The sequence below is a fragment of the Vipera ursinii genome (genome assembly GCF_947247035.1).
Source record: "Vipera ursinii genome assembly, chromosome: 9".
Classification (NCBI taxonomy): Eukaryota; Metazoa; Chordata; class Lepidosauria; order Squamata; family Viperidae; genus Vipera; species Vipera ursinii.
The window spans coordinates 22,901,159-23,044,626 of NC_139523.1; the positions used below are offsets into that span (position 1 = coordinate 22,901,159).

The following is a 143,468-nucleotide window of genomic DNA, read 5'->3' on the forward strand; positions in this document are numbered from 1 at the left end:
TCCTCTCAGCTCCAGCAATCTATATTGTAGAAAATCTTTTTTTTTAAAGGGGTGGGTGGGTGCATGGTGATTTCTACATGCGTATCCAAATGGTACAGGTGACAGCCACTAAATGCTTCCCTTAAAAAGGCTGATCCTTTAAGTGAGCTGAGTTTATGTAAACAATTCTATCACACATACAGCTGTGACAAATGTACTGAATTGGTTTCTATCTTTCACTTCGTTTCTTTTCATACAGTAGGAAGCCATGTCTGTACCTCTAAATTCCTTCCATAATATACCTACTGTAATATACAGTAACGGAAAGAGGTAGAATTGCAGTGAGGCCACAGGAACTTTTGATACTTAAAAAACAGAAGAATACAATTTCGGGTTTGTTTTTGCATTAACTCTCTCGCCTGGAGTTACTTTTTCTGACACTTTCTAGCTTTAAGACTCAAGCCGAGCATTATACTGTTATAGCTTCACTGGACCACTGGGTCGATAAAAGACGAAGGAAAACTGGCCAAATGAAAGCTAAATTGCTACGGAGCCTCTGTGAAAACACTTGATGTGGGGTGCTACTGCTGTAATAGAACCAGAAAGAGATACAAATTAAGAAAAGATAAGTCAGTTTTCATCACCGTTTTGGGCAGAGAGAGCAAAGAAGCCTTCAAACTATATAGAATTCTGTGCTGGACGAGAGCCATGACTTCACAGCCTAGATAATAGCAAAGCTACTATGACATGGTTACAAATAAGGAAGAAACTGCCAGCTTTTTGAATCTACTGCTTTTTGTAACATCAGTACCAAAATTGGTCATAACGAGCCATTAAAGAGTGGAAGCGTTTAAAAAGTACGCCTGCTTTTTAAAAAGGAACAGCCTAAGAGCAACGGTCTTTCGTATTGCCTTCTTCGCTAATAGACTTGCAGATTATTCTAGTCCATCTGTATATGCCAACAAAGGATCTCCTCAGTTGGGTTCCCTCCCCCCCCCCGGCAGAATCCAATTAAAGAGGAGCAGAACAAGCACCCAACTCTTCAAAGAAAGCTAAAGAATATCATCTAAAACTGCAGGTTGTATTGCCGATCAGTATACTTACAGGATGAAAATCCCCTACAGAGAAAGTAGCAATAGGCAACATCAGTAAGACGTCTAGGGACGAAGAAATGAGGGGATTGCGAAGGGTTTGAGCACTATCTTATTAGGCCCAGGAAACTAGGAAAGACGAAAGACTTGGGTGAACACCTGTATCCGTGAAGCTTACAACTAACAAGAGGCCAGAAGCCCAGACGATAAAGATCGGGGGTGGGGAACTTGGCCCTTTTATGACTTGTGGACTTCAACTCCCAGAATTCCTCAGCCAGTCCGTCATAAAAGGGATATGGTTCCTCACCCCTGCTATGGAAAATGCCAATAGAAGGAATTCCAAGGTGCAAAAGGAATTAAGTTTTTTATTTTTTTTATCAGCATAGCAGTGAATTTTGTGAAAGGCTGCCTCTTTAATTATTTCTAAAACTGGGACTACGGGGCAGACAGATCTGCCTGCTCCCCGTTAGTCCCTCATACTGATTTTTTATTTTATTTTACCAGGCCAGTGACAATGAAGGCTGTATCCTATTTCAACATTCACACAAATGATTCCTATGACAGCAATAATGTGGGAAGGACATTTCCTTTTATGCTTATCTAGAAATCAAAGACTAAGATTGTCCGGGAACTTGGAAACTGCTTGGCACATCTTGTTTCGATTCACAGAAAGCTTTAAATGAACGGGAAACCTCTAATTTGGGAGAGGGAGGGAGGTATTTCTGACTTCTTCTTGGACAAGTCTAAGAGTCAAATTCCTATATTAAGTCCAGCTTGTGTGTGTGTGTGGGGGGAAGTGGTGGACAAACTGTGAACCGTTGACGTGGAAACTGGAAGTGAAGTGCATGTCAATGAACTATGAGCATGTGTCTAGTGCAGGGGTAGGCCACCTTGGCTCTTTTATGACTGGTGGACTTCAACTCCCAGAATTCCTGAGCCAGCCACGCTGAGGGGAAAGGGAGAGGTTTCCAAGCTGAGCCGTGCTGGCTCAGGAATTCTGGGAGTTGAAGTCCACCAGTCATAAAAGAGCCAAGGTGGCCTAGCCCTGGTCTAGCAAGAGAACTAAGTCAATCTAAACGGATGGGTGTCTTTATTCCCATCAGTGAATCAGAAGAGCAGAGCCAAAGGGGAAAATGAATTCCAAAGGAAATGTGGGATCAAACCCAGAGTAACGCAGATTCACCCAGGTTCCGTGGGAAATTTTAGACAAGGTCAACTGGATATCAAGGGGAACTAAAAATTGCTTCGTTTGGATGTGAACTTTGGATAGGAGTGCTAAAGTTAACACCATCCCTGCTTTCTTCTCTAGATGACTACTGGGGGCCTTCCGACACAGCCATGGCCCAATCATGTTTTAAACACAGGAACCACCACGGAGAGGGCTGAACCATGAGGGGCAAACATAGGCAACTGTGGCACAGAGCAAAATATAACCAGTTTATAGAAAAGGGAACCAGCTTGTCTTTCTGCAACTGCCCAGCTTCCAAGCCGACATTTACCTGAGCCCCGGCATGCAAATGATTAGCTTGGACCATAAGGTGACCAAAATCCCAACCTGACTCCTTCTTTCTCTTAGGATAGGAGGGGAAAAGAGGAGAGAGAAATGCACGTCCTCTCGACAGACCCTTCCTTGTTCCACCCACCACGGTTATGGTAACAACACCCATCCATGTCCAGAATTGGACTGGTTTCCTCTTTCAAAGTGATTTATTTGTAAATTCATCCATGCTTATTTGTTTGTAAGCATTAGTGTTTATATATATATTTTTTTTGCATCTTGTTCAGAATCTATTTTATATATATATATATATAAAAAGCAGACAGTTTATACTTAAAATAACTTAAGAAACCTGACAAAATCAATTACATAATTGCCCCACGTGACAACTCCTTCTGGAACAGTCACTTTACCCCCTGCCCCATTCCTTTGGCCTCCCTGCTGGCTTCTGATTTAAGATTTGTTAAAATGTCCTAAATATAGTAGTGGAGTTTGGGAAGAGGAGGAAAAACAAACCCAATTATCATCAGAGATTCAAATTAGCAATTTGTTACAGAATCTAAATATTACACAGCCAACACTACCTATGGGCCCCGATCCAACCCCCTCCCACCTGCCTGCTTGGCATTTGCTGAACCTTTTTTTTCCTTTTCTTTCTTTTTTCTAATGGTGCATGTGATGAGGTGAGTATATTGTAAATCCAGCCGAAGCTTGTACTTTACAACAACCAAAACCCATCAAATAAAACACTTGGATGGATGAGCCTGTCAAGGGCATTCTCGTTGCCCTCCCCCACCCCAGGACCCCCACTCTTCCCTTCTGGTATCAGCCCTACTCTAGCAGGTCTCTGGGAAGTGGCACCTTGGCTTCCAACCGTTCCCCAGCCAGCAGAAGCTGCTGCAGCTTCAGGCCTTGGCTCTCTTTCTACAGTCTTGGCTTGCTGTTTCAGTCTCTGTTATCTGTTTAACGTCCTCGTTCCAAGGCCACCGTTGTGATTGGGGGCAAGGTATGGGTCCGTGCGGTGGACGGGGGAGGAGAAAGGGGAGGAGGACGAGTTGTAGGAAGAGGAGGACGTTCGCGTATTCTGGCTCCCGGCCTGAGGTTGCTGCAAATTCAGGATGCTGTCAATGGCGCTCTGTAGATGCTCGTTTAGGGAGTCGTCGGGGGGGCTGTCACTGGAGAAGCTGGCATTGTCCACATCGAAAGATTCGGACTTCCTTCGCTTGGCTGGGGGCAAGGGCACCTCCCAGGCGAGTTCAGAGGCTGAGCCGTGGTCAAGCGGCTCAGTCTTTATCATGCGTTGGTAAAACTCATCCTCGACTTCTGCCAACTCCTTCATAAGGCCACTGGTTGAATCGTCGGTCTTAGGAGGGGTGGGGCTTCCTTGCATCACCAAAGAACGGGCGTCGCTCCGGTTGAAAAAAGTGGGTTTCGTGTTTTCTTCCGACCTGCTTTTCTGTGCCACGGCTGTGGAAGGGCTCTCCTGAGATTTGTGGGAGGTGATGACGCTTCTGGACCCCCCGTCCTGCTTGATGATAAGAGAACTTGGCACCATGTCGGATTTGGACAGGCTCCCTTTCAGAGAGGCGTCGGGAGCTTTCTCTGCTACAAAAGCATCCACGTTCTCCCGGTAGGTTTTACGGAGAGGGAGCCTACAATAGGTCACCAGGGGTTTCTTCTCCGTTGGAGCTGCGCTGAGGTGGTCAACTGTCCCGTTCATCTGTCCCGCCGCTGAGGTGGTGGCACTAGCAGCTGCAGTTGTCGTGGCGGTAACGGATGAAGTCGATGAGTGCTGGTCTGCCGTTTTGATAACTGTGCACACGGGTGGCGGGGTCTGGTGGACGGGATCCAGAGCGGTGTTATGAACCACTTTGCTAAGTCCTGCTTCTTGTTTGATCTTTAGCTTCAGCCCAATCCGACTCCGAGCTTCGTAGGTTTTAATGGGCGGCTTGCTCCTGGAGGGCAGGGCGTCCTCGTCGCCATCCAGCGAGGGAGACGCTTTGGCCCACGTGACGGATGGAGATCCTCCACTGTGCTTGATGACCAGCTTGGTGGGGTTGATATGAGTTGGCATCTGTACTGGAGGTGATTTCAAGTTCTCAGAGGTCAAAGGGACGTTGCTGGGCAGGGTCCCTTGAGCCGCTGAAGAAGCAAAACTCTGTGACCGTGAAGATGAGGAGACATACTCATCTGCAAAAAGAAGAACGCACACGGCTAGTTCAGTCAAAAGCAGGTTGAGAATGAGTTTTCTGAATGAGAAAAAAAACGTAGAATGCCCTTAGAAGGGGAATATCTGACCAGAGCTTTTGGCTCTCTAGAAACAGTTCTGCCATCTTGCCTACAGATAGTGATATAAAATGTGGAAGGAGCTTAATTGCTTCTTTTCCTTATTATTATAAAATTATTATAAAATGTCACACAATAATTAAAATTTGGATATGTAAATGGACATAAGAGGAAATTAGTATGTGATCTATTCTGGGTTCTGGGTTGCTTTCTTTTTAAAGTTGTGGATGACCATATATCAAATGGTCATTACTAATCATTACTGAACCAGAATATAAAAATGTCCTTTGCATATTACCTCTGCCCTTTATGGCATACTGTGGAGCATGGCCACTTTCAGATAACCATAATCTTAAGGTTACTATCTTCACAATTAACTAGGAACTTAAATTAAATTCAAGCTGCGTATTAGGATCTGTATTTTGTTCTAAAATAAGTAACCCTAATTTCTGACTTGGACAAAACAGGAAAGCCTGGTCAAGTGGCGACTTCCACATCCCACTGAGTTGTACTGTGAAGGGAAGAATAAAAACTTGCATGCACAAACATAAAATTCCTCTGATGAAATCAATTCCAAATTCAGTCTCCATTCCTTAAGTGAACATGTTTTAATCAGCACTGAAAGTGTAAAATAAAATCTTCATAAGCTAAGAACCCACTTAACTTCTTCCCCATCTGATTCCTTCAAATTATCTGTATTTTGATTCTCTATGCAGAAGTGCTCCTGTTCTGTTAGGAGAGCCAATGGAAATGTAATGGCTTAAAAGCGAACTCTTGGACCTGGAAGTCCTTCGTGTTTTATGGGACAAATAACGTTTTGAAAAAGAGAATGATGGAAGGCAGTACACACTTTCAAAGAAGTAAGATACCCAAAATGCTGAAACAAATGCTTCCTTACCTGGCTTCTCCTTTGCTAGCTGTTTATCGAGAGCTAAGGTAGTTTTTTCTTCCTGTATGAACATCCTGTCAATCATCACCATCTCTGCCGAAGGACTGACTCTCTGCAATAGAAAACAGGATTGGCAAATGCTATAAGAATCACCAATCTGAGCTTCTTAATAACTCATGCCCCCAAATATGTACATCCCTGGTCATCTTCTACCTGTTCAATGAGGAAAATGAGGAAAAAAAATATCTTACCCGGGATTCCTCCAAGAGAAGTAACCGATATTTGTTCAGCATGGCTTGTGTACGTTTCAACAGCTGTGTGGACACCATTTCAAATTCTTCATCTACTAGAGAAAAACATACAGTGAGAAAAGGAAACGAAGGAGGGAAACTGGTCTTCTCTTGAATGGGAAGTGCAATAAAGAAAGCTCTTTGAATTATTTGGAAAATGTGTTTAATTCACTAAGCATGTTGAAAAAGATAACAATTCTATATAGGTGGTCCTTGATTTACAACCATTCATTTAGTGACTGCTTGACGTTACAATGGCACAGAAAAAACAACTGGTCCTCGCATTTATGACCGTCGCAGCATTTCCATGGTCACATGATCAAAGTTTGGGTGCTTAGCAACTGGCGTGTATTTATGACAGCTGCAGCATCCCAGCATTATGTGAATTTCCCAGCCAACAAGCAAAGTCAACAAGAGAAGCAGATTCACTTATCAATCGTGTGATTCACTTTACAACTACAATGATTCAATTAACAACCATGGCAAATAATGGTCGTAAAATTGGGCACAAGCAACTTACTTGGCAATGGAAATTCTGATCCCAATTGTGGCTGCAACCTGAGGACTACCTTTATGGCAAATGGAGCCCTTTATAACCTCCCTTTCGTCCACCATTCAGTCAAGACGTGAATAGCTATTATATTATGACATTATATGAATAGCTATGTACAGTATAGCAAAAATTGCAGTAACAAGCATTCAAGAGATCAAAAAGCAGAAAACCTCAATGGACTGAAAAGGAGGAGGGCTTCTTCTTTATTCCCTTCAGTCACTGGATTTGGAAAGCAATCATATCTTTATAATCACTGGCCATTCTACACAGCTAAATGACTGTATTATACAGTACATGATAATTATCTTCTGAAGTGAGGAAACCATACCAGAATGAATGTAAAATATTGAAGCACTTTGGACAGTTAGGGGGGAAAAAAGCGCTATTAGGATCAGTAAAAGATTGGGCAACTAAGGCTAAAAAAATATAACAGGTAACTTGATCTTAGTATATCTGAATCTAATGACGAAAAGTTCCAAAAAATTCACCTTTCCTATAGTCATGGGGAGAAGGCAGCGTTCCCTGATAGACATGGTAAGGTAGGAGCCTCTGAAAAGCATCTTCAAATGACCGAAATGAAGTTTTGTAATCAGGACGCAAAACTGCTCCTTGGTGTTTATGTAGCTGTTCCAAGAAGCTAAAGGGAACAAGAGAAAACAATGAACACAGAGAATCTATCCCTATATTATAACAAAGACAGGTAACAATTATTTCATCCTGCTGAAATCTGTAGTAAGCTATAGGAAGCTGGCTGCAAAATAAAACAAGTTTCATTTTTTTTTATATTGCAATGTGTGCTGGATTCTTTTGCTAATCTACAAGAGGTAAGAAATTATTCTACTTTCTATGTAATATATCCTGATACGAACATGGAGTTTTGAAAAACAACAACCATATACTACTGCTTGCCAACACGTTTTTGCTATCTCCTATATCTGGTTCCTGGTACCACAAGCTGCTTCTAGGATGAACCTAAGTTAAGATAAAGACCTTTACCATTGTCAATTGTTCAACTGGTTCGCTCAAATAACATCCTTAAGGTTCTAGATGCAATTGTTATGTTATACCAGTAGTCCTCAACTTATCATTTAGCAACCATTCTAAGTTACGACTGCACTGAAAAAAAGTGACTTATGACTAATCCTCAATCTTAAACTGTCACAGAGTTCCCCTGGTGTGATCAAAATTTGATTGAAAACATGCTTCATGTAATGACTGCGGCAAAAAAGGTCATGAAATCAGGCATGACTTACTGGCTGCCTAGCTTAACAATGGAAGTTCTGGTCACAATTGTGGTTCCAAATTTAGGACTACCTGTATAGCAATTAATAACTTAGTAAATAATAATTTAATAAGGCAGAAAAAGTAAGAGACATGCATACAGCTGCACATAGGTGAGTGAGAAAAAGATATACAGTCTGCTGTTTCGGCAAACAGCTTTACCTTGCCTGTATATATTTTTCTCAAAAAAAATATGAATTAAGTTAGAGCAAGAGATCATCATTCAGAAAACTTTGGATGACCATTTTAATTATGTACTGCTGACATACCCACCGACTTTTGATCCACTATCTTATAATAGCTAAATATACTTCATTTTTCCATGCAACCAGCTAAAGAAATTGGCATGCCTGATCTGTGGGAAATCCCCAGTGCTTGGTTATCTTTTTTTACTGTTGTGCTTGTTTCTGTGCTACCTGTTTGTTGGATTGTTCCAGTTTAGACTTACCAGGCTTCCTTGCTCGGTTGTAGCATCGGGGGTGCTTTTTTCAGGCTTCCAAGCTTGCTCTCATACTGGCAAGGAAAGAAAATGTAAGAACAAAGAGGCCGTTAGGTGGAGTTCCGAATAAAGCACAATCCAGCATATCGAGGAAACTGGTTCAAGACGAATTCCAGTTAATAAAATGACAAATATACAGGCGGTCCTCCTTTAACAATATTCACTGGTTGTAAAGCTTGGTGTCACATGATCGAATTGCAAACTAGAGCTGCCTGATGGGAACATGTCAGGTGAATCCAGATTACTTTGTTGAGACATGTGCTTCTGATTGGTTTCTACAACCAGTGTAAAATACTGGTTCTGATTGGAAAACCCACTAATAGTTTTCTTCTTTGTATATACCAGGGGTAGGCAACCTTGGCTCTTTTAGGACTCGTGGACTTCAACTCCCAGAATTCCTGACCTGGCTCAGGAATTCTGGGAGTTGAAGTCCACGAGTCATAAAAGAGCCAAGGTTGCCTACCCCTGGTATATACCAACAATCCCTGAAACCTCCCTTCCCTCCTTTTTACAGAGGACTGTGGTTATATTTTTTTTAAAATTGTGTTAGAAATTGTTCTACTTTACTCAATGCTTTTAATAAATATGGTTTGTATATCCCATGAAAGCTTATGCTGTATTAAATCTGTTAGTTAAAGCTGCCATTATTCTTTTGAAATTTGTCACAATGGACTAACATAGCTGTTTTTGAAATTAACATTTGCTTTTTGTATTTCTTTATTGCTTTAAGTGATTGGTTTCCATTTTGAAAGCTTTCTGGGGAATGCTGGGATTAAAATATTCCCAATAATAAGAATACATATAAAACATTTATGTGCTGTGTACACTATACCTCTTAATTCAATATAGGAACAAATATAGTGCTGTTTTCAGACATTGTACCAAATTTTTAAAAAACCCTTTGTAAGATCCGATCTGTACACATTCTGGTAGAAAGAAGTTCCCCGAGGATGGGTTCCAGCATGAATCCAAAAGCTTGGAAGAACAAACCTCTGGTTCCGGTGAGTGACATAGATTGGATCCTGCAATATTATCCTGGACCCGTATATTGCCTTCGTTTGAGGGGGGGGGAACACTTTATCAAGTAATTCTACAATAAGCAAAACAGATTCTCACCTGCTGCTGAATTTGAGTTGGTGCTGAAGACATGACTTGTGACAAGCCTTTTCCAACTACTTGGAGTTGCAGCTGCCCTTTCCCAAGATTCAGGCCTGATGCAGAGCTAATGACTCCAGGCTTGGCCTGACAAAAAAACCCACAAGAAAGCAGCTTTATAGCAAATGGATTAAAAGGAAGGAGTTAAAAACAAACACGTGTAGACCTTATTTAATGGCTCCCTTGTTTAGCAACTGTTCTACAACGGTGTTGACAAAGTAATTTTATGACCGGTCCTAGCAGTTATGACTGTCTCAAGTGTCCCTGCAGTCACATGATCAACATTCTGGCACTTAAAACTATTTAAAACCTTCAGGGCCTAGATGCATACGTAGCTTTAATGTTTAGATAACTATAGTCACTGACAACATTCTTTACTATCTTAAAGTCATTAGTGCCTAGCATTGTCTAGTGCAGAGGTAGGCAACCTCTGATCCAGATGTGCTGGCTCAGGAATTCTGGGAGTTGAAGTCCACGAGTCACAAAAGAGCCAAGGTTGCCTACCCCTGGTCTAGTGCTAAAACCTAATGTTCAACAATAATAGCAAAGATGAATGTTTTTGCAAAAATGGGTGGCCAGTTATAACAAACCCACCTGAACTGACTGTTGTACAGCTTGAGGAACACTGGGCTTTCCTTGCCCGGAAGTTGCTTTCCCTCCAGAAATAGTTGTGGAGCTGCTGGAAAATGTTTTGCTCTCGGCAGGAACCGCTGCAGCAATTGCTGGAGAAATATGGTAGAGGAACAGACACACACATACACAAGATTTTAGAATGAGGAAACACTGTCCTCTTGGTTTTTTTTAAGGGCTAATAGCCTAGATCCTACATAATTCTGGAAACAGATAATTTAAATGGGACCAGAAGCAGATTTATTCGCATCTGCTCATGATAAAATATATGGGACCTGCTTGGCACTTTCTTCTACTGGAAATTTAAATTATATGGGAAGGGATACAACTATGTAAAATTCACTCTCCAGCCAATCTTCACCTCAAAGTTCAGAGAGCATTATACGATCTCAAGATGTAAGGTTTTAGACTGATATGAATCCTATGCCAAAAAGAAGACTAAAATCCTGTTGGCCCTTTCTAATCATTGATCTATCGCTCTTATGAAAAACAAAACCTGTGCAGCTTCAGTCTAGTGTTCTCATGGTATGGTTGAGGAATAGAAACTTGGGGTGGGTTTGTACATTTGTACTAGATCAGGGGTCTTCAAACTTGGCCCTTTTATGACTTGTGGACTTCAACTCCCAGAATTCCTCAGCCAGCGTGCCTGGCTGAGGAATTTTGGGAGTTGAAGTCCACAAGTCATAAAAGGGCCAAGTTTGAAGACCCCTGTACTAGATAGACCGACCTTGACTTAAAGCAGTTTAACAAGATTCAAAGTTACAACGATACTGAGAAAAGTGACCTATGACTGTTTTTCACACTCATGACTATCGCTGCTTCCCCATGGTTATGCAATCAAAATTCAGGCGCTTGGCAACTGACTCATATTTGACAGTTGCAGTGTCCCAAGGTCATGTGACCCCCTTTGGCAACTTTTTGACAGGCAAAGTCAATGGGGAAGCAAGATTCATCTAACAACCATGTGACTAACTTAAAACTGCAGTGATTCACTTAACAACTGTGGCAAGAAAGATCGTAAAATGGGGCAAAACTCACTCAACAACTGTGTCGCTTAGTAACATAAATTTTGGGCTCAATTGTGGTTGTAAGTTGAGGTCTACGTGTACAACCACACTGTTATAGAAAAGGACGAGGCAGAAAAAAGGGAATCGTTGTCCCTCACCCCATTCCTTTCAAAAGGTACATGGGGGTACAACTATTAGAGTGGCTGCAGATGGGAAGGAATCTCCTTCAAGTCTCACAACAAACATAAATAGGAATAGACAAGTCAAAAGCAACAGTCAAAGGGAAATGATTCCCTTCCCTAAATTAAAGGACAAGAAGACGTAGAATGCTGTTATCAACTTACATACTGATGCTGACTTGACCAACACGGGAGTTTGTTGCTGAAGAACCGCTGTACACTGTGCAGATTGTCCTCCTCCTCCTCCTCCTCCTCCACTTGTCGTTCCTCTTGGTGCTTGCACCTTTTCAAGCCCAGGAGCTGCTTTGCTTGAACCTGTACTGGAAGACTGAATGGTTGTGGGGACAGGTGTATGGCCATGAACTGCTGGTGCCTGAGCTGGAGTTGTCGTCATTGTGACCGGCTGTCCTTGGCTGCTAACCAACACTGAAGAGGACTGGCTGCTAAACTGGCTCAGGGCGGGTGGTGCCTGGCTAGTGGACGTTGACTGCTTTGTTTGCAGGATAATTCCCTGGGGTACCTGTGCGAGATACAAAGGTAGACAATGAAAAATGAAACCCAAAAGTTATATGCGAAGGATTGGAAAACACACATTCCTTTTGGATTTATCAGAACAAACCCCAAGCACCTGGGAATGTGGAAAGTAATGTTTTCTGAGCATGTAGATTTTCATGGATCACTCAAAAACTATAATACTCACCAACACCAATGGGAAAATGGGTTAAAGTTTCTGGTTAAATCATAGGAAATAGATATTATTCTAGACACTAACTCAAAGATCAGTTTGGTGGTTATAGATAAAAGATTCTGTGTATCACATACAGGACAGCCAGTTTGGTGTAGTTTAGTGAAGGCCTTGGCTAGGTAGCAGGAGACCGTGGGTTCTAGTCCTGCCTCAGGCAGCCAGCCAGGTGACTGTGGGCCAGTCATTCTCTCTCAACTCTGGGAAAAAGGTAATGGCAAACTATTTCTGAAAATACTGCCAAGAAAACTATAGGGACAAGTCCAGGCAGTCTCCAGAAATCAATATTGATTTGAAGGCATCAAAGACAACAAACAGAAAAGCCACCTTTGTCCCCACCATTTACGATGCTCGACACAAGTCTCTCTCAAACAGAAATTTTGCTTTCTCCTGTTTAACTGGTGGAGCAATCCAAGATGAGAACTGACTTTGGATTTTGTTTAAGTCCTTCCTTGCGGTGAGAGTCAGTATGCACAAGCAGCAGCAATACTGACTATTTAGATTCCACCGGTTCTGTCCTATTAAACAGTTTGAAAATCCAACATGCTTAAAATAGAGCAAGCTACATTTCAACATGAGGTGTCACATGACTACCATACCTGCTGAAATCGATCCATTAACTGTTTCTGCTGAGGAACCGGAGCCGGAATGGTGGAGAAAGCCTGGAATTGATTGGAAACCATCTGAAAGCTCCTCTGCTGTTCGGGGGTCAGGTGAAGGGTCTGGGTTGGGGTGGGTGGCTTGATAGGGCCTTGGGCGGGGAACTGTAGCTGGAAATGGGGGGAATGACTATGCGGCACTTCAGAAGAAGCCTGGATCTGGGCTTGCAACCGTCCCTGCCCCTGAGCCTCAGGCTGGGGCTGGAGTTGAGGGGCAAGCTGAACCTGCAATGGCAGGTGCGGAGGGGTCGCCAGCTGAGGCTGTCCCTCCGGCTGGGCTTGTGGGGCTTGAAATGGTACCTGAGGCTGTGAGGGAGGCCGTAGGGGGTGCTGGCTGGAACCGTGAGGGGAGGAAGCAATCTGATTCTGGATCACATATAAGTTCTGCATCTGAGTTTGAGGGGTGCAAGATCGCGACAGGGGTTCAGAAGGTGGCCTGGATAAAGTCTGGGGCTGGGAAGGGGGTCTTGAGTGAGGCCGGGAAGGGGGCCGGGAAAGGGGCTGAGGCTGGGATGGAGGACGGGACTGGTGTGGAGACTGGATCTGGGAAAGGTGAGCGGGCTGGAGCTGGGGGCTTTCCCCCAGCGAGGGATGAGGTAGTGAGTGGGATGGGGAGGCTCCAGGAAGCTTCTGCTGCCCTGAAGGCAACTGAAAGAGAGGAAGGAAAAGGAAGAAATACAAGTAAACGGGCGATAAGTCTTGGGTCATGATACAGCACTCTGGAGTAGCTGGGTACCAGAATGCAATAGCAGCAGTCAAGATTTTGCAAATCTCAAACTCACAATTGTCGACTTATGAAAAAAAAAACTTTATGGGAAAAAAACTTTTTATTAAATAAAAGCCATTCCCCCACCCACCCCTTATTTCATCCCTAGTTCATTCTGGAAGAGATCCTGTGCCACGAAGGGAAGATTTCAAAGGTAGAATACAAAACATTCGTGCTGTACCACAAAGAATACTTTTAGACACCAGCAAATTTTCTTTCAATATGTTGCTTTAAAAGACGTGCCTTTTAAAATTAGGTTGGTGAAAATACGTCAGTATTGAAATAAAATTAAAGTCACCAGGTCTTTGAAGGAACACAAGTTAAAACTTTTTAAAAACTCTCTGCTTTTCCCTCCTTACAGGATTTAAGCAGAAATTTAAGTCCAAAATATTACACTAGAAGTGGACAGCAGCAGAGCTGCTGAACTGGATTATTACATGCCAGCAAGTTTTGAAGGTTTCTGTTTGTTTGCTATTTGATACAGGAGGAGGTCTTGTAGTCCTATGCAAAATACTTTGCTACCCTATCCATCTTTCCTGTTCTTCCCAGATACTATTGAATCAGTCTAATATTAGATAGATAGTCCTCAACTTAGGAGCACAATTAAGCTGAAAATTTCTGCTGCTAAGGGAGACAGTTGTTAAATGAGTTTTGCCTCATTTTATGACCTTTCTTACCACAGTTATCAAGTGAATCACTGCAGTTGTTAAGTTAATAGCATGGTTAAGTGAATCTGGCTCCCCCATTGACTTTGCTTGTCAGAAGGTTGCAAAAGGTGATCACATGATCCCAGGACATTGAAACTGTCATAAAGACGAGTCAGTTGCCAAGCATCTGAATTTTGATCACATGACCACGGGGATGCTGCAACAGCTGTGTGAAAAACGGTCAGAAGTCACTTTTTTCTAGTGGCACTGTAACTTCAAAAGGTCCCTAAATGAACTGGTGGAAGTTGAGGACTACCTGTATAACTTCACTTCCTATTGTTATAACCTTGTTTTCATACCATTTCTGTAATCTATTTTCACGTCAAGAAGCAGTCTCAAACCATTCTTTGGACATCAGCTACGCCACCCTTTTACACCAGGAAGGCACAAGATTTTAAGGATGTGGCAAACATTGCAATACTTTAAAACGTACGGGCTACTATACACGCTGACATTAAGAAAGTCACGTTCGCAAGTCACACCTCTTTAAAATATACAAAACAAATAGAGATACAGGTTTTGGTCAAGGAGAAAAGAACCACGAGCGCAAGGCAGGGAAGACAGGAGAAAAGCAACAAAAGGCGGTAGCAGCAGCAGCAGGTGCACCGCTACCACCAACTCCCAGGGTTAGTTGGAACCAAAAAAGAAGCAAGCAAGAGCAGCAACAAGGAAAAAGACAAAACAGTGAAGGCCACGGAGATCCAGGAAGGGCAAAGGCAGTTTTTAGCACACTTGGCCCACCAATCAGAGGCTGGGATATTTGCCTATTTCGGGACAATGGGAACATTCTCCGAACTCTGGGCAGACACACTCATGGCTCACCTTATCATTTACAGCTGCCAGGCTTTCTATTAAGAGAGATTAAGCTACTTTCTTATCTTGGAACATTTTGGAACTTATATTCTTTTACAGATATCCGGAATGTTTACAATATAAAATGTCATGTATCTTGGCTATCCAGGACTGCATATCGTTACAGTTAGTCCTCGACTGCAATGAGCCCAAAATGTATGTTGCTAAGCGAGGCAATTGTTCAGGGAATTTTGCCTCCTTTTATGACCTTTCTAGCCACAGCTGTTAAGTGAATCGTTGCAGTTGTTAGGTTAGCAACCTGGTTGTTAAGTGAATCTGGCTTCCCCATTAATTTTGCTTGTCAGAAGGTCGCAAAAGCTATTCACGTGACCCCAGGGTTGCAATGGGTCATAAACATGAACCAGTTGTCAAGCATCCAAATTTTGATTGCATGACCACAGGGATGCTGCAATGGCTGTAAAGTGTGAAAAACGGTTCTAAGTCCCTTTTTTCAGTACCGTTGTAACTTTGAACGGTCATTAAACAAACTGTTGTAAGTCAAGGACTACCTGTATCTACTAGGGCTGTACAAAGCATCAGATCTGATTTCAAAAGAGCGCTTTTGAGTGGAGAGAAATGTGAATGCACGCTCCGTTGGCAACTCTTTAAAGCAGCCACACCTGTTTCCACGGCTGCAGCAAAACCTTCCCTACAGCAGCTGCACGATCCAAGAAACAGACCCTTTTAACGAATTGCTAATGAGTGCCACACTGACATTTGCGCATTCCAAAGCCCCTTTTCAGAATCCAAAGAACTGTGCAGTGCTACTCTTTGCTGTGAACTTAATCCAGACATGTCAAACTCGTGACATCACATGACATCGCGCAACGTATCGGGACGGTTTTGCTATTGCCGGCAATGGGGTGGGCGCACCTTCTAGATGACACATCTGGCCCGTGGGCCGGCAGTTTGACACCCCTGACTTAATCCCCTGACTTAATCTGATCTTGTTTTATTATTCAAAGTTTGTAGGATTTGCAGTGTATACTTATGAAGCCCTGCAGTCCCACTCATATCTACTTAGAAGAAATCCTGTTCAACTAAGCAGGTACAACCTAAAAAGACATGCTGATAGATACAAAATGATACCCTCAAACTTCAGATTTCTGGGTAAGTGTCAATTTCTTTTACTTTTAGAAAGAGAATTGGAACTAATCTGTTTTTTTCTTCTATTTTTATAGTCACTTCAAAACAAACATGGTTGCTATTTCCATATTATTTTATCTATTTTGACTCTCTCTGAAAATAAAGATTTGCTTCATGGAACTACAGCAACACCAAGGAAATAAAATAGTGCAGGAAGAAGTGAATGTTTACTTGTCTTGTTTCCTCTAGTTCTTTGAAATAATGTTCGGGTATGAAAGAATTTACCATTTTCAGTCAATTATTTTCAGTGTAGGAAAAATGCTTCTATTTTTGATTGTACATCTATTGCTAGGGGCATTATAAACTTAGATCAGGAGGAGATAATCTTACATTTAAACAGAAATATTTATCCTGGTTGCTAGCCAGAAGGCCACTAACTGCTCTAATGATAATTTCCCCCTTTGTATTATTCATACTACTTCCACAAGGGGGAGACTTCTATTGCAATGCAAGAAATCACGTAACCACCAACACCCAAGCCTTTGTTTTGAAGTGTGGGAGAATACAAACCTAGATGAGAAGCTAGTATTTCCCTCCGTCTCATTCATTCTCTATGTTCTGCACTGAGAATGTGCAGGGCAAAGCAAGTAGTGAAGGGAAAATTAAGAAGGGCAGACATGTTAGACAAGAGGAAGTAAGGCAGGAGAACAGGCCAAAGCAGGGCAACGTTACGGATTTGCAAACAGGTAAGGTCTACCTGGCAAGCCAGTGCCTGCTGGGAAGGGCCAGTCGAGAACTGTGGTACTTTGGAATCCACCGGGAGCAGGTTGTGGTTCTGGTTCAGCTCTCGACTGGCAGGCGGCTGCAGGGCTGTGCCTACACTGCTGCTGACTATCACCGAGGCTGGGACACTGCTTGTGGGGTTGAGTGCAGTGGTGGCTATGCTGTAGATGGGCAGAGGCATTGGCAGATGGGGAGGTACGGTAGACTCATTCATACTGCTCTCCTGCTGCATTTTCAGAGCTGGCGAATAAAATTGCTGCTGCTGCTGCTGCTTCTGTTGCTGGCTCTGATCCTTCTGTAATCCAAGAGATTTAGCATGGACCATCTTCACATTATTTGCCCACCTTTTGCAACGCTGGTTATTGTTTAGATTCACATGTAAAATTTTACCGAACTGAAAAAACTTTAGTAAATTAGTACTCTCCTCTACTGCTTTCCCCGTGAGTACAAAAATCAAGCTTATGTAGGAAGTCGTAGCCTGAAACTGTACTCTGCATAATTTTGTCACCAAAAATCCTTTGGTGATGTACAAAGCTCATCGTTAATGGAAGCTACACAATCTACAGTATATTCACATTCAAATCAGGCTCTGGCCCTTTAAGGAATGCAGTTTCTAATCATAAAGGTATCGGAAAAGCAAACACATCCAGCCCATTCTGTTTACTTGCTGCGTGTAGATAGCCTCCTGAATTTTGACCCAGATAAACAAGTATCAGTATTACCTGAGAAAAGTCATACCCTCACCCTACTAACTTATTTCCCTATTTAATTATGTCTCATCAAATCAGTGTTGACTCTTATTCTTTGTATGTATGACCATTAAGATATTTGCATTTGTTGATTTAAATCTCATCACCTACTCAGCCTTACTCCGATTCTCAAAAGGCTGAAGATTTGCGGGGGAAGATATACGGTTACAAATGACAAGCTGTCAGAAAGAAGTGCTAAGTCTCTGGGGCAAAGTCAAAGAAATAATGAAGTTTGCATTTCGAGATTTGGGAATAGGAAAAAAGAAGCAACACAGAATATAAAAGCTGCCATATTTTTGTTAATGGAAAGCTGGCCACTGCTCTTCACTTTTATCAATTCACCTTCAAATATTTATCTTGGAAGACGAGAAAGTTTCAAAATTAAAGTAATTCAAAGGCTCTGAGTTGTCACGGCCAAAATCTTTCTTGACTCTTTCTCCGCTCAGGTTGGGCTAGTCAATCGGAGCACCCTTCAAGAGACAGAACAGACTAATCAAAGGATCAGGAATAGCTGTTGTGCCAAGAATTATTCAACTTACCTGCTGTAGAAACATCTGCATGGAATCCTGGGAGATTACAGTTCCAGCAGCTGTCTGGCCCAAAATAATCTTTTCAGGACTCGATGCCACCAGGTTAGGGCTGGACTGGGAAGTCACAGGTATTTGTGCCTGTTGCTGAGGTGGTGATGTTTGCTGCTGAACGTTCAGTTGAAGCTGAGAAGGAGCAGAGGGCAGAGAGGTGGACTGGACAGTGAGCATATTGGCTTGGTCACCTGGTAGGAGGTTGGCGCTGGGGGTTGACTGTGGCTGAATAAGACCAGGGCTCTGGCTGGTGGCGTTAGGGGGTGCTTGTATGGTCATGGTTTGGTTGAGGCTCTCAGTAGCATTTAACATAGCCACTGGGTTAGGCAGAGTGACTCCTTGGATAACAGTCTGACCGCTCTGACTGATGGCACCACTGGTCAGTGAGGCCGCAACACTGGTCTGGCTTTGAGTTGTCAGGCTACCAGCAAGAGATACAGGCATCTGGAAGAGAGTCGGTTGGCCCACCTGCCCTGGTTGCAACTGAATAGGTGCAGAAAGAATGTGAGCCGTTCCATGGGCATTCTGGGAGGTGAGTACTTGTCCCAAATTGAGCTGGCTTGCCAGATTCTGGTTGGTGAGAATTTGGGCAGGCAGTGCTTGATTGGTTATTAGCTGCCCACCTGGGCCTTGGCTGGTGATGATGTGAGTTTGCCCGCTAGGATGTGAGGTTGTCAGAATCTGACCACCCATGTTAGCCTGTAATGCCGAGAGCTGCTGAGGGATCTGAACTGTCGATGTTCCAGTGAGTTGGCCTGGGAGAAGGAACTGATTCTGACCCTGTAACATGGCTTGAGGGACGTGCTGTGCTGGGATAACAATGCTGCTGCCTTGATTAAGCAGATGAACACTCATTGGCTTGTTCAGAGTTTGTTGCTGTGGTGGCGGCTGCTTGAACATGTTGGCAGGCAGCCCCGGCGGGAAGCCAGAAAGCACCACGTTCTGTCCTGCTTTGCCTGCCATGAAAGTTAAGTTCTGCTGCGTTTTCTGTTGCTGGAGAGCAGCCTCGTTTTGGAGGGTCAGCGTGGTGTTGTTGGGGCCAAATGGTTTGGGGGTAATCTGGTACAACTTCTGCTGAAGGACCCCTGCCGGTTTGGGTTGAATTGGCGTGGGGGTCCGGTGAATGATGACATTTTGGGCTTGAACAAGTGGGCTGCTCAAGTTCGATGTGACCGTGAGTGGTTGGGAACCCTGAGCGGCTGATACGCTTCCAAACATCGAGCTTCCATTCAGACTGGTAGTGGCCACTGCCGGGAGGTTTTTCTGGATCACAAGACCGGCATTCTGTGGGGATACGCCAGCGGAGGCCAGGGTGACCTGTTGTTGTTCTGGTGCTGTCTGAGTAATATAACTCCCTACGGGCATAGTGGCCACTTGGGAAGGCTGAACTTGCTTAGCAATGATCTGTTGAGCAGGCTGGTTAATTGCCATTACTTGCTGGCCAACTACTTGAATCTGCCCGATGCCCAGTGCCCCGCTCGGGCTCCCATTGGGCAACCCTTGAAGGTTGGAAATCGGCTGGATGGTGACATTTCCTAAGCCGACTTGTTGAAGAAAAGGCTGCACGCTGATGGCTTTGTTGACAACATCAGCCCCGACAGACTGCTGCACCAGCGCTTGATGAGTTAGGACAGCAGGTTGCTGTAGTCCAATGAGGTCAGCCCCACCGGAAAAAATCTGTGGGGTACCATCCGAGGCAGTGTGGACCACTGGTTGGAGCGTAGGGAGCTGAAAAGAACCCAGATCCAGTTCTGCCTCTGCTTCCAGAGTCTGCTCGGTGATGTTTGCCTCCTGCAAACTCTGTTGGAGGATATCACATGGTTGATCTGAATTCTGCAGGTTGGCTCCACCTCCTGAAGGTGAGCCCAGAATGTCATCTTCCAAAAAGTCTAAATCAACACTTGTTGTGGGTTGGCTTTGCTCAGCGTTCAAATGATTGCCAGAGGTTTCTTGCACATGCAGCTAGTGACAAGTGAAAATGAAAGCACAGTGAGAGCAAAATAAACACTAATAGAACAGAATTTGTGGATCTTTCTATGTTCTGTAGCTTTATGTTTTTTTAGTGTATAAGTAACAATTCTATTACTCCAGAATTAGCTATAGAAACGGAGAAAGCTTTTTCCAGAAACGTGTTTTTCAATGAAGATCAGAAGTGAGGCATCGTATTATTTACTGTCTTTCTGCAATGTACATTGTACCAGATTTAGAAAAGTCTAACTGTGATACCAGCATATCTTGTGCTGAAATTCAACGTATTTTTTGCTATTGTGCCTATTAATATTTTGAACTGTGCATCATTTACAAGGAAAGGGGTTGGGATTTCTAAAGAAATATGATCTATACTTTTAAAATGAGGTGAAAAATACATACCCCAGCACCCTCAAAGAAGGCACTGGCTGCATCTCCCGTGTTGTCCAAGAGATCATCGCTGTCAATCTGTTATTAAAATAAAAATAACTGTTATTGTATGTAAAGTTAAAGCTGACAGTATTTGAGGAATTGGACTATCATGGAAAAGAGAGGAAATGTATAACTTTATCTGGATAAGATAATGTTTTAATTCCCTCAGTGGCTAGGTTTCTTTCCTGAAGCTATGCCCATATTTCCCTTATGAGGTGAAATTATCTGCCTCTTCGCTTTTTAGTCAGGAAATAAATAGTTTATCCTCCTGCATAGTAATTTTCCACCATTCAAAGTTTCTGGAGAAAATGACTTGGAGAAAAGTCTGTTCAGGCCATTAGTCCTAAGACTGGCACCATCTCAATTTTCTGCATCACTTTTCTTTTTGAAGGCGTATGAGCCAAGGGTAATTACTGCATAGAGGTATTTGTTAATTTAACATTTAATTTCATTTAAAATGAAGAATAAAACCTTACCTTTTCAGATCCATGTAAAAAATCATTCAAGGCCTGAGGATCACTGGAAAAATAGTTGAGATAAATTTGTTTAACGATGACTAGAAGAATTTAATTTTATCTATTGCCTTCATAGCTTACATTAGTGTGCAACACTGATTTATTGGTATTCTGGCACAATATTATACTTACTATATAGAAACACAAAGTTATATGTATAGGTAAGATAAAAGGATACACATAAACACATATAAAAAATTAATCTCAATTTTTGTTAGTTAGAGTGATTTCTTGGTTTCTCTATTACTTTGGACCACAAAAACAATTGATTCCATTTATTTAGGATTTTACTTCTTAAACCATTGTTTATTTACATGAAACAGATATAAAATATTGTTCTAAAATATAATAACTAAGTTATTCCTCTTTGACCTGTTATATAAAACATTCCTCAATGTTTGTACATCTGAATAATTCTCAGCATTCCAAAGCTAGCTTGATAGAAATTCTGGCATATATAAAGAATACCAAGTTGGGGAAAGCTAGTCTACTATTTTTCTGTATGACTATCCAGCTGTCATTACAGACACAATTCAAAAGCTTCTGGTTCTATTCTCACCTCCAAAAAGCTTAAGAAAAAGCCAAGTGGCATTCAGCCAAATTTCACTTGGAATAGAAACTAGTGGTCACATAGAAGACATTCCAAGTTTATATACCAAGCATGAATGAAAAAGTATTTGGTCGACATTTGTGAAAATTAACAGAAATCTCCAACAAAATGCTTTTGTAGAACAAGAGTGTAAAAGAAAATATTGTATAAATCATGTCAAGAGCAAATACTTACCAAATTACATCTAGCAAGCATCGTCCATCTTCATCATCCATGTCAACTGAAATGAGATATTGGAGTCCACATTTAAAACGGTAAGATACCATATACAGCAGGTAGTCTTCAAACAGTTCATTTAGTAACTGTTCAAAGTTACAGCGGCACTGAAAAAAGCTACTTATGACCATTTTTCACACGTTTTTTTGCAGCATCCCCATGGTCACATGATCCCCTTTTGTGATCTGACCAGCAAGTAAATGGGGAAGCCAGATTCGCTTAACAACCGGATTACTAACTTATCAACTGCAGTGATTCACGTAACAACGATGGCAAGAAAAGTGGGAAAAGGGGAAAAAAATCACTTAATAACTGTCTCCCTTAGCAACATAGATTTTGGGCTCAATTGTGGCCATAAGTTGAGGACTACCTGTAGCATGTAAGATGCTAGTTCAAACTATTATAGCAAGCTTCTATCCACAAAAGCTTCTACATGCATTTCTATAATTTAAACTATGCTAGTTCCAGGGTTTGGGGCAAGTCACCCTCATTAATACTTTTATTAACCTGAAAGAATTTAGGACTTTGAATTAATTTCAGTTTTGCTTCTATCAGTTTTAAGTACTCAGTGCATATTAAAAATGACAGTTGTTGAGAATTGTGGAACTTGGCCAATTTTGCAATCAGACATATGCTACAACTAATCATTTTTTGAAACTGGTAATGCATCCATCCAAAAATAAGAATCGTGTCTTTTTTTCTTTGGTGATAATCTAACTATATTTTATTATAAATACAGTATTATCACCAAAAATTTCTAGGGAAAGACATTTTTCATAAATTTATTTCTTGTTTGGCAAAGATACTATAGTGTTTTATAAATGCTTAAGACAAAAGCAGTATAAAAATATTCCCCATGCCCAATCCAAAGCAGCTCATATTAAGAACTTTCAATTTAAAAATCATTTCAAAATCAGAAAAAACAGCAACCAAACAGATCAATCATTAGAACTTGTTTAACATCCTAGCTCAAATGTCTCGTGACAATATTAGGTATGTTGCCTTGAGTTGACCAAATATGTAAATATATAAAAGGGAAAGGTGGGATAAAATAATATCTGGACAATACCAATTGAATTCATGCCAAGAAAACAACAGAAAAAAATCAGCAACTGTGAAAGAAAGTTCTTATTCTGGGGAAGTAAAGCATTCATTTAAAAACACTTGTTTTAAACATGTTTAATTATCTTCTATAATCTACAGAAAGAATTGCTCAAAGTTCACAATGCTTCTGAAATATTGAAACAAAATGGATACTTAGTAAGATATAACAACTTGCTAGGTGTAGCTATTCAAGGTTCCATAATCAAAGTTTTGAAAGCACACGTTATTCTCTTGGATATATACTCAAGTTTTAAAACTAAAATGTGAATTGGATTCAAGAAGTTTGGTCAATCATAAGTGCATATCAAAATGCAGATAAACACACTATCAATGTTAATCTTAACTAGTACAGCCTGTTTTAATATTCTAATCAAGGAATAGAAAGAGATACACAACATATACATCCAGTGCGAGTGATATAGCATTTGTTGGACTTCATTCAAAACTATGCACAGAAGAATGCTTCAACTTGCAGGCCACACAAAGTGAGTGATGCCAAGTGCAATTTTCTGACACACACCTCCACTTTATCACTACAGAAAACACATTTCCTTGACATTTGAGTTTTGTCTGAAAGACAAGTATCCTCATTACTACTTGGTATAAATCAGGCTGGCACAATACATGGCCCATCAAGAGGCCTTGTGTAGCCTGCCAGCATTTTTTTTATAAGTCAATAAATTCACTGCTGCCGCTGCCACCTTAAAGACATTCTGCTGATTCTCTCCAAGTCTTTAGCCTCACTACCAGGTTGCCAAACAGCTGATCAGAGCCCCAAGTATTACTTTGTGGGTTCATGATTAATGTATCAGTGTCGCCCTTTCCCCAGTCCAAGTTGTGAAAGCTTAGTGTACGTTGTTTCTATTCCTTCTAGAATTCTTGAACCAGTTGTCTTGAAATAGTGTATCTTCCAAGATGGCTGGAATTTTTTTGGCACATTTTCAAAAAAATTAATTTTCAAGCTACTGAATGTTTTGATATCATTAAGTAGCATGATTTTATAGACTGTTTACTGCAATCAATTAAAAAAATCAGAATGATCAAAATATTCTATTACACTTCCTATCAACAATGGTATTTACCTGAAAAAAAGACTGCTTGACATCCCTGGATGGGATTTGTTTCTGAAAAGACAAATTTGCAAAGATCCATAAAAATAACAACCTGGCAATTGTGTTTATTCATTAGCTGATCAAAAGCATGGGGGAACATCTGCTTAGTAAACCAAGTGGAAGTAGTATAAACAAACTTTAAATGCATTTTGCTTTGAAATCCACTGATTTGCTGGACACAGGAAACAACGTTTTTTTGCTGTGAAGAATGTGACCTGTTTATTGTCTTCTAGAGGAAAAAAACCAGTGTTTTTCCACTTGTGTTACACCACAGAACCACTAAGAATGCCTCTAGAATTTAGCACAACAGAGTAATACTCTTCCCCTCCCCATCCTAGAACCTAGAAAGGTTCGCAACCACGGGTCTAGACTAATGTGTGAACACTCTAGTTGGCTGGAAGTTGAAGTCCACACATCTCGAAGCTGCCAAGGCTAAGAAACCCTGGTCTATAGTCCTTGTGCTGGGCTTCAGAATGCGAACAGCTCAAAGCTCAGTTCAACTTAAAGAGTTCCTGCACCTCTCCAATGGAAGAAAGATCCAGTTGTAGTTGCAATAACGTAAGCTAGATAGCAAGGCGGCCCTAATGCATGAATCCCATGTTGTGAGAATGGCAAAGTATTTTTCAAACCCAAATACTTAGGAGAATTCATTTCCAAATATACCATATACTTTTTTCTGTGCTCAAAATCTGGCAGTGTTAACACATGAGGAGGTGTGGACATGCTCAGATACAACAGTCAACGAGAAAAAGCTTGAACAAAAGATTTTGATCTAAAGGAAGACATGCATAGGTATGACAGTAAATTAGGGTATGTATTGAGTAGGTGTCATTCGTTCACACAATCTGCAATATAGAACGTATACAAGCCACAATAAATAGTTCAGAGTAAGACTCTATGAAGCAAGAATGATGTGCTCTATTCTGGAATCAGTGACCCGGATGTTTTTCATGTCATCCACTGAAGTAAAGTCATACCCCCCACTAGTTCCACTACATTATAATTACTTACCTATTCTTACTACCACCATCATTGTCTCTCCTATTCACAACATCAGCCTGATGTATTTCAAATCTTTCCAACATGGGATGTTTGAAGTTGCTTTTAAACTAGAATCATCACCTCTGAATTTCAAATAGAAGCTAAGGAAATTAGCAGATTTTTACATTTAACAGCAAAACAGCTTTTTGGCTGATAGCCTTGCTTAATACAACAACCAATCAGGTCTAATGAATATGAGCTCCCTTTTACTATCAAGTAAGGAATCTCCCTCATCAGAGTCAACATTAACAGAGCAATACCATTAAATTTACTGGAAAAATCCGGACTAAATTAGAAATTACATAATCTGAACGAAAGAGTAACATTGCTGTTTATATCGAACGGCAAGATGAATGTGCATGGTGCCCAATGCACACTTATGCAAATGTTGCCACATCAACACCCACTAACCTGAGGCATAATGAGCGATGCTGGGCGATGTAGCTCAACAATATTAGGATGGCCCCATATTCTGCATCCATAAAATACACACTGTGGAAACATTTGTAGAGCAAAGCTTAGCTCTTGATTTAAACCATTCAGCTTAATCCTTTTACACTTGCCATGTCCTGATGTACAGTAATCATCCCAGTATCTCTCAACCCAGTGTAGGAAAACTGGTCTAAGGGCAAACCAATGTGGAAAAACAAAGATATTAAAGACAGTTCAGAAAAATTCAGAAATTTTAGTCACCACAATTATTTCCTAATATTTTGGATGGATATTCATTAGTAGAATAAAAATATCAATACAAATGTATTTACATTCACACAAAGACAGAATATTTAGATATAAAGGGACTTAACTTGCCAGAACATTTGCCAACTGACATAAAACACCAATCTACAATCTGACACGGATACATATTTCATTTCTTAAGATCCACTTTTTCTTGTATTTTCCTAACTTTTAAATCCAAAGAAATTTCAACAAGCACAGAGCACACCCATTAACACATCCCAGAGGAATTCTTTTCCACTTCATGTGAAAAAACACTTTAAAAACGTGAATAGCAGGCTTGATAATTACCCAGATATTGTATTGAAATGAGAGTTCAGCAAAATAAAAAAGAAAATGTTTGAGACCATGTAACACATCATGGAAAAGTAAAATCTCCCCTCCCCCGTGGCAATTTTCTCTTTTTCCCAAAGCAAAGTTCTGGTTTTTCCTAAAAGTGGCAAAGCTTCCTTGTAAACCAGCCTTTAGCAAGGCAGCGATGTCTCTCTAATAGGGCCTCCTCACCCCAGCATATTTCCCATGCACTGAAACTAAGCAAATCAAAACTTTGGCCGTCAAGTCAATCTGGGTTCACCCAGACCCATCGGTTACACAGCATAGCTAGCAATTCAAGGAGCAGTCACAGAAACATAAATGTCTTTCTTTTGCACAAAGCAATTCCATTACATAATAGTCACGGTTACGTCTCATGTTCGCAGAGACAAAGAAAAGCTGTGTTAAGTATTGCGGAAGATGTGCATTTGGTTTGGTCTGCAACATTTATCTATAGTGAAGCAGACAAGAGTCAGGAGGGGAAGTGTATGTACCCTGTCAGCAGACACTGCTCTTTTGAAAGACAGCAGAGCAGTTGTCCTATGCCAGCCTTCCACAAATGGACACCCTTTGGATGCGCTGGATTCCAGTTCCCACCATTTTCATACTTCCTTGGGAATGATGGGCATTCCAATAATGATCTGGACGAGTCCCTTTGATTTTCCTGGCAAGGTTTTCGGAAGTGGTTTGCCACTGTTTCCTTCCTAGGGTTGAGAGAAAGTGACTGGCCCAAAGTCACCCAGCTGGCTTCATCCCTAAAGTAGGACTAGACTGACGTCTCCCACTTTCTAGCCTGATGTCACCAAGCATCAAATAGTTTTACTGAAAAAGTGACGATTTAGAAAATTCTGGTATCACTCTACTAAAGAGAAATCTATTCATGCATACAGAACTAGATAGGTATACACACACGGAATCCTGAAGACTGTGAATGATGTAATATACAGCTAGAAAACCCTCAAAGGCTAATTGCGTTCAAGGAAGTAAGGATAGCACATTCGAATAGTTCACAATTACATGGGAACATGTCAAATATTAATATGAACAGTATTTTCATTTTTCTATGTACAAAATACAATCAGGATCATTAGTACAATACGATTAGTTAGCACCTAGCCAATTTTGTTTAATAGCAACAGTAGTGATACACCAACTATGATTGCTTTTTTTCCATACAGAAAGGCAATGCTAAATGGAATTATTCCATTTCCAACTGTAAAGCACTGTGTGTGTGTGTGTGTGTGTGTGTGTGTGTACACACATATATGCCACATACTACTATTACTGCTAGCAAAGCCAGAGACTTTTAAACCACTAACTGTCCCAAGATCTATTATAAAACAACTAATATCTGAAGCACCATTTTCTATGAATTGAGTGATCGCTTTTCTCCAGATTCATATTAAAATAACAACATGGCACAGGGCAAAATGATATACAGAAGCAACAACGCACGCCACCAGGCCCCAGAAGACTTTTATGGCAAGCAGCTCTACAGCTCATGAGCCTTGCTGCAGAGAAAACTTTGCGCATTCTCATTTTGCACGTATTTTGAGGCAAGAAAATAAAACGCCGAGACTGGAACAGAAGCCTAGTTTAGTTCTGTTACTAGTTTTCACAGGCACTGCAGAAGAGATGGATGGATATCTTGAGTAACGGTCAAATGATTTCATACTCACTAGTCTTCCATGTGCAACCAAATTTTGGTAACGCCTCTTATTGTATGAACTACAGCAACAGTCCTTAAAGCCAACCAATGGTATCTGCAGCTTATTCAATGCCAGGTTATTTTAGGTCAAAAAGGAACTCAAAAGGAGGAAAGTCATTATGAAAGAAAGGAAGTTGGTTCACGGTAGCTCAGATACACAATACATGGCCAGTTTCTTTCTTGAGTAATACAGATCCCTCAATAAATTATTTTCAGATGCAAAAATACAATCCAGTTGATGTTAAAGGTACATTCTTCTTTATTTTTAATTACTGTACTTTCTCCCTTTTCCTCTTATTCGACAGAACCCCTTGTGACGATATGGCGCCTCCCCAGGAGTCCGCAGACCACAGGTTGAGAACTAGAGTAATTTGTTTCTAGACATCTACAGTCTATATATTCAGCTGTCAAGTAACCACTAGTTTTCCCATCTCTCCTCAGGCAGCAACTTCTTTCAAGGATCCTTCACAGAAGCATTTCTTACAAGTAGACCTTTACTTATGACTGTAAGGCAGCCTGCCCATCATGGTTATAAGATGCGACAATCAAAATGGATTGGTCACATGATCAACCTCATTTTACAAACTTTTGTGGCAAGATACGGTATGTCAATGGCAACAGCTTATTAAGGATTCCATCAGGTTGAACTCAGCTTCTGATGACTACATGAACACGGTTGTGTTATAAATGTGAGACAGGCAGCTATATAAATATGATAAATAAATAAAATACCACTTCCATTTTGTTGTTGAATAGCCACTGGTGTTGTTGTCACTGTCTTGGTTGGGGGCATTTTTGTTTTTCCAGTCTAACCTGCATCCCTGAAATTTCCATGTCATCTCCAAATGAATTACTAATCGCTCTGCTCCTTCTTAGCTTTTGAGATCAGTCAAGGGTGACTATTGTGTTGTCATTTTCTAAGCCATCCAGCTAATAAAGGAAGCCGAATTCGTAGGACCAAAACACTTTTTATTGGCCATATTTTTAATTCCATCTCCATCAGCATCTCAGATTTAATAAGATGTTCTATACTTTATATGTCTGCAGAAATTGCAATGTTAAGAGTTGTGCATGGAATTTATTTATACACACACACGCACACACGTACAAGCATGCAATTCTGTGCATTACCTTCAAATCTTTCCCTTCTATGCAGTCTGCAACTGAGAGTCCCTTATTCAAGGCTTATCTGCGATAAATACTTTTTCAGAAGAAGTAGAGATTCCCTTTAATGATAAAAATCCCCCACATGTATTGAAAGTTAACATAAATACACATATCTAGAAAGACGACAACTACCGAAAAAGGCCAGGTTTTTTTTTTAAAAAAGAGCTCTGAATGGAAAGTGGAACTGAAGACGATTTCCCCCCCCAAGCTTTCAGTTTAGCAATCTTATTAGACTCTACATAAATACAAAACTGGCAGAAAAGCAATACAGCTTTGAAGATGGCTATCCATTTATTACAGCAAGAAATTACAGGAAATATGCAAGCCAAACAGAGGCAAAGAGCTAGCAATATTGCTGTAATATTGCCTTTTCAGTTGAGTAGTATAGTCCATTAAAAATTACCCAGAACGCCACCCCCTGTTTACACTTACATTCACCTATCATTATTTTTACAGCTCTTCTGGAGGGGTTGATGAACAATGAGCAATGCCTGGGGCCAAAAAGGCTTCCCCATTATGAAAACCTAGCATCTGGTATTGTGTGCCAACACATGGTGTGTCGTTCCTCCCCCCCTCCCCCTCCCCTTAGCTTGGCTGGGATTCATGTCCTGACCAATAGCACTAGGACTGAATCGCTGCAGATCTCTAAAGCAGCAAGACTGCCTGCCGAGCGGCAGCAGGGGGCGAAGCAGGGACTGAAATGCCACTATAACCACAAAGGATTCTTGAGAAAAGGGGGTGTCTTTGGCTAGAGAAGGAAGAGATACAACACAGGCTGCTACTAATGATTGTTTTGAGGGGGAAAAAAAGTTATAATGGACAGTTTCAAGGAAGTGCCAAGCAGTTTATGTAAGGAAATTATCTACCTTGAAAATTAGATTGCTTTAAATCAAGTTGGAAAGACAAACAGATTTGGAAGAGATTATAGCTTTTAACGGACTATTTAGGCTTTCGGATTACACAAGACTCCCCAACAAGTCGAATGACAGTACAGATTTCCATTAAGGGACAGGCTCAAGAAGGGGCCTGGAGAGCAGAATACCAATAAAGGAAAATATCTGTAGCTCAGGGTTGAAATGAGGGGTCCTCGGTGTGCTCTCTGAGCTGTTGTTGTTTTCTTGCAGCCATTTCATTACCCAAACTAAGTAACATCACCAGTGCTAGTAGCGATGATGTTACCTAGTTTGGGTAATGAAACGTCTGCAAGGAGAGCAGACGCATGACAGTTTGAACTGCTGGAGAGAAACGGGATATAAATCTAATGAATAAACTAAAAACTTTTGTTTAAAGCATAAACGTGGTTCAATGCAAAATATGTGTACAAGCTCAACTCTTGACGACATGATCCAAAACCATGACCAATGCCGTTTTGTATCCCACATTCGGATCTGAATTCTGACCGAAAGAAATCCCAATAATCCACTTTATCCAGGGTCCTGTGAAGGTGTTGCAAAACCACTTTCTTTACAACCTTCCCTAATAAGGGTGAAAGTTACCTCTTCCAGGGGAACACGGACAACCCTCTCCTTAATGGATGAATTCACCACTGCTAGAACCCACTTTTGTTCCAGAGGTGAACTTCATGGCTTCTCCTATCCAAGAGCGCCTGGGTCACTCTAAATAGAGATGCCACTTGGCTATCTGTAGAAGCAATAAGGGCAGAGAAACATTGGTGATTTGCCATCTTACTGCCACAAGGAAGGCCTTAAGTAACGGGATCCATGGGTTGGGAGAAATTGCACGGGCGCGATGCAGCCCCAAGTTATTCCGAGCAATGACTAGAGTCTCGGATGGGCCATTCAGCGGATCATCAGCAACAACCTCTAGATTGGTTGATTGCTGTCAACAAATTTTAAAAGGAAAATACTCTCAGCATGAAAAATGTTAACAAAGCTAAAAGATGTCACAGTACACTTTAAAATTGTAAGCAATGTTGCATCTTAAACTGAAATAAGGATAATGGCCTCTTTTTGGATAAACAGCACAGCATCTCTGCAGTCGACTGTAAGTCTGAATCAGCCCAAATTTTGTGCGTCAGGGTCACTGCAGCGGCTATAACTTCGAAACTGGGTTGTATATAGCTTTTGAGTGGTCCTTTGTAACTTTGACTTGTCATAAGTCAAGGACTATATGTAAACTAAACATTTGATTTGGGGGACTTGTCCAGAAACTAGACTGTTACATGTTTCATGTAAGAATTAGGGCAGGAACAATTAAAAATAGTCTATAGCTCAGGTAGCAGGACTTTTTGGTACACATGAAAAGGAGAGGAACAGTTCAATTCCAAATCCAAAAAGAAGCAGGGGCTAGCTAATGAGGTAGGGTGCAAGGATTCCATATTCCTAAATTCTTTAAGCATATGCATACAGAGAATGCCTTCACCTTTATGTGACTCTGTTTACCAATCAGAATATATTTGACAGTCTCTCTCCTAGGAGAGTTATAAAGCTAGACTAATTAATGGCTAAAAAGCACCTAGAAGCAACTTGGGAATAAAGGTAATACCCAGAGAGAAGGTATTCTTAGGATGATAGTTCCATTTTAAACTCTAACAACAATGCACAACACTAAGAAAGAAAAAGCATAGCAGGCAGTAACGCAACAGCAAAGTAAACAACACATTTTTATTAATTACCTCTAAATCTGCGCACAGTAAAAAAACATAAACTTTCTGAAAGTGTAATAAACAGCCAAAATGCAAAGCTAACTTGTTCACTAAAGTTTGCTAATAGCAAAGAGACAAGCCCATTTTAATTTATAGGCATAAATGTACCTATGTAGTACCCCTTAACACAGCAGATGCTATGGTGAAATTATATGCCCTTATAAAAAATAAAATAAAAGGTAAGGCAGTCCCTGCGGATTTTACTCTGCAAGTTGCTGCTGACTATAAGGGGTGGCGCTCATCGCCATTTCAAGGCCCTTGAGCCAGGGCTGTCTGAAGATGTTTTGTCGGCCATGTGACCAGCAAGATGCCACGGACAGCAGTTACCTTCCCACCATAGCGGTACCTACTGTATCTACTGACATTTGCATGCTTTCGAACTGCTAGGTCAGGGGTGTCAAACTCAATTTCATTGAGGACCGGATAAGCATTGCGGCTGCCCTCAAGGGGCCAGGTGGGTGTGGCCTGGGTGGGTGTGGCCTACTGGGTGGGCGTGGCTAGAGTGCGTATGGCCTACTGGGTGGGCATGGGCAGCTCTACATCGTTCGCATCAAGGGTGCCTATGGGGGCCTGGGCAGGAGTGGGACAGATCTGGGGGTCTCTGGCAGAAGGAGGGTCTCTGGGCCAGGGCCAAGGCAGTGGGGGCCGTTCCTTCACTGTTTCCAAGATGGCTTCGTGGGCCGCATGAAACCACTTCACGGGCCGGATCCGGCCCCCGGGCCTTGTGTTTGACATATCTGTGCTAGGTTGACAGGAGTTGTAGCGAGGACAGGAATTCACCCCATCACGTGGCACTTGGGTCTCAAACCTGGGCTACTGGCTTTTCAGCCAAAAAGGCCAGCGTCTTCATTGCTGAGCCACTGCGCCTCCCTCATATGCCCCTATAACAGGGGTCTTCAAACTTGGCCCTTTTATGGCACACTGGCTGAGGAATTCTGGGAGTTGAAGTCTACAAGTCATAAAAGGGCCAAGTTTGAAAACCCCTGCTCTATAACATATCCATTTAACCGGAAGTCAGGTTAGGGTTTTATTTTTCAGAAAAGAATGAGTGAAGAGGAGAGGAACAATACTGACTTATGCTACGGTACGTCCTGCTCCTCAACACATTTTTCACAAAGGGCTGGCCTGTAAGGAAAAGGTAAAGACCCCACTGATAAACTGAAATACTTTGTGTTAATATAAAGTCTATACCTTGCACTTTCTACAGAAAGGGGGCTACATAGTTTCAAAAGAATAAGTAGAATATAAGCATGTATCTTCTCATAATTATATAGGTAAAGCACTAATTACTTCATTCTTGAAATCATCCTTTCAGCCGATATTCTCCATTTCTAAGATTTGCAAACAGTCTTGAATTTACCATCCAGTCCTATTTACTTGTCTCATTTCATCTCCCCCCAGTTTTCTATAGTATTTATACTTCCCTTAATCTTGAAACAAGCTACTTAATCTTTTCCCTTGACAGCCACCAATTGATTTTGATTTCTGATTGTTTCACTTAGTGAGCAACATGTTTAAAGCAGCTAGGTCTAATTATGAACTTCAAATTGCTTTTGTTCCTGACAAAATGTAGTATTACTGCAGCATTTTTAAAGAAATCACTGAAGTGTTTCAAATTCAAGGGGCCTTCTCTGCATGTTAAAATATGGGTACCCATAAAATATCATTATGAATTGAATGGACTGCACAATTACTTTTTATGAATCTTCCAAACTTTGATAAAAGTTTTCTCTTACACCCATATTGTCATGGCCAGAGAAAAATGATTCAATAAATATATAAATAACACCGGATTTTGATTTAGTTGCATAAGCTTTAGGTCTGGGTGTACCCACCCTCATTGAGCAACTATTAAAAAACTGAATTAAGTTTGTTCCATTTTCAGATAACTGCCTTTGTTATTTTCAATCCCAGCAACATGGGGGTTAATGTTAACTATATTAAAAAGAAAACACAAGTCGTCTTCATCCTAGGTTAATGAACCAGGCTTGCTTCCTGATGTTATTTATTATATGAATTTATACGGCTGCTCAATTTGTACCTGCAACTCCAGCAGTAGATTTAAGAAAAAATCCAGTGAACTTGAAACGAACAGTAGAGAATAATATAAGTATAAATTGCACTCCAAGCCCATAACGAACAGGCCCACCTGAGATCCTCGACTCATGCCCAGTTTTTTAACGTTACAAAAAGCAAGCTGGGTTGGTCTAGGATTTCCTGCTTGAGCAGGGGGTTGGACTAGAAGACCTACAAGGTCCCTTACAACTCTGTTATTCTAAATTTCAGGGGCTATGCTGTTCCAGAGGGCAGGTACCACAACACACTTCCTCGGTCCCTCAGGTACCATTGTTTGCAACCCAGAGTGTGCACATCACCTCGTCAGACCTGATGAGATATACACAAATAATGTGAAATAATCTGCCTTGCAAATGACCTGTCCCTATAACCTGCGCAGAATGCACTGCAGTAGCCAACCTGGCAGGTGAGCAAGATAGTGAGCAAAGCATGACAGTGAGCAACATCGACTGATTACTTCATTTCATTTCATGCATTACTTCATCAGTCTGGGATAGAAGATACCAGCTGAATACACAGCATACTGATGATATCGAATCCCACACTAGTGGAATTGGCCAAGGGTCATAACCTAACCCAAGGGTCCCCAACCGTGGCAACTTTTAAGATCTGTGGACTTCCACTCCCCAGAATTCTGGGAGTTGAAGTCCACAGGTCTTAAAGTTGCCACGGTTGGGGACCCTTGCCCTTGACCCTTGTAATTTTGTGTGGAAGTTAAACAGCAGAAGGGGGAGTGTAGAACTGAGAGACTCTATAAAACAGAGGCCTGGCGCTGGATCTCTGCCCACATCAATATTCACAGGAGGAGGAAACCCATTGCAATACTGACCCCCCCCAATCCCAGACCCTGTTCAGAAGAACGCCATGATCAAAGTTATCAAAATCTGAGGGATCAGGAGAGCAAGGATGGATGCATCACTCCCGTCATGCTCCCACCAAAGATCATTCATGCAGTCTGACTGCAGGTAATCCTCAACTTATAACTACAATGAAGCCCTACATTTCTGTTGCTAAGTGAGGCATTTGTCAAGTGAGTTTTGCACCATTTTACGAACTTCCTTGCCATTGTTGTTAAGTGAATCACTGCAGTTAAGTTAGTTACTCGGTTGTTAAGTGAATCGGGCTTCTTCATTGACTGGCAAAAGGGGATTTCCTTGACTTGGAACATCAAATGCTTGTTCTCCTAAAGCCTGACTGCTATCGTTTCTGGCCAGTTTCTCCAGAAGACACAGCAAAGTAAGTTCACTTCTTGGGTTTCTTCTCATAAACATATGTGACATTCCCCAGTGGAGTTTTCATGAAAAGAGCTTTCAGAGAGCTGCTAACGTTGCAGCACAACAAAACAGACACAAGACTGAAGGTTCACATAAAAGCATATAGGTCAACTTAGAAAAATACAGTGATTGTGCGTAAGGGGAGGGACTGTCTTCTCCCTCTATTTTGTCATGTCCTAAAGAGCAGCTGATGCAATCTCTCTTAATTTTTTAACTTTAAAAAAAACTGAAGAAATTTCTTGTATTATTTAGTTTGTTTTCATTTTATTTCCCCTCATTCAATGTTCTAACTAATGACTTATAAAGGTAAAGGTAAAGGTTCCCCCGCACATGCGTGCTAGTCGTTTCCGACTCTAGGGGCCGGTGCTCATCTCCGTTTCAAAGCCGAAGAGCCAGCGCTTGTCCGAGGACGTCTCCGTGGTCATGTGGCCGGCATGACTAGACGCCAAAGGCGCACAGAACGCTGTTACCTTCCCACTGTAGTGGTCCCTATTTTTCTACTTGCATTTTTACGTGCTTTCGAACTGCTAGGTTGGCAGAAGCTGGGACGAGTAACAGGCGCTCACTCTGCTATGCGGCACTCGGGATTCAGGATTCGACCCGCCAAACTGCCGACCTTCTGATCGACAAGCTCAGTGTCCTAACCCACTGAGCCACGGTGTCCCTTATGACTTATAGACACTGACTAATCTGTCTGCAGTTTATCCATACACCCCAACTCCCACACTTGGGAGTCTCGTATACTCATGCTATCTTGCTGCCACAAGCAAGTATTTCGGATATCACCCTGTAAGATTTGTTCCATTATTTATATGATCCAAAAGTACAACTGTGCTCACTTATTCTTTGTAAATATTCTTCAGTGTAAGCTTTTGGGGGAAGCATGAAAGGCTTTCACAAAACTCTGAGGTATTCCTGGCGTGTCAGGGAAAGGATGGGAAATATTCATAAGTCAAATTAAGGGGAGAGGGAGTATTTTATTTATTACATTTCTCCATATTCAGTTTAGCTATGTGTAAATGTTGTTTTTTTTAAAAAAAATATGGAATCTGAGAAGCCACAATCCAGAAACTACTTGTGAGTAAATGGTTTCAAGAGGACAGTCAAAATCTTTAAGTGAAAAAACAAAACAAAAATCAAGAGCCAAGAATGGGATTCTTATTTTCCAGTTTGCTAAATTTGGAAAAAGTCAGAAGAGAGTTGAAAGACAAAAACATGCTTACTGTAACATAGCTTGGATTCTAAAGGGAAAAAAATATATTTGCCTGCCCTTCTTATTCCACCTCTTCTTTATTTGTCAGAACAGAGAACATATTTCTGGCAATAAGAATGTTTAAATGTTTCAGTAACAGCTGTGCAAATGTACACAGAATTGACTGTAATAATATGAGGAGCTAGCCACAGTTTTCATTCTGCTTAAAGAGAGGGGATGCTTCCTGCCAACAGTAGCTCTAACTCGATTTATGATGCAATAACATTCAATGTTACACCTATTTTTAGAACTCACACCCAGAGACATCACACACTTGTGAAACAAGGAAAAGTCTCCTAGAGGCACCATTTGCAGTAGAACTGAAGCAACCTTAGCTCGTGGTGCTTTTTTTTTTTAAGTGAAGTAGAAATGACACTGATAGGAAGAGAACAGTCAAGGTTCTTTGAAATCAGCTGCTCTATACATTTTAACCACTAAGTGTGGAATCCCCAAATATCAATGGAAAACATGCCGAAAAGACAAAACTTCCCAAACGTTCCAAGTGTTGGTTCTTATTCGGCTTTCAGTCATTAACCAGCAATAGGCAAAACATGGCTCAGAAAATACAGATAGTCCTCAACTTACGACCACACTTGAGCCCAAAATTTAATTTTGCCCCATTTTACAACCTCTCTAGGCACAGTTTTAAAGTGAATCACTGCAGTTGTTAAGTTAGTAACACGGTTGTTAAGTGAATCTGGCTTCCCCCATTGACTGCTTGTCAGAAGGTCGCAAAAGGTGATTGCACGAACCCAGGATACTGCAGCTGTCATAAATACGAGTCCGTTGCCGAGAGACTGAATTTTGATCACGTGACCCTGGGCATGCAGCAATGGTGGTAAGCATGAAAAGCAGTCATAAATCACTTTTTCCAGTTCTGTAGTAACTTCAAAAGGTCACTAAATGAGTAGTTGTAAGTCAAGGACCTCACTGTTGGCTGAAATCACACGACACTGCTGCATTACACAAGTCTCAATGGGAGACCTGCTGTTATTTTATTTTCACAGAGGAAACCTACATTCCCTTCCTAATAAACGTTGAAGGTGGCTGTGATTTCCTCATCGGAAGGTTATGAAAGCTGGGCAAAGCCTCAAAATCCTGATAATTCTTGGGACTGGGAAAATATTTTTTCCATACGTTCTGCAACCAACAAGTGGCCCCTGAAGGCCAGAGAGGGGAACAATTTGCCAGGCCAAATAATTTCCTCATCTATCTTAAAAAGTAAAGGTAAAGGTTCCCCCGCACATGCGTGCTAGTCGTTTCCGACTCTAGGGGCCGGTGCTCATCTCCGTTTCAAAGCCGAAGAGCCAGCGCTTGTCCGAGGACCTCTCCGTGGTCATTTGGCCGGCATGACTAGACGCCAAAGGTGCACGGAACGCTGTTACCTTCCCACCGTAGTGGTTCCTATTTTTCTACTTGCATTTTTACGTGCTTTCAAACTGCTAGGTAGGCAGAAGCTGGGACGAGTAACAGGCGCTCACTCTGTTACGTGGCACTCGGGATTCGACCCACCAAACTGCCGACCTTCTGATCGACAAGCTCAACGTCCTAACCCACTGAGCCATCTTCTAAAAGGGAAGACAACCTGGCGCCTTTAGATCTTTTGGGGTACTATAGGTCAGGACTTGTAGGGACTACCCTGAGCAAAAGGTGGGAAGTTCAGCACACACAGAGACAAAATAATGCTTAGTTATGGTCCTCTGCAAAAAACAAAAACAAAAAACCATTCAGTTCAACCTTTCAGAACCTGGGTAGAGCACAATTTGTTGATTTCAGGTTTTAGAATTCCCAGAATGGGGAATTTTTTAAAAAAAACACACTCCACTTGCAGGGCATCTAGGTTGGTGAAAGCTGATTTAGTTGATGTTATTACCCCCCCTCCCCCCCAACAATAAAAGATACTAGGCTAAAGAGACATTGTTAAAACTTTACTTCAAAATTAACATACATCTTAGAAAGCTTTTACTTAATGACTGAATATTCACATTTTATCCTTTCTAGCAGAGAAATTAATCCTTGGTGATTTCCATGTCAACATAATTACAGGTTGCAATTAAAACACAATGTCTGTGGAACACACAATTCTTTTTCCTATAAGACAATGTATTGGATCTTCAAACGCATAGGGACATACACTAGGAGAAATTTTTTCATGCAGGTAAGTACAGAGAACCCAAGAGTGCCATCTCATGAAAACTAACAGCTTGTTACATAGGTAAATGCCATCTATGATTGCCAACAGCCTGCACTGTAATTAGCTTATAACTATGATCTACCTTTGGAATCCAGGAGGGAAAAAATGTTATGCTGGGAGTTGAAATCCATGCAGTGCTCTGCCTGAGATATTTAAGTAGGTTTTTACCTCATTGACTCCAAATAGAAGAAAACTAATGTTTACGATTTCTGCATTTTAGTAAATCAAATTAGGAGTAGTTTAAATGTAACAGGAATTCAACCTTCATAATATTAATGTTTATTATGTAAATGTGAAGGTTGCATCACTTTAATGAAGTACTAGAACTTATTTGTTTAATAAATCAATTTGACCACCCATTGCACGGAATGTGACTCTGGGTGGCCCAACAAGCAATCAGTAGGGAAGCCTGGAGGAAATCACAAGTCACAGTCATGTGATGTCACACTTAATGACCATGGGTGGTTTATTCATGACTACAGCCAGAGCTAACGTTATAAATTGGTGAAGTCATGCTTAGCAATGGAGCTGCTGGTCCCAGTTGCAGTCAGTAAAGACTGCCTGTACTTGTTTTCAATATCGTCCAATGATGTTTTATTTCCATGAAAACTACTCTATACAGGTAGTCCTCGACTTACAATAGTTCATTTAGTGACTGTTTGAAGTTACAGCGGCATTGAAAAAGAGACATCACCATTTTTCACATTTATGACCGTTGCAGATTCCCCATGATCAAAATTCAGACGCTAGGCAACTGACTCATATTTATGATTACTACAGCATCCCAGGGCCATGTCACCACCTTTTGCGACCTTCTGAAAGCAAAGTCATACTCATTTAACAACCGTGTGGCTAACTTAACAACTGCGATGATTCATTTAACAAATGTGACAAAAAAGGTTGTAAAACAGGGCAAAACTCATTTAAATGTCTTACTTAGTAACAGACACTTGGGCTCAATTGAGATCCTAAGTCGGGGGATTACCTGCATTGTTTTTACATTTTTAAATACTGTGTCCCTTGCTTTTATTGAATGCATCTTTTGCAACTGGCCAAAAAAGCCAACACAGTGCTAGGCTACATTAACAGAGGAATAGAATCAAGATCACGTGAAGTACTAATACCACTTTACAATGCCTTGGTAAGGCCACACCTGGAATACTGCATCCAGCTTTGGTCACCACGATGTAAAAAAGATGTTGAGACTCTGGAAAGAGTACAGAGAAGAGCAACAAAGATAACTGGGAGACTGCAGGCTAAAACATATAGGGAACGGTTGCTGGAATTGGGTATGTCTAGTTTAATGAAGAGAAGAGTGAGGGGTGACATGATAGCAGTGTTCCAATATCTCAGGGGCTGCCACAAAGAAGAGGGAGTCAAGCTATTCTCCAAAGCACCTGAAAGCAGGACAAGAAGCAACAGATGGAAACTAGTCAAGGAGAGAAGCAACCTAGAACTAAGGAGAAACTTCCTGACAGTTAGAACAATTAACCAGTGGAACCACCTGCCTCCAGAAGTGGTGAATGCTCCAACACTGGAAGTTTTTAAGAGACTGGACAGCCATTTGTCTGAAATGGTATAGGGTTTCCTGCCTGAGCAGGGGGTTGGATTAGATGACCTCCAAGGTCCCTTCCAACTACATTATTATTATTATTATTATTATTATTATTATTATTATTATTATTATTATTATTATTATTATTATTATTTTCCTCTATACATTTTTCTCAAATTTTGCAACATTTAATCTTTTACATGCGTTCTCCTTGTCTACAACCTCTTTCATTTCCTCATTCATCATCATATTTCCTACTAGCATTGTGTCCTGTACTTCTGTGCCACTCTAACATAATTCTGTTCACTCTGAAGCTTTTACATACCTTTCTTTACTTCCCATGCATTCTGTTGGGAGATTAATTTCTAATAATTCCATAAGTACCCATACTTTCTCTTCCTGCAGTCTACTTTCACTTTCATTTTTTCACTTTTCTTCCCTATCCATTTTTTCCAAGATCCTTTTGATAATATCAAAAAATAGAATTTCTTAGCACCATTATAACATTTAAAAAATTGCTAGTTAATGTGGTGACTATGATTCATTGTTCTTATTAACAACTGTAATTTCTCTGGAATGTTTATAATAATTCTCAAAATCATTAAGCTATGCTAAGCTAAACTTCAATGTTGTTTATGTCTCACATCATGAACAATTGACACAGATACATAAAAATAGTTGTTGATAAATTCTACACGACAAAATTAAAAAGAGCTGAAATCAATGATTTAATGATTTATGATTTAAAAGCCTCCCTCTTCAATGATGTCACCAAGTGATGGAGCAAGTATGGCTACGTCCTAAAGCTTTCCTAAGATTATTTTACTTATGTCCATAAATATTGCCATTCACTATCATGAAAAATATTAAACATAAACCACTAAACAGATAAAACCTGCCTCCCCTTTCACTTCTAAAGCCTCTTCAGAGGTACTCTCTATCTTCAGCACATAGTGATGAGAATTTTAGCAGTAAATAGTTGGCTGGGTTTACACATAATTTTGTTTCTGATGCATGCAGTGTGCAATTGCCTTTATGTTTAATAAAAACTCAGTCAATTATGATTTTAGAATGTCACTGTTTTTTGTCCTCTTTGATCCTGGGCCTACACAAATTTGTCTGAAAATGCCCAAATAGGAATAAAAAACAGGAACATTGTTTTTTAGAATTCAGCATGTGGATATATTCATAATTTTTATCATCAACCTCTTGAGGCTGCAGCAAATAAAAGCATATGGGAAAAGTAATTCAAACCACAATACATAAAATTATTCTTTCCCTTTAGTGAAGGATTTGTTGGCCTCTAGAGTTAATTGCCAAATTATCACCATGAACCCTGGAAAACCTCTATAAAAATCAGTGACTACAAAGGCAACATCTGCAAACCCTCATTTTGAAAAGGTTTTGCTGCAAAGCAGTAGAAAAAAGTGTTTACATCAGGATACAGTTTTAAGGGACAGATATAAGTAGCTGACTTACAATAGTTTGTTTAGTGACCAAAGTTACAACAATGAAAAATGTGACTTATGACCCTTTTTTTTCACAGTTAGGACCTTTGCGGTATCCCCATGATTATGTAATCAAAATTCAGATGCTTGGCAGCTGGTTATTTATATTTATGACAGTTGCAATGTCCCAGGATCATGTGATCACTTTTTTGCAGTTTTCTGACAAGCAAAGTCAATGGGAAACCAGATTCACTTAACAACCAGGCTACTAACGTATTAACTGCAGGGATTCACATAACAACTGTGGCAAGAAAAATCGTAAAATGGGGCAAAACTCACTTAACAACAGAAATTTCAGGCTCTACTGTGGTCATAAATTGAGGACTACCTGTAGAAAGGCAAATTAGCAGCAGTGGAGAAAAGACAAAATAAGGATTAGAAGTTACTTGAACTAATGAAAGCTCTTGAGAGTAGACTTTTAAGGAATGTTTTCTATTTAGATGTTTTGTCATCCTTTCCCCCAAAAAGATGTCAAAACTGAATGAAAGCAAAAGGAACCAGAAATTATTAAAGCAACACTGGTGGTAGTGGTGGTGGGGGGATGAGGGAAGAGAATACCAGCTCTCTGGAGAGTTTAGCATTCCATACAGCATTAATATAACACAACCACAATGGCAATAATCACACACATGCACATTTGGAAGGAAGCTTGGCTTTTAAGTGAGTTTGCTCTACGTCACAATGCACATATTTTCCGTTAAATAAGTAAAGAAAGGGCTATATACACGTGGAAATCTCAACAACAACAAAGCATACTGTAGTGCATATTACTGAAAATTAAAATTTCCCTACAGGAAGGGATTTGTAGAGTCTGCAAGAATTCCACTGGGAATCCAGGAAATCTCCATTTCAATGCATAACCAGCAGGGATACTACCTCTTCCCTTCAGCTGTGTATGTGGAATGGGGGTGGAGGAAGAAGGGACAGACAATAGCTTTATGAAGAGGGATTCCTGCAAAAATATTCGTATGCAGCCATATTTCCAAATTAGATCCCAAAGCAACATTTTTTTCCCTTGAGAATGGTTCAAACTGAATAAAAAAAAACACCTTCCAAATAAAACCTATACCCTTAGAAAAACACCTTCAAAATAAACCCTATATCTTACAGTTATGGTGTTTTCTCTTTTTTTAAAAAAAATGTGCAATATTTCTGGCAACAATTCTTTACTAAATCTTTTTCTTCTAGTCAGTCTACCAGAAACATAGTTAAATTTTAAAAATGTAATGATACTGTAATAGAATAACAACTAACAGTCAGGGTAAGCTACTGGCAACAATCAGTTGCCAGCATATTAGCATACATTAGCTAATATTAGCATACAGCATTCTCAAATGGATTACCAAATGTAAAATGTTCTTTCTTCGCAAAACCTCTCACACAAAAGTACCCTAATGAAATTAAAGACAGAATTCTGGGTAGTCCTCCAGATCACGTTAAACAGCAGTGTCGCTAAACCTTCTTTTGCGTGTCTTCTGGTTCACATCTAAGTGAGTGAAACAGGACTGTAACTCATTCTAACCTTAGTTTCTGTAGTCAGTCTCACCAATTGTGTTGTTGCACAGGAATATAAGGAAATATCTATTCCACCTTTATAGTCTTTTCATTGGAAGACATTTTATAGCAATTCAGTATTAAGTTTTAAGTTACAAAATAACATTCCATTAAAATACCTCCATTCCACCCTCAAAAAAGAGACAGACAAGAGTTCAACAGGAAGGCCCAGGCAACGAATAAGATGTATCATCTCCCCAGTAAAGCAGCAGCTTTCTGGAGTAGACGAAATAAGAATCAAGACAGCATAGCTTCACAGGCAAAGGATCTCATAGTTGGGGAATGGCGGTTCAAGTCTTTCCTCTCATCCCTGTCAACTCAGCCTCCTTTGTAACTGGGATCTGGAGAAGGCTCAGTCTATCTGTTCCTACTGCATGAATAGACCTTTGCAAAAGAAGGTGATCCCTAAGGCATCCTGGATTTAAGCTGTTTAAGGATTTAATGTAATTACCATTGTTCTAATTGTATTTAGAGACAGATTGGTAATCAGTGAAGCTCCATAAGTGCTCACCAACATTTTTGCTGCCAAAATCTGAGCCCACTAGACTCTGTGAAGACTCTTTAGAAGTAACTTGCACAGTGATCATTGCAGTAACCCAACAAAGACACAATCAACCAAGTGACTGCTTCCATTATAGTTTAATCTGTGTCAACAGACTACAGATACCCAAAGCAAGTCTAATTTTTTTAACAGTGTAAAGACACTGGCAAAATACTTCTGCTCCTGGCTGTTACTTCTTACCATAGCTATTCATGGCCACCAATTAGTATATTTTTCAATTCTAACTACATTTTTTAAGGAACAATTCCTATATTCTTGTGTCTATAAAAAATAATTAAATCTGCCAGGCTAAGCAGCTAAGTGTGGACAAGGCTGACATAGTCTATATTTGATATTTGTTAATTTATATATAGTTTTTTGTTCACCATACAAAACACTCCTTTTCCCCATGAAACAACTCTATGAACAACAATAAGCTGAGATGCAAAGATTACAATCCAGGATTGCCTGCAATTGGTTCGTATGATGTACACCTGTGAAAAAGCCCTGATTAGGATAGTGTAGTAATAGTCGAAGCCCTAAGAATCTAATATCTGGATCTTGGGATGACAGGAGAAATCTGGAAGGGGAGAATCAATCCAACATATTGAATTCACCTTCCAGAGTATGGAGTACATCATTTTTTCAGCCTCCCACCAGATGTCTCACTGCCTGACATGACCATAATTCTATTTTCCCATGAAAGATCTATCCTGACTTTCCCCATTTCTCCCAACCCAGAACCCCCCCCCCTTGAGCTCAAGCACAAAACCACAATCCAAACTACAATCCAACCAGGTGACTGGCTAGCTCAGCTATTTAGTCTTACCTTTCAATTTCTAACCATCTACCTACAAAACTAGCCCAACGAAGTCCATATCCAATGCCATTTTGCTTGGTTCTTATGCTGGGAAGAACTCCAAGGGATTTTGCATCAACACAATCTAGTTTCTATAGTGTTCCAGACTATATCAGAAGGACCACTTTCAGCCTTAGAGAGTCCTAAAACATCAGTTGATAGAATAACTGCCAAAATAATCTATGATCAGGTAAATGCCAGTTACTTTTACTCTGATTTCAGGTATGTTCTTCCTCACCCTAAAATGTATAGTGGAATAATAAATGAAAATGAAAAAATATTAAGAGATACTATAAAATGTTCAAAACTAGAAACTCTCGCTGCCCTTTGATGCTTAGTGGTAAACATAGTTGAGTCTAAAACAAAAATAGTCTTATTTATAAGCTGTTCCTGAGAAATGAAGCAAGTTCAAACTGTGTTTCATTCTGGGGTTCATTACTGGATTCGCAGCTCAGTTTTGAAGACCATATAGGAGCCGTGACCAGGGGGGCCTTTGCCCAGGTTCGCCTGGTACGCCAGTTGCAGCCCTACCTGGACCGAGATGCCCTGCGCACAGTCACTCATGCGCTCATGACCTCCCGATTGGACTACTGCAACGCTCTCTACATGGGGCTGCCCTTGAGGACCACTCGGAGGCTTCAGCTGGTGCAGAATGCAGCCGCGTTGGCTGTGATGGGGGTTTCCCAATACTCCCATGTAACACCTCTACTCCGCGAGCTGCATTGGCTTCCGGTTGCCCTCTGGGTGAGATTGAAGGTTCTGGTGATGACCTATAAAGCCCTAAATGGCTTGGGTCTGGGATATCTGAGGGAACACCTTCTGCCGGCATCAAGCTCCCTTCGTCCTGTGCGCTCCCACAGGGAGGGTCTTCTCAGGGTACCGCCGGTAAAGGATTGCCGGCGGACAATACTGCAGGGAAGCAGAATACCCAGGGGGAGGGCCTTCTCTGTGGGTGCGCCAGCCCTTTGGAACCAGCTACCTGTAGAGCTTAGGACTTCCCCTGACCTTCGCTCATTCCGCCGGGACCTGAAGACCTGGCTCTTCGAGCTTTCTGGCCTGGACTGAGAATATTAACTGGGGTTTTAATTGTATTTTAATTGTTATTGGGGTTTTTAGTTTCAAGGTAATTTAATCATTTTAATTGTTTTTAATCTATGTAATTTGCTGTACTGTTTTTAAAAACCTTGTGAACCGCCCTGAGTCCTACAGGAGAAGGGTGGTATATAAATTTAATAAAATAAAATAAAAATAAAATAAATACTGTAAAGGATCTAGTAAACCAACACTTTTCATTTATGTACAAAATTCAGTATATTAGTCTCATTGGCTGATTATAAGCATTAACAGTCTAGAGAAGCTAGAAACATCTCTTTGATGACACTCCCCCCCCCCATCCTTTGCTCCATAAAGCATTACGAGACAGATGCTTAAGAAGTTGTCATGTTCTCTGTATCTGTGTGAAATGACTAGGAGGAGATTCCTGTAGAAGAGGCTGAGCTAGAAGGTGGGGTTAAACATGTCATCAGTATATGTTTCATTCACATCCGTAATAGATTACTACAGCACCACTTGGGGACTCTCTAACTAATGAAGAAATTCCAGCTGATGCAAAACATGGCAAATAATTCCCCCCCCCAGCATTTACAGGTAGCCCTCAGCTTACATCCATTCATACAGCTATTGCAGTGATGCTGAAAAAAATGGATGTACAAACATTCCTTGAGGTTCCAGCTACTGCAGCACCCCAGTGGTCACATGACTGCCATTTGTGACTTCAGAAGCTTTCTGAAAGGTCATGAGAATGGCAGTGTGTGGAGAACAGCAGGACTGGCCTTGGATAGAAGGCCTTACATGTCCAGCAGCTGCCTCAGAACAGAACAGAACAGGACAGAACAAGTTGGAAGGAACCTCGCATGGAGGCCACACTGGGCATATCTCATCAGCACTCGAGAGACAATGAAGGTCATCTGATACGGCAGGGCCTGCGGAGCACAGGGTGGCTGGTGCTTTACTCTGTGGCAGTTGGGTGTCTGGTTGCAGTGTGGGTCTTTGCAGCACTGGGCTGAAGTAGATAGAGCTCCTTGAGCAGTAGCAGCCAGATGAGACTACTGAAAACCCTGGGCCTCTTCTTCAATTCGAGGGATGCTGCACTAACAAGGAATGTTGCTGGGGGGGGGAAGGGCAGAGAGGCAGGGAGACAGGTGGGTGGAAGAGTTGAAGAAGAGGCAGTGCCTCCCCTTACTGAGACCGGGAGGGTTGGGCTCGGTCCTCAACTAACTACCAATGGGATTTGGTTGATGACAGCAGCGGGGGCTGCTGGGATTGCTGTTGCTAAGTGAGGTGGTCATGTGACTTTGCGCTTTACAACTGTATTGCTTAGTGATGGAAACTGCAGCTCAATTACCCTTGTAACTTCAGGACTATCCTGTACTGTAGAGGGTTTCATATCTGTGGATTCGACCAGAATTAGCTATTTGTTGTTGTTTCTTTCCAAAAAGCACCCAGTATTATATGTAATTTGATTGTAAGTATCTCTCATTCTCGAAACAAAACTAGCTATTAAACTAATTCATATAAGTCAAATAGTAAACAATATTTCTAAAAATTTAGCAATGAGGTGTTTTGGTTTTTTTAATGCCTTGACTTGCCCCCCATAGATGGAAAGTATACATTCTAACAGTTCCTTATGCTGCCAGGTCTATAAATGTTCAAACAAAATTATTGCAACTTAATTTTATCAGGGTAATTAGCAGGGTTTGATTATGAAGTCCATCTTTGTCCCTAAGCAATTATTTAATTAATTCAATTCAATTTTGAGGCTGCCCTGCTCCCTTAACAACTTGGAGAAGTTTATAATGAAAAGAAAAAAAACCCATTATATATAGAAAAGAAACCCACTGCTGACAGAAGCAACATGCTACCAATAACAACCAAAGCCACAGAGATTCTGCAAACACTCTATCCCAAGGCCTAAGAGAACAATCAAGTTTTAAATGATTTTCTGAATGTCATTAGAATGAAAGCTGAATAATGTGTGTGTGTGTGTGTGTGTGTGTCATTGGAGAAAGCAGGTGCCACAACAGAGAAAGCACACAATGTAAGCACAACCCCGCTAAATCTGACCAAAGGCCCATCTGGTTCAACATCCAGTTTCTCACAGTGACTAATTAATGCTTCTGGAAAACCCACAAACAAGTATTTAACCTCCATCCATAGTAATTTGTTTTCAATGTTGCATTGCCTCTAATGTCTAGCTAGACATCAAAACTCATTGGTGTGATAGATTTATTCTGCCACGAATTTATCACATCCATCACTGAAATAATCAGAACTAGCAGCCATCAGATCTTGGGGCACCACATAAAGCAAGTGTGATGTGGTGTAGCATTCTTTTTAACCTCTATGTGCCCTGCAGTTACTCTCCATTCTGGATCCGTTTCCAGATTGTATACTTTAAAAAAAAAATGTGAAGTTAGTATTATTTTAGATAATGTTGCTGCACAAAAGACTTAGAAGAAGAACACAACCCCTATTTAATTCCTGGTCCCAGATTACTGTGGCAAAATGGCTTCAGTTCCTGTCACACAATTTGTTCATAAATTCAGACTTTTTTAAAAAAATGCAACTACACTGTTTACATACAACCTGAGTATCTTTGGCTGGAATAAATAAGTGGCTTAATTGTGGGACTGAAGCTCATTGCAGGCATATTCATCTCCTCTTCTCACCTGATAAGCTGGTTAAACAGGTTTTGTATTGTTTCAAAACCTGTATGACCACAGGTGACAGCAGGATAAAGTAAGTAGGAAGCAAAACTCTCATGAGTTACTTTCAAAGAGAACTTAAACTTCAGTATATATAAAAAGAATGTCAAAGCTAGAAAAATTGATAGAAGCTAATTTAGGAGACAGCGGTCTGAAAAATAAGCTAAAAGTACAAAACATAAATATGTTGTATAGTATAGTTGGACATTGATTTCATATCTTCTGTAGAATGCCAAATAATTGTACCTGTTGCACCAAGACAATGATCTGACATGAATTGCATGTGAAAAATCAATATTATGCATTTAATAGTTTTGAAACAGTAGTAGTACTGTACCAATAAAGGAGAGTAAATAAAGGAGTATACTGTATTCCTATATTAAAGAAGGTGAATGCTTATATATAGATTAAAAAAACTGCTCTCAGATTCTCCTTATATTGCATAAATAGAAACCAGGACAAAGACTAATTTCCATATCCAAAGGACAATAACCCATGCAATGTTTGTGTGCAACTATCATTTATTTCAAGTTATTGGGTGGGCAATTTTTCTTTCACTATGAACTTGCAAAAAACTGTTGTAAAAAGATACAAAGGGTTGAGCTAAATTTATACAAGGGAAGAATTCCTTTTATTGAAAGAAATTACAGCATGGCAGTGTTTCTCAACCATATCAGCTTTAAGATATGTGGACTTCCATTCCCAAAATTCCCCAGTCAGCCATGCTGACAGTGAAATTCTGGGAGCTGAAGTCCACACATCTAAAAGTTTCTAAGATTGAGAAACATTACAGTATGGAAATATTAACATACATAATTAACAATTCTTCTGAATAATGTGGAGGGGGGTTGCATGTTAACAAACTGAAGTTAGGAAACTGATCGTCTGTCTTCAAATATTCAAAGTGGCTGAACAGCATTAGAGACAGTTTCGGTGGCTGGATTGAGTGATATTACACTGACTATAGATGGTGACTGAAATGCCTCAGTCACTTCCTTTTCTTAACAAAACACCATGCCCTCTACCTCTCCTCCTCCCTTCCCCCAAACATGCTGTATTTACTTCTAACATTTGCTTGAAATCATTTCCAGACTTGCATTCCCTCAAACCGCAGCAGGAGCAGCAGGGAGAATGCAAAGGGAGGCAGTGTTCTCTTTTCAACAAATAGGAAAAAGAGAGATAAAAAGCTCTGATTTATTTATAATTATACACACGCATAAACACACACACACAAATGCTTTTTAGTGTGTTGCAGATAAACATTACTTCATTCCCAAGTAATCCAGACACACTTCACACTTCCCTTATTTATTTGCTTTAAGAAATGTATTTAAAAACTGCCTTGACAAAAGCCTTACATGTTCCACTTGCAAATTATTTATATGAATTCCTAGCTAGTAAAAAGTTGCCAAATTGATTGTTTCAGGAAAACTGAAGACTTAGGTTCTTATGAATGGCAACAACAATCGGTTGCAGACATGTTGGCAGAGAATCCACTAATATAGCAAATTGCATTCCAGTTTTGTTAATCTAAATGCAAAAAAAAAAAATAATAATCCCAACTTCTGAACCCAAGAGTTCTTCACTAGCTCACTTGCCTTTTTCCTCTGGAAATCTTTTTCACTTCCTTTGGAAACTTTGTTTTCCAATGGGTTCCTGCTTATTAAACTAAACTTAAACTAATTGGTGTTTAAGAGGTTATTGTGGTTCCGATAATAAAGGGGATGAAAAAGGCATACATTGGTGCTGAAAAGTTTGTGAACTCTTTTCAATTTTAAATATTTCTCCATAAGAATTATCAGTAGTTGTGAGAAAAGGCAAAGAAATGGGTCCAGAACAAATTAGGATGACAGACTCCAAAAATCCAGGATAGTTGGAAACCAAAGATAGAAGCAAAGAACTAGAAACCATCCTTGAGACTAACAGATTGGAAGACAAGAAGTTGGTTAAACAAAAGTGATATAGTCATGAAGACATGATACAACAGGATCCAGAGCATGTTTTGTGTGGGTTGTTAAGCAGCATTTTAATACATCAATCTCAAGATCGTCTTTCAATTTGTCCATAATCCTTAGACTATAATAAGCTACACACAATTACAGTATATTAAAGACAATATTTCAGTCTATTTCATGTTAATAGAAACCTGTCAGAAGCTCCGTCATTAATTTAGATTATTACTGAAATTCACCAGTAAAACAAACAAAAAATAATCCATAAATTTGTGGATGTCAACAGTCACAGTATTTAATTCTTCCTAATCTTAGGTTTTCATCAAAGTAAAAAAAAGCAAACTTCTGTCCAATATAATCGTGTCTGCATTATTTACATATACAACAAGCAAATTTTTTCAGGGCTTAATATTTTCAGATTAAAATAAAAATACAATAGGTCTGTTAATTTGTCATTTCTATCCTCGGTGCAGTGAAGTAGAAGGCCACTTTTATTATTATTATTTTATTATTATAAAAGAGCTGGCAGAGATGGGAAGAAGTGCAACCCTCAATAATAATTTGGTTGATTCCACTTAGCTGTCTTTTAATACAATGAGAAAAGCAGAGCTATAAACTTTAAACATTTTTAAAGTTTCTTTCCCCTGGAGAGAGAACAAAAATAAACAGGCAAAAAGGCCATGCCACAATATACTAATCATTATACTTATGATATGTTTAATGAGATGTTAAGGAATGCTTTTTAGAGGCAACAGAATTTGTGTCTGGACTCCATGATTCAGGTTGAGATGAAAGTGGAAATAGCTATTAGAGATGCAGATCTAAGGTTAGGATGGCAATTCTTTTCTGAGATGAAACATCACTAAATTCAATGAATTTTACTTTTGAACAGATGCAAATAAGAATGCACAAATAAAAACTATACTACTGTCTTTTGTCATTGATATTCTGATCTGGTTATTACTTAAAATTCCATGTTTCCCAGAATCAACTACAAAATACTTTAAAATTGCATAAAAAGTTAGTTCATCTCCACTGCAAATACATTCTGGATGAGATAACTTATAAGACAGAATCGGTCTACGTTTAACCCTTTCTCTACTGTTTTTCTCAATAAAAGCTGTTTTGCTTCCCTTCGGAGTTCAGTTCCTTGTTTATAAGACACACAGGAGTCTGAAAATCCTACCAAGAAAAAGCAGCTAAACTGCGGGGGGGGGGGGGGGAGAAATTGACCATCTGGCTGTTACACACAACTGTTTTTAAAAGGAATAGTCCTTGTATAATAGAATAACAAGCAATTAAGATTATATATGCTTAATGGAGTTGCTAGATCCAGCTACTGCCAAGAGCCGTGGTGGCACAGTGGTTAGAATGCAGTATTGCAGGCTATTTCTGCTGACTGCCAGGGGTTCAATCCTCACTGTCTTAAGATTGACTCAGCCTTCCAACATTCAGAGGATCCAGATTGTCCAGAGGCAAGATGTAAACCGCTTAGAGAGGGCTCTAAAGCACCGTGGAGTGGTATATAAGTGCTATTGCTATTACAGCAGACCTGAGTAGAAATGTATTAAACAGCAGTCAGAAAGATGAGGGGCCTCAGTAAGGAATTGTACCAAAGCTAAGCTAAACAGGACTTATTAAGGTACACAGAAACAAAATGTCTCATAAATTGCTGTAAAAGACAATGGGGCTGTTCCCTGAAGGGATGCTGTTTTTGTTGAGTTGCTTGTATTTATTGTTGCTTTAATTTTTGTAAAGCTGCCCAAAGTGAACCGCCTGTGAACCGCCCTGAGTCCCTACCAGGGAGAAGGGCGGTATACAAATTAAATAAAACCATAAACCATAAAGTCCGGGTTTGGATGGGGAGAAACAGGCTTCGTCTCAATCCTGCCAAGACTGAGTGGCTGTGCATACCGGCATCTCGGATAAACCAGGTTGTTCCACCACTAATGATGGGGGGTGAGGTGTTACCCCCCGTCGATAGGGCTCGCAACTTGGGCGTCCTCTTGGATTCACGGCTCAATTTTGAAGACCATATAGGAGACGTGACCAGGGGGGCTTTTGCCCAGCTTCGTCTAGTGCGCCAGTTGCGGCCCTATCTGGACCGAGATGCCCTACGCACAATCACCCATGCGCTCGTGACCTCCCGGCTAGACTACTGCAATGCTCTCTACATGGGGCTGCCCTTGAGGACCACTCGGAGGCTTCAACTGGTGCAGAATGCAGCTGCGCGAGTTGTTATGGGAGTTTCCCTATACTCCCGTGTAACACCTCTTCTCCGTGAGCTGCATTGGCTTCCGGTTGCCCTCCGGGTGAGATTCAAGGTGCTGGTAATGACCTATAAAGCTCTAAATGGCTTGGGTCCGGATTATCTAAGGGAACACCTGCTGCCGGCATCAACTTCCCATCGTCCTGTGCGCTCCCACAGGGAGGGCCTTCTTAGGGTACCGCCGGTCAAGGAATGCCGGCAGGTTATCCCCAGGGGAAGGGTCTTCTCTGTGGGCGTGCCGGCCCTTTGTAACCAACTTCCCACAGAGCTTAGGACTGCCCCCGACCTTCGCTCATTTCGCAGGGACTTGAAAACCTGGTTTTTTGAGCTGTCTGGCCCACACTGAGGGGTTTTAATTATTTATTAATGGGGTTTTAGTTTAAATTCAGGGACTTAATTTAATCTTAGTTTTAATCGATTTTAACTTTGTATGTTATGTATTTTTAATCTAAGTTTAAATAATAAATAAATAAATAAAAAAGTAGTCAGGGATGGGAGTAGTCTACAAATTCAATAAATAACATAAAAATAGGTTATTAACCATGCAGTAAAGTTTTGGTGTACCCTCTTGGGAATATAAAATTCTTATATTGATTTTGATACTGTATTGCACATTCTATTGAAAATGAAAATAAAAAAATGAAAAGGGGGCCCAACCCTTCATTTTAAACTTTACAAAGAAGTGATAGTTTGTGCCATGTGATCACCATTTGCAATCTTCTCTGCTGGTTTCCCCAGAAAGTCAGGAGAAAGTTACATGCCAGAAGGACTCCTTCTAGGCTCTAGGGCAGGGGTAGGCAACCTTGGCTCTTTTCTGACTCGTGGACTTCAACTCCCAGAATTCCTGCTGGCTCAGGAATTCTGGGAGTTGAAGTCCACGAGTCATAAAAGAGCCAAAGTTGCCTACCCCTGCTCTAAGGGCTGGCTGAAATAACTGCTGGTTGAGACGAGTTGGCATTCTTCCACGGGATGCAGAAACAAAGCTTAAATCATGAAGATCTAACCTCCATTTCTGCAACCTGTGGAAGGACATCAGCTTACCTTGATGCACAGAAAGGAACTTCATGAACCCAGTATTAATATACTGTGGCAAGCAATCTGTCATCAAAGTATAAAGGTCTTTGAGGAAATAAATGCAAAATAGGTATCCTGCAAATTGGGATATGTATAGAAGACAGCCATATGCACCCATCCCCAAAACAAAAATGCTAAATGTGTCTGCATTCTCCTGATTCTGAAAGAAATGTCAAGAAAGTGCTAGTGGTGAAGTCCAATTGTAAAAAGAAAAAGGGAAGAGCAAAATACAGCTGCTTAAAAAGTAACTATATCGGTGTAGATAGCTAAAAGATGAGGTAAGTGACATAAAATGTTGCTTAAAGAATAAAGGAACAACAAACGGGGGTAGAGAGAGAGAAAGACTAAGAAATCTGATGACCTATCCAGTGAATGTTTACTAAGAAATAAAGTATCTATCAGGTCCCCTTGTTTTTAAGTACCAAATTTTCTTTTGAGAAACTAACGATTGTTATGAATCTTGAGGGACTGAACTGCAGTATATGAATTACAAAGCAATCCCAGTAGGATTCATTGCATTACAGTTAAGAGGATCCCCATGAGAAAGCAGTCCCAAATATAACAAGTTTATTAAGTCTCCCAATTAACTGCATTAAAGATATGCATTTATCTTTCCCAATTACCCTAATACCTGAGAGTAACTTTGTTCAGTTATTTATCTCTGAACACACATACAAACCACTGTAAAATTCAAAATGTGTCAATATGAGTAGCAGAAAAGGAGGAAGGGAATATTTCAAAAGCAGCAGTTTTCTTTTGGAGCCACTTCTGCATTTGAGCCTGCAGTGTAACGAGAGTCCTGGAGGTCAGACTGCATAAGCCACAACTCAATTAACTTCTTTATCGTTTATCTGAACACCATATTATTGGTTCAAAGTACAGAAATTGACCAAAGGCATTTCAGTGACTTCAACTCAAAACAACCAAAGAATGTTTATTTGCTAGCATTATTCTTCCTAACAGCCAATTTAATCTTGCCTTTATTTGAACAAGGTTTATAGTACACGTACTCCAGTTTAAACAAATTTGAATTAAATTTAAAGTCCTTCTGAACCAACTACCCAGAGAACTATAGGGGAGATTTCCTCTCAAGTCAAAAATAACATCCTTCAGACACTGAAGCATTAAAAACATACATTTGTTTTACAATCCAGCCTTGGTCCCCTGAAGACAGTTTTTATAGTGGTTTACCCAACTTATGTAATTATCAAGTTTAGTTTTGGTAACCTCTGTAACTTTTAAAGAACGGTCTGAGTAAAACTGAAATTTTCCAAAACCATATAAAAGGATTCTCGATCAGTTAACAGTCAAGAAGTTGCCGTATCATCAGATAAGTTTGAAACAGGTTCTAGAACTTATCCTCACCTTGCAGTGGCACATAGGCTATTGGTAAGCTTTAAATGCTTCTCTAGATCTGCTTCTAAGCAGACTATAAATAGACTGCATTTCCATGGTTAAATGTGGAAAAATCTAAAATCTAGGTAGCTGAAAATCAATGTAACACTAATGAGTATATTATTAAATATTTTTCCCCTTTTGGCCATGGTGGCAGTATTTGCATGATACACTGAACCACAAATAAATCAGTAAGTTTTAAACATATAGTTTGCGATTCAACCTGTGTACTTAGTTACAACCTGTGTACTCAGTGCTTATATCTGACTGTGATACGAATTCAGAAAATTGGAATAAGAACACCGTGATTAATCATACATTATCTGTTGAAGTTGGTGGCTATAATAAATTTAATGAATTAAATAAATATGAAACAATATTTAATTTGGATATCTACCTTGTTGAAATAGACACACACTAATATAATGAACAGTTTTTTTTTCTTGTAAACTCAAAATGGGAAAGACTATTGTACATTAAGGTAAAAGGTAAAGGTTCCCCCGCACACGCGTGCTAGTCGTTTCCGACTCTAGGGGCCGGTGCTCATCTCCGTTTCAAAGCTGAAGAGCCAGCGCTTGTCTGAGGACGTCTCCGTGGTCATGTGGCCGGCATGACTAGACGCCAAAGGCGCACGGAACGCTGTTACCTTCCCACCGGAGTGGTCCCTATTTTTCTACTTGCATTTTTACGTGCTTTCGAACTGCTAGGTTGGCAGAAGCTGGGACGAGTAACAGGCGCTCACTCTGCTACGCGGCACTCGGGATTCGACCCGCCAAACTGCCGACCTTCTGATCCACAAGCTCAGCGTCCTAACCCACTGAGCCACCGCGTCCCTCAATTGTACATTAGGGATTACTAAATAAGAAAATTGGAGGGGGGAAAACCTAACAGAAATAAGTGAAGGCTTATGAGGATTTCCAATAACAGAGATAGTGATTGCATTTGTAAAATAAATTATTGCAAGGATGGATTTAAACCGGGTCCATTTATTATATGCAAACAGTTCTACAGCATGAAATCAACTGGCAAGAATATCTCATTATATAATGTTATATACTAAAGAGGAGTTTTGCCAGAAAAGAAAAAAAAATGGCCATCCTTTTATATTGCTGCTAGAAAAAACAATAGAAAATAGCGGTATCAATGTTACCAAAAAATCTTGCAAAACTTGAGTTTTAAACTTGAAGTGAGTTCAATATTAGATTATCTATGATTTCTCCCAATATCAACTAGAGATTTTGAATATATTTCCCAAGCACATGCCACTCATTAGAATTGACAGAAAGACTACTCGTTTTTTCTTAGTCTCTCAATTGACAGGTGGTAGTGATTCTTGATCCCAGATCTGGTCCAGGAACAACTGTGATGATTCTCCAACTGAAGTTAATTCGTAGAATTTAGTGGCTGAAAATTTCAGTTTAAATAACAACTGCATAAAGTAGGCTATACTTAGTAAAAATCTCCTTTCCAACTTCTAACATCTCTCTCAAATTGCAAAGGTGTGGGGGACCACAATATTATCCTGACTTGATTCTTCACAGTCAGAGTTTTGATTGCAATATTGATGTGTAAAATTGCCCCACAGGAAGTTATATATGGTCTTAACTGTATTTTTCGATGCCTAGAAGAGATCAGGTTGTTTAAAGACTTTAGATCTTTGAATTACAATTACATTACCTTCTCCAAAGTGGAAGAAACATAGGATAGAAAATAAAATCAAATTTCTACCAGATATGGGCAAGAGCTAACTTTCACAAAAAAATGCTTTATTATTTTGCTTTGGTCACAATTCATGGATATTCAAGCAGTTTTCATTTTAGTTTAGGGACTGCTCTCTAATAAATATTGAATAACCTTGGTTACCTAATTTTGTCTCTCAGTGTCTTGCTGTGTATAATATTATATGTATCCACACACTTGCAATCAGGAAATTTTCAAAATAAATTTACATAATTCAGCAAACTTTTCTTCTTTCAACCCACTTCCTCTTCTGTAATCTAGGACTCTCATTTATGAGGTCCTTCCATAACTAGAGCCCAGATTTGAAAATTGATTGCAGTTTGAGGATGTTTTGTATTGATCAAGTTACAATTAAAAATCATTTTAATTTTGTAGGTTTGTACAGAGTATATATAAAACAGCTATTCTTCTAAAAAATATATGGCATTACTTTTTCATTAAATTCTGTGTCCTCTTATTTGCCTTTTAAAATCTGATGGAGACATATATTTATTCAATATATATAGCCACCCATCTCAAACAAGTAACTCTGGGGGACGAACAGTCATAAAATCAATTAAAACCAAATTATAAGCAGGATACAAAAAATAAATACACACAGAAGCCGAGATAATTATGATCTGTAGATGTTAACATATCCAGGAAATGAGACCCTTCATTTACTTGGGACCCCAGGCCAAGGCATATAACTATTTCTCCAAGTCTTATAAAAGGCCAACATGGGGTCATCCTAAACTTTGAAGGAAGAATGTTCCAGAGGGCAAGTACTATGGCATAAAAGGCATGTGTCCTAGTCCCTGACAGCTGATGTTCCTTGGCTGATGGGACGTGGAGCATATCCATCCTGATGGACTGGATTGGACAGGTACAAACAACTGGGAGAAGGCGGTCTCTCAGGTAATCCAATCTTAAGCCACGAAGGATTTTGAAGATGACAACCAGCAACTTTTAGTTGCATCCAGAAACACACCAGAATGCAGCTCAAGAAGCAGTGATGTTACATATATCAAGTACCCAATATCATTTATTATCTATGCAACTGCATTCTGTACCAGTTGAAGCTTCCAAATGCTCTTCAAGGGGAGTCCCACTAGAACACATTAATCCAGACCAGAGATCTATCACTTATGAGGGCATGAGTGACAACGAGCAGAGGTCCACAGTCCAGATATGGGTGCAAGTGGTGCATAAATCAAAGGTGTGGCAAAGCCTCTTAGCCAGAGCTGCCACCTGTTCCTCCAGCAGGAGTCAAGAGTCTAAGAGGAACCTTAGATTGCACATGGATCTGTCTGGAGCAATGCCGTCCCATCCAGGACCAAAAGTGGAAGAACCTTGGCCCTAGAAAGCCCAAACTCCTAGGTATGAGTCACATGAAAAAATATTTAAAATTAAATTATGTTAGGTACAATTATTCCAATTGCTCAAATTTAACTCATTTTTTTTAAAAAAATCAAAAGTATAAAATAACCAAGACTTTTATTAATTTAATACAAAAATAAATTAAAACCATTATTTTATAACACTTATTAAAACAAAGAGTAATATTTGAGCAATTGGAATAATTGAAACCTCTCTTTCTACTGTTCCAGAAGATAGTTATACCTATGTTGCAGTAAAACAGAAACCTTAATTCTGGCTTACTATGAATTAATTTCTCCATTGCTGCATACTGCTGTTGCTCCTGTTTAAATCCTTCTCCCAGTGTGAGGAGGTTAAACAAACCATGAAAGATCTTTCATAATTTACAAGGACCAAAAAGTTTGGTTTGTTCCTTCCAGGCTTGCTTGGCAGAGACAAGCTAGAGGGTTTCAATTCATGGTTCATGGTAAACAAATCACAGGAGTTTCTGTGCTTGGTTAGTTCTTTCATGGGCAAGAAAGCCAAGCAAATCCGATCAGCTAGAATTTAAATTACCACAAAGTACAAACATGACCACTATTATCGCATGGCAGCATTTTGCATTTTTTATCAGAGATTTTACAGCTGTTTACAAATGGAATTCCAAATGGAATGTTTGTGGGGGTTTGGGTTTTTGGGTGAATTAAATCACTTCTACATTTTATATGCTTTTGAACAAAGTTATATGTCAATCAATTCCTATAATAATTAAAAGTAGGGGTTTCAAGCTAAATAAAGCCTTTATATCACCTCGAAACACAATTCAAATGCTGATTCAAGTAGTCTATATATCTTTTGTGAAAAAAGATATGCTAAAAAGCAAAGTGAGAACACTGAACTCAAGTCAAACAAAAACAGGGTTTTTGTTTGACTTGACATTCGCATATTATGACATTAAATAAGCTATCTCACTAGCAAGAGAAATGATCCAAGAACTAGCTAGGCACATCTGATTCTGTCCAAGTATAAGAAATTTTGAAAAGCAATGGACTTAGTACAGACAAACCAATGTTCCTGTGGAATAGGAAGAAGGAATGAGCAGTCTTCAATCTGTAAGACCATGAACATTTGTGATTTCTCGCCTGAAACTTCATAACATTATTTTAATGCCTGGAAGAGTTTCCCCTTGGATTAAGGGATACTTTTATTTATACTTAAGACTATATATTAATAAATATATGAATAAAGAACACATTAAAATGGAAACCTACGCAACAGATAAAATATCTTACGTAGATTGTGTTCAAAAGCTTTGTTAACCTCTAATAACTTTAATACGCTGAAGCCTTGTTTGAACAAAATGCCTTTAAGTGCAATACTCCTTAAGGGGATAAAAGGAAACTTTAAAGGCATGATATTCCATAATCTAGATATTGCCACAAAAAGATACAACTCTATGAACCACTGGACAGTACTCTTGTCAGAATCTGAAACTCCTCCCTTACAGCTTTTAAGGCAGAGATGAGGAACTTGTAGCCTTCCAGAAGTCCCAATCAGTGCAACCAACAGGTTCCTCATAACTGTCTGAAGAAGCAAACAGTTCATATAGGGCAAGATGATTGTTCTGTTATTCTGAAAGCAAATCATTATAGGCTTTAAATGGGCCCTTTAAATTTTTCAAGAAACGAGAAAGCCACTGTCATTCTTGCAAATCTATGTCACCTACTCCAAAACCACCAATCAAGACCCTCACCTCTTGCATTTTGGACTATGAGGTTTCTGTTCAAGGGCAGCGTCATGTAGAACGTACTACGGTAATCCATTCTGGATATAACTGGCATGTGTTACTCTGGCTTTCCTGTGATCAAGCACATTTAACATATCACCCAAGATCAAAAAAGTCACTCCCAAATCCCAAGGTAACATTTCAGAAGCAAATCCATTTTCACGACTCTCCTCCCCAATAATAGTGATTTTTCTACGTAGTGCTCATCCTGCAAAACAGCATGAACCCCTGATTTCTAAATCATCTGATCCTTAATTAATAACATCTGTTTTAGTTCAAATTTCAGTTTGTTCTTCCTCATTCAGATTAATGTTTTCAAATATGTGACATTAACATTTTGTAATATTAAATACTGCTCTTCCCTGTACACATAAACGTTAACTGAGTAACTTTTCAGATTTTTTCTGGGCACAATCTTAGAAAGTCATCAGAAGAGAGAGAAGATACATAGAAAGGCAGATTGGTTCTAAAAACAAAGGGCTTTGCTCTTAATTTCTTAAAACACCTCACGCATTCTAAAATGCAAATAGGCTATATTCTAGATTTAGCTACTATCTTTTATAAATTTTTATTTCTTGCATTTGCATTAAAAAGGACAAAGATGGACTTTACATTAAGAATATGTGATAACTTCATTCCAACAAAAAAGCAAGAATTCCAAATTTTAATATTTTCAACTACCTTAACTTCTCCCTAAACATTCTTGGCTGTCAAATATCAAGTATACAGTTACTACTTTGGGGAGAAATAATTAAAAGATACAAAACACAAGCTCCCACTTGATTATGGTGGATCTATACCAATTGGCATAGGTAATTTGGCACAAACATAAACGATGGCAACTCATGAAAAACATAAACCATGTTTCTACAACATCAATAAAAACTATGGCACTAAGAAGTCTTAGTTGTTCAATTTTTCCTATAATTACTACATTTAAGGCTTTAACAGCAAGAGCCATGTAGCAAATTGCTTTAGAGTATTAGTTGTATATTATTTGAGTTTTGATATTGGAAAACTTTCTCTGAAGCCTATTTACATGCCTGCCTTGGCAATTTGTAAAGGAACTGTTTGAAAATGTAAGTTCAGAGTTTAAGTAGCATAATTTGTGCACATTTATAACCAATGAGTGTGAAAAGTAGGTTGGCCAAGCACTTAAGTAAATATTTAGAAATATAATATTAAGTGATAATGAATGTAACTGAAATAGAATCCATATTTTTAGTGGCCCACTTCACACAAAATGCTACACCATAATACAGGTTGTTTTTGGCATAGTATGATATAAAGTCACTCAAAAAAGTTAAATATATCCAAAGCACTATAGCTAGTTCAACCCAGCCTATTAAGAATGTGCTTATGAATCGGATTATAGGAGTACACACAAAGCTATAATGTGGTGTTCGTAAGTTTGTTCCATAGACATAACTATGATTTTTTCAAATTTCAATTAAACTATAGCTTAATATTATGAATGGATATTCACTTTTCATGACACAATAGTTGAACATTATCTGTGCTTAAAGCAAGTCAGTTGTCATATGCCAACAAATTCACCCAAACCACAGGTAGAAATTGTTTGTCAATCCCTCTTCTTTTTAGATAATATCTCAACAATTTTCTGGTGGCACTTCCCCCACTTCTGTCTTTTTTTCCAGCAAATAACTACAAAGTAATAGTGGCTCACAAAATCAGAAGTTATATTTGAGGTGATGGAAGAAAGTTTTTGCTACCTAAAAAGAACCCTAAGGGCCTGCAAGGAGTTAAAAAACACAAAATAATAGCTACAGCTATGTTTCTACATTCAATTTCCTAGTGATGCGATAATCCTTTGACTATAATCTATAGTCCCAATACTAGTCCATACTACAGGTATGTCATATCTGCCTCTGTTTAACCAGTGAGAAATTATGCTACTAATTGTGGTTAATTACCTTTCAGCTAGCTCAGTTTCCACTGTTTGTGGAAATGGACATTTGAAACCAAGGTTTATAGTAATTTCAAAATCTGGTTTCTGCAAATTGGAAATAGCTCTAAATTGGCATAACACATATGGTGGCTTCAGCTAAACCTCTGGTCCCTGCTTAATGAGGTATGTGCACATGATGGGATAAAATAGTAGTATATAGATGCTCTTTAGCCTTTCTAGTGAATTACTAATCAATGCAAACATGTTTTCCTATTCTAGATTAATGACTTAAAAATAATATTGCAAATAGAGTTCCACTGTACTTCCAAATCAACATAGCTTGGGAAACATCCCATAATAATTCTTAAAAGCCAGTTTCAACTTTCATGATACAAGGAACAAAGTGGCAGAAAGGACATCATCATCTGCTTTCAAAGATCTCCAAACACTTAAACTTTCCATTTTACTATAGGTTTTGAAAACTATTTCCGAGAGCACTAAGATTTATCTCAGAGATGCCCACTCAATATGTCCACCATTTAAAAAATACTGACATAATCTTGATAAGGATGAAAATGGGTGTTTTTTGGACTTTGCAAAACCTTCACAAAATGAAGTATGTAGTGTTTATTACTATGGACTTTGAGGCATGCAAGTGTTCAGATAAACTATCAGAGTTTAAACCAAATTGAACTGCTAAACATACACAAGAAGCTAGGCCAGAGAATTAGTCTGTGTGTATCAGCAATGCATAAACAGGTACAAAACACGCAAAAAACAAATTGCAGAAAAACTGGGGCCAATGACCATGGTTAATGTACAAAATTAAAATAATACCTTAAAAGCAAGAAATATGTTTTTATTCCACGGAATACCATGAGACTTAAGGTTAGGAATATAGAAGGGGGTGATAACATTCCGTTTGAAATGAAGTAATTTTGGGGGGGAAATGAAACATGACTTATTTTAATTGTGTAGTATTGCTGTTTTTCTTCAGCCAAATCAGCACAAAACAGACATGGAGTGGTTCGCAGGGACAAGGCCGGAATCATAAGCAGAGATTTTATAAAGGGAGATGGAGAAGGTTAATAGAGGATAACCTCATCTGGCAGTTCTTTCTTGTTTTACTGAGCTCAAAAACACATTTTTACATTATCAAAATAAATGAATTTATACTATCTGGAAATACCTTTAGAAGTAAGCAGTGTAAACATCTGAATTCCCTTTTTAAGAAAACATGTTTTTGCTTTGCAACTCCCCCATCCAGCCTTCCAGAAATCACGGGAAATCGGCTGGGGCTCTCCTTTGCTTTTACTCTGGAGATGGCGTGGGGGTGGGGGGAAAATGAAGTAGACGATGCCTTTACAACCGGAAAAACAAAAAAGCTACATATAATCATCCAACCCTGCGAGTGATAACCTCCTCTCTTTACCCCCGCTCCCCAAAGCCCCCACCCCTTCTGCTGGAGAGGGAAAATCTATTCTAGAAGCCTGTAGAGATATGCGAAGAGATGGGGGTGGGGAAAGAATCTCCCAGCGTCCCCCCCACAACGATTAGACGATTGTATATCAGTTTATAAAGCTACATTGTATTCTGTAGACGTGCTCTGCAGACGCAGGAATAGAAGGCTGTTTGGGGGGGCAGAACTGAATTGGGGGAGCAGTGGAAAGAGATCAGTGCTACTACCCAAGGAGGGGGGACACGGTTCCCCTTCCCCCCAGTTTTTTTTCGCCCTGTCACAGCCCTGAGTTGCAGGTAGAGAGAGTTAAGAGATTTAAAGAGAAATTGCTACATTGTAACAAACTCACCGTGATGTTTGAGCAGCAGTCAGCGCGGGGTCTCCGAGACATCCCCGCACGGGCTCCGGAGGCAGGACCCTAGCAGGCACAGACTCATAGAGGGTCAGCTCAATGCCTGATTGCAACCGACGAAGGTTTCCTCTGAAAAATTAAAAAAAAGAGAGGGGGAGAAAAAGGCGAGGCGGGGGGAAAAGGTAAAAATACCAAGGGGCAGTTTTATTTTTACATTTTCAGCGAAGCCTTTTTTTATAAAAATAAATCACCATCTCCCTCCTCCCACTCTGCTTCATTTGCATTGGCGCTGCCCCACCCCTCTGGCTCTTTCAAAATACGGTCGCCGCACGCGCGCGAGCACGCACGCTCAAAAGGCAGCTTTGTACCGAGACGTCGGCCCGCTTGTCAAGAAAGGGCGAGTTAAAGGCACAGGCGCCGCCAGCGTCAACCTGCCTTGCGCCTGTCCGGCAAGGTGGGCTTCGCTTGAGCACGACCGCCCGCGGGAGCGTTTCGGGCCGACGAAAAGGATGGCCAGAAAGCTCTTGGAACAAACGGATGCGAAGAAAAGAAGAAAAAACCCTCAAGGACTGAAAGTAGGGGGGGGATCTTCACCCAGCTCGGATCGGAATGCTTTACACCAGCGTTTCCCAACCTTAGGAACTTGAAGATGCGTGGACTTCAACTCCCAGAATTCCCCAGCCAGCATAGCTGGCTGGGGAATTCTGGGAGTTGAAGTCCACGCATCTTCAAGTTCCTAAGGTTGGGAAACGCTGCTTTACACACCATCGTTCGTTTTAAGCCACCAACCCTAGCCGGGCTTCTATTAGGGATCGGATTTTGAACTTTGTAGGATCTGCTTAGAAATGAATATACTTAGGACCACAGGGAATCATGGGATGGACCGTGGGGGAAAACGGAGGAAAAGGCAAGCCTGTGTGGGGCGGAGTTTTACTTCGCCGTAGGGAATTCTTAACAGGGGGGGGGGGGGAAATGGGGAATAGAAAGCTCCAAGTTTGACATTAAAGGGACACATCCCTGCAGTTTTCTGGGCAGTGCTATAAAAATGGTTTGCCGAACCTTCAGGGATGCTTTTTGATTTTTTAAGTTTAATCTCCAGCCCTGGGATATTTCCTAGTGGCCTCCTTTCCAACTACCCTGTAGGCCCAAACATAATTCTAAACCTGCTTTATTCAGAAGGGTTTTTAAAGTATGTGCTGGTTTTAAGCAGACAAAAGCAGTAAATCTTATAACCCACTTGTTTACCTGTGGATAATAAGCTCATTCAATTAACTTCATTTTGGCTTCACTGAACCCTGAACCAACTACTACACAAATTGAGTTTATACAGTAGTACTCACTAGTAGTTAGCTAAATAGTTGGTTTGGGGCTCTTCTAAATAGGGATATAACTCTAGGTTTCACTTTAAACAACAAAAATTCAATCACAAGTGTTTGGGAGTAAATTCCATTGAAAGAAAGGAGATATTCTGAACTGGATTGCAGGTTAGAAGCACCCAATAAATATGGATGTGTACACACTGTGCCAGACCACAGTTTGTTTAAACATAACTACAATGACTGGATTCACATAATACATTAAACCAAACAAATTATATTTTGGTTTAGCATGATGCATTAATCCATCTGCATGGTATTTGGCTTAATATATTCATGGAAATGTATAGCCTTAAAAAAAACCTACATAACCTACTGTCTGTACATTTACTACATATTATTTTATCCGAATACAGTATCAGTTCTAATAAGTTTTGTGTTTGGTAAAGTCTAAACCTATGCTTCTTTCCAGAGGACAAAGTACTATGGTGTAAAGTAAGGTGTATGTAAAAGTACGCATAGGACAGCAGGTATAGCACCTAATCCTAAACAGGTTGACCAGGAAATAAATCTGACAAATATATAAAATCTAATTCAATGAAATGTTATTAGTTTGGGAAAATTGTTCAAGTACTGCAAAGACATGAGTCTGGTTATTTAGAACAACCCAATTGTGCTTACGGTAACTTTTTAAACAAAATAATTGTAGCTTATTGTTGAACAATGTAGATTAGTACTACAGCCTCAAAGCTTATCATTTCTAACCTATTATAAATGTGTGACTAGGTCACTACTACCTATTATTGAAAGACACACAAAGACGAATCTACAGTAAACACTTTCTAGTTTTTATAACTTAGCACCCAAACAAAATAAAGTGTAGTATCTCACTTTTATATCCAGCAACTTAAGCAAAGGTAATGAAGACAGCACTCATTACTGTTCTGAAAACTACAGTAAACAAATTGAAATCATCCAAGTAAAACATGACTTTGGGCATACTCTCTGCAGATGCTCTTAACAACTCCAGCCGAACAGTCAAAACAGGCATCGCATTAAACAAGCACTGTTATCAGGCAGCTGAAAGCACTACTCAGGGAAGGGTCCTTGGCGTACTAATTAAAAACTGGTTTCACGGGAGAGAGCGCTCTCCCGATTGGCCAAAAGTGAAGTGGATCAGAAAGTCATGGGACGGGCTAAAGGCAGCACTCGTCACCCTGATTAGACAGGTTAAATGTGATTGACTATCCTGGGTAATTAAGAGGGTGGAACCTTGCAATGTTTATACTCTGTAATTGGCTGGATTTGAATTTTCTTTAAATTCTGTACTGTAGATACAGAGGGAGGAGGAGGCTTAATGTATAAAACGCCAAAGCTAGGAGTAGTGTGGTGACAAGAGTTCTGTATCTGTGAAGGAAGCTGGTGTGTATCAGTCTTCCCGGCCACACACACCCGTTCCCTGGGAAATATTTTACCTAGCATTTTTACATGGTGGAAGAATGTAGGAGAAACGGATTGTAGAAGATGCTATTAAGTTGCACCCTAATTTTAAACGTTGTGACTTGAATGGTACTCTCAAAAAATTAGTACTGTAATTCAAAATGAAAATTCTTGAGTCTTCACTTGCAAGATGACAATCAACTCAAACCATTTTCCAGATTATATCTGCTTCATTAATTATGCCTTTGTTTATATAATGCAATTGCTTTTTCCCATCTAGTCCATGTATAGAGAAGTTATGGTCTTAAGGCCACCCTGTGGGATTTAGGAAATTGGGGCTTTGCAATAGGACTGGGCAAGGATGCTGGTTGTAATACAGCAATGCATTTTCAAATTTGAAAATTATTTTTAAAATTAAACATGTACACGAACAGCAGAGAGCTGTGGCAATTATGAAAATGACCCCAGATTCAGTATCTTGACAACTGGAATAGCACTACATCGTTTTTTGAGTTTGGAACTACCATACAGCCATTCTCAGTTATTTTAAGTTAGTCCTAATATAGTTTGTCCTGAGTTTTGATTGACTAACACAATGGCGGATATAAGTAGATTATAACATTTTTTAACTGCATAATCACATAGTATTTTTCAGTCTGTTAATAGGAGTGTGTTCACACACTATGATCTTTACTTACATATGTTGTGGGTCTGCAAATCTTTCTAATAGAAGAGACTCTCCTTGCTTCAGATTCAGGCTTTCATCTCAAAGAGGTGGGTTGGTCAATTCCTGTTGCAACCAATGGATCAACACTTGATCTGGAAAAAAAGACCTTGCACTTTCAGGAAACTACTAAAGATAGGAAAAAAACCTTTTGGGAGGTCCATCTTCATTTTGGTCACCAAGCAATCAGTTGTAAGTTGAAGACTGTACAATTGTCTCTGCTATCTTGACATTGTGGATAGTTTTTATTGATATGGCTTGTTTTAATTGGTGTTTAATTATACCTTTGATATGTATTTTCAGACCTTCCCAACTTTTTAGTGTAAATCAAATAGAAATTGTACGGGTTGAGAAGGAAGCCACAAGCAATACTTTATAGGAACCAAGCAACATGGGCAAAAATTTGGGTAAGATTTTGACATTCCCAGGCTTTTTTCAGTCTGGCAGGAATGTTATTAAGGAGAAGAATGGAGTAAGGGAAAGAGGGAAAATATAACAAAGTTGATTTCATGAAACATATTTAAGATGGCATGAATGAACCACCACAGGCTAATGAATTAGGTTCTTACTCCTAGAAGGAAAGATAAAAGGAGTGATTTTAATAAGACTTGATACAGCCATGATACATTTTAGAGCATCTTCTGTACCCATCAATTCTATTTTTAAAAAAATTTCAAATCCAGGGTAGTGCAACAGTTCCCTTTAGCATAGAATTTAAAACTCCTGGTTCTTTTTATTATAGCTTTGGAAGGTGAATAGATTCTTCTGTCTTTTAACTGCTGAAATATTGTAAAAGTATTTTAGTTTTCTGTCTCTAGGATTTTTAAACCATTTAAAAAATGAAACAAAAATTTCCCTTAGTTCAATGAATCTTGGCACAGAAATTTGTATTACTAATAAAAGCTAGTTTGGTGCCAGGTTAAGGTGCTAGGCTAGAAGCCAGGAGATTGTGTCTTCCTTGGGCCAGTCCCTCTCCTTCAGCCTGACCAATCTCACAGGGTTGTTGTGGGGAAAACAGGGAGTACAGATACTCAACTTACAACCACAAATGTGCCCAAAAGTTTTGTTGCTAAGCAAAGCATTTAAGTAAATTTTGTTCCATTTCACAACCTTTCTTGCCATGGTTGTTAAGCGAATCTGGCTTCCTCATTGCCTTTGCTTGTCAGGAGGCAAAAAGGGCATCACATGACCCCAGACACTGCAACAGTCATAAATGAGTCAGTGGCCAAACGTCTGAATTTTAATCACATAACCATGAGGATGCGGCGACGGTCAGAAATGTGAAAACCAGTCATAAGTCACATTTTTTCAATGCCATTGTAACTTCAAACAGTCAATAAATGAACTGTTGTAATTTGAGGACTACCTTACTGTGTTACCTTGAGTTATAAAAAGTAATAACGAAGGCAAGTTACAAATAAGGCACAATCCCTAAAATTAAGCCAGTGTGACCACAAAACAGGGATGGCTTTCAGCTACAGCTACAAAACCCTCATTTATTTAGCATGGGGCAGACAAGAGCACACGGGTAACGGTAATAAAATTATATAGATGCACACAATACTAAGGTGCACGTACAATGGAAATATGTAGTCAATTTTGTAGTTTGAGGAATTTAAGAAATGATATGTTATAGGTTAGTTTTAAAAAAAGTTGATTCATAAGAATGACCCCTCCCCCGCTCCTCAATGGCGCTTGGGGTTCGTACCACAAAGGAAACCCAGACCCACACAGGCCCCGTTCACACGCGTGCTGGACCATCACCCTAATCCTAGTTGGGCTGCTTGCGGGGTGCCACGTAGAACTATCAAAAGTGACTCTGAGCCGGCCTGATTTGAACTAATTCGGCAACCTCGCCTCCTGGGACCGAAGGCGGGTTCGGCGCCTCACGAATGAAGGTCGCACCCGCCGAACCGTCGTGGGAAGACACCCTCCCCACCGCGTCTTTATTTATCCCTCCTGAACACCTCCCCGCGTCCTCCCCCTCACGCCCGGCTCCCCTCAAGCAGCCCCTCGCTTCGCCTTTCGCGCCTTTCCCGCCCCCTCCATCCCTCTGGTCAAAATGGCGGCGCCTCTTCCCCGGTTTTCCCGCCCAAAAGAAAGTTGAAGGAGGGAGGGGGGGAAAAAAAAAGACCAAAAAAAAGGTCGCTCCTCCCGAGAGCCCCGCCCCTTTCAGCCCCGCCCTCTCCCCCCCCCCTCCCCGGCGCGTGGGCGGCGCCTCGCCGTCCGCGGGCGGGCGAAGGGGGCGGGGCCGGAGCGCCGGCCTTGCCCAGCCTGCCGAAGAGAAGAACGACGACGTCGAAAAAAAGAGAGAGAGAGGGAGGGAGGGGCCGGCGCGAGGCGACGGGTAAAGCCAGTCGCTGGGTTTGGTTCGGCGGCTCCGCCTGGCTTGCCCTTGATCTCTCCGCCCCGCGCGCTCTCCTTTCGCCCCCGCCTCCTCAAGAAAGGGGCGGTCCCACTTTGGATCCTCTCCCTCCTCCCCCCTCCCTCCCTCCGTTTGTTTGGGGGAGACGCCAGACGTCGGCTCCGCCCCCTTCAGGTGCTGCTGCAACCGCCCCGCCCCTCCCGCCTCTCTTCAGGGGAACCCCCCCCCTTGTGGGAACAGCCCTTCCTGCCGCTCCTCCCCCCGCCGGTGCGTGCAACAACGTCCCATTCCCCAGCGGGAAAGAGCAAGGGGCTTTGTAGTCCTTCCAAGCCACCCTCCCCTTTTCTTCCTGTCAGGGGCCCAGCCTGGGGGGGGTCCCCCTCGAGAGGCAAACCAAAGAGGCTCCCTTTGGGCCTGTGGTAAGAGGCCTGCAACCCCCCCCCCCACGCGCCCCCCCCTCCCCAAGAAGGAGGGGGGGTTTCCTCCTGGGCTGGGTGCAAAAGTCTGTTTCTAGGCTCCCCCCCCCAGCAGGAGGAAGAAGGCCTGCAGCCATTGCACAAGCTGGGCTTTGCTGTCCCCCCTTCCCCTTGCAATTCAGAGGAGGGGGGGTGGACCTCTGAGGGGGGGAGAGTGGGAAATGCGCCCCCCCACCCTTGCCCCTGTTGGTGGTGTGAGTTTGCCAGGCTGGTGAGGGTGTGGAAATGTGCTTTGAGTTGGCCTGGAAGGGAAAGGAAAACCCATTTGGAGATCCCTTTATATATATATATCTATATCTATATATCTATATATCTATATCTTATCTATCATCTATCTATCTATCTATCTACCTATATATATATCTTAAGGGACGCAGTGGCTCAGTGGGCTAGGACGCTGAGCTTGTGGATCAGAAGGTTGGCAGTTTGGCGGGTCGAATCCCAAGTGCCGTGTAACAGAGTGAGCGCCTCTTACTCGTCCCAGCTTCTGCCAACCTAGCAGTTCAAAAGCACGTCAAAATGCAAGTAGGAAAATAGGGACCACTCCGGTGGGAAGGTAACAGCGTTCCGTGCGCTTTTGGCGTCTAGTCATGCCGGCCACATGACCACGGAGACGTCCTCGGACGAGCGCTGGCTCTTCGGCTTTGAAACGGAGATGAGCACCGGCCCCTAAGAGTCGGAAACGACTAGCATGCATGTGCGGGGGAACCTTTACCTTTTAGATATAACTTAATAAAAAGTTAGAACCCCAATCTGAATTGTGGGCTCTTTAAAAGCCTAGCAGGACCCCAGCTGATAATCAGCATTCTTGGTTGCTTAAATTTTTCTGAATTAAACCAGGAGCAAAGTTGGAGGGGGGGGGAAGGGATATTTTATGGCCAAGAAATAGAATGTGGATGAAATGGAAGATCTTTTCTGTTGGTGGCTGGTGGTCTTCTTTTTAAACAGCTCTGGCAGAAATTCAAATCCTGTTGCCTCATCTTTTCAAACCACTTTTCTGCCGCCCCACTTCCTATCAAATTCTGCAGTTTTCCTTTTTTTGTTTTTCCTTTAATCAGATTTTTTGGGGGAGAGCTCACAAAATGGCATAATTTCCTTTAAACATCTGCTTTCTTTTTATCAGGAGTTCAGACCAGCAGTAGTTTTTAAAAAAAAAACCTCCTGAAAAATCAATATTCTGCAAGTGAATATTGAGCATCTTGAACGACAGATAATTGAAAGATTTTGGTTGATTAATCTTCCTGCTGTTTAAGTGATGTTTTTGAACTTGCACATCAGCAAGTGCATGATTGTATTTGCACAGGCATATATATGGTATACTAACTTATGACATTGTTAGCATACCAAAATCACAATGCAAAAAAAAGTTTATTTGCATTAACATTACCTGAAAATAATCAGTGCTATGACTATTATTTGTATGGGCAGCCATATAAATTACCCAAAGTTAAAAAAAACCCTCTAAATTTCACATGCGATAAAGTTTTTCATTAATTATCCTGACTATCTAATGAATTCCTCATTCCCCTTCCCCCACCCCGTTGTTTCCAATTAGCCCATTCCAGTTTTTCTAGTGGTAAATGATTGTATAACAATAAAATGAAGTGTGTTTTATAGATGATGCATTATATGAACAGGTTTTTTTTTAAAAGCTAGTATACAATATGCTTGGATATAGCTAAAGTGATCAGAACTTCAGATTAAATACTGAATGTACTTATGAGTGAATGTGAGTTAAAATTCCTTTTACTCTTCTTTATTTTAAGGACACACCTTTTCCAGGATTTTCCCCAAAGGTATGTTATGGCCTAAAATACAGATACTGAAATTTTACTGCTTGTTTTCACTATTATATAAGACAAAAATAAGTCCTGATGATTTTAGCTTTATTGCTGGTGAATGGCACCTCTAAGCATATATTTAATTAAAGGATTTATAAAAGGAAGCTACTGACTCAGCAAATATGAATCTTCATGTGTAATTTTGCAATATATTTGCCCCTTTGCTGAATTAAGAGTACTGTTTTAGAGACAAAACAATCGCACACAGGCTTTAAAAAGCAATACTTTTAATATACTGCCTTTGCTAAACGTACCCAGAGTGTTTCACAAAGCAATAAAAGAAGAGTATCGTAATGAAAAATAAGATAGTATGCCAAAATGTATATAACTCTTCATAAAATCAACAAACATGTAAAGCTGCAACAAAAAGAGCTACAGTAAAAGGGACAAAGCTGTTTGACTTAAGAAGCAAAGAGTTCAAATACTTGCCCAGACGTTTTAGGTTTTCTTTAGCAGAAACCGTTTTGAATAGCTCTGCTTAATAGAATTTCATTATCAATTACTGAATTCCTTAGACATTGCTGACTGAAGAGATAGCCCCATTACTTCTTTTTTTGTGTGTGTGCGTTTAGGAAATAACTTCAAATACAGAAGTGATCAAATATGGACCAGTATCATCTCAGTGATGACAGCTCATTCCATTCTGAAATTCAGCTCCCTGAATTTTCTGGGAATCAGGCTTTGGACTGTAGCGATACATTCAGCCATGATCTTTGTCCAGATATGAGAGACATGATTTATGCTGGACTGAACAATCTGGATGTGGATCCCAGCCTTTCAACTACAAATATAAACAGTGATTCATTGGAAGACAACCTGGACACCTTGTCTCTGTATTCAGTAAGAGACTGTGATTCTACTAAACTCCTTGATGATTGTGACACAGACCCACAACCGCTACTGCAGGGTGAGTAATCCATTGCATAGCTAACATGGCCATATGTACAATCGACTTATTTCATTCTGTGGATTCAGGTCCTTTGCCTTATTCAACTTTATATTATTTCAGCTAAGGTAGCGTTCTTCAGCTGGATGTTTTCCAGAATGGTTGGGATTTCAACTGTCAAGAATTCTCAGCCAATATTAAAGAAATAGCTGTGCCAGGAGGCTGTTTGCTAATTCTATATTTTGTATATATAAGACTAATGGAAAAAAGGAGATGCTTGGCAACTGACTCATACTTATGACCGTTGCTGTGTCCCGGGGTCATGCGACCCCCTTTTGCGACCTTCTGACAAGCAAAGTCAATGGGGAAGCCAGATTCACTTAACAACCGGGTTGCTAACTTAACAAGGACAGCGATTCACTTAACAACTCTGGCATGAAAGGTCCTACAAAGGGGGCAAAGTTCCCTTGACAAATGTCTCACTTAACAACAGAAATTTGGGGCTCAATTTTGGTCACAAGTTGATGACTACAAGGTAGTAATGGTAAAAGGAGAGGCAATTTTTGACGGTAACGGCACCAAATTTTTAAACTGCCTGCCTCAAAGTAGCTCTTGTGGTATGTTCATAACAGTCTTTTTGGCATCTGATGGAAGATTTTATTCTTGATATTTTAAAAACTTTCGAACGTTTTTTACATCTTGGTACTGTTTTATATTGCTGCTGTTTTTAATATCATGTCATTCCACCACATTGCTTTTAATACAGTGCTGTAGGTTTTATCTGGTTTTATTATGTGCGCTTTTGTCATTGATGACTCATTTGTATATTATGCTTCAGAAGTAACCTAAAAGTGTAATAAATGAATCATTGCCAGAATTTAGTTCTGCATGTACATATTAAACCTTAGTCTGTGGTTTGGAAACTGCCGGAGCTAAGCAAAAAACTGAATCACAGTATGGCATAGCATGCTGTATGTTACATGAAACCATCCTATGAGGTCTAATGTGGATTCTTTGTTTTGGCTTAGCGTGTCGTATGAACACCACCTGTATAAAGTGTTAATTGTGGTTTAGTCTGTGGTCAAACAAACATTGTTTTGTACATCTAACTGTCAAAATATCCTGGAACGAGCATAATTTCTCTTGCCATTTTTGCAGTACCTGATATCTCAGAGGCTGCTGCTTCTCTGGCCCATGGGATACAAATAGTTGTATCTGAAATACTCTGGGGTCCTTTTGTGATGCCAGAAGCCTTTATATATATATATATATATATATATATATATATATATATATATATATATATATATATATATATATATATATATATATATATATATTTGGTTAATCTTTACCACACTCCTCCAAGGTAGGACAGCAGAGAAAATTGCTTGTGGGGCTCAAGCCCCAGCCTTTTTAGATTACGATAGTCCTCGAATTACAGTTTAGTGACCATTTGAAGTAATGGCACAGAAAAAAAAGACTTAACGACCCTTTTTCACACTTACAACCTTTGTAGTGTCTCCTTGTCACGTGATCAGAATTCAGGCACTTGGCAACTGGCATGTACTTACGACAGTTGCACTGTCCTGGGGTCACATGACCCTTTCTGATCTTCCCAGCTAGATTTTGACATAAGCAGAGCCAATGGGGGGAAACTGCACTCACGTAACAACCTCGTGAGTCTCTTCACAATTGCAGCGATTTGCTTAACAGTGGCCAAAAAGGTCGTAAAAATGGGATGCAACTCCGTTGGCGACTGCCATTGCTTGGCAATGGGAATTTGGAGCTCAGTGGTGGTTGTAAGCCCAGGGTGACCTGACTTAGCGACTACAAGCAAGCCCAAACCTTCTGTTGCTAAGGGAAGCAATTGTTAAGCGAGTTTGCCCCAATTTACGACCTTTCTTGCCACAGTCGTTAAGGGAATCGCTGCAAGTGTTAAGTTAGTAACCCGGTTGTGAAGTGAATCTGGCTTCCCCATTGACTTTGCTTGTCAGAAGGTTGCAAAAGGGGATCGCGTGACCCCGGTGGACACTGCAACTGTCGTAAATATGAGTCAGTCGCCAAGCCTCTGAATTTGGATCACATGACCCTGGGGGTTTTCCAATGGTCATCAGTATGAAAAATGGTCATAAGTCACTTTTTTTAAGTGCTGTTGTAACGTCGAACTGTCACTGAATGGACTGTTGTAAGTCAGGGACTGCCTAAACCAGGGGTAGGCAACCTTGGCTCGTGGACTTCAACTCCCAGAATTCCTGAGTCAGCATGGCTGGTTCAAGAATTCTGGGTACTGAAGTCCACGAGTCATAAAAGAGCCAGGGTTGCCTACCCCTGGCCTAAACGGACACCCGAGACCATGCCGATGAACTAAAAAGTTGCTTTTACTCATTTAGAATTGGGGCTTACTGCCCCTTCAGCACCGAAAGAAATGGAGCCGGGAGGCAGATCCAGTTCTGGCAGCGGGAAAAAAGGACGACCCCAGCAGAACGCGCTTCAAGCCACTTTCTTGGACTGCAGCCTCTGTGGGAAGGTTTTCAGTAGCACCAGCTCCCTCAGCAAACACTACGTGACCCATAGCCAGGAACGGAAGCACGTCTGTAAGATCTGCGGCAAAGCCTTTAAGAGACAGGACCACTTGTACGTATCTTTTTCACCCCAACGACTTTTAAGTGCTATAGGAACAATAAGCATTACTGGCGAAATCCGCCGTGCAAGTGCTCACGAGGGGACCCTCCAGAGTCCGAGGCGATCTCGGTTTTTTTCCTGTCCTGGAAAAGACAAAACCTGCCACTTTTGGAGTTGCTCTGCTCAGTGGAGCTACTGTAGAACTTTCTAGCGTGCCAGGTTTTCACGCTAGCTTGATCTAGATTCTAGGGACCAAGGGGCAGCTGAAGAAAAGAAGAAAGGTTTTCTAATGCCTGGGGGGGGGGAGAGAAACATTAGTCCTCTAACTTTTGGGGGAGGGCAATTAATTTTCCCAAGGGGCCATTTGAGAAACTGAGACTCATGGAGGGCCGAACTAAGAGGGCTGTGAAGGTGTGGAAGTCTGCACCCAAGGACATATATTTAGGAAAAAATAGTAAGCATCTTCAAAAATAAAAGAAATCCACGCAGTCTGGACAGGGAGGGCCAAAGGGCCGGATATGGCCCAGGGACCATAAAATGCCCAGGTCTCCTCTAACTGTCTGGAGGCAGTTGAGTGATGGGTTCTGGCAACAGGGAACAAGCCATAAATAAGCATAATTGCTAGCAAATTGTTAATACTGCATTCCTTTGGAACGGGGTGGGTGGGTGGGTGGGAAACAATGGCCCTTTAATGACTTGTGATCTTCAACTCCCAGAATTCCTGAGCCAGCATGGCTCAGCTTGGAAACCTCTCCCTTTCCCCTCAGTGTGGCTGGCTCAGGAATTCTGGGAGTTGAAGTCCACGAGTCATGAAGGGGCTATAATTCCCCATGCTGGATCAGGAATTCTGGGAGTTGAAGTCTATTGCCCTAATTCAGGGGTAGGCAACCTTGGCTCTTTTATGACTCGTGGACTTCAACTCCCAGAATTCCTGAGCCAGCCTGGCTCAAGCATGGAAACCTCTCCCTTTCCCCTCAGCATGGCTGGCTCAGGAATTCTGGGAGTTGAAGTCCACGAGTCCTAAAAGAGCCAAGGTGGCCTAGCCCTGGGTAATGCTCCCTTCCCTTGCTTCATCCTCGGTCTCAGTGTACGATGATGGGAGCGATTTTAGTATTGGATAGCAACGAGGGTTAAGCCTTCTTTGCATGTTTCATGGTTTAATTTTTTTTTATTTTTTTTATTTTTTAAAAAAAAACCCATCAGGAGTGGTCACATGCTGACTCACCAAAAAACAAAGCCCTTCGTTTGCATAGAACAAGGTTGCAATAAGAGCTACTCCGACCATCGGTCGCTGCGCCGGCATTATGAAATGCATCACGGCTTGCGGCTGTTGAAAGAGGAGGAAGCCTGCGAGAGCACGCCACCTTCCCACGACTCGCTTCCCCAGATGGGACAGACCAGCTTGAGAGCCGCAGAAAGCTTGGCTGCTCATCCAGAATCGCCCGTGCCCAACAATTCCATCCTGCCCAACCGGGACTTGGTGAGATGCATTGTTAGTAGCCTGGTGGGACCAAAGCTTCCGTCCACGGCATCATCGTCTGTCGGACAGAATGAAACCGACCCCCGAGGACCCTTACCGCCTTGCACCTCGGTCTACGGCCAGATCTCGTGTGTTCCCACCAGCGCCACAGCAGTCAGAGAAACCCCCGGCGAGAAAGCGATGAAGGACATTTACCCTTGCCAAAAGAACGTGGCTTCTTCCAGCATGTACACTATCATCAACACTGGGAATTTATCGATACTGGGGACCTCAGAAAGCTGCACAAATTTCCCGGACCGGCCTCCCCATTCGGAACGTGAGCTCCTTTTAGAAACCAACCCTTTGGAGTATTGGTCCAACAGTGGCGTCCCTCGTTTCCCCTTATTCCGAGGCCAGAAGGTCCCCACCGCCACTCAGCAGCCAAGCGGCAGCATCCAGTGGGCCAGAAACGCTCCCCCAATTGGCCCCAAGACCAAAGGACATGGTCTTTACGTGGCTCAGCTGTCTTCTGCTGGCCACGAGGTTTCTCAAGGGATGGTGGGGCCATCCCACGGGTTTGACTCCGCCAGACCCAGCTTCGAGTGTCCAGATGTTTTACCGTTCCACCCGGCCCCTATAAAGACCCCAGGGGAAGTTTCTGGAGAGACCAAGCTCAGATGCTTTGAAGAGACCTTTAGCCCAATGGCAAGACTTTCGGACGTCCCAAAGCATAGCCTCCTTCAGAAGGGCGAGGCCACGCCACTGTTCCGGCCTCTCTTCGTGAAACCCCAGGAATCCTCGCTGAGCCAGGATCAGGTGCAAGTCCAGAGTCATCTTTTCCAGAGGATCACCAAATCTCAACACATTGTGTCCCACACCAAGGTGTTGGCTCAGTCGAAGCTGGCAGCTGCGGGGGTCGAACCGGGGGGAGCAAAATCGGTTCCCCACGGGTTTCAGCAGCAGAAAGATTTGGTTCGCCCGGTGGCGCAGCCGATGGGGAACGACGGGCCTCCTTTGACTCCGTTTCAAACAGACTTCTCTGATCTCGAAAAACTGCCTCTGCCGTCCGCCGTCTCCTCTGGAACCACAAGCAGCACTTCTCACACTAAGCACCCCCGGCCTTTGAAAAGATGTCTAGAGTGTAAAGAATGTTCCAGCCCTAATCAGTCAGCCTTGTATGAAAACACCCCGGGAAACCACACTTACGGGAAGCCGAGGCAGTTGGAAAAAGACTCTCCTTTACCAAGAAAGAAAGAGAAGACCAAGGCTTGCGCTAAAGAGTTGGGCAGCAAAGGACATTCTCGCAGCGGTAGACCCCGCCGGAAGGAAAAACCCAAGTTTGATATCACATCCGTGGCTTCTCCTAGTCAAGTCGCCATGGCTTCCTTTTCCTTGCCCAGTACCTCGTTTGACAGCGTGTCCAGAGCGAAGTCCAAGCTGACGATTTTCAACAGAATTCAGGCATGTTTTTAAGGCTTTTTTTTTTAGAAATCAGAATAAGCTTCTAAATAATAGACCTCATTTGTAGATGAAAGGAAGCTATTGGTATATGTGTTTAATTTCTTTCTTTCTTTTGAAAAAAAACAACAGGGTGGAAATATCTACAGCTTTACGAATGCAGTCAAAGAGGAATGCTTTTCCCCTGGATGGTAAGCAGGGGTTTATTATGCTTTGATACTGCCAAAAATATTAGTGTGCGTACGGGTGTGGGTGCATGCGTATACACACACATTCACACATGTACACACACACACATCTATAGCTATATCCGTCATCTATCAACAGATATACATACATACATACATACATACATACATACATACATATATATATGTAATATTTTTTTTAAAATTGCTAACAAAGAATTAAGGGAGACATATGCATTTCAAACTTATTAGTTTTCATCAGTCAGCCATACCCTTCCGATATTCGAACCTGGGCTGATTACACATTAGGCAGTTGTTTTCACCTCTAAGCCACAGAATCTCTCTCGTTTTGTTAGCAGAGAAGCAAGGGGAGATATATGACAAATGCTTGTTAACTATTTTTTTTTTAGATTACCTTGCTAGGCCCCAAACATGGGACAAATCTTTATTTCCTGTGTCAGCCTATCCTGAAGGCCATCGACAGGCAGTAGTCACACCGGTGACAGCTCATATTTGTGTAATTTTTTTTTTTGCATACATATATTCATACATGTATCACTTTGTAATAATGCCGCTTGGGGTGTGTGTGTGAAAGCCCTAACAAGCAGGCATATACATAGAATGAAGGCTACTGCTAAGCTTGTAAGCCGCCCTGAGTCTTCGGAGAAGGGCGGGATATAAATGGAATTAAAATAATAAAAAATAAAAAATAGAGAGAGAGGGAGAAACTTAATTGCAAATATAGTTACAAAACAAATATCCTTCACCATAGTCGGATAAACAGTCGGAGGTACACTCCTGCTTTTGTTCAGGTAATTTTTGGATGTGCTGGCCACGTTCCTTGATAATTACTTCTATCTGACAAAGGTGTCCAGAAAAATAAGCCAGAAGAGAGATAAAACCTGGCCCACAATCATAATTCTTAATTTTAGTGTGTCAGAGACAGAATTTGGGAAAGCCCAGGCAGAAAACTTATGCAAATATGAGGTTTCTGTTCCTCATGCTAATAAAACTGAGTTAGGTAAATAAGCTTCCAGCATTGAACAGATTATAATTCAGTACATATATGGGGAAGATACTCAGGAAGCAGACAGACAATCGGCGCTTCCAAAGATGGCATTTCAAAAGTGATTTATAAGAAGGCACACCAGGAAAAGGCTAAATCTGACTGGGTTGGCCCTCAGCAGCTCTCTGCTTCCTGGTTATTATCTTTTGGACAGTCCTTCTTTATATAATAATAATAATAATACAATTAATATTAAAATAATATTAAAATACCCCAAACCCATCAGACCAGGCCGGCTTGTTCAAATAAGTATATATGATGGACCAGTGAGGTTCCTTCCCCGTTTAACAGTTCGGTAGCAAATGATCCGTGGAAGGACTCCCCCCCCCCCCAGGGTGGCTTCAGAGGATCTCTGAAGTACAAGAACATAGTTAGGGTTGTAAACATGGTTGGAGTATAAATCATAACATAGAAATTCAAGCTTTCTAATATACGTTTCTCACCTTACTTGCATCGATTGTTGCCAACAGTAGTAAGACTGAGGCAGATCTTGGAGACAGGAATGAGAAAGGGAACAGCTTTCGCTGTGCAACCTGCAATCAGCTGTTTTATACCGAAAGGGGCCTGAACAGTCATATGTGTTTCTATGGTGAGCAGTGGCAGTCTCCGTCAGGGAAGGAAAAGCAGCAGGTAAAAGGAAAAAACAAACCACCGTGGTAAATGAATGTTTGTTACCGCTGATGCTGGAGTAGCACCTAAGAAGGAGGAGGTTGTAGCAGAGAATGAATCTCAAATGTTTTAGTCAGACTTAATCTCGATTCTGCTCCCTGTGGGGTCCTCGCTGCTCTCTGAACTTGGTGGTTTTCCTGCAGACGTTTCATGACCCAGCGAGGGAGTGTCATCAGTGCTAGAAAGTCATGGGGTTTGCAGGCTTTATAAACTCCACTCCCGTCTAGCACCGATGATGTTCCCTAGCTGGGTCATGAAACGTGGGTAAGAAAACCACCGCGCTCAAAGAGCACCAAGGACCCCACAGTCATTGACATCTCCTCCCCCCCTCCCTTCTTCCTTCTTCCCCCTTCCTCCACTCCACAAACCCCCCTCTCTCCTAGTACTGATGATGTTCCCTAGCTGGGTCATGAGACGTCTGCTAGAAAACCACCAAGGACCCCACAGTTCAACCTTGAGCTACAAATATTCTCTTTCATTGGTATTCTTCTCACTGCGTTCCTTGCCTTCCGTCACCAGATCTTACTGTTTCCAGAAGGAAGTCTGCGTACTACTCTTCTTATTTCTGAGCAGAGCTACTTTTTGAAACTCAAACATTGCCAGGATGCATCCAGTGAGATAAAATGTCGTCTTTTGACATGCTAAGGACAAAATGCTCCTTTCATCCTTTTTCTAGACGGTTGCACTGTAGAACTCCCTTTGCTATCAAGCTTTTCCGTTCGTTTTTTTACCGGTAAAAGCTCCAGGCAGCTAATAATCCATGTAGAAAAAACAACCTACCGCATTAAAAAGGATGCTGATCATGCCAATGGGGACACGGAGCTATCTTAAATAAGATAATTCCACCTCGTGTGTGTCAAACGCTTTGAATGTTGAGAAATTGCTATATAAATGCTAATAATTATTAATCCAAAAATCCAATCTTTTGGCTATTTATTTGAACGTAGCCCGGCATGGTTATTACTTAGGGTTGGCTTCCAGGAAGGTATGATTAGAATTGAATATAATGAAATTTAACTGCCAGTTAAATGTATCTAGCATTACAGCTTTGAAAGGGGGAACGTGAACTATTTTGTTTTGTGTCCCCCCCCCGTTTCATTTGGTAGTTCTTTCCAGGGTGGCCTGGCGGTCTCGTGGTGAAGACTCTCGCCTCCCACTCGGAAGGTTGAGAGTTCAATCCTAGTAATGGCAGATGTTTCTCTGTCAGGGCACAAAGAGAAAATACTTGCTGCAAACTGAACTCCACGTAGGCATCAGGAAGGGCATCCGGCTAGTAAACTCTCAGCCCCATTCGGTCACCCAAAACTCTACCCCAAATTAAGGAATTACCAGGTTGTAGAAAGAAAAACAAAAAAAAAAGTTATTTCTTTCCCCTGGCTTTTAAATCTTAAATATCTATTTCCAGATTAAGTCCTTTGGAAAGACCAATACAGAATCGGGGACAAAATTACAGGTAGCCCTCAACATACCATCCGTCGTTTAGCGACCATTCAAGGTTGCCTCAAAAGGGACTTCCAACCAAATTACAACGCCCGCTCACCCCAGTTACCCGACTGTGTTTCAGGCACTAGGCGACCTCCCCACATTGATGACTATTTGCAGAGTCCCACGGTCACCTGTCCACAGTTTATGACATTTTTGTTGAAAACCGGCATTTACTTCTGATTTTAGGGCAAAAATGCCCCATAACAAACAATGAGTCGCTTAATGACCATGGCGACTCACTTAACGACCACCGCCATGAGGTCATAAAACTGGACCAGTCATGTGATGACCCGCTTTACGATTGTCACAGCTTATGACTGTGATGGGCAGGCTCCGTTACAGTCGTAAGTTGAGGACCACCCGCAGTTTGAAAGAATTTACCAGCGTTTGCATTACCACTTGCAGTCTTGTTGCTAGAATATGTATTTCTTTTTTCTGTTTCCCTTAAGGCCTACGAGGCAGAGCAGTTCCAGGCTCAGAAGTGGCCCTTCCTGGCAGCCGCAGACCGAGCTGTCGCTCCCGAAATGAAAAAGTCTTCGGAAGAGGGAGCAGAAGCCCCTATAGTCATGCCTGTCTCAGTGCCCATCATGGCTGCCAGCCAACAGGAAGTGGGTGGTGGTTTGTATTTTATTAATTTTAAATTGCAAAGGTAAATGAATTGTTTTAATTTCTGGTTAATGCGGCAGTTCGTGGAACTTTACATGTCGCGCAGCAGTACGTGTAAAGTTCCTCCCTGTGCAGAATTAGAATAGAAATAGAATAGAATAGAATAGAATAGAATAGAATAGAATAGAATAGAATAGAATAGAATAGAATAGAATAGAATAGAAATAATAGAATAGAATAGAATAGAATAGAATAGAATAGAATAGAATAGAATTCAATTCTTTATTGGCCAAGGGTGATTGGACACACAAGGAATTTGTCTCCGGTGCAGAAGCTCTCAGTGTCCATACAAGCAACAAGCTATAAATCATGATTATAATCATAAAACTCATTCATCATAGATCATAAGATACAACACTCAGTGATATAGGGTACTAAATAAGCAATCAACATAAATCATACTAGGATGCTAAATAAAACAATATAAATCGTAAGATACAAGCAACAAAGACTTAAACCTTCCCAATGTGCGGGAATTGTTAGAAATGTTTGGGCTTTGCTGTGTCTTCAGGGCCATAAACATATCTGCAGTAGAGTTCCAGACTTGAACTAGGCCAGTAGCCTTATTGCTTTGTAACTTGGGTAGTTTTCAACTTATGATTGATAATTTAGCAACCTTTCAAAGTTACAACAGAGATACTTAAGACCCATTTTCAGTGACGGCCACTGCAGTGTTCCTCCTGCTGTTCATATTATGAAGGCAGGACAAGAAACAACGGATGGAAACTAATCAAGGAGAGAAGCAACCTAGAACTAAGGAGGAATTTCCTAACAGTGAGAACAATTAACCAGCGGAATGGCTGGCCTTCAGAAGTTGTAGGTGATCCAATTCTGGAGGCTTTTAAGAAAAGATTGGACAGCCATTTGTCTGAAAGGGTCTAGGGCAGACATGTCAAACTCGTGACATCACGTGATGTCGCACAATGTATCGGAGCTTTTTCGCCATTGCTGGCAATGGGGTGGGCGTGGCTTCCGGATGACGCATCCGGCGCACAGGCCAGGAGTTTGACACCCCTGGGTCTCCTGCTTGAGCAGAGGCTGGAATAGAAGACCTCCAAGGTCCCTTCCAATTCGGTCATTCTGTTATTCTCAGTGGTTTACAATGTCAACATTATTTGCATATTTCCCCCAACAATCTGGGTCCTCATTTTTTCAACCTTGGAAGGATGAAAGGCTGAGTCGATCTTGAACTTTGTCAGGATCGAACTTCCAGGCTGAGTTTGCCTGCAATACTTCAGTTAACCACTGCGCCACCAGGACAAGATAATGTATGAAGCTCAGAGAGTGCTGCAAAGCACTATGGGGTGGTATAGAAGTCTAAACGTTAAAATACTATTGCTGTCTTGTGAGGGATATATATGGCTGTAAGGTTGGCTGTGACCATGCTGTAGATGGAGCTTGCCTGGGAAACGACTGAGACACATTGATTTGCCTCAAGCTAGCTAATCTATGACCCGGTTGTGATGCAGCTCACCAGCATCCTGATTTGAGCTCAGCCATGTTTTATTTCCCAAGTCAAACCCTAAAGGAAGCAGGCCACACGTAGGCCACCGCTTCTTCTTTCGGTTGGACTGAGCCGTTCTCCCAGCCTCCTGGTTCAGCTTCTTCAGTCCCTACACAGGGATTTATTTCTCAGTGTCTCTTCTGTTCCTCCTAAAGGAAAAATTCTCGACAGATAATGGTAGGACTTCGCTGCTGAGTAAAACAACAGTGGGGGACTAGAAACCTCCATTTTATAGTGGTTTAATAGGTAAAACTACAAAATTGTGCTCTCTAGACTAGGCAGCACTAGGTCTTACTAATGCTAAGTGAAAGAGTGAAGTCCTAAGTCAGCAGCGATGGGGAACTATGGTCCCTTTATGACTTGTGGACTTCAACACCCAGAATTCCTGAGCCAGCCATTCTGGGAGTTGAAGTCCACATGTCATAAAGGGGCCATAGTTCCCCCACCCCGTGCCCTAAGTCAACATTTATAGATAGAAATGCTCTAGCTGGAAGAACAGCATAGTGATGTCATAATCCTGTCACCAACGGAGTTGGCATTTTCAGTTTCCCTTCAGGATTGCAGTTTCTAACCTTCTTTAAAGTACTTTTTTAAAAAAAAATGAAAACTAGACTGTAGCAGTAATTCTTTTTTATTTGGCGATTGATTCTCCCCCCCCTCCCCACAATTATTCACTGTTGACATTGTGAAATCCTTTGGGGCAGGCAGTACAGATAAAGGATTTTCTGAATAGCTCTGACAGGCTACAATTCCTAGGATTCTCCGGGGGAGATAGCATTTAATATGGTATCAAACTTGATATATTTGCTGCTGTGGCTAGATCTTGGTGGCGATTTGTCTCGGCGGGCGAATGTCAATAAAATATTTGGTTCTCAGGATTGTGTGATGGTTTGGGTATGGGTATGTGTAGGTTTGAGAAAGAAACATAATTTGCCAGTTTGGTCTAAGGATTAAGGCACTGGGGTAGAAAACAGGAAACTGTGAGTTCTAGTCCTGCCTCAGCCCTGAGAGCCAGTTGGGTGAGTTTGGGAGACTCACAAGGCAACAGTGAGTTCTAGTCCTGCCTTAGGCATGAAAGCCAGCTGGGTGACTCAACCCAACCCACCTGACAGGGTTGTTGTAGGGAAAATAGGAGGAGGACAGGGTGTTGGATATATTGGATATAAAAAATAAGGTGGGATAAAATTAAATAAAACAAATTTTAAGACACATCACAAAAGTTGAAGTGGCCTTATTTTCTGTTATTCAGGAGAGCAGCGTTAGAACCAGCGTAAAACCTGTAAGGGAAATGATTTTGACTAATCATTGGAGAAACTTCTTAGAGTGGCGTGGTGGCCTCAATGTGGATCTCCCGCCTCCCAATCAGGAGGCTAAGCGTTCAGTCCTAGGTAGCGGCAGATATTTCTCTCTCTGGGCGCAAAGAGAAAATCCCTGCTGCGAACTCCGCGTAGGCGTCAGGAAGGGAATCCAGCCAGTAAACGCTCAGCTCCATTCAGTCGCCCTGACCACCCCGATGCGAGGGATCATTAGAGGGTCGTTGAAAAGGAAAAATAGGAGAAACTCCTTAAGTCAAAGCTACTGGATAGAGTAAGAGACAACCTGGGTATACTTGATTCTAGAGAAACCAAAGCCAAAGCTGGACTGGATCCCTGCCGTGTAGCACTCCCACTTATAAAACGCCGTGATTCCAGTAGTCCTTAATAGCTTGACTAGTTGGGGCAAAGGTGCAGTGCTCCTTTTAAGGACGCACCACCGTGCAGGCCGCCTTGATTTTCCTTCTTCCAGTTAATCCATCTAAGCTCCTGGCCTCCGTTTCTCTTGGGTCAGGTTAACGAGAAGGAGAGCCAGGATGATAAAGATCTTCAGGAAGGCATGCCCCCCAAGAAGAAAAAGAAGCGGGCTCATCCCAAATCCCTGCTCATCCCATCTCCTTCACCTGCTGGGAGCGAGAGCCAGCCTGGTCCCGGAGGATGCTACCAGAGTCACCTTCGCTCACCTGTCTTCCTCATGGACCATTTTCTTCAAGGCTTAATGCAGTTCTCTCCGTATACGCCACCCCCAATGCTCAGCCCCATTCGGGAGGGCTCCGGGCTGTACTTCAACACTCTCTGCTTTGCTTCTACAAATCCTACTCCTGCGTCGATGTACACCTCTGTTTTAGGTAATTACCCAGCCCTCATCCTCTTGACACCTTTGCATAAAACTGCCCAATAAATGCACTATTTGTATTGCCCTCCTCTCTCTCTCTCTCTCTCTCTCTCTCTCTCTCTCTCTCTCTCTCTTTCTTTCTTTCTTTCATTCTTTCTTTCTTTCTCCCCCACAAAAAGAGTATAGTTCTGTCTATCTCTGTAAACTTTATTTATCATAGCTATTGATAAGAGTTACCCTGTGGTAAGGTGGGCAGCCAATAAAGTTTATAAATATTGAAAATGGTCTATCCTCACTGAACACCTGCATTTTTATCTCTCTCTTTTTTTTTGCCCTTTGGGTTTTTTTGGTTTTTTTAAATAATTTAAAAAAAGTTTTGTGATTGAACCTGTAAACGAGCAGTGAGAAATAGAAGAAAGCGTACAGATCCCATCCTTCGTCCTGCTGCCGAGGTTGCAGATGAAGAAAAAAAAGATTCACAAAGGTTGATTTTGTTTTTAACTTGTGCTTTTATTTTTTAGATGGAATGGATGGAGCCCTTTTATACTCCCTTGTGAAAGACACTACCAAAATTAACATAGAACCGTAAGTGGAATGACGGCAGTCTTAATCAATGGACGCAACAACATCTTATGTTCTCTCCTATTTATTGATCTGTAGCAAGCACGATATTTAGACTGCCGTGACTATCCTTCCAGGTTTTGCATCTCTTTCCTGTCATTTCAGGCACATTAACATTGGGAGCCGGTTCCAGGCGGAGATCCCTGATCTCCAAGACAGATCAGAGCTAGAGGACTGTGAGCACCCAGCCTCGCTAGTCTGGAAGCCCTGGGGCGATATTGTCAGCAACACGGAAACCCAGGAAAGAGGTGACATTTTTTCCTCTTTTTGAGGCTCTTCCCACTCCACGTGCAGACTCTTATTTTGCTTCTACAGGTAGTCCTCAACTTACAACCCCAATGGAGCCCCAATTTTCTGTTGCCAAGTGAAAAATTTGTTAAGTGAGTTTCGCCCCATTTTACAGCTTGCCACCATTGTGAAGTGAATCACTACAATTGTTAAAGTTAGTAACACGGTGGTTAAGTGAATCTGGCTTCTGCTTGTCCAAAGGTCGCAAAAGGGGATTGCGTGACTCCGGGACATAAATATGAGTCAGATGCCAAGCGTCTGAATTTGGATCACCTGACCCTGGGAATGCTGCCACGGTCGTAAGTGTGAAAAACGGTCATAAAGTCACTGTTTTCAGGGGCTGTTATAACTTTGAACCGTCACCAAATGAAAGTGCTGTAAGTTGAGGACGATCTGCACGCTCTTGTGATTGCGATTCCTGCCGAGCAGAACTTGACGTCTCCTTAAAAGAAATTATCCTTCTAAAAACAAATTCCTTTGCAGTGGCAGACCTGCTAAAGCTGGCCTGTTCCAGTGCGATGCCAGGCGGAGGGACCAACTTAGAACTAGCCATACATTGTCTGCATGAAGTCCAAGGAAACATTTTGGTAAGATGGCTGGAATCGTGGCCTTTTTTTTTTGCCACATGTGAAGAAACCTATTTCCTCTTTGAAATTAACGATTCTAGGGAGTAAGGCTGCTTCTTGCGGAGAGCAGTTAGGAGTGGTTGGTTGGGGGCACACCTTGCAGGACACCTGGTTTGTGAAACAGGCCGTCTTAGCCAGCTGCATTCAGAATACTGCACCATATTATGCTATATTAAACGCAGTGGTTGATGTCATGTGTAATAACCCAAAAGCAAATGAACCTTATTAAAGCTTAGCATAGTGCATACACCCATATCATCTAAACAGGGGTGGGGAACCTTGGCTCTTTTAGGACTCGTGGACTTCAACTCCCAGAATTCCTGAGCCAGCCATGCTGAGGGGAAAGGGAGGTTTCCAAGCTGAGCCATGCCGGCTCAGGAATTCTGGGAGTTGAAGTCCATGAGTCATGAGAGGGCCATAGTTCCCCATGCTGGCTCAGGAATTCTGGGAGTTGAAGTCCACTAGTCATGAGGGGGCCATAGTTCCCCCATGCTGGCTCAGGGATTCTGGGAGTTGAAGTCCACGAGTCATAAAAGAGCCCAAGTTCCCCACCCCTGATCTAAGATTTCCCCGACTGTTTCTATTCAACAAGAGTTCACGGGAGTCTTCTCTAAAACAATTCTAGGAAGCGCTGGAGAGGATGCTACTCCAAGGGCCACAGAAGCCTCCTGGCCATCCTCTTGCTAACTACCATTACTCAGGTAAGAGACGATGAGGACCTCATTTGGGTCAGGATTGGGCTGCTGTGGATGTGGAGAGGGAATTCCCCTCCCTCTGCCCTGTGTGCTTAGTGATTTACCTCACGAGGACACTCCTGTTTGCCTGACAAAAATAAGGCAAAGGGAGGCAATAAAAGAGGTTCATTTCACAGGAGCGCTGGGAGGTTAAACGGATTGCCTATTTTGCCTAATTTGTGTCTTCTTGGAATTCCAGGTTCACATCTGTGGACTCCTGCTGAGAAGCAGTTGTTCAAAAAAGCCTTTGCCTTGCACAAGAAGGACTTCTACCTCATACAGAAGAAGGTAGCCTTCCCAGAAAGGGCTGCTTTCATTTCCTCTTTCAAAAAGCCCGTCCTTTGTTTTGAATATTCCAGCTTTTTTCCCCTTCCCTTGACAGTCCCATTCGTTGTTCCCGAGGGTGCACAGCTCAGGGCTCATTTACACTGGAGTCGTTGAGGTTGTTTTTCTCGCAAGTAGACCTCGACTTGAGAAATGTTCGCTCAGTGAACATTCAGAGTTGTAACGGCACCGAAAAAGAAAAGTGACTTAGGACCTCCCCACGGCCACGTGATCAAAATTCGGAGGCTTGGCAACTGGCTCGTACTTACGACGGTTGCTGAGTCCCAGGGGTCACGCGATCCCCTTTTGCGACCTTCGGACAACCAAAGTCAAGGGCGAAGCCAGATTCACTTAACAACCGGGTGACTAACTTAACAACTGCCATGATCCACTTAACAACCGTGGCAAGGAAGGTCGCAAAACGGGGCGAAATTGCTCAGTTCTGGTCGTACGTTGAGGACTGTGCTTGAATCACAATCTGATCTTGTTTGGTTTAGCAGCTTCAAATGGTTCCTTCTATTTTGCCCGTATTGAAATTATTTCTTCTTTCCTCCTCCTCCTCCTCCCCCTCCAATAGATACAGACTAAGACCGTTTCTCAGTGTGTCGAATACTATTATAGTTGGAAAAAAATATTAAAGTTTGACTGCAGCCGAGCGCAAGTGGGAGAAAAGAGACCCAGGACTGAGCAGGATGAGCTAGAATTGGATGAAGAAAAGGTAGAACGAGCTTGAAAAGTTGGTTGGGGACGACAGCTGAGATTTTAAAAAAGCTACATTCCCCCCCCACCCTCTCTTCCCCCCTCCCCCCTTTATGCTATACCCGCTGCTTACTTTAGAAGAGACAAGCCAGTTTTCAGGGTCACACGAGATCAGATTTGCCCCCGGTCTGTTTCTCTTTCCCTTTCCTGAAGCTGTCGGAATAAATATTTGTCTGTAAAAAAAATCGTGGTATTTTTCCGTATTTGTATTTTGCAATCTAGAAAATGGTTCTTTCCACCCCATTGCAGCTTGTTGACTTTCAGGTTAAAGTTGTGGCAGCTCTTTTCTGGCTCTGTGGGCTGCACGTAACTTTTAAGCACACTGACCACCTCCTAAACTAGAAGCGACTGTACTGTACCCATTCGAAGACTGCAGTTTTCCAAAATGGTTGGCCAATTGGTTTTTTTCTTTTTATCCTTAAAATAAAAATGGAGGCTTTCGAGGAAGCCGAACCCTGTCCTAGAGCCCCGTTCCAAAGATAAGCAAAATTTCAAGGCAAATATACGTGTCCCAGGATAATAATATTGCAGGAGACAATCTGGATCACTCAACGGGACCAGAGGTTTCATCTCCCGAATTTTTGGACTCGTGCTGGGGCCCGTCCTCGGAGAACTTCTCTCTAGCAGAGTGTGGGCTTTGGGCTATTAAATACCTCACACCCCACACGAGAGCACAAAGCACAATCCGACCCAGACTGGATCCTGTAATGAACAAAACTGTGCAATGCAAAATCCATCTGGTTATTTTTTAAGAATGCCATTACCTGATTTATTGATTGGTCGATGTACAAATTATTCTGATATTGGTGCACCTGTGTGGCAGATAAGCACAGGATTTGATGATTGTATTCTTCAGCATTTTTTCCTGTGATTGACAGGAAACAAACTTTGTGTTCTTCGCACCTGTTAACCGCCGTGAATAAAAACAGGACAGTAGCAGGTCGCCATGGACCAAATAATCCATTCACACAGTCTGCTGTTTCTTTTACTAAGTACTAAGCCAGTCGTGTGATTCACCTTAATCTCTGCTTTGCTTCGGACACTACGTTCACGTCTGCAGAGATTGATAGATGCATTGCATTAATGTTTTCATTGCACGGGTCCTATATTGTGTTGTTGGGTCCTACATTGTGCTTTTGGCATGCTTCTTGTGTGAAAGTGCTTTCAGAACACTTCGTTGGCCAAAACATAGCGGGGTGTACATTTTCCCAAAGAGACTTACTTAGGACCCTCTTCTCAAATTGATTTGTCTTAAGATCAGTCTTTCACTATGGCTTTGATGTAATTGTTTCAGTTTTGCTTGGGTCATGTTGTTTGTCCTCTCCCTTACAGGTAGTTCTCAACTTATGACCGGTTGCTTAGCGACCGTTCAGTTATGACGGACCCCCCCCCCCAAAATGGTACTTACAACCCAGATTAGAAGTTCCAACAGCCTGGGAGGGCAGCCCCCCCCCCACAGTCACATGATTGTATTTTGGGTGTTCGGCATCATCTCAGTCATGTGGCTGAGATGTATGACTTTTTTTGCCAGAAACCAACATTAACCTTTGGTTTCTGGCAAAAAAACAGACATTATGGACAATGGGGTTCATCTAACAACCAGGGTATTCTGCAGGTTCACTTAACCACTACCGCCCAAAAGTCACAAAGTCGGGTCAGTCCCATGATGGCCCCTTTAACAACCAGCACAACTTTAATGACCATAATTCCAGGCTCCATTAAGGTCATAAGTTAACGATGGCCAGAACGGTCTTCCTTTCTGGTTTTCACATGGCTTTTTAGGGTTACTGTATTGATCTGTTGAGTAATAGCTTGGGGCGATGGTGCTTTTAATTGGCTCTGTCTGAACATTTCTCAAGTAACATTTTATCATTGGAAAGCAAATGAACTGCGAGTAATTAAAGCAACCCACGGATATTCCATGACTTGCAGATTGCATGCAGCCCCAAGAAAAGGCATTGCCACCTGCCTGAACAGGAGAATAAGCTGAAATCAAGGACTTACAAAAAAGCAGCGCCTGGAGCCTTCAGTCCAACCAGCAGCCAGAAGGATGTTCTAGATGCACCCAGAAGCGCAGGCAGTCAGGGCGTCTTCCCCTGTAAAGAGTGTGCCAGGTAGTACTGCAGTGTGTTCCACCTTTTGATGTCTTGCGATCTTGTTTGGTTATAACGCTTATTCTCCAAAAACGCTCCCCACTTCCCTGTCTGTCATGTTACGGTCATTTGCTGTGGCATCTCAGAACGCTTTGCCTTCATCTGATGACCATTGGTCCATGAGCATCAGAAAAAGGCTGGAGCCAAGAGAGAACCTGTTTTATTTTTATTTTTACTTTTATATATTTTTTTATTTTATTATTTTGTTTTATTATTTTTTATTTTATTTTATTATTATTTTTTATTTTATTTGTTTTATTTTCTCCCGCCTTTGTCAATGACTCTGGTCAGCTTATAATTAAAAAAAAAACACATTTTACATTTGAAATACTAAATTTTAAAAAAAAAAAACAATAAAGAAAAAAAAATCCAAAAAGGGCAGCCAAGATACTTGGCCAGTTAACAATACAGCGAGCGCTCCAGACTCGAAAACAGACAGGTTTTTAAGGACCTTAAAAAAAGGCTAACGGGGTTGGAGCCACTCTCAAATTTCCGAAGGGAGGGATGTTCCATAGAGCAGGGGCCACTGCAGAAGAGGCCCCGCTTCTAGTCTGCCAGCCAACATTCTTTGGCTGACGGGATCTGCAACCTGCCTGTTCTGCTCAATCTAGTTGGGTGGGTAGAGGGGTCTTGGGGGGGAAAAAGCGATCCCTTTGGTACCCCAGTCCCAAGCCATGTAGGGCTTTAAAGATAGCCGCCAGCACCTTGAACTGCACCCAGAAACACACCAGTCAGCAATGCAGCTCACGCAGAAGCGGTGTCACCCATGCCCTGTATCTGGCAATTGTCTGTCTGTCTGTGTGAGAGAGAACTGAAGACTGGTGTCTCTGGTTTACCTCTAGAGTGTTCGACAAGATAAAAAGTCGGAACGCTCACATGAAACGCCACCGCCTTCAGGAGCAAATGGAACCCATGATAAAGATTAAGTGGCCCATAAAGCACTTGAAAAATGAACCGAAGAAGGAGGAGAAAACCTTGAGCATGGATTTCCTCCAGTGGTAAACTGGGAAGGAGCAATTTCAGGGTAAGGATGCTGTTAAAACTTACCGGATGCCAAGAAAAAGGAAAAACAAAAAAAAATCAGGTTTCTGGTAAAAATTAGGTTTAACGCTGCCAATAGATAACGATTCCTAGCTTTGGCATCCCTGGGTCTGAGTTAGCAATGGAGAGGCCAGCTTACATCGGAAAAATATCATCCGTCTCTCGCTACAGTGTAGAAGGCCGGGAGTTGACATCCTGGGTGACGCTGCGGTGCCCTTAAGGAAAGAACCCCTCCTTCACTACAACAAGTAGCTAAATTCATTGTATAATTTGACACGATCATGTCCTCGGCTTCCGCGTTAAGTCTAGGAAGAGCTGACAAGGTAGAAGGCAGGGAATTCACTGCAACACCATGCACAGTGAGAGTCGTAAAATTTACAAGAAATAAGGGAAAAGTTAAGATGGTAGAAGTACTGTTGAGGCCAGCAGTTTGTTGCATACCTTTTAACACCCTAGTGTCTCTGTTCCAAGAAATGTTAACCATCTTTGTTGCAACAGAAACCAGAGAAATAATACAGCATCTCACAGATCAACTTATTCTGATGTCAGCTTTAGCCATTTACATTAAGTATTTTGGGGCGCTTCTGTGCCAGTATTTCTTAAAAAGCTCGATATTATATCACACTGGACAACTCGTATTCCATCATACGTGCCTTAACAAATTAAGACTGCTTTCAATTTTAGATAACAAAGACTTGGAAGTATGTTTATTAAGTGTGTGGCAAGATCTCCTGATCAGGCTGTTTCAAGGAGGGTTTCTGGAACGTAACCCTCCCAACTAGATGGGTGTTATGGTGTTCAGTACAGAACAGGCTGATTCAGAGGATTTAACTTCCAGATTTGAAGGTGTAACCTTAACGGGTAATTTAACAGTTGATTTAACTTACAAATCACATTCTCTGCCTATCATATTTAGTTGTATGTCTTGTTCAATTGAAATGTTATGATATACTAATTCTCTCCTTCTCTCTCTCTCCTTCATCTCTCCCCAGCTGTGTCTTGTAGAGTTCTGTTAATACTAATTTTTTTTGGAGGAGGATAAAGTAGACCAATCAGTGAGAATTGCCATTGTATTTCGTATCGTTTTCTGTGACTGATATTGTACAACCGCATTTTGATTCACTCTATAGTACCAAAGTGATCTGTGTTCTTGTTTATTTTGTATGCGTTGGTTATTAAATTGGGTTTTGCAACCAAAATTGCAAGAGCTTTCTGGATTTATTCTTTGGCTCGCTCTGGTCCATATGGTAGCGCTGAAATTCAAAGGGAACGGGGACTTTGTTGTTGTGTGTTTTGATAAGAACCCGGCAGCCCTTCCAAGTAGACCAGATCAGGAGACAAGATTCCATAGGAATGCAGAAAATTATTGAAGAAGTGTCAGGCGTAAACAACCAGTCACATGTGAACAGCTGAAGTCCCTAACTTTATTGCCTACCACCTACGTTACAAGAATCTCCCTAGACTGCTTGGCATCCCGTGGGAACAACCAGGTAAGCCTTGATGGATTTTGGGAGGAGGTCAAGCCTATGCCACTTGTGGCTATGCAAGGACTCCAAGCTAGGCCCTTGTTTGACTCCTCCTTTCAGCCCGGCTGGCAGTTTCCCAGCAGGCAGTAACAACATTTTGCACATCTTCCCTCCTTTTTACATTCCATCGAATCAGAGAGGAGTCAGCCAGAGCCTGCTCACCTCTGTTCCCTTTAAGAAGCGGCTCTGTCTGTTTACCAAATGGTTTCTGTGGCTTTGCTTCGAGGCTATTTCCCCGGCTCTTTTAACGCCTCAAAAGGCATTATTACAGGTAGCTCTGGACTTACAACATTCGTTTAATGACCATTCAAAGTTACTGGACTGACGACTAGTTTTCACACTTCAGGACTCTTGCAGCGTCCTCATCGTCACAAGTCACACAATCAAAAATTTTGGCACTGGGCAACAGGCAGGTAATTACGACAGTTGCACTGTCACCATTTGTAACCTCCGCAGCTGGTTTCTGACAAGCAAGGTTAATGGGGGAAGCTGGTTTCGCTTCACGGCCATGCAATTCACTTAACGGCTCCAGTGATTCGCTTGACAGGTGTGGCAAAAGGAGGTCGTAAAATGGGTCAAAACTCACTTAACTTTGCTTAACTTTGGACAATTTGGTCTTAATTGTGATTGTAAGTCGATGACTCCCTGTATGTGGATAAAAATCAACCAGTCCCGCAGCCTTTGCCTTCTATCTTTTTTCCCCCCTTCTGATGCAGCTAACTGACTCTGTGCTGGAGACTGTTGGCTGATTGCTATTTTGCTGGGCTTCTTCATGTACATATTCAAAATAATTTTACATAAACCTCAGCAGTACCCAGTAACAACAGTAGACAGATGAACTGAGTTATTTTCTTTTATTTTATCCACTGAATCTATTCGCCTCCCCAACAGACTCAGTGCTAATCTTGTTAACCTTGTTTCAGTTTATTGCACCACAATATTGCATAAGTGACAAGCTCATATAGGAAGGGGGAATCCACCTATGGAATCTAATTTAGTTTGATTGCTAATCCTGGTTTACCCCTCACTGCAAGATACAGTGGTATCTCGGTATTCATCACCAATTGGTTCCGGGGGGGTGGGGTGGGGGTGGGCACAATGAGTACCAAAAACGAAGAGTACCAAGCCAAATTTTTCCCAATAGGAATAAGGTAGTGTGTCACAAGGCAGCCGACATCGACAAGCTGTAGCTTGTGCATCGAGTACCATACAAACGATGGGGACAAAATTTCCGCATCAAAATGCGTTGAGTACCAAATTCGATGAGTTTCAGAGCAGTTGAGTACCGAGGTACCTCTGTACAACAAATTTGCCCATTCCTGACTTCGTCCGTTGATGATGGAAACAAGGATTACAAACACATCTTCAATCAGTGGATGAGTACATTGGACACTAAGGCCATTTAGAACTTGACTCTTCATTCTTCAATACGTTATTGTCTACCTCCCTTTCTATATGGGTCTTGTCATAGTTTGAGTTGCAAGCCTGAGAACAAGACCTGTCTTCTAAAAATGGGCTGCAGTTGTGTTTACATTATCTCCAAAGCCATAAAGCTCATTTAAAACACGTTTGCTCTCTGCCCTCACGCAACTTCTTACATTATAGCCAGTTTTTACACTCACGTTTGCCTTCAGTGTGGACACAACCTCAAGGCATCTTGGAGATCATGAAACTATAATGAAAAATCTACGCTCGTTGTAGATGACCGAGTACACTTTCCACACTTTTAAGACAGCCGTGTGACGTGGGCCTAATTGATAACGGGAGAGCTCTGTAAATGAGCTGGGTATGACCAGGAGATAAAACAGAGTGGCAGATACTTACTTGCCCAATGGGCTTTCCTAAGTTTGCATCCTGTTCTGGAAGCCAGTTACTTGCTAAATAGGATTAAAATAAGAATAAATAAGCATTACGAGTTTTAATCTCTAGGAAACGTTTCAAAGCGAGAGGCCATTATTATGGACTTGCAATATAGCCAGCACGTGTCTCGTTCATGAAAATGAAACCTAGGTTTCTCCAGGGCAGTCTTTTATCAAAATGAAACGCTTTTTGAGAAGCAGGCATACATTTTGAGCTTTTTATAAATTAGGGTTGTTTTTCAGGACACCAACCGTAGCTGGTCGACGCACACCTTCCCCCGTCAGCCTCCCATGGGTTTGCTTTCCTCACGTGCTCGTATAATCTCACTTCTTAACTCAGGAGTGGGTTTGAGCCGTTCCCATCCTAACAAGCCTATTGTCATCCTCCCTCTTCCCCAGCATTGCCTTCTACGTTAACGTTTGGAATGCCATCAAAACTAGCATCCTTGCATAAATTATAGAATGGTTCTATACGGTCCTCACGCTTAGTGACCGTCGCAGCATCCCCCACGGTCATCTGATCAAAATTCAGGCGATTACGACGTTACAGTGTCCTGGTGGGGGGGATCACATAATTGCCATTTGCAATATTCTATTTTTGTTCCCTTATTAGAAGTTCCTTGCTCCACATGGTAGTCATTTAAGGAAGACACGTCAAATTATTTCAACTTGTCCATATTAAACCTCTTTCTGAAACAATGGAGGCACGAATCTAGTTCTCCAGTTAAATTTCATGGCTCTTCCAGACACACCTGCCTTCCAAGAATACACCTGAATCTTTCTAGAAGAGCGACAAAAATGTCCTTGCTCTACAATCTGTTTTAAGCACAGGGTAGTCCTTGAGTTACAACAGCTCATTTAGTAACTGTTCAAACTTACAACGGCACCGGAAAAAATGACTTGTGACCATATTTCCACGTGTACAGCCGTTGCAGCATCCCCACGTGATTCGCTTAGCAACTGTGGCAAGAAAAGTCATCGTAAAATGGGGCAAAACTCACTTGACAAATGTGTCAGCAACAGAAATTTTGGACTTAATTATGGTCATACGTCAAGGACTTCCTGTATGTCTCATCTTTTTTTTTTAAAAAAAGCTAGTCTTATTTACAGGACAATCCGCACAACAGGGAGAAACATGTAAAGCTTAGGCAGTAGGCAAACTGGTTTTTAAGTTAAAAGGACGAGCTCAAACCTTGCTGCCAATTTGACTAAAGGGACCTGAAAATCATGTTATCCTTTTTAAAAACTGATCATCCTCTTCCTCCTTGGCTGCATCAGGATACACTGTTTTCTATGCTCTTTCCATGCCTGTTTTTTTTTTTTTTCAATATTGGCTGTGCGCAGACTTACTCAGATTCTCGTTCCCGTTTCGCATCGATTCTAAAAAGTCAAAATTCTGGTGCAAGAAAAGAATTTGGTCCAGGTTTTCGGGGGCGAGTACACCTCTCCGGTGCTCCAGTGCACTTTCGCTAGCGGCAAAGGCCTGATCCGGCGGTACAACTGTCGCCGGTATAGCCAAATATTGCCGGGCTAACCGGGCCACTGAGGGGAACCGGTGTTCGTTGCTCTTCCACCAATCCAAGGGGTTGGTGCTACGCTTGCAAAGGGGTTCCACGATGTAGTTCTCCAGCTGCTGATGGATCTCCGGCATGCTCTCCGTAGGGTCTTTACCCAGAAGGATATCATACATACTTTGAGATTGCCCACTTGAACCTCTTTCCTTATGAGCAGCAAGCTGGCCGGCTGCTTCACTGACCTCTGCTTTGTAATCAGAATTGGGCACCCAGAACTGGGGGGTCAGCGGCGTCTGAGGATTGAAGAACTGGGACAACATGGCCTTGATTTTTTTGTGCAACTCGCTCCGCAGACTCGGGCTGAGGAACCTCATTTCCTTGAATCGAGGGTCAAGAAATGATGCGATGACCGCCGGGCTCTCCAGCAACTTAGTTTCATCCAAGATACCCCAACGCTGGGTGAGCTCTCCTCTGATATTGTGGACCACTGTTTTGATGATGCCGCTGGCTCCTTCCGACTGTTGCCCGATGGCGGTGATGATGCCATGGATGCAAGGCATCAGGGAGGCGATGGAGAAGTTTTGTTCTTCTCGCAAGAACGACGTGGCGATCTTAAGTGTCCTCATCACAGGCACCAGGTCCTGCAAGAGTTTCCACTGATGATCGGCCAAATTCTGGACCACCGAAGGCCCCTTGGGGTGTTCCTCCAGAACAGACATGATGGCCCACTTGAGATCCAGCAGGCACTCACACATCTCGATGGTCGTTATCCACCGAGCCCCAGTGTCCATGACCAGTTTCAGCTTGGTCTTGTTGATAGCTTCCAGCTTGCTGTTGAGGGAGCAAGTAGCTTTGGCATCTTGCTGGAAATAACAGACGACGCTTCGAGCGGCGGCCAACGCCTCCTGCACCTGCTCCACCTCAAGGCCTGCCTTGACACACAGGTGGAGCAGGTGAGCTGCGCAGCACAGGCTGGTCCAACCGTAGATGCGTTTCAGGTGGGACGAATTGGCCTCCAAATCCTGCAGGCTGTCGTGCATCAGGCAAAAGACGGATTTGTTGGACAGCCCAAAGTCCGTCAGGACCGCATACAGCCTGTCTCCCAGGTTGCTCTCTGCTTTGTTCTCATGCACCTGCTGGCTCTCTAAGATGCACCTCGCCCGCCGCCATTCTCCGTCGATGAAGTTAGTCACCATCGTCAGGTACCTCTGGTTGGGGTGAGACAGCCAGAATTCGGCGCAGATGACAATCGACTGAGCTGTCTGCAAGTAGTGCTCCAGATGCTGCTTGACCACATTGTATCGGTGCCACAACATGCTAGAGAGCTGCACTGGGGAGGGCAGGACAAAGCTTGGCTCTAGGTAGCCAATGAGAAGGCCAAAGCCTTTGTCTTTCACAACGGAAAGCGGATGCAGGTCCCGAAAGATCATTTCCAGCACCAGTTCTAGGATCACATCCGTCCTGGGTTCCGTGCAGGCCCCGGTGTGATAGGGATTGTTGTTCTCCGGGGTCAGCTGACGAGCTCTTTTCATGGCGTTCTCCTGAGCTGCGTAGTCAGGCTCGGGCGCCTGGTCGTCCTTCAGCTGCGAGAGCAAGGTGTCACGGATGCTGTGCTTCCGCACCAGATGTTCCCTCATGGTGGTGGTGCTGTTGTGGAAGGACAGCTGCTTCTTGCAGACGTTGCATTCCACGTAGGCGTCGCCCAGCTTGGTGTAATAGTTCCAGACTTTGGACTTCCGGCGGTCGACGTAGAGAGACGTGCTGGTCCCGTCGTGGCCGCTGCCTTTCTCGCGCCGCCTCCTGGCACAGGGGCCCAGACTGGCTGGCACTGCACAAGTATTGAAAACCATTGAAATTTCCTCTGTCGAAATGGAACAGGAGAGGAGACAGTAGCCGCAAGCGTCGTGGTTAACAGCAGCACAGTTGAATGGGCCACATATCAAAGGATGGGGAGGGGGCAGCTGGCAGGGGGCACCATTCATCCACAACTGACATCACCTTCAGGAAAGTGCTATTATAAGGCTACTTGGACTTCATGACAACTCTTTGTTTTAGGGGGATGGCTAGTTTTTACGATATAGTCACTTGGTCCTTTACAAATTACCAGGATGTTGGTTTAGTGGTTAAGGTGCTGGCCTACAAATCAATAGACAATGAGTCCCACCTTAGGCATGAAAGTGGGCTGGGTGACTTTGGGCCAATCACCAGGAAACGGTGAGTTCTAGTCCTGCCTTAGGCATGAAAGCCAGCTGGGTGAGTTTGGGCCAATCACCAGGAAACGGTGAGTTCTAGTCCCGCCTTAGGCATGAAAGCCAGCTGGGTGAGTTTGGGCCAATCACCAGGGGATGGTGAATTCTAGTCCTGCCTTAGGCATGAAAGCCGGCTGGGTGACTTTGGACCAATCACCAGGAAGCTGTGAGTTCTATTCCCGCCTACGGCACGAAAGCCGGCTGGGTGACTTTGGGCCAATCACCAGGGGACGGTGAGTTCTAGTACCGCCTTAGGCATGAAAGCCGGCTGGGTGACTGGTCCGGTCCCTCCCTCTCAGCCCAACCCACAGAGTAATTGTGGGGAAAGCAGAAGGGGGAAGGAAGTATGCTTGCCACCTTGACTTACTTATAAAGTAGTAAAGGCAGGAGAAACACCTAATAAACAAATAAGACAAATAAATAAATCTGCTTAAGGAGAGCCACCCAGAGTTGCTTTCCGCTGGCTGGGGAATTCTGGGAGTTGAAGTCCACCTGTCTTAAAAGTTGCTAAGGCTGGAAAACACTGTTCTAGGTGCAGAGATTTCTGGAGGAGAGTGATTCCCATACCTTGCACAGTCTGAGGATAGGATGGAATGACCAGAGGGAGACTTTGAACTTCCAAGATCTCCTTGGGTGGAGGGCCTCCCTCGTGGTCTTCTAGTTTGACGCATTTCTGCAAGAAGTCACTGATCCTTTTGGAGCTCACATCTTCCATTCTGGTCTTAAAGTGAGGATCGAGAGGGGAAAAAAATGGCACAGTAGCATTAGAAACAACAAGCGGGCCGATCTTCATACTTTTCCACCTCGTGGCTTCTGCTTCGCCAAAAGCTACTACAGGGACAAATAACTCCATATAATCCACCTTGCAAGAGAATTAAATGGGGAAAAAATGACGGATTTATTTATTTATTTATTTTATTCCATTTATATCCCGCCCTTCTCAGAAGACTCAGGGCGGCTTACAAACTTAGCAGTAGCCATCATTCTATGTATATGCCTGCTTATTAGGGCTTTCACACACACACCCCAAGCGGCATTATTACAAAGTCAGCTTAATTGCCCCCAACAATCTGGGTCCTCATTTTACCTACCTGGGAAGGATGGAAGGCTGAGTCAACCTTGAGCCTGGTGGGACTCGAACCTGCACTAATTGCAGGCAGCTGGTGTTACTTAAGGAGGCATTAGCCCACTGCTCCACCAAGGCTCTTTACATGACTGGGACCTTAAGCCATAGAAGTACATTCCGAACAAAGGGCCCGAATTATCTTTAGATTCCATACAAAAGATAAGGATTGCGTTTAAAAAAAAAACTGTAGGTAATCCTCAACTTACAACCACAATGGAGCCCAAAATGTCTGCTGCTAAGTGAGACATTTGTTAAAGTGAGTTTTTCCCCGTTTTTACAACCTTTCTTGCCACAGTCGTTAAATGAATCACTGCAGTTGTTACGTTCGTAACACGGTTAAATGCATCCAACTTCCCCATTGACTTTGCTTGTCAGGAGGTCACAAAAGGGGATCACGTGACCCTGGGATGCTGCGACCGTCGTAAACATGAGCCGGTTGCCGAGCGTCTCAATTTTGATCACCTGACCACGGGGAGGCTGCAGCGCTCCTAGGTGTGAAAAATGGTCGTAAGTCCCCTTTTCCAGGGCCGTTGTAACTTTCAACGGTCACTAAACGAACTGTTGTTGAGGACTACTTGTAACAACGGCACTGCCAAAAGTGAGTTATAACTAGTCTTTGCGTTTGCAACCGTGGTTGTATCACCCACAATCAAAATTCAGGTGCTTGGTCACCAGGTATGCATTTATGACAGTTGCAGCTTCCTGGGGTCACTCACTTAACAACTGTCTCACTTAGCAATGTAAATTTGGGCTCAATTCTGGTCGGAAAGCAAAGGCTACCTGTATATCATGATTCCTTCCTATATATAAGCAATCATTGTTTGGTGTTAGCAGAACCAGAACTTCTGCATATTTCCGTGTGGGGCAAGCTCATGATAGTATAAAAGATTAACTAGAGGTTGGTCAATTACAACATTATATTAAAAAAATTTTCCATCCTCATTTCCTTCAGAAAAAAAATCCTTGTTCTGTTTATTGTTCTCATGTTGACTGCAGTGCCCATCATCTATAACAGCATAGTGTCCAGTTAAGGGAGAAGCTCTGAAAAGGTCCTTGAAATTATATTAAAGGACAATTCAGAAAACAGGTTTAATGCAGCGTTTCTCTACCTTGGTAGCTGGAAGATGTATGGACTTCAACTCCCAGAACTCCCCAGGCAGCATTTGATTTATCAAGTCAGCAATATTGGATACCTTTTTCTGAGCCAGACTATTAATACGACGAAATTGTTTAGAAATCCTTGTCCTAGTACTCCAGATTTCTTTTGTCTTTGTCTTATTTTTTTTTAAAGTCTATTTAGCATGATTGGCTTATAATGAATAAGCACAGTATGGTTAATATGGTTAATTAATTACACAATTTATTCAGTTGCTTGTTTCTTGTGATCTCAGACCCATACACTATTTATTCAATTAAAGTTTGCAGCCTAGAGCAGCCTAGCCGGTGTTTTGTTGTTTTTTTAGATAAAAAAGATTCCAAACCCCATCATTCTCAAAAGCCATGCTGGTTGGAGTGGATGGGAGTTGTAATCCAGCACAGCTGGAACCCACCAGGATAGGAAAAGCGAGGATGCTGTATCAGTTGCACACTAGACGGTGTTATTCCCTCTCCAAAAATTCTGCATGCTGCTGTAACCACCTAGAAGGAAAAACTAGTATCACGTATGTGCCTGCAGCATACCTGTCTGGAACAGCAATTTAAAAGGAGGATGCTGATTTTAATCTTATTATTTTCCCCCGCAGTGATTTCTCGGTTTTCCCCGTTATCAATTTCGTCCGATAACGGAAGAGATGCTTCAAAACACGGCTACTTGAATCTGGAGGGAGGTTGGGAATTAGGTTTTCATTCCCACCAAAGGCTCAGCACAATCTTGCTGACGCACTCACCGGACCCGTCAACCAGGGAAGCCAACGGTTCCTTTGGGACGGATGAATTTTCTGCTGGAATTCCACTCTGCCCATCCCACCTTCTTCCCGTCAAAAATCCCCAGACCCGTCCAATGCAGCTTTTGGAGCGTCCGAGCAAAAGTTTTCAAGAAGCAAAGGCCCCCCCCCAGATCTCTGCCATCCTTACATGGAGATAACAGCTGCAGCGATACTCACTCCTTTGTTGTCATGAGCAGAGTGCACAGCTTCCAGTTCTTCGGGGTCTCACAGCTCCTGGCGCAGCCAAATGGGATTACAGGCTAACCTTTCTTCGGGAAGTGATTCCTTTAGGGCTCCTCTAAAAAGTTCCCAGCAGGGCTAAAAGCGTCCTTGGATTAAGAGGGATTCACCCAAAGACAGCCAGGCTAAGACGGGTTTCTGCCTTTTAGTTTTGAAAGCTTGCCCTCCCTCTCCTGGCAAGCAGCAAAGGATTCCCCTGCCCTTATTTACCGGCCTTATTAGAAGCCCCTTTTCACTGCATGAAGTGTGATGGCTGCAAAGATGATCTCTTTTTTTTTTTTGCTATCCTGTTGGCGGTGGTGTTACATTTCCCCCCTCCCCCTTTCAGGTGCCTTCAGCATTTGTGATTTGCTGCCTGGATGCTGGACTTGCCTGGCCAAGTCTGTCTGACCTCTGTAGCTCTCTGATTTCCGCAGAAGAAGAATGCTGAGGACAAGAGCAAACGGATATAGATACATAGATATTATTAGTTTTCTATTATTACATTTCATTGGTGCTTGATAAACATTGTCATCTGGGTTACGTTTTGTTTTGCTTAGTAATGCAAATTATATCCCTAGTCTCTACACCGTTTTTCCAGCCCATTGATAAAATAAATCCCATGTTTGAAAATACTCTGTATCTTCTTTCTCTCTAATCCTCAGCGTGAGTCTGTCCATTTCAGCACAGTCCAATATCCTCTTAATTCTATCTTCCTCTGATGGTGTTTCTTCTTTCTTCCAGTGCTGAGCTAACAGACATTAGTAGTGACCTTATAACAATTAGCCTTGGTGGAGCAGTGGGCTAATGCCTCCTTAAGTAACACCAGCTGCCTGCAATGAGTGCAGGTTCGAGTCCCACCAGGCTCAAGGTTGACTCAGCCTTCCATCCTTCCCAGGTAGGTAAAGTGAGGACCCAGATTGTTGGGGGCAATTCAGCTGACTTTGTAATAATGCCGCTTGGGGGGGTGGGGCGAAAGCCCTAACAAGCAGGCGTATACATAGAATGAAGGCTACTGCTAAGCTTGTAAGCCGCCCTGAGTCTTCAGAGAAGGGCGGGATATAAATGGAATTAAAATAAATAAATAAAAATAAAATAACAAGACTTGGACATTGAATATGTCCTTTGATTCTCAACGGGATTGAGCATCCTTTAAGGTGGAACTCTAGAGGGAGTCCTCAACGTGAGCCTGAAATGTACGTTGCTAAGTGAGAAATTGTTAAGTGAATTTTGCCCCATTTTAAGGCTTTTCTTGCCACAGTTGTTAAGTGAATCACTGTAGCTCAATTAGTAACATGGTTGTTAAGTGAATCTGGTCTCCCCATTGACTCTGCTTGTCAGAAGGTCGCAAAAGGGGATCACGTGACCCCAGGACACTCGACCACCGTAAGTATGGGTCAATTGACAAGCGGCTGAATTTTGATCACGGGACCATGGGGATGCTGCAACGGTCGTAAGTGTGAAAAAACGTTCCTAAGTCACTTTTTTCCGTGACGTCGTAACTGTGAACTGTCACTAAATGAACTATTGTTAAGTTTAAGGACTTCCTGTATGCACTTGCGAAGTCAGCTTTTGCAACAAGTATGCATGGCATGGAGAAAAACACATTTTAATCAAATTTAACCTATGATTTATTTCACACCGCTCTTGTCTTTAGAGCGCCACTTGGGCGTAGTGGCTAAAAGCAGCACGGGGCTAGAAAGCCGGAGACTGTGAGTTCTAGTCTTGTTTTAGGGCAGAGCCTTGCAGGATTAGGCTGAAAGTCCAGCCCGTTCAGTATGCTACAGAGGTAGATCAGCATCTCTCAATCTTGACAGCTTTGGGATGTTTGAACTTCAACTCCCAGAATTCCCCAACCAGCATTCTGGGACTTCAAAGAGCTCGGGAAATGGAAGTTGCGATTCTGGTTTCCTCTACAACAGGGGTCTTCAAACTTGGCCCTTTTATGACTTGTGGACTTCAACTCCTAGAATTCCTCAGCCAGCTTTGCTGGCTGAGGAATTCTGGGAGTTGAAGTCCACAAGTCATAAAAGGGCCAAGTTTGAAGACCCCTGCTCTACAAGATGCATAACGGGTCTGCAAACTTGGCAACTTTTAAGACTTGGGGGACTTCAACTCAGCCACCCTGGCTGGCTGAGGAATTCTGGGAGTTGAAGTCCCCAAGTCTTAAAAGTTGCCAAGTTTGGAGAACCCGGATCTAGAAGATCTTGGGACGAGCCGCACAATTCTTTACTGGAGCAAATCAACCAAGGCCAAGACTGTTGCAATCTTAACCTTTTGCAAATTTGGCGCCTAGAAAAAAAAAGTGTCCTTTTCCATTATTGCCAAGCAACCGAGATCTTCCTGGCTGGGAGATATAAGGAGGCAGAGGAAGAGGAAAGCCCAGCAACTGCCCTTACAACTCCCATAATCCACAGCCCGCCTGGCTGAGGACCGTGGCCAATTTGGAGGACCGTCAAACCGAAGCGCACATTTTAGCGAAGCATTTCCGTAGCCTGGAAAACGGATTCCAACCCCTCCCTCCCGTAAATAAAAATGGTACAGCCCAACTCGGCCTTAGCACCCTCCCAGCACACACACCCCGTCCTGGACTGTACCACCGAAGCGGTCTTCCCCTGAGGCCGCTGGCCTCACGTGATGCTGGTGAGTCAGCAGAGCCCGAGTCACGTGAGGAGAGACTCCAGAGGCGTGCGTGCGTGCGTCGGGGGGCCCAGAGGGCGCGGCCTAGGTCACGTGCTGGGAGAGGCGGGAATTACAGACGCCGCCGACGCCGCCCATTGGCTGTGCGTGCTGACGCGAAGGCGTTAGGCGACGTCTCTTCTTTTTCTCCCCTCAGCCTGAAGGGAAGAAGATCGCCGTGAGGGGACAGTTGCGCTCGCCCGCTCTTTCTTCCCTTCCCTCAGCTTCGGCTTCTTCGCGGGGCGCGGGCCCGTTCTCCGCCGGCCATGGCGATGGACACCAGCGGCAAGGAGAAGGAGGCGCTGCAGCTGCTCGCCGAGGCGGACAAGAAGGTCCGCGGCTCCCACGGCTTCTTCTCGGGGCTCTTCGGGTAAGGCCCCGCGCCGCGGTCAGAACCTGGGAAGGGCGGTCTGTCAGGGGGGGAAAGCCCGGAGGGAGGAACGAAGCGGGCCGGCTTCTCCCGCCGTGAGGGCCCGGAGGCGTCTTCTTGCCCGACCGACCGACCGACCGACCGACCTGTCAGGCGGGCCTCGTCTCTGGATTGCGGGCCTTGCTGCTTTGCGGCGCTTCCTTCCCTTCGGGCAGGCTCGCGGCGGGATTGTTGAGGGCAGGAAGCGGTTTTAGGCAGGCTCTAGTAGAGGTGGTCCTCGAGGTACGACCACAACGCAGCCCCAAAATTTATGTTGCTAAGCGAGACGTTCGTTCAGGGAGCTTTGCCCCATTTTACGACCTTTCCTGCCCCGGTTGTTAAGTGAACCACCGCGGTTGTTAAGTTAGTCACCCGGTTGTTAACAGTGAATCTGGCTTCTCACATTGACTTGGCTTGTCAGAAGGTCACAAAAGGGGATCGCGTGACCCCGGGACAAACTGTGACCGGCATGCCAGTTGCCAACTCTCCGAATTTTGAACCTGGTGACGCTGCAACGGTCCTGGGGGTCAAAGTGGCCCTGTCGCTTTTTTCCAGTGCTGTTGCAACTTTGAATGGTCACCAAATGGAACTGTTGTAAATTGAGGATTATCTGTACCCCAAACTCTTCGGCTCATCTGCCCCTTCATGAAGTTTCAGATTTGGGGAGTCACAGGGCTGTATTATTTCCCATGTATTACATGGGTGGGGAAAAAAATCCTAGTTTAACCACAATAATGGAGACCTGCCCCTAAAGAGAAACCTTGAGGGAGAAACCTTGTTCTTAAAATGCTTGACTCAACTGCCCCTTTTCCCCATCTCAAAGACATTCCACCTACACACCAAAAAAACAAAAAACCCCAGGCCTGTTTTGCCTCAGCAGCTCAGTAGGGGCTGCCCCAAATGGCAAACAAGCAATTACAAATTATCCACGTAGAAGAGAATATTCGTAGCTCAAGGTTGAACTGTAGGGTCCTTGGGGCTCTCTGAGCTTGGTTTTCTTGTAGACATTTCAGCTAGGGAATATCAGTGCTAGGAGGAGTTGGCATAGTTGTCGACATTTGGGGTCTTGTACTGGCATAGACGCGGTGGCTCAGTGGGTTGCCACTCGCGCAGATGGAGTTTCACAAATGCACACATGAGTGTCTGCCACCCGTGCAAATGGAGCTTCACATATGCACACAAGTGTCTACCACTTGTGCAAATGGACCTTCCCACATACACACAAGTGTCTGCCACTCGTGCAAATGGAGCTTTCCACGTCCACACAAGTGTCTGCCACTCACGGAAATGGAGCTGCATGCGTGTGCTCGCCTGCCGCTCACACAGAACAATTTCCTCTCTCTCTCCCCCCCCCAGTCATCAAAGCCAGAAAGGTTGGGGACCACTGCCATAGACCATATATCGCTGAGCATGTCGATCAGAAGGTCGGCAGTTTAGCAGAGTGAGCGCCTGTTACTCGTCCCAGCTTCTGCCAACCTAGCAGTTCGAAAGCACGTAAAAATGCAAGTAGAAAAATAGGGACCACTACGGTGGGAAGGTAACAGCGTTCCGTGCGCCTTTGGCGTCCAGTCATGCCGGCCACATGACCACGGAGACGTCCTCGGACAAGCGCTGGCTCTTCAGCTTTGAAACGGAGATGAGCACCAGCCCCTAGAGTCGGAAACGACTAGCACGCATGTGCGGGGGAACTCTTACCTTTACCTTTACTGGCATAGGAAAGATGCTGAAGAGTGAGAAAGTACCCAAAAACAGGCAGTGCAACCAATTGTTGCCAAGTGGGAGATGGGCAAAGAGAATGGAGGGTATATGACAAATACAATTCCTTGTATTATATATAATGTAAGTCTTGAACTTGAGAGGTGGACACACTTCTGCAGCAGGACATTGGTGTTTATTTTTTCCCACAGGCTGCGAATAAAAGTCTGGGTGTCAATAATTGTAGATTAGTTTATGTTTTATTGCCAACATTGATGGTGTGTGTTAGATGGAAGAAGGTAGAGAAACTGTGACAGCTTTTGAAGATGTTTGCTTTCTAGATTCTTTCTTTACAAACAATAATGATGTGACCTAGCTGTTTTTGTAGTAGATTTGCTGGGAATAGTTATGTGCGCAGAGGCAATTAGGGGGTCACATATTGGAAGTAACAGGATGGGATTTGTATAGAACAATACTTAAATTCACAAAGCTCTACTACTCCCAGAAAAAAAACTAATGGAAATACCCTGAAGAAGGCCATTGAAATTATCTACCTCAGAGCAAAATGCAGTTCCTAGGATAAGAACTCTGACTGCTAAATTGGCCGAGGTTTGTGGTCCAGTCAGACTTACCCTAGGTTCCTTCTGTCCATTTCAAAAATAATAAGGTCCTAAGAGACAGTTTTTCATAGCATGTATAGCAAATGCCAACTGTGTAAACTGGAATGTGTTGATTTTAAAGGACTTAAAAATACAAGCTTGATTAAATGCTTTGGAAGTGTGAGGGCAGCTGATGCATTATGTGGATTAAAAATATTTTGTCTATTATGCTCATTTATCTTGTTTACATTCCACCAAAGAAAAGAAGAAATAGGGGAGACATGATAGCTGTATTCCAGTATTTGAGGGGCTGCCACAAAGAAGAGGGGAGTCACGTTATTTATCAAAGCACGAGAGGGCAGGACAAGAAACAATGGTTCGAAACTGATCAAAGAGAGAAGCAACCTTTAAGAAATTATCCTTAGTTAGAAGGATAAACTATTGTGCAGAATTACTTTTAGTCTGAGGAAACATTTTGGCTTCCTAGCATTTAGCTTATATGTTGGATAGCTCTATTTACTTGTCCACGTTTTTCTGAGTTTTTGGTATTTGAAATGCCTCTTTGCATCCAACCCTGTGGCTTGTTCCCAGGCTGGTAATGTATCTTGTGCAACAGCTATAATGTTTTCTGGAATTTATCACTCATGTCTCTGGGCTAAGCCATGACTTACATCTCAACTTTCCTTAGAGGCCACAAGCTTTCCAACCACTATGGCTTGGACATCTCCCAAATTGGATTCTGTACATTTTTCAGAACTGACTGAAGAAATTTACTCTCTCAAAATACAAGCATTGGAATATTATTTCTATGTTCCTTGGCCTTTTAGTTTGGCCTCTTCGCTTCTCATATTTCAAGAGAACATTAACTAAAAATACTTTCTTTTCCTGGGTTTTATTTTGTTGAAACTCAGGCATTTGGCAAAGCCTGCCTGCCATCTGTAAGTGATTCAAAGAAAATGAATTATAGGTTTCCAGTGATGGAGCAGGGAAATTGCTTTCTGGAAGGGAATATATTGGAATGGCAGGACAAAATTAAGCTTTCTACAAACTAGTGGTATTAGAGCAGAGCTGGCATAACCAGGTGCAACATTTTGTGGCACATGTGATGCGTGGTTTTGGGGAAACATAAATCTACTATTTTTCTTGGGCTCCAGCCTTGAGGTCTGGTTCAATGTGTTTTAACTGTAGTGGGCACTTTTAAGTTGTATGCTTTAAAAGTCTCAGTAGCTGATGCTATTTAAACTAAAACATTAAAATCCAATAAAGTACAAATTGTGTGACTTGATTATGCTATAAATCTAAAGCACCATTTTTTATATTATTTATGTTGGCGTCTGTTTAATACTGACAATTCACTAGCGCATAGTTCTCTCATTTATTTTTAAGAGGAGGCCTTAATATTTCCAAAGGTTTCTGCTTTAGTATTTTCTACGTATCAACTGAAAGTGAAATGCAGATCTAATTTAATCATTTCAATGTCTTATAAAGGCATGTACTTTAGACAACAATCATTTTGTTCATACATCACATCATTAACTGGATTGAAATAAAGCTATACTTGCCTTTCCTTTGATTCATGTTCCTTATTGTGAAGTGCACAACCTGTATTTGGGGCCCCTACGGCCATGCCATTATTTAATTGCATGCAGTTTTTTTGTTAGAATGATGTGGCTATTCAAAATGATGTAAACATTTAGATGTTAATACACACACCTATGTATATTTTTTCTTTTGTTTGCCAACATATTAGACACTACAACTGTTAGACATTCAGTATGGAGAAAGAGTATGTATGTATGTGTGTATGTATATATGTGTGTGTTTGTATGTACACACACACACACACACACACACACACACACACACACACACACACACACACACTTCTTAAGAAGCCCTGGGGAAATCAGAATACCCAGGCAGTTCAAATGGGTATAGAAATTTATTGCAAGCTTAAGCTCTCTACAAGAATTTGAACTACTTATGGGTCAAGCAAATTGGCGGTAGATAAGAGTCAATGGAATTCAAAGTGGGCTGGACTTGGATCTCTTCTGGGCACAAAAGGACTCTTGACTAATGACACGTTTGATGCCTCCCTCAGGCTTAGCCTGGCCATCTCCTACACTTGTTTTGCAACTAAATGATTCTTCCTGCTCTCTGCTGATGCACCGTGTTCTTTTCCTCCATAGAGGTGGTTCCTCCAGGATCGAAGAAGCATGTGATATCTATGCCAGAGCGGCTAATATGTTCAAAATGGCCAAGAACTGGAGCGGTATGTGGCCTGCCTGATCCTGTATCCCACACTGCGGTATATTTGACTTGCTAAGATATACATGCATCACTTTGTCTGCTGGTAGAACTCACACATCATCCTCATAAAGAGGCACGTTCCTCAGCCTGAGTTGCTGGAAGTACCTGAACAATCTTACGGAACCAGGAAGGGCTGGGCAGGTGCTGTTCTGGCTCGTTTCACGGAGCCAGGACTAATATTCACACTAACCTCATTGGCTGCGGAATTGCCACTGCCCAAAGCCGCACTGAAAGAAGTGCTGCTGTTTTAAGTAACAACTCTACAACCAAGTGGTGTGGACCCCAAGATTTGATAGCAATGATAACCAAGTAACTTAAGATTGTACATTCCAGGCATTTTCCTTCTGTTACCCTTTTGTTTTTAGCAGAGGAGGATAAAGCACAAATTCTTTAGAGTTTACTTCTGGTTTTGAACGTTTAAGTTACTTATTAAAAAGCCCCTAGCCTTTCGTTCCCCGTGACTCTTTTCTTTCTCTCGTAGCTGCCGGGAACGCATTCTGTCAGGCTGCTCAGCTCCATCTCCAGCTTCAGAACAAGCATGATGCAGCTATGAGCTTTGTGGATGCTGGTAATGCTTTCAAAAAGGCTGATCCTCAAGGTAAATAAAAGGGGGGCGAGGTATCTTTGCAGCCTTAGCAGAATAAGATAGGGTTACCTCTTGGGGCATGGGGGTGATCCATTCATACCTCCCAACATTTCCACTAAAGCTACGCAAACCGGTTTAATCTACAGTATGTGGGTTTGCATCACGCAGTGTAACCAACAATGCCTCAGGCTTCAACAAATACATATATTTCATTCCAAAAAAATAAGTCAACGTTGCCTTTTGGTTATTTTGAGCATGACTAGGAGGGGGAAGAGAAGAACTGAACTTAGCAACTGCTTTAGGGGCCAAGCCACACATGATTCTGCAGTCCAGATGTGCATCACCTTCTCCTTTTGTAGGTCATCTCCTTGGCCTATGGAAATAGCTTCAAGGCCCTGGCTTCTCTTGAGAGACTGTGAATATAGTTTCCTGGTTCAGCTCAAATGAGAAAATGAGTAATTAGAGATTCTGCTGAAATACATCATAGGGATGAAAAGATTTTGAGTATCCAGGATCTTTGGTACTGCCTGTTTTTTTGTTGCAGACATTTCATGACCTAAATTAAGTAATATCAGTAGTAGCATAATCACATAGTACTAATGATGTTCCCTAGTTAGGTCATGAAATGTCTGCAAGAAAACCACCAAGCTCAGAGAGCACCAAGGACCCCATAGTCCTCCTCCACCTCCCCTTCCCTTCCCCCTCCTCCCCCCCTCAAACCCCCCTCCCTTCTATCACTGAAGACGTTACCTAGGGTCATGAAACATCTGCAAGAAAGCCACCCAGCTCACAAGGACCCCACAGTTCAGCCCTAAGTTACAAATATTCTCTACTTCTGAGTATCTGCTTTATTAATCCAGTGTCATTAGTGGTCTACGCTTTGCCTCTTAAGGCTTAACCGACTTGTTCTGCCTTTAAACGGGCCATAAAGCTGCTTGTTGCTAGAATGTCGAAGAGCAAAATCTCACCAGCTCACCTCCTAACAGGATACACAGAGAGATCATCCTTCAGGTGCAGTGTTGCAGTTTAACCACTCTCCACTTGTTGCAGAATGCCTAATTCTAATCCATGAGTGCATACCTCATTTTAATGTCTTACTGTTTAAGCTTAGGAAAGCTTGGGTAATCTTGGGTTGCCCAGAAGCCAGCTTTTTGTGTAGCTTAGAGTAAATCTGAGCTTTGCGTTATGAAGTTGCTCTTCCTCCCCCAGGCTCTTTGTGATTAGGAGAGGATTACAAGGAAGATTTTACCTCTCTTCTTTTTTCTTTTTTGTTGTTGTCTCTCTTTGAGTGCAACACCCAGGAAGATCTACCAACTGACCCACAATTTGTCTAGTCCCAGCTTCTTGCTTTTGAATCTGTTTCTGGGAAGAGGAGGAATCCTTTTTGCGCCTTTTTGCTAGTACTTGTTAATGAGAAAATGGTGGGCAATTGAATCAAGAGATCTGTCTTCGGTAGCTCTACTGTGGCTCAAACAATAGTTCAGAAAGATAAAAATGTTACTTGAGGAGAAAACGCATCTAATCCTCACCAGGGATTTGTTTAATCTTTTTTTGGAGACTTGGAAGCTGATTATCGGCCATAAGAGGGAGATGAAATAAGAGACGATCCAAGCTGTGTACCGAGTTCCCCCAAGGATTTTAATCTGATGCTTGACGCCTTTGGGTTGCCTTTTTTATAATAATAATATTTTATTTATTTATTTTATTTTAATTCCATTTATATCCCGCCCTTCTCCGAAGACTCAGGGCGGCTTACAAGCTTAGCAGTATGCAAGGCTTTTCCTGGGATTGGAGTTTGGAAAAGGAAAACATTCTGCTGCTTTGGAGCCAAACAGTGTCGGTTACAAATCTGTACCCCTGGAGGGATGGTCCTTGTCCACCCAGAACAGGTGTTCCAAAGAAAAACAAATTCGGATGGGGTTGCGTTGTCTTGGAGATTGGACAGAGCCTCTGATCTTGAAGGGGAAATCTGGTTACCGGAAGCCTTTAGCAGTCAGTTCTTTCTCTTGTTAAAACAGTGCATTGGAGTTAGGGACAGGCCAGGATGGGCTTGAGGCATTGCAGAATCTTGAGCAGGAGATGGTGGGACATGGAGACCACCTGCTTCTTCTAGCTTGATAAAAAAAAGTACTCGGAATAATGCCGGTCTATATAACAGGAAATTAAGTCTTTTCAAGGTCTCCTGCTGTTGCCCGAGAGGAACGGGTGTCTACTAGAAGTATTTCTTCTGTGATGGCTGCTTGCTTTGATTTTTTTTAGCACTAGGTGCAACACTTTTATTTTTCCAGGCTGTTTTTCCTCTTCCCAGTTGGAAGGTGCTCCACTAGGATGGGATGAGATATATGTATAATTCACATGCGGCCTGACTCCCTGCTTCACGGCTAAGCCTGAAAATAAATTTATTTATTTTATTAATTTATTAATTTAATTTATATACCGCCCTTCTCCCGGAGGACTCAGGGCGGTGAACAGGGCAATACATAAAAACTAGATACAAAAATTAAAAATTATTAAAACATGATTAAACAATGCCCATAATAAATTAATACAGATTAAAATTGAAGTTCATTTATAAAAATAACGATAAGCTTGACAGTCCTCGACTTAACGACCACAACTGAGCCCAAAATTTCTTTTGTTAAGTGAGTTTTGCCCCATTTTACACGCTTTTCTTGCCACAGATATTAAGCGATTCACTGCCGGTGATAAGTTAGGAACACGGTGGTTAAGTGAATCTGGCTTCCCCCCTGACTCTGCTTGTCAGAAGGTAGCAAAAGGGGATCACGTGACCCCGGGACACAGCAACGGTCATAAGTATGAGTCAGTTGCCAAGCATCAAAATTTTGATCCCATGATCATGGGGATGCTGCAAAGGTGGCAACTATGAAAAACGGTCATAAGTCGCTTTTTCCAGTGCCGTTGTAACTTTGAACGGTCACTAAACGAACTGTTGTAAGTCGAAGTCTTTTTTAAGAGTTGTTAAGTTGTGCAGTTCTTCAAGCAGCCACATGATGGCAGCACTGGAACCCTTCCAAAGGTTGCTTATCCTTCTTGGCCGTCCCTAACTAACTCCAGTATGGTGCCCAACTGTTTGCCCTATTCTCGCTTCGGGAAGAATGCCAAACCACGTGGAAAAGTCCCATCCGTTCTTGAGATACTCTGTCCTAGTTCCAAGAAGGACCCGGCAGTTTTTCCTTTAAGTACTTACTGATCTCCTCCAAGAAAAGAAATATGCTATAAATATTCCTGCCTTCTGTTTGAAAGGAACAAAGGTTAGCTGGAGCTGCATTGATGAATGGCTTTGTTTCTTTGTGTTACTGTATTTAAAATGGCTTGTTTTGTTTTTTAACAGAGGCCATTAATTGTCTCCTTAGAGCTATTGAGATCTACACAGACATGGTAAGCTGCTTATATAATTCAGAAATTCCCTTCTTAATTAAAAACAAGGAATATTTCATGCTTGGAAAAAAATTTACTTGGCAAACCCACACAGAGGACGTCTTTTCACAAATCACATGGTGTTTTTTAGACATGGCTCCCAAACAAGGATGGAGGGGGCAGATTGTCTGGCTAGCACACAAATTGCATAGTACTGTGAAATGGTGACAAAAGGTTTGTGTGTCAAAATTGCCCATAAATGAAATACCCCCATTAAGGTAGATGGCACTGTCACTGGCTGGTCCGATGGATTGTGCTACTTGCCACAGAATTTTCTGTAAAGTATAGATAATCCTTGACTTACGACCACAGTTGGGACCAGAAATTCTGTTGCTAAGCAAGGTGATTGTTAAATAAATCATGCCTAATTTTATGACCTTTATAGCATCTGGTGGTTCAAGATAATTGCCTGATTTCAACATAGTTGAGGATGATCACCCATGGATTAGCACTGCCTTGGGTGGGAGATATCCAGCTGTCCCCAAAAGTTGGTTCCCAATTCATGCTATTTCTCTGGGCTTTCTTTTTCAGGGGCGTTTCACCATTGCAGCCAAGCACCATATAACCATAGCTGAGATCTATGAGAGTGAGCTGGTGGACATTGAAAAGGTACGGTGAGCGGGCAGGTCATGTAGACCCTGTCTCCATAAGCTTGATCATGCCCAACTCTTCACGACCCCATGGACCAAAGCACGCCAGGCCCCTCCTGTTCTCCACTCGCTCCCTGAGTCCACAATGGTGTGCTGTTTATTTACTCATTCAATTTACGTGCCGCCCCTCTCACTGTAACAGCGGCTCTGGGCAACTTTTACCCTGCACCCTATCCTGGTTTCGCAGAAGAAGGGGATTGTTGTTGAGATTGAGGTAACTTTTGAAAAGCTCCTTTTCAATTCTCCTGCTGCAAACACCCACGTTTCAAAGGGCCTTGATTTAGCTGGTGGATGGGCAGAGAAGAGGAATTGATGGGCTCCAGGAATTAGGTGTAATGCTTTATAAAACCAGTTTGTAGTCAGAGTTAGATTCAGAACTAAAAGTTCATTTAGAAGGCTTTGGACAAGAGGACCGTGTCTTTCATTGCAAATGACTTACTGTTAACTGCCACAGTTGAGAAAGGCTGGAGTCTTTAAATAAAATGCAATATTTTATTGGTCAAGTGTGATTGGACGCACAAGGAGTTTGTCTCCGGCGCATAAGCTCTCGGTGTACCTACAAACAACAAGGTAATATAATCATGAGATACCAATAGGAGGCAGTAGTAGAAAAGATGAGAAGGATAATAGTAACACAGCCCTACTGCATGAGTAAATATCTTTACATATAAGACAGCAGTGTGATAATTAGATGTTCAGCAGTGATGGCATGAGGAAAAAAACTGTCCAGTTGTTTTGGCATGCAGAGCTCTATTGGGCTATTTATGAACTCTCTGGGAAGAGTCTGCTAAGGTCTTGTAGAGAAAAAGTGTATGTATGTGTTTTTCAACCCAAACCGTATATATATGTTCAGTTCTCTTTCCATTTTCCCCTTTTCTTCCTTTCCAGGCAATAGCTCATTACGAACAAGCTGCAGATTACTATAAAGGTGAAGAATCAAACAGGTAATTCAAGCATTTCCTGTTTGCATTTCTGCCATGGGCTTACTGCTTTACGATGGTTCCGTTCCTGCTTGTCAGGAAGGCCTCAGAAAACAGACTGGTTTAAAAGCATCAAAGCTGGACGGGCAGCTTGCCTGTTTTGGAAATGGTCAGAGGGGTTTTTGTGTTTCACTGACGGCAAGCTAAAATAGTATTTCAAGTTGATCCTTGTGATTCGGTTCCCTGAACCAAAGCTAAAGTGATATTTTGTCATCGCTGTGCCTTGGTGGATATAAAAGCAATGAGGATGTGGTTTGGCTGGTACTTCACGTTTTCATGAGCACGCACTGCACTTCCCTGACTTTAAGTTTACCTTACTAATGCAGCCTTATTTTGACTACTTATTAGACCAGTTTTTGCTTTCTCCATGTGAATGGCTGCCACAGGTTTAAAATACAGTTCTCTATAAACTTCGTCCCAAATGACATGGTCTCCTTTGGGGGCACTGTTGGAAATAGGAAGCAGTCATTTGACATCTGCCCCAGATGAGTAAATTTGCGTCAAAAGGTTTTTCCAGGAGTTCGAATCTCGCCGGCTCAAGGTTGACTCAGCCTTCCATCCTTCTGAGATTGGTAAAATGAGGAGCCAGATGAAGCAGTATATAATTCTAAGTGCTATTGCTAGAGGAGCTGTGGACAAAATGACAAGAAGCAACGGATGGAAACTAGTCAAGGAGAGAAGCAACCTAGAACTAAGGAGAAACTTCCTGACAGTTAGAACAATTAACCAGTGGAACAACCTGCCTCCAGAGGTGGTGAATGCTCCAACACTGGAGGTTTTTAAGAAGAGACTGGACAGCCATTTGCCTGAAATGGTATAAGGTTTCCTGCCTGAGCAGGGGGTTGGACTAGATGACCTCCAAGGTCCCTTCCAACATTATTATTATCATCATCATCATCATCATTATTATTATTATTATTATTATTATTATTATTATTATTATTATTATTGCTTGATCGGTGCCTCCAACACACATTATCTCTGGAATCTGAATGAGCAGGTTCATCACTCCCAGAAATTTCTACACCACTCATCTCACCTAAGTAACTCTGGGCATTTTACAACAAATTAATAAAACCATATAAACGCATGAATAAAAGCATAGCTTGAGAGCAGAGTTGAAGCAAGTTAAAACTTACAAGTAAAAATGAATCGGGTTAAAAGTTCAAAGGCTAGGAAGTTAACAAGGCGGTGGGAGTGTCTTCAGGCCACCAGCCATCTAATGTTGCACCATACTTTTCCTAATAGTTCACAAGTAGGGTCCAGCTCCTTTTGCGTTATCTAGTCTGAATGGATTATTCTGAATTTAGTTACACGGAGAAAGGATTATTGCTTAGGCAGCAGCTTCAAGACACAAGGAGTCAGAAGTGCCTCTTAAGTGACCCTCTGCCCTCAGGCTGGTACTCAGTTTGAAAAGATCTTGGCTCCTGGGTAGAGCGGAGAGGCCGATTGCTAGGAGCACTTTCTGGAAATCTTCCATTATAGACACGTTATCCTCTATGCTTGCCTTGAGAAGTACAGTTCTACTCTCAAGTCTCTCTAGACTAGCGAGAGAAGCCTAGTCGGATGCAAACCCAACTTTCTCCCACACAAGCTACTTTTTAAACTTGTATTTGCATTTTGCATTTGGGCCTTAGCTAGTTTGGGTGTTTTGGGGTCCACTGATGTTGCCCGGGCGGGCATGATGGAGGCTGTGTTGGCAGGTGGGGAAGAAGAGTTGCTGGTCTTTCTGTGTCCATTTTCCTCCAATCCTTTTTTTTCCCCTTCCTTCCTGCAGCTCTGCCAACAAATGTTTGCTGAAAGTGGCTACCTACACAGCTCAGCTGGAGCAGTACCAAAAAGCTATTGAAATCTATGAGCAGGTCCGGTTACTTCTGTTCTCTCTCCCCACCCCCACCCCTCTGCCTTCCATTGAACCTTCATAAAACCACACCTCTTTAACATACTGAACCACCATATAAGTGTGAAAACAAAAATCTACCAGGGCTGAGATTTGCCAGTTTTAATGAAAACAGGGCAATCGGACTTTTGAGTTAAGAGAAACAGGGATGCTGGTTCTATGGATTCTTACAGGCGTATTGTGACTAGTTCTGTTTTTGCCAAATGTCAGGTAATTCATGAGTTTGCTCATTTAGAAGGCTACCCAGCCAACCCTGACTCTGAAGAATGTATACATTAAAGGACAAACCCAAGAAACACACACAAGAATAAGCATAGCAGCAGAGGAACATGACATACACCATAGCCTACAGGTCTGCAACCCACGGCTCCGGAGCCGCATGCGGCTCTTTCAGTTCTCTGACGTGCAATCAAAAAAAAAAAAAAAGTGGGACTAAAAAAGTTCAACCAATCAATTCAAATATGCAGGGTAGGTGCATATCTCGCCTTGGTTCCACTCTTCAGTCAAACCCTGTTCTGCGCATGCGCGCATGTACACGCATGTGCACACATTTTTTGCGGCTCCCAGTTTTTCCTTTTGTGAGGGAACCGGTTCCGAGTGGCTCTTTCACTGTTTCAGGTTGCTGATCCCTGCCCTAACCCAAGCAGTCAATACCAAATGGACACACACCAAACGTGACTCAGAGCTTGAGGGGGGGAGTATTTCTATGGTTTGTTTCAATAAAAGAGGATATTTGTAGCTCTGGATTGAACTGTGGGGTCCTTGGTGCTCTCTGAGCTTCATGGTTTTCTTACAGACGTTTTATGACCCAACTGGATAACTTCAGTGCTAGAAAGGAATGGGCTTTATAAACCAAAGACTCCACTCCGTTCTAGCACTGATGAAGTTACCTAGTTGGCTCATGAAACATCTGCAAGAAAACAACGAAACCCGGCACCAAGGACCCCAAAGATTTGTTTAAAGAATTACAATATTGGGGCAATTTGAATGTCTGAGGATATATTACTCTAAAAGGCAAACATCAGAACAGAAAAAGTGTGCTTGAGACCTATCAGAGGACATTGCTTAATAGATAGAACATGAAGCACACTTGCTGTGTTGGATCTTACGACAGAGATGATGAGAGACTGAAAGAGTCTTTTATGCCACAAGCCATAAAGTGGTGTGAGGGGTGGCTAAGTCCTCAACATGTTGGGAGAACTTTCAGTGACCTTTCTGACCAGACTCTTCACCAGCCTTCTCTTCCATCCATTTTGCCTCCACAAGAGTTAGAAACTTATTTTCTTTGCGTAAAACTTGCCTTAGGTTCACAGGAAGCCATTGTAATGACTTTCTGGGGATGTTCCTGGGATCTTGTGGCATTATGACTCCCGCAGAGCAATTCTAATAACGTTTTCCAGAATCTTCCCCTTCAAATTTGGAGCAGAGGAATGGAGATGATTCAAAGACTAAGTGCATTTTTTAAAAAAAACGAAATAAAATCAGTACTCTAAAATGCTGTATTTTGCTCAGAAAGATTTGTTTGCTAGTTCTATTCCTGTCCGTTTTCTGCTCTCAATGGCATTGCTTATCGTATCAGTGCAACGTCTTTATTACAATCATTGGTTTGTTTATGCAAGAATAAAGCTTTTGCAAGAAAAGTGTTTAATCAATCAGCAGCAATCCCGTTAAGTTACCAGGTTAAAAAGTGGGAGATGCGAGTTCAAGTCCCACCACAATCACGAAAGCCAGCTGGGTGACTTTGGATTGGTCCCTCTCTCTGTTTGATCCACCTCGCAGGGTGTTTGTTGTGGGGAAAACAAGTCAAGAACAGTGTATTGAATATGTTCACTCCCTTGAGTTATTTGCATAAATAATAAAAGCGGGATACAAGTCAATAAAAACACTAATAACACAGATTAATATAATTACAACATTTCTGTCTGCCACACTTCTCTGCTCTGCATTTGCCATATTTGGACTCCCCCAACACGTAAGATTTGCTGACTTCTCTTAAGAAAACAAAAACCCGAATGTCTTCATGTCTCTTTTGTGATAGGTGCTCAATCCTGCATGTGAAGGTATAAATACCATATCATTTTCTTCCGTTTTTTTAAAAAAAAACCTTCCTTCAAAGCAAACCCCCTTTTCTGATTTTCTTCTTTCCCCCCACCTTTTCTGCAACCTCCAGGTGGGGACCAGTGCCATGGACAGCCCCTTGCTGAAATACAGTGCAAAGGAATACTTCTTCAAAGCAGCCCTCTGTCATTTCTGCATTGACATGCTCAATGCCAAGGTTTGGACAATGTCGTTTTATTTCTAGAAATTTGGTAAAGCTTTTACAGTATTCTTTATTGATGAGGCCTCAAAGTCAGCATATGTTCAAGTGAATTCACCACTGCGCGCAATCCCAATGTGTTCTATAAAATATCTTCACTGTTGGGCAGCCCTGAGTATAAACTTACGGTTCTAGTGACCACATATATATTTGTGCTCTGAAGGAAATAAGATAATTTGTTATTAAAAGTCTCAGTAAATAGTTCTGTCAAGTAGTGTCCGTAAATACCGAGCCTGTGCAGAGGCATATAATAGACAATTTCTTTAATTAAATTTCTACACTGTCCATCTAGCTTAAAACCATATGTGAATAAACCATAGATTAAAAATTAAAAACAGGTTAAAACTTACAAGTAAAAATTGAATAGGACACATGCAACGTCTCCTATTTATGCTCCTTTGTAAAATTTTGTATTGAGGGGGCTCCAGGCCAAGGATTCTATGCATGAAGGAATCTGATTCCTTCAGAATGTGCAGGGGATTTAAGGCTGTGTATATGTGAGAAACGTAGCTGTCTTAACTTCCTGACCCTCATGACAAATAGGCTCTTTATTTTTGCTTTAATAATTTATTATTATTATTATTATTATTAATAATAATAATAATAATCATCATCATCCCCCAGAAAGAGGTTTGTGTGGAAGGTGTTGGAGAGAGACTGTCCGGTCCAGGGGAGGAGTCAAATGGGAAATTAGTCTGGAATTCCTACATGGACATGAGAATGAACTCTGACCCTCCCATTTAATGCCTTTGAAGCTTATCTAGCGTAGCCAAGTCAGTCTGGGAAGATTCCTGCATATAAGCTTGAGCAATAAAACAAGTAACTGAGTTCATCACATTGTGCCCGATGTGGGTGGAGGAAGAGAAGCAGAAAGTTTAATTTCTGAGTCAAGGCTTGAAATTTTGTAGTTAAAAGTAATTTGATTGTCACCTGTGCGGTATTTTAGTGCAGGAAGAGGCAGCCTAAAAGGCTTGTCTGCTGTTTCACCTTTTGTAACACCTGAAGTCCTTTACCTTTTGATTCACACAGCCCCTAACTGGGATTCCATTCTTTTCCTTCATTTAAATCAGTTGGCCATACAGAAGTACGAAGAGATGTTCCCGGCTTTCTCGGATTCCAGAGAATGCAAACTGGTTAAAGTGAGTATTTCTTATCGAGGCTTGAGACCAGTCTCACTGAATGTATGCATCTGAGATTTTCAGCCTCAACGTACCAACGATAATCTTGGGTTAGATTTTTAGCTACAAAACTTGAGTGATATTATACAAAGATTGCAGCAGTCATGAGTTAGAAATTAATTGCACGATTAGTCAGCGGAGGAGGAGCTAGGCCATACAAGGATGGCATTGTTCTTAAGCACTGGGGGTTAGATTTCCAGAAAAAAACTGGAGATGTTTGGCTAGTTAAACTTACAGGATGTTTTTTTTCTGTCCAACGGTGGCTCAGCGGTTAAAAGACAGTGAGCTTGTCAGCTGGAGAGCTGACAGCCCGGGTTCGAGATCTAAGCTCCACCCAATGGCGTGAGTCCTACTACTTGCCCCGGCTTCTGCCCACCTAGCATTTCAAAACATGCAAATGCAAGAAGAAGAATAGCTACCACTTCGGTGGGAAGGTAACAGCATTTTGCGTGCCTCGGCATATAGTCATGCTGGCCACCTGACCGTGCAAATTGTCTTCAGACAACTCTGGCACCCTTGGCCAAGAAACGGAGACGAGCACCGTGCCCTGGAGTTGGACATGACTGACAAGGGAAGCTTTACCTTTGATGGTTTATATAAGGTTGGTCTACCCAATACCACACAATGTCCACAAAAGCAGCGATGGGCTCTTCGGCCAGCGTATAACATCTGCGCTCAAACCGAGGAGTCTTCTAATTTCCTTGCGTCAACGGCTGAACCTTGCCCTCTGTCGATACTGCTTTGTTTGGGAATTGATCTGGAAATGCCTCACCCCTCTCCTGTCTTCTTTCCTAGAAATTGTTGGATGCTCACGAGGAGCAGAATATTGACAGTTACACTGAATCAGTAAGTTTTGGGTTATCCTCTTCCTTTCCATTACTGTCCAGCTCATTCGCCCCCTCCAAGCTTGGTGCCTGCCGATTTTCAGATTTGTGATCCTGGACGATCAAATGCAACACATCTAGGGAACCTCAAGCTGTAAAGAGAGCGGGCCCATCATTTGCTCTGCAAGTAGACAGATTGGAAGGCTGCAAACGGCCTGAATTGCGGAGCTGCAGTCGCAGCTCATCTGGAAGGAGAATGACGAGGGGAGGGTGGGAATACAGGTAGTCCTCAACGTACAACTTTTCATTTGGTGACCAATCTGAAGTTACAACAGCACTGCAGGGAAAAAAAATGACCTACAAGTTTTTCGCACTTAAACTTGTTGCAGCCTCCCCGTGATCACATGATCAAGTTTCAGACACTTGGCAACTGACTCGTATTTATCACAGTTGCAGCGTCCCGGGCTCCTGTGATCCCCTTTTGCGACCGTACGAAAAGCAAAGAAAATAGGGGAAGCCAGATTCAATTAACAAGCATGCTACTGACTTAACTGCAGTGATTCACCGAAGAAAGGTCATCCAATGGAGCAAAACCCACTTAACAAATGTCTCGGCAACAGAAATTTGGGGCTCAGTTGTGGTCCTATGTCAGGGACGGTCTGCATTTAAATTCCTGCTAATAGAATATTCCTGGCCACATTTCTTTTTTCCCCTCCACCAGGTGAAGGAATACGACTCAATCTCTCGCCTGGACCAGTGGCTGACCACCATGCTTCTGCGCATTAAGAAAACCATACAGGGTGAAGAGGAAGATCTGCGTTAAGAAAAACCCCTGAACCCCTTTGCCCTCCGTCCTCTGGCCCGTTATTTGCAGAACTCTGCCTGGATCAGCTCTGGGGGAAGAGAGGGTCTTGGCACGAAGGAATTAGACTCGTGGCAAATTCTTCATTTTCGCTTCCTTTCTCATCCCGCCTCTTTGCGCTGCAGTAAACACGGCTGGGATGCGTCACCTGTGGATTGCTCCAGAGAGATCTACAGTCCTCCAAGCCTTGCCTCGCTTCCTGAGTCAGCATTTACATCCTCCCCGTGGCTTCGTTGATGGTTTAATATTTAAAGCATCTTTAGTAAGTTGGGTTTGTTGATGGTGCCATTCTTTTTTCCTTCTCCCCAAAATCTTAACGGAAATTGACAAGGAAAACGGCTTCTTTACAGCAGAAAGAACGCCTGATGATATTTGTGGCTTCATCTCATCTCTTTCCCCACCCCCACCCCTTTTGACCACAGCATTTCCAGCTCCCTTTTTTCAACGCATTGCAAGGCTAGGGAGCCCCTTCCATGAGCTTCGGTCAACCCTTCTCCTTCCAAAATAATGTTTTAAAAGTGGACAGAATGGCGCTGATCTCTAAATGAAGGAGCCGGGCTTGCTAAGCGTCTCTCACCTGCCTCGTTTCAAATAACACGGGAAACCCACACAAATTCTGGCTGTTGCTGATGAGCTGTAGGAAATAATTCGGCTTCATTCCATGTCTCTCTCTTGCACCCTGAACTACCTTAATTTATGTGTGTTAGCCCAGTTTATCCCTTTAGAGCAGGGGTGTCCCAACCTTGGCAGAATTTCAGGCTTGTGGACTTCCAATTCCCCAGCCAGCCAGTCAAAATTCTGGGAGTTGGAAATCCACAGGTCTTAAAAGTTGCCAAGATTGGACACCTCGGCTTTAGAGATTGGTGTTAGAAATGTGGTGTTGTATATCCATATCTCAAGAGTGATAAAGGATATTCAGGTCTCCTGTTCCTCCTCGGCAAGAGGCAGACCAATCTGGGAATTATGCAGCAGATAGCCAAAAAACCACCTAATTTAAAACTAGAAGCTGTGTGTGCAAGCTGTCTTTGATCTCTCGTGGCGCATGATTCTCCCTCCTGGCTTAGTTTGAAGAGAGCATTTTTCCAGCCAGGTATTCTGTATACATCGTCATGAAGCTGCTGTGTTTCCCTCCCCTTCTCTTTGCTTTAAGTTTAAGAGAAAGAGCTTTATCATGTAATCTAGCATCTTCAGGAAGGTTTCTCATATTTAATGTTTCCTTACTCTGCTGTTGGAAGGTAGACTTAAATTCTGTTGCATGTTCCATAATGTCTACCGGAAAGCAACTAATAATAGTGAAATAACTTGCGCACAAGAAACAATAAAAAGGAAAAAAAACACCAACTTTTGCATGTGGAAACAGCGTCGAGTATGATTGTAGCCTCCCTAACTTTAAAATTTCTGTTGCTTTCTATAAACGTCTTGCTTCTGCTCTGTTTCCCTCTGGATTCCGATTCCCTTTCCCACCAATTTTTCTAAGTTGTGATCCTGTTCTTGAACACTGGCTGTGGTTCTGCGTGTCTAAAAATACACCTGCATGCTTGAATTTGGCTGCCTGCCTGTGTGTGTGTGTGTGTTTGTGTATAAATTTTTGTGACCGCAGTAGATTTTGATGAGAAGTCCTTACAGGAGTGAGGGTTAGAGGTACTCTGAAGTTGCATAACAAATAAGAACATCCCCACATCAATTGTGCAAATTAAATCAAGATTACTTTAAAGTACATAACTCTATGCAGGGCACTGAATTTTCTCTTTCTTAATTGGAAGCTTTCCCCCCCCCCCTTGCTGGCACTGAAGTAACTTTTGCTAAACCTCAGTGCTTTTTGAGAAGCATATCTACCCAGCCATAAAACCACCTGGAAATTGGTGATAATTCTCAGGAATGAAAAGACTTGCAGTCCAGAGATCGCCAGTTTGGACATCTCTGAATCTGAGGTGTCCACGAGGCTTGCAGCAAGAAGTAGCTGGTTTTCTAGCAATTACATCACATCACATTAATATTCTCCAGAGAAGGGCAACACCTGCCATCTGGGGAGGGGGCGCAGATTGAAAGAAGGTGGCTGATATCCTCTGCCAAAACAAAGGCCCATAACAATAGTTGTTATGTTGAGCAATTAAATACACTGTAAATCCTCAAAGATGCTATCTAAATGAGAGTATGTTTCTTTGTCTTACATTCAACGCTAACATAAGTTATCCCTAGTTCAGAAGAATTAGACTACGCCCAGATTCCATGACTTGCTGGAATGGGTTTCCATGAAGTCCTAAGTTTGACCTGACTCCAGAACTTGCTTTATTTCAAGCTTTATGTAGCTCGGAAGTCAAAAGCATTTTGTGCTATCCCATATTGCTGCTGCTTGTGGGCACACCTATTGTCACAGAACTAATGGCCAGTGATGTGGGAGTAGTAAAACCAGCCAGACCAGGAGAGACAGTAGGACTTGTTCATGGAAGCATAACATAGCTGCCTCCTGGAGTGATTTAGACCAGTAGAGTTTTGTATTTTCTTGCCATGTCAACCGTACAAACCAGAAATAAAGCATGAAGCTGGCATTTGTGACTCAAACTGGATCTTGTATTACCTTAAAAGCCAATACCTCAATTCTATGTCAGGTCCTTTGGTTAAAAAAAACCAACAACTGCACAGCCACAGATGTGTGTGAAGCATTGTCCTGAAGAGGCTGAAGCACAAATGGTTGGGGGTGGGTGGGATTTAAATAAGTTACAGAAATAGGAAAAAGTACAGAGGGTAATACAGAGAATCCTTGACTTAAAACAGTTTGTTAAGTGACTGTTTGAAGTTACAGTGACACTGAGAAAGGGACTTAACGACCGTTTTTCATACTTCCATCTGTTGCAGCATTCCCCCATGGTCATGTGATCAAAATTTGACAACTGACTCATATTTATGATGGCTGCACTGTCCCGGGGTCACGTGATTTCCCCCCTTTGTAACCTCCTAAAAAGCAAAGTCAATGGAGGAAGCCAGATTCGCTTAACAACCGTGTTACTCGACAATTTCAGTGGTTCACTTAACCGCTATGGCAAGAAAGATCGTAAAATGGGGCAAAACCCACTTAACCAATGTTGTTTCACTTAACAACAGACACTTTGGGCTCAATTGTTGTAAATCGAGGACTCCAATTGGGAGAAAACACCATTAAAGTTATTACAGGAGAAAAAATCGGGAATCAGAGTAATTTTTATTAAAGAGACACAATGGCCAATGTGGGTTTTAAATTGGGGTACGGCGAGGAGAAGATCGGTAACTTAAGACAGGCATTAGTTAAATTACAAGCACGTGAGCAATTTTAATGGATTACAAAATCCTGTGTTTGTCGAGACCTTTTGAAATGGCAAAAAAGCTTTTTCAAGTACGTTGAGTCTAACAATTTCTCACGATGCTGTTGTTCTCCTCCCACCCTTTTCTTTTTTAAGAAAAAGCCCCGTCTTTCTAAAAAGTCAATTTGAGGTCACCATAGGTCTCTTACAAAACCCACAGCCGAAGAGGGAAACTAGGCAATGTCTTAAACGGGGAAAGAGGAAGCCTGCACCGTTAAACAATTTCAATTTAGCCTGGAGTCCAAGCCAAAAAGCTACTCAAACCTTCCAGCCTAGCTGTGGATGACGTCACCGCCTTGCCTCCAGGCTCGCCCTGCTGTCACCCAACGCGCATATTCCACGGCGCCCCGCCCTCCCGGAGGCGTCACCCGCGGCGCGACTGCCGACGTTGAAAGCCCCCCTCTAGCCGTCGCGTCCCGGGGAGAAGACATGGAGGACGGGGCTGCCCTCAGCGGTGCCTGAGTCGGGATGGAGCCTCCCCGCAGCTGCCCCTTCCTGGAGGACAGCTTCACCCGCTTCTCCTCCCAAAGCAACGTCTACGGGCTGGCGGCCTTGCCGGGGGCGGCTCGGGGGGGTGGGCGAGGGCGAGAGGGGCCCGCAGCGGGGGCTGGGGCGGAGGAAGCCGGGGGAGGAGAGCTGTTCTCCCAATGGGGCCCAGAGGTCGCGGCTGGGCTGGGGGGGGCACCCGGGGAAGGCCCGGGGGGGCTCCTGGCGGCCACCCTCAAAGGGAAAGTCACTTATTTCCGCTACCAAGACATGAGGCGGAATCTGCGGCCGGTGGCCAGGGAGGTGCAGTTCACCTACATCCCAGGTAAGGCTGGGGGTGGGGGGGCTGTCCTGGTCATGGGGGGGGGGTTAGGGGAGAGGCTGGGGACTGGTGCCCGGCCTTCCCTGCTGCATTAACAGAGGGGATAGAATCACGGTCACGTGAAGTCTTAATACCACTTTCTAATAGTTGGGTAAGGCCACCCTTGGAAATACTGCATCCAGTTCTGGTTACCGTATTGTAAAAAAAGATGTTGAGATTCTGGAAAGAGGGCAAAGAGAAGAGGAACAAAGTTGATTAGTTCGTTTAGTGACCATTTGAACTTACAAGGGCACTGGAAAAAAGTGACTTGTGACCATTTTTCCCACTTAACAACCGTTGCATCCTTCCCAGGATCAAAATTCAGACACTTGTCAACGGGCTCATGTTTATGACGGTTGCCGTGTCCCGGGATCATGTGATTAGCTTTGGTGACCTTCTGACACGCAAAGTCAATGGGGCTGCCAGATTCACTTAGCAACCATGTTATTAACTTAACAACTGCAGTGATTCACTTAGCAACAGTGGCCAGAAAGGCCGTAAAATGGGGCCAAACTCACTTAACAAATTCCTCACTTAGCAACAGAAATTTTGGGCTCGATTGTGGTCCTGTGGTCGAGGATTCCCTCTATGAAGGAGATTCCAAGTTAGAAATGATTTACGTTTCTTATGTAATTTACATTACAAACGGTTTACATTTATAAAATGCAGCCCTGTGCTCCCTGCAAGAGGAGACGATTTTCTTTCTGTGATCTTCGGTATGATTGCATAACATAAGTAGCTCTTTTTTTTCCCCAGTTGATGCTGAGATTGTTTCTATTGATACTTTCAACAAACCACCTCCCAAAAGAGGCCTTGTCGTGGGAATAACCTTCATTAAGGTAGGCAGGTCATTTCATTCATTGTTTTTCTTGCAATTTGTTTCACTATGCGCCTATGTTTGTTATGTTCATTTAAGGAATGCAGTGTTTTTGGCAGAAAGGTTGCCGGCTGCAAAAATCAAATATTTTCTTTGCTGCTGTTCGAATTCATTTTTTGCTCTGGATTTGGTCACAAAACTGTGCTACCGAGCAGCTGTTCTTATTAGGTACCTTATAGATCCTTGTAAAGTTGCACTTCAGCAAAAAGCTTTCTACGGAACCATATTTTCTTTGAATTTAGATTTAATTCTGCTGCTTTCAGGGTATAGCTATATAATTTTATTGACAGCAGCAGGGAAGTCATTTGATTCCATCCTGAGATGTTTTTCAGCTTTTCAGTCTGCTTACAGCCTTGGGATTTCCAGGGGTCTCCTACTCAATTACTATTTAGCTCTGCTCACACAGAACAGAGCGAGAAATAGATCCCTGTTTTCTGCTTATCCTGGTTGTTTTGTTCAGTTCATCTTTATTTCCCTCTCCCCAAGAATTGTAAATACAGCTAGTCCTTGACTTACGACACATTTGATCCCCAGATTTCCATTGCTAAGCTGGACAGTTGCTAAGTGAGTTTGGACGCATTTTATAACCTTCCTTGCCACCTTCCTTGTTAAGTGAATCCTTGTGGTTGTTAAGTTAGTAACGCGGCTGTTAAGTGAATTTGGCTCCCCTGTTGACTTTGCCTGTCTGAAAGTCGCAGAAGGTCATCACGTGACCCTGCAACTGTCTCAAAAACATGCCAGTTGCCAAGTGTCCAAATTTTGATCACATGATCACGGTGTCGTGGAAAAACCCAGTGTAAAAGACAAGAGACAGCAACACAAAACAATAATTCTTACTTTTAAGATTCAGAGGTTTATTTTGCTAATAATTTGGAACATAGCAAGCATAACAACACAACATCACTTACATTAATAACCCATTGCAAAGAGGATCATATGGCATAGCAGATTCCAAAAGGACAGCTATAGGCCAGTGGCCCCGAGCTACTCTTGAGCTAACATCTTTATATCTTTCTCCCAATGACCACCCACATATAATCATTATTTTGCAAAATCAGTTCCTGGTCCTTTTGTGCTGGCCAGCGGTTTCCGCATACATCCGTGTACAGCTGAAACCTTCATCCATCAGTTACTTTAAGTTCCTCTTTTCCCACGGTTACAATGTTTGTGTTCCAAAGTGTTATGAATTGTTGTGCAGAGGTCTCCTTGTGCTACCAAGGAGTTGCACAGACAAGGAAGGGTACTGAGAGCAGTAAGAGTCACACAGTAACCACAAGAGTACACTGATTTGTGAAAGCAAAAAATACTTTACTTTGAGGTGGTGTAAGAACAAAAATGCACGGTCAAAAATAAACAGTCCAGGTCATACACAATAGCAACAGTCCAAGGAGTAATCCAAAATACAAAGTCTTCTTACCGGTCCAGAGGTCAATACACAGTTCCGGTTTATCACAGTAGTAAACCGATAGTACAGCAAAACAGAGCAAAAACAGTAATAGTAGAGAGCAGTGAATTCAGAGAGAGAGAAGCTACGTTCCTAGCTTCCTCTTATGGCCATGAGAACGCTTACACACCCATTGGCCAATTAACATCTTAAAGACATAACATCATGGTTAATATATTTTCAGCCCAACATTGTAGGCTATCACCATAAGCCTAACACAAATATACATGTAAATCTATCTTACTTTGCAATTTTGTAATGTACTAGCTTAGCAGATTACAAATTTTCCGTTTATATTATGAAACGGTTTGAGTTAAAGCTTTGGTTTAAATCATTGCCGTGGGACTTATCTTACTTAATGAGTAAGAGGCTATATTTTTATTTCCCACAGCGGGGATGCTGCAACAGTTGTAAGTGTGAAAAATGGTCAGAAGTCACTTTTTTCAGTGCCGTAACTTTGAACAGTCACTAAACAAATGGCTGTAAATCAAGGACCACCTGTATTGTATACTTTTTAAACCTATGCCTAATGACCCCAGACTATTCTGCCTCTATGGTCTCTGGTACATCTGAGCAATTCAGAGCTTTATTCTTAGCAACCCAGAAACTAACCGTTTAAAACTGCAGAGGGCAGCTGTGCAAACTGGAATGATGCTTGATCTGACTTCCATGAATAAAGCTGAAATCTGTCAGCATCGATGCAAGCTTAGTTTGTTCTTTCCGTTTTTTGCAAGTGTAGGTTGATAGCTAATGAAGCATAATTACTGAAAGCTATGTAATGGCCAGAGCTGACTTTGGGTTCCTTCAATCCATGGATTTGTCTGGATTTTTCATTTGCATAAATTGAAGGGGACCTCCATACATACAGACAAGGCTGCTTTAAACAGATTAAGATCTAGACAGAGGACACTCTGTTGAGATCAATGCTTTTCTATGTCTCAACGGGGCTGGATTCTTCTTTTTGGGCAGTATCCCCTGTCCTTCATATTCCCAGTTGACTATTACTGGCTATTCTGCCTCTTCTTGCTATTGCTTAGCAACTGGGAGGGATGGGATGATTGGCAGCATTTTTTTTAATGGCCTTATTTTTCCTTTTCAGGATTCTGGAGACAAAGCCAGCCCCTTCCTTAATATTTATTGCGACTATGAGCCCGGCTCTGAATATAATCTGGATTCTATTGCACGTGAGTTTTCTCTGCCCAACTCTGTTCTCCGATGCCATCTTTTGTCTTGTTTCTGCTTCCCTGGCCACTTCGGGGTTTTCTGGAGAGCCTTTTGAGAGCTGGATATAAGAAAAATAGCGAGAACATTCATGCCGTTGCTCCTGGGACAAATGTCTTCTTGTTATAAAAAAATTATGACTTTTTAAAAGAATTGATTCCCTGTGGCTGCTGCTTTTCCGAGAGGAATGAGGACCCAGATTGTTGGGGGCAATTAAGCTGACTTTGTAATAATGCCGCTTGGGGTGTGTGTGAAAGCCCTAATAAGCAGGCATATACATAGAATGAAGGCTACTGCTAAGCTTGTAAGCCGCCCTGAGTCTTCGGAGAAGGGCGGGATATAAATGGAATTAAAATAAAAAAATAAAAAGAGACACTTAAGATAGTTGCACCGACCAATAGAAACCACGATGACTACAAGAACCAGCATGTGACGCTTTTTACCTTGCAATCAAGGTAATGGCTCCTTTTGCTGACAATTGTCTGGGTATATTTTTTTAAAAGAATATCTCAGAAATTGTACCTAGCTGGGGTAACACTCAGTCCTTGATGGTGCAGTTTGAGGATATCATCTCTCTCCCAGACACTTTCCTAATCCCCAAATGTGAAACCTTATAAAGCACAATTGGGACGTGGATTTCCGTTGCTAAGCAAGGCAGTTGTTAAGTGAGCCGGACTTGGTTTTATGACCTTTTGAACCACGATTAAGCAAATCCCTGCTGTTGGTAATGAATCAGATGGTCATTGAGTGAGTCTGGCTTCCTGGAAGGCGCTTGGGAAGGTCCCCGATGGCAGCCAAGCGACCCTGGGACTGTTCTGTTCCCCCTCGCTCAAGGTACAAACAAACAGACAAGCAGGTAGTAATCAAAAGGGTTAAGTCTTTATACCACAATATAATTGCTGTCCGATAAAGTCTTGGAAGCAAGCTACCCACAGTCAGCCAAAAATAAGCTAGTTATCTCAAACGTTCGCTGACATGAGATAACTGCCAACAAGTAAGTCCAAGAAAATCCAGGCAAACAAACCAAAATCAGAGATGAAGAAGCATAGTCACAAAATCCAGACCAGGGTTCACACAGGTAGAGAAATCCGACAGATGTGACCAGAAGCAGTGTTGAATTAAATTGTTCGTCACAAAGTTCTGAGAGCAGCCACACCCCCTTTTGTACCTTATGGGGTGTGGCTCAATGACTCAGCTACTCCCTGGCCCTCCTACTCATCCTACGTTGCTGCAAATGCTTGGCCCTGCGTCTTTCTCGAGGGTCTAGCCATGAGTCATCTTCACTAGACTGTATTTGCTGCAGCTGCTCGAGCTCCATCCCAGCCTGGCTACTCCCAGGCTGCTCCTCTCGGTCTTCGGATGGAGATGGAGGCCTTGCCAGAGAGGAGGGCCCCGGAGAAGGAGGCCTTGCCAGTTCCTCCCCATCATCCTCAGAGTCCTCTTCCTCAGTCAGGACAGGCGCGGGGGTTGGGGCCACAATAGGGACGCTTCGACCCTTGACAATACAGGCCACTTGTCAAGCACCTGAATTTTGATCACACGACTGTAAGGAATGCCGAGACAGTCGTAGGCGCGGGGACTGGTTGTAAGTCACTTTTTCAGTGCTGCTGTGACTTTGAATGGTCACTCAGCGAATGGTCGCAAGTCAAGGACGACCTGTCTACCTCTTAGTTTGAGAATCATGCCTCTTTCTCACGGGCTCTTACACATGTTCATTTTGTACCTTTTTGTCCTTCACAGAAAGCTGCCTGAACCTGGAATTACAGTTCACACCTTTCCAGCTGTACCACGCAGAGTACGTACCTCCACAAAGCGAGCAGACCTTTTGCCTTCCCCATTAGCCACCTTCCCCCGCGGGAAGTTAATGCGGTCGTATCCGTGCAGAAATTCCACACGTCGTCGGGGTTTTACTTGCCTTTTGGGAAAGGTGAAGAAGGAAGGACAGAGAAGGGAGGAAGGGCAGGAGGGAGGGAGGAAATGGGAATGGGAGGAGGAAGGAGAAGGCAGGAGAACGAAGGAAGAAAACAGGAAAAGGAAGGAGAATGCAGGACAAGGGGGGGGAGGGAGGAAGGAAGGAAATGGGAATGAAAAGAAGAAGAAGCCAGAACAAGGGAGGGAGGGGAGGACATAGGAATGGAAGGAAGAAGGAAGGAAGGAGAGTGCAGGACGAGGGAGGGAGGGAGGAAAGAAAGAAGAAAGAAAAGAAAAAGAAAGGAAGAAAGAAAATTGGTTGTTCCCCAGCGAATGATGTCCATGAACCTGGAGATGGCGTAAGGCTGTCATGACTAATAATTCAGGGAAAACATACGCTTTCTATATTTGTCTGCTTCCCTTTCTGAGCTAGTGGCTGTCAACTGCAGTCAGCATGCTCCAGTTCTCCACCCAGCTGACGAGTACACCTCTTCTAAATTAAAATAGTCGGAGGTGCACCGCATCTCCAAAGTTGTTACTATGATTAAACTCTTCGATGAGCCAGTCCTACTCATCCCTCATGGTGAGTCACTCACTACTGTAGCCACCTCTCCTCTGAGACACTTCCGCACTCAAGAAGAGACGACGATCTGATCGGAAAGACGGGAGAATGACTTCTTTCTCTTTTTTTCTTTGCTCCGCCTCCATTTGAGTTGAGCTGGCGAGAGAGCAGGACTCCTAAACCGGCCCCTGTCCCGTGTTTTGACCCACAGCCAACCTCAGATAGATGCCCCTAACTCAGCCTTTGGCAACACTTAGTTGTAGATGCTGAGCTTTGAACTCTAACAGTGTTCTGTCCCAGCCTACGTACGTCCTTGTTACTTCACAAAGACAACCCCTCTTTTAACAGTAGACTGGAAAAATAAACCCTTTTTGTCTGAGTTACAGACCTGATAATTGTCCCAGAAAAACAAAAGCAACAGAACACTTTTCCAATGGACACCTTGTCCAAAAGCAAAACGGAGCATGAGTCAAACAGGAAATAACTCACAGGCAAAATAAACAGACCACGATCTCTTGACACTGAAGTTCTTTGCAAACAGTTGCCTCCAGCAACCAGCCCTGCCCACACATTCCCTTTTTGTTATGCAACCCCCCCAAGGCGTGGTTTCTCACTGCTTTCTCCTTCTCCCTTGGAGTCTCCCCATTGCCTCCCTCCGTCCTACTCGTGTGACCTGTCTGTGTTTACGAGCTTCTCTGAGGTCTTCCAGCTGTGAGTCTGACTCAGCTTCCCAGCACAGCTGGGTCTCAGCCTGAGCAGGAGCCGAGCAGCCAGGCTCTTCATCAGAGTGTAAGTCCTGGAGCTCATCAGAGCCTTCCTCCGACTGGTGGCTCTGCAGGCCCCTCCTTCTCCTCCTCTGATTCCCCAGACTCAGCTACGGGGATCACAGGCTGGCATGGAATCACAAAAAAATGGTTTCCTTGGTTGTGGAACATTGCCTTAAATGGACCTTCTGATTTTGTGTAGGCAGCCCTAGACTTAACCACAGTTCAATTCAAAGCCACAAGGGCACTGAAAAAAAAATGGACTTGTGACATTTTTCACACCTTCTGACCGTTGCAGCATCCCGGGTGGTCATGTGATCAAAATTCAGCCGTTTGGCAGGGGACTTACATTTTTGCCAGTCGCAGCCCCCCCCTGTTGTCACCTCATCCCCCTTTGCGACCTTCCGTCAAGCCAAGTCGGAGGGGAAGCCAGATTCACTTAACAACCGTGTGACTCACTTAACAACCGCAGTGATTCACTTGACCGCTTGGGCAAAGAAAGGTCTCATGAAAACGGGGCCAAACTTCCTTAACAAAGGTCTCACCGAACAACAGAAATGTTGGGCTCGGTTGCGGTCGTACCTTGTGTTTGAACATGGATGAATTCTCGTGGTGGTGGTGTTTCTGTTTCAAAACGGACATCTTTGACCTGCCTCTTTGGTTGGTGCAGAGTCCAGGTTGCCGATCGGCCAGAGACCGTCTTCCTTCTGAGTGGAAACGATCCCGCCATTCATCTTTACAAAGAGGTGAGGCCTCCAGTTGGACTTTGCTTCTCTGGGCCTTCTAGACCAGGGATGGCGAACCTTTTAGAGACCGAGTGCCCAAAAACCGACCGCCCTGGCCGCTCCGCCCTGCCCCACCTGCCGGGCCACCCACTGCCTCCACGGCCTGCCGCAGATCGCTCAGGCGGCCCTGCAGTGCCATGGTGGACACGCCCTTAATCCGCGTCCCGCAGCATCATCTGCGTGCGACGGGGCGCCAGGGTGGAGTCTTGTCCCTGCTGCCCAGCTGCCGTGTGCTTGGCTGGGCCGCTCCGCCCCTGGGGGCGACTCTCCTCTGGGGACGCTGCTGTTGAGGATGGGACCGCGGGGGGAGGCAGGGCTGGGGGGACGGCGTGCGTGCCCACAGAGACGGCTCTGGGTACTGCCTCTGGCAAGCGTGCCATAGGTTCGCCGCCACCGTTCTAGCCGCTCTGGAGTTTTCCTTTGGGTCCTTTTTTTCCCCAAAGAAACCCCAGCCTTCTTCTGCAAGGCCCTTCCCTCTCCCCTTTTTCTTTCTTTCGTTCCATCGTCTCTCATGACACTCTTTATTTTTTCCCCTGGTCAAATGGCTTTGTAGTGAATTAAAGCAGCGTTCCCCAACCCCCTGGTCCGTGAACCGGTACCGGGCCGCGGCATGCCAGCAGCCGGTCTGCACAAACAAGGAAAGCCCCATCCGTGGGTTGCAGGCAGCACACAAAACCAGGCCCCCTCCGGTCTGTGGGAAAACCTCCCTCCACAGAAGTGGTCCCTGGCGCCCAAAAGGTTGAATTAAAGCTCTTCTTAAAAGTTAAAAACAAAACAACAACAACAATGGTTTTTACAATTTTTTCGGTTTGAGCTGAGCGAGGGGCAAGTAACTGGGGAAGCTTTCGGTCATTGTGATTACAAATCTCCGATGAAGTCTTCAGAACGGAAAGGTCATCTTGCAGAGACAGCTAGTCCCAGACTTACGACCGCTTATTTAGTGACCGTTCAAAGTTACAACGGCAGTGGAAAAAAGTGCCTTAGGACCCTTTTTTGCACTTACATCCGTGGTCCCGTTCTCAAAATCCAGACCCTTGGTAACTGACTCCGTTTTATGACAGTTGCTGTGTCCCAAGGTCACGGGATTCCCCTTTTGCGACCTTCTGACAAATTCAACGGGGGATGCCAGATTCACTTAACAACCGGGCGACTCACCAACCGTAATGATTCGCTTAACGAGGGTGGCAAGAAAGGCTGCAAAATGGGGCAAAGCTCCCTTAAATGTCTCGCTGAGCAACAGAAAGGGTGGGCTCAATTGTGGCCATAAGCTGAGGACTGCCTGTCCCTTATTTATTTTTTTAATTTATTGTTTGTTTATTTTTTGCAGAATGAAGAGCTCCATCAATTTGAGGAGCAGCCGGTCGAGAATCTCTTTCCAGAGCTCAAGGAACTGCCAAGCAAGTAGGCAACCCGGTTTGTTGTTAAGGTGTGAGGTGGAGGCAGAATGGCATTTGGGAAGAGGCCGCAGGTCGGGACTTGTTATGCATATACACATACATAGCTATACACACACGCAAATACAAATACACATAGGAATATATATCTCTATACTTTTTAAAGAGAGAGCGCAGCTATATTTATTTCATCATCATCCTATTGTTTTTCTCACCAGCTATATTTATTTATTTGCTACATTTATTTGCCTCCTATCTTGCCAAGAGGTTACTCTAGGGCTACTTTACTGTATCCTTTATAAATATCTGCATCTTGCTAGGTGTGTGTATTCTCACCTGGGAAGGAAAGTGAGCAGTCCACACAACCCTGCTGCTACTTCTTACAATAACCCTGCGTTGTAGTTATCTCTTTTGCTCCCAGGTGGAGATATACCATGTTTCCCTGAAAATAAGACCGGGTCTTAATTTTTTTTTTGCCTCCAAAAGAGGCACCAGTTTTTATTTTGGGGGGTGTCTTTTATACTCACCTCCGGCACCAACAGCCCCACCCAGCCGGTCCACTTTTTCTGGGGCCGAAGTTCTGCAGCTGTATTCGGGGCTGCATTTTGCAGTCAGGCCTTTCTGGAAGGCCTCTGCAGCTGAGTACCGAGCTATGGATTCAATCCATAGCTTGATGCTCGGCTGCTGAGGGCTACAGGGCTTTCCGGGAGGCTACAGAGGCCTCTTGGAAAGCCCTGTGACTGAGAAATGCAGGCCTGGCTGCAGAAGAGGCCTCAGAAGAAGTGGGCCGGCAAGGAGAGGTCTGGCTGCAAGGTAAGTGGGTGCGGGGCAGGTGGGGCAGCAGCTCCACATCTCCACCCCAGCCGTGACTTGATTTTTAGGTGTGTGCCTCGCCCCAAAACTAGGGCTTATTTTTGGGGTAGGGCTTATATTAGGCCCACCCCCCGAAAAAAAATCAAGCTATGGCTTATTTTCAGGGTAGGCCTTGCTTTCGGGAAAACAAGGGTAGTTTAATTTGGAGCATACAAATCTGATTTGCCAAGCCATAACGTGGCTTATTGGATTTAGTTTGCTGTCTTGGGTGAAACCGGCCATTGTGGTTTGTTAATTAAACCATAGATTAGTGGAGAGATAGGCAATCTTGGCTCTTTTATGGCTCGTGGACTTCAACTCCCAGAATTCCTGAGCCAGCTGGCTCAGGAATTGTGGGAGTTGAAGTCCACGAGTCAGGAAAGCACCAGGGTTGCCTACTCTGGATTAGTGTGTCCCATTTTCCTCCCTCCTCATTCCCAATTTCCTCCTTCCCTTCCTCCTTCCCTTTTTTCTCCATCCCTTTTTCTTTCCCTTTGTCTCCCTCCCTGCCCCCCTCCCTCCCCTCCCCCCAACCTTTCTCTCACGATCCTTCCTGCTTTGCAGTGTGCTCTGGCTTGACGTCTACAACATTCCCAATTCGGGGCAGCGGATTACTGCTTTTGGCTGCCAGAGCGGCTACATCCGGGTCGCTCAGGTTGAACCAGCCAAGCGAGGTAAGATCCCCTTCTCCCCCCCACCCCCGCCCTCTTCTTCCGGGGCTGACCGCCGGGTCTTCCTCAAGGCTCGGACTGCAAGCCTAGTAAGCGAGGGACGGTTGGATTGATTGACTGGTGACCCTTCTCTCCTTCTGGAGCGAAGCGGTGCTGCAGAGCTGGAGCATCCAACAAGATGGCCCCGTCTCCAAGGTCCTGGTTTTTGCTCTGCCAAGCGCCAGCCAGCCGGATGGCACCTCTGGGGCTGCGTCTTCGAAAGGTGAGATCGGAAGGGAACGGGAAATGGGCGCTGAGAAGGAGGGTCTCCCCCTTGGCGGCCATAGGAACCATGTAAACCAGGGGTCTGCAGTGCTTCTCAGCCTGAGCAACTGGAAGAGGGGTGGACTTCAGCCTCCCAGAATTCCCCAGCCAGCCGTACTGGCTGAGGAATTCTGGGAGTTGGAAGTCCACAAGTCATAAAAGGGCCACGTTTGTAGACCCCTGATGTAAACCCTTATCTCAGTCTTTCTCCACCTTGGCAACTTGAAGAGGGGTGGACTTCTACCTCCCAGAATTCCCCAACCAGCATGGCTGGCTGGGGAATTCTGGGAGTTGAAGTCCACCCCCTCTTCAAGTTGCTCAGGCTGACAAGCACCGCCTTAACTCATCCCAACTTCTCTGCTTTGTGATCTTTTGCAGCTCCCCCAGGTAGCCCCGATCCCAACCCTCCAAGCTACAGCGTCCTCGTAACCAGCACTCTCGAACTCTCGGTGGTCTACCGGTGAGTAAAGGAAGCGAAGCGGGAAATCTCTCTCGCCCACCCACCCCCTCTGCTTACTTGAGAGCTCATTTTCCTTGTCCCTTCTAGGAACGTGCTACACAGTGGTCTGGAGGACCAAGTGGTCCTGCCCCTGAGCGACCAGTACGACAGCGTGCTCTGTGCCCTGGTGACAGACGTTGACTTTGATAGCCAGCCTGAGATCCTCCTGGGCACCTACGGGCAGGTAAGAGGTTGGCCAGGCCCGTCCTCGCGGCCAAGGTGTGGCTGTCGGGTTTCCCCCCCCCCTCTTAAATTACGTCGGAAAGCATTTTCATAGATAATTGGAAGGGGTTTTTTGGGGGAAAAACATCAGTGGATTTAAGTTTGCTGCTGTTGTTAGTTGCGAAGTCGTGTCCGACCCATCGCGACCCCATGGACAACGTTCCTCCAGGCCTTCCTGTCCTCTACCATCTTCTGGAGTCCATTTAAGCTCACGCCTTCTGCTTCAGTGACTCCATCCAGCCACCTCATTCTCTGTCGTCCCCTTCTTCTATTGCCCTCAACCTTTCCCAGCATTGGGCTCTTCTCCAGTGAGTCCTTCCTTCTCATTAGGTGGCCAAAGGATTTGAGTTTTAGCTTCAGGATCTGGCCTTCTAAAGAGCAGTCAGGGTTGATCTCCTCTAGGACTGACCTGTTTGATCGCCTTGCAGCCCAAGGGACTCGCAGGAGTCTTCTCCAGCACCAGAGTTCAAAGGCCTCCATTGTTCGGCGCTCAGCCTTTCTTATGGTCCAGCTTTCACAGCCATACATTGCAACTGAGAAGACCATAGCATTGACTATATGCACCTTTGTTGACAGGGTGATGTCTCTGCTTTTTAGTGTGCTGTCTAGATTTGCCGTGGCTTTCCTCCCCAGGAGCAAGCATCTTTTAATTTCTTGGCTGCAGTCCCCGTCTGCGGTGATCTTTAAGTTTACTATAGCTAGCAATTCAGCATTTCAAATACAGGCAGTCCTCAGCTTACAACGGTTTGTTTAGCGATGGTTCAAAGTTACGACATCACGAAGAAAAGTGAGTTACGACCGTTTTTAACACTTGACGACCCTCGCAACATCTCCTCGGCCCCCCTGATCACATGACCCTGGGAGAGGGCAGCCATCACAAGGGTCTGGTGTCAGATGCTTGACTCGTATTTACGATGGCTGCGGTGTCCTAGAGCCATGCGATCCCCTTTTGCGACTTTCTGATAAGCAGAGTCAATGCAGAGGTCACTTAACCCTGTTGCTAACTTAGCAAGGGCATCGATTCACTTAACGGTAGCAACAAAGGTTAAAACGGAGCAAAACTCACAATAACTGTCTCACTTAGCGACAGAAATTTTGGATTTAATTGTGGTCGTACGTCGAAGACGACCTGTATTGTGGTCTATAGCTTTCAAAGACCGCCAAGATTGAGAAACTGCGATTTAAAAGGAAATCCAGTCTACTGGCTGCCATGATTCCTTGACGTGAGAAGATCAGATGCCAAAAGCTTTTCGCTTCCACAACCATGAGGGATAGAAGCTTGGTTTTTAAGGGTACTGAGATTCTAGAGATCTATGTTGATTTTATTTTTCATTCCCTACTTAGCAGCATTATGCAAACCCCTTGGTCTTCTAGGAGCTTTTATGCTACAAATGTCTTTTGTCTTGAGAGGATGCCAACAGCTGAAAATGTATCCTTTTTCACTTCCACAACCACGAGGGATAGAAACTTGGTTTTTAAGAGTACTGAGATTCTAGAGCTCTCTGCTGATTTTATTTTCCACTTCATTACGCAACCTCCTTTGTCTTCTAGGAGCTTTTATGCTACAAATATCGGGCTGAGAACACGGGGGTGGCGAGCACAGCGAGACGCCGCTGTTTGCAACAGCCTCGTGGAGATTTCCATCTGCTCTGGCAGCGTAGCTTCCCCAGCCCTCTGTTATCCATGGACTACGTAGACCTGACCTGCGATGGCCTCTGTGAACTGGCCGTGGTGTGTCTGAAGGGCTTGCACGTACTCCAGGTTGGTGTGCTAGGAGAAGACATGGGTAAGAGAGGCACCTTCAGCAAAGCCCACCCAATAGGCAGAACCAACATTTACCAGAACATTCGTTGTTCACGTTACACATAGCTGTCCTGCACAACTTCTGCTCCCAGAGTTTTCCAGCCTTTCTGGGGAAGGAAACGGGGAGGCAGGCGCCTTTATGCGCGCATGTGCACCCCGCAAACGGAACCGTGAGCGCACGCACAGCTTACGGTGACGCTGGCGTTTACGCCATGCAGCAACGTTGGCATTTATGCGATGCGAGTGCCGCGTGACGCGGCGATGCTAGCGTTTGCACGATGCGAGTGCCCACACAATGCTCGCGGCAACGCTAGCATTTACGTGATGTGGGTGCCGTGCGACGCTCAAGGCAAAGCTAGTGAGAGTTGGGGATGAGTGCACGGCCGCGCACTGGCCAGACCCTCACGCGTCCCGGTGGCCAATAGGCCACGCTTGCTAGTGGGCCATGGCCCATAGGAGGTTGGGGACCCCCGTTCTAGTCCCGTTTCATTTTTCATTTCCTTTAACTGCTTTCCCCCCCTCCCCCTCCATACAGCACAGCCTGACGGACGTCCTCCAGTGCCTTCTAGAACGCCTCCGGTTAGAAGCGACAAGCCGGGCATCCCATCTGAATGTTTCTGTGCAGGACCCAGATTCCAGGGTTGAGGATACGGATGGCTAAGGACCCAGAGCGTGAGAGGCTGGCTGGGCCATCTCCCCTGCTCTTTTCATCCCCAAGAAATGAGGAAATGGAATCGGGAGCGGAATCCGAAGGATTCTCCTGGCCTTCTGCAGGGTCCCAGAAGGAGCGTGGAAGTTTAAATCAGCGGCTGTGAAGGGCAGGGAGAACACCAGCCCCTCCCCATGTCACTTTACTGGCATAACTGCAGACCGGAAAGGGGACGTGCCTCCAATACAGGAAGTGCTCCGTGGCCAGCAAAGTTGAGTAACTTTTTTTTCGATGTGCCTCCAAGGGAGGGGGTGGTGGTGGCTACTCCGAATGACTGCGCCCATCATAAATATAAAATAAAAAATTGTATGATGAGTGGGGTCTTCTCTCTGTCAGGATGGGTGTCTGGAACGCCAAGACGGATACTGCTCCTAAGTTACTAGAACTCAGCGTCCTTTCTGTCCACCTGGCTTCTGAGGGCCAAGGCCCCTTCGTCTTCCAACGGAACGGAAGGAAAGTATCAAAGGGTGATAATAAGAGGCAAGGAAGCGCATCGCTCCAGGCCTTGGACTGCCCCGAGTCCCCTTTTTGCCATCTGAAGCCTGAGACATTTGCCCCACAGAATCGCTTCTCCCTTACCCCCTTCTTTACTCATGGCTTCCCCCCCCCTCATTTGTCCCCTCCTAAGCCGATAACTCTGGAAAAGGAAGGAATCCAGCAGAAAGCCATTGGATGCCAATATCAGCTCACAAGATGTATCTGATCTACCCTGGCAGTGACTCGAACCCAGTTCTTGCTTGGGCGCGTCGGATGTTTTTGAATCGAGCTAGAACTAAGGAGGAATTTCCTGAAAGTCGGAGCAATTAACCCGTGGAACAACTTGCCTCCAGACGTTGTGGGTGCTCCATCACTGCAGGTTTTCAAGAAGAGACTGGACAGGCATTTGTCTGAAATGTTATGTGGTCTTCTGCTTGAGCAGGGGATTGGACTAGATGACCTCCCAGGTCCCTTCCAACTCTGCTATTCTGTTATCCGGGCTTTTTGTCCGGGCAGAGTTTTTAATAAAGGAAGGAGCCTCTTCTTTCAGCCCTGGGGCCAGGAGCAGCAACTGCTGAGGTACTTCTCTCTTTGACCCTTTGGAAGGAAGAGGCAGCCCCATGGGCTTGGGAGTCAACGACCTCCTTCAGATTTGAGGCTACAAGCGCCTGTCAGTTGAGCACTCTGCCTTGTACGTTTAGATGGTGTCTGGGGCTAATGGAGGAGGCTGTGGGGTGCCATTGCTCTTCCCCACACCAACATCTCCAGATTCTGGCTTTCCTCCTCCTCCTCTCCACAAACCCCACTCTATTCTAACACTGATGTTGTTACCTAGTTGGGTCATGAAAGATCTGCAAGAAAACAACCAAGCTCCTCCCCCTCCTCTCCTCCTCCTCCTCCTCTCCTCCTCCCCCCTCCTCTCCTCCCTCCTCTCCTCTTCCTCCCCCCTCCTCTCCTCCCCCTCCTTCTCCGCATGGCGATAAAGCTGTCTCTGTTCCAGAATTTGCTGGCAAATCAGAACAGATGGCTCGGGAGAAAGAGGATAGATGAAGTGTGCAGCATTGCAATTAGGAAGGGGTTTGTGGTTTCTTAAGCCTGCTGGGAAAATGGGGGGGGGGAGAACTGGAGCCGTGCCCTCGTCAGGTCAGGAAGCCACACGGCCGTCTCCCCGGCACACAAGGTGCGGTTGTATTCACCTGTAGGAAGGGTGTGCCATTCAGACGCCTCGGCCTAAGGCCAGGGAAATCACTTGCCGACTGTGAAGGAGGTGAAGTCAGAGTTCCTTGCATAAGTCACAACAGAGTGGCTCATGGGGACGGAGGTGTGTGTGTGTGCGCGCGCGTGCGTGCCTCAGGCTGTTGACATCCAGGAATAAAATTTG

The 143,468-nt window shown here is 42.9% G+C and overlaps 5 protein-coding genes across 7 annotated transcripts; 3 read left to right on the forward strand and 2 right to left on the reverse strand.

Annotated features, from left to right (window-relative positions):
- Positions 1–1,234: 1,234 nt before the first annotated feature.
- BICRA (BRD4 interacting chromatin remodeling complex associated protein) lies at positions 1,235–63,796 on the reverse strand. Its single transcript, XM_083369403.1, has 16 exons — positions 63,699–63,796; positions 24,190–24,231; positions 21,962–22,007; positions 21,139–21,181; positions 20,633–20,698; positions 18,221–20,224; positions 16,907–17,227; positions 12,679–13,386; positions 11,503–11,857; positions 10,116–10,243; positions 9,483–9,608; positions 8,316–8,380; positions 7,075–7,223; positions 5,995–6,086; positions 5,753–5,855; positions 1,235–4,758 (listed from the first exon to the last, which is right to left on the reverse strand). Exons 3-16 carry the CDS (start codon positions 22,000–22,002, stop codon positions 3,524–3,526), a joined length of 5,436 nt encoding a protein of 1,811 aa, XP_083225529.1. The 5' UTR covers positions 22,003–22,007; positions 24,190–24,231; positions 63,699–63,796; the 3' UTR covers positions 1,235–3,523.
- Positions 63,797–69,491: 5,695 nt separating this feature from the next.
- On the forward strand, positions 69,492–93,759 carry ZNF541 (zinc finger protein 541). The gene is made up of 18 exons (XM_083369024.1): positions 69,492–69,720; positions 71,789–71,818; positions 72,436–72,770; positions 75,143–75,386; positions 76,578–78,294; positions 78,424–78,482; positions 80,016–80,175; positions 82,164–82,307; positions 85,697–86,030; positions 86,539–86,602; positions 86,744–86,886; positions 87,410–87,513; positions 88,178–88,253; positions 88,486–88,574; positions 89,188–89,328; positions 91,302–91,483; positions 92,365–92,546; positions 93,556–93,759. Exons 3-17 carry the CDS (start codon positions 72,467–72,469, stop codon positions 92,522–92,524), a joined length of 3,921 nt encoding a protein of 1,306 aa, XP_083225150.1. The 5' UTR covers positions 69,492–69,720; positions 71,789–71,818; positions 72,436–72,466; the 3' UTR covers positions 92,525–92,546; positions 93,556–93,759.
- A 3,513-nt stretch (positions 93,760–97,272) lies between these two features.
- On the reverse strand, positions 97,273–102,975 carry LOC310644832 (E3 SUMO-protein ligase ZBED1-like; the record flags this gene model as incomplete). The annotated part of the gene is made up of 3 exons (XM_083370144.1): positions 102,940–102,975; positions 100,279–100,432; positions 97,273–99,323 (listed from the first exon to the last, which is right to left on the reverse strand). Exons 2-3 carry the CDS (start codon positions 100,424–100,426, stop codon positions 97,273–97,275), a joined length of 2,199 nt encoding a protein of 732 aa, XP_083226270.1. The 5' UTR covers positions 100,427–100,432; positions 102,940–102,975.
- Positions 102,976–105,793: 2,818 nt separating this feature from the next.
- Positions 105,794–125,964, forward strand: NAPA (NSF attachment protein alpha). The gene is made up of 11 exons (XM_083369576.1): positions 105,794–106,030; positions 110,553–110,635; positions 111,155–111,271; positions 114,612–114,658; positions 115,229–115,306; positions 116,236–116,291; positions 118,105–118,189; positions 120,398–120,502; positions 121,615–121,683; positions 122,518–122,568; positions 123,268–125,964. Exons 1-11 carry the CDS (start codon positions 105,927–105,929, stop codon positions 123,367–123,369), a joined length of 897 nt encoding a protein of 298 aa, XP_083225702.1. The 5' UTR covers positions 105,794–105,926; the 3' UTR covers positions 123,370–125,964.
- Positions 125,965–127,199: 1,235 nt separating this feature from the next.
- On the forward strand, positions 127,200–142,701 carry KPTN (kaptin, actin binding protein). Of its 3 annotated transcripts, XR_014493233.1 has the most exons (13): positions 127,200–127,557; positions 128,350–128,432; positions 131,014–131,098; positions 132,876–132,930; positions 135,043–135,118; positions 136,485–136,558; positions 137,968–138,077; positions 138,223–138,336; positions 138,756–138,837; positions 138,925–139,060; positions 140,650–140,859; positions 141,437–141,821; positions 141,947–142,701. XR_014493233.1 is itself a non-coding variant. In XM_083368925.1 (12 exons), the coding sequence occupies exons 1-12, from the start codon at positions 127,215–127,217 to the stop codon at positions 141,560–141,562; spliced, it is 1,494 nt and encodes a 497-aa protein (XP_083225051.1). In that variant the 5' UTR covers positions 127,200–127,214; the 3' UTR covers positions 141,563–141,925. The 3 variants fall into 3 exon arrangements, 2 of the variants coding, with proteins under 2 accessions (XP_083225051.1, XP_083225052.1); XM_083368925.1 differs by lacking the exon at positions 141,947–142,701 and having other exon boundaries at positions 141,437–141,925; XM_083368926.1 differs by lacking the exon at positions 141,947–142,701 and having other exon boundaries at positions 127,386–127,557; positions 128,333–128,432; positions 141,437–141,925.
- Positions 142,702–143,468: the final 767 nt, after the last annotated feature.

Excerpts from the sequence above, each read along its gene's own strand:
- ZNF541 (XM_083369024.1), top strand. The coding sequence starts at position 72,467 with ATGGACCAGTATCATCTCAGTGATGACAGCTCATTCCATTCTGAAATT. Across the intron at positions 78,483-80,015 it reads GAATGCTTTTCCCCTGGATG|TAGTAAGACTGAGGCAGATC; the intron begins GTAAGCAGGGGT and ends TGTTGCCAACAG. Across the intron at positions 87,514-88,177 it reads AAGTCCAAGGAAACATTTTG|GAAGCGCTGGAGAGGATGCT; the intron begins GTAAGATGGCTG and ends AAACAATTCTAG.
- KPTN (XM_083368925.1), top strand. The coding sequence starts at position 127,215 with ATGGAGCCTCCCCGCAGCTGCCCCTTCCTGGAGGACAGCTTCACCCGC. Across the intron at positions 131,099-132,875 it reads TAATCTGGATTCTATTGCAC|AAAGCTGCCTGAACCTGGAA; the intron begins GTGAGTTTTCTC and ends TGTCCTTCACAG. Across the intron at positions 138,337-138,755 it reads TGGGGCTGCGTCTTCGAAAG|CTCCCCCAGGTAGCCCCGAT; the intron begins GTGAGATCGGAA and ends GATCTTTTGCAG.
- NAPA (XM_083369576.1), top strand. The coding sequence starts at position 105,927 with ATGGCGATGGACACCAGCGGCAAGGAGAAGGAGGCGCTGCAGCTGCTC. Across the intron at positions 116,292-118,104 it reads AAAGGTGAAGAATCAAACAG|CTCTGCCAACAAATGTTTGC; the intron begins GTAATTCAAGCA and ends TCCTTCCTGCAG. Across the intron at positions 118,190-120,397 it reads CTATTGAAATCTATGAGCAG|GTGGGGACCAGTGCCATGGA; the intron begins GTCCGGTTACTT and ends TGCAACCTCCAG.
- BICRA (XM_083369403.1), bottom strand. The coding sequence starts at position 22,002 with ATGGATGATGAAGATGGACGATGCTTGCTAGATGTAATTTG. Across the intron at positions 21,182-21,961 it reads TGCTTGCTAGATGTAATTTG|TGATCCTCAGGCCTTGAATG; the intron begins GTAAGTATTTGC and ends CTATTTTTCCAG. Across the intron at positions 11,858-12,678 it reads TAATGGATCGATTTCAGCAG|GTACCCCAGGGAATTATCCT; the intron begins GTATGGTAGTCA and ends TATCTCGCACAG.